At 41.7% G+C, this 105,738-nt stretch overlaps 1 protein-coding gene and 1 long non-coding RNA gene across 2 annotated transcripts; one reads left to right on the top strand and one right to left on the bottom strand.

Annotated features, from left to right (window-relative positions):
* Nucleotides 1–6,505: 6,505 nt before the first annotated feature.
* Nucleotides 6,506–99,851, bottom strand: LOC100539246 (activating molecule in BECN1-regulated autophagy protein 1-like). Its single transcript, XM_019616093.2, has 12 exons — nucleotides 99,826–99,851; nucleotides 99,603–99,689; nucleotides 92,928–93,110; nucleotides 79,984–80,064; nucleotides 79,387–79,487; nucleotides 55,704–55,814; nucleotides 47,898–48,086; nucleotides 47,283–47,437; nucleotides 32,016–32,155; nucleotides 17,536–17,628; nucleotides 15,702–15,895; nucleotides 6,506–8,041 (listed from the first exon to the last, which is right to left on the bottom strand). The coding sequence occupies exons 1-12, from the start codon at nucleotides 99,849–99,851 to the stop codon at nucleotides 7,551–7,553; spliced, it is 1,851 nt and encodes a 616-aa protein (XP_019471638.1). The 3' UTR covers nucleotides 6,506–7,550.
* On the top strand, nucleotides 72,524–79,380 carry LOC109367745. Its single transcript, XR_002115134.2, has 3 exons — nucleotides 72,524–74,317; nucleotides 77,174–77,269; nucleotides 79,263–79,380. It is a non-coding gene; the product is annotated as an uncharacterized LOC109367745 (long non-coding RNA).
* Nucleotides 99,852–105,738: the final 5,887 nt, after the last annotated feature.

Below are 105,738 nucleotides of genomic sequence, written 5' to 3'. Positions count from 1 at the left end.
AGCTGCGAGAAAGTGCCTTCGAGGCCGCGGCCCAAAGCCCTGACCTCGGGCACACCCCACCCTTTCCTCTTCCTTCTTCCCTCCCGAAGAAAATCAACGTCAGGGAAACCGCTGCGCTCCGGGGTGCACCCATTTGGCTGAGTGCTCCCCAGCCGATGGGGCTGCGCTGGCACTGGGCTGCTTGATGGGCTCCAGCTGTCACGGGTAGGCATTCAAGGCCTCTCTCGTCCCGCACAGCTCCCCCAGCACTTCATGGAAACCTCCCCCCAGCACACCCCTGCCCCCAGTAGCCACCGCCGAACCCAGCGCTCCCATCTACACGCTCTAATATTCATCAATATTCATTCAAGTACAGGCTTGGTCTAAAGAAAACGTGCCTGATGATGGGACTATTTACATTGCAAATCACTTCTAATAACCCACCAGTAGTCAGCTTGGTGATAAATGCTAATTCATCTATCAGCCAAAAAAATAAAAAATAAAATAAAAAATAATAAAAAAATAAAAAAACAATTCAGAACCCAAGAGAGGGAACAAGCAAGTGGAGAAGGGGCTAAGCCCTGTGCAGCAGCACTGAAGCATCAGTGTGGGGAGCAGTGCCAGTGCTCCTCCCCCCAGCAGGGACCCGAGGCCCTGAGGGCTCTCCCAAAGAGAGGAGAACTGCTGGGGGTATGACCAGGACCCCAAATCTGGGCAGAACCAAAGGAGGGCAATGACACCTCACCACTCAGCAGCATCTGCCTTCTGTGCTTTCAGAGATCACTGCTGCTATTTTAAGGTTGCACTCAATTTTGTCACATTTGCCATATACGCACGACTTGGAATATTTCAATATAATTGTTGTGTTGCAGTCCCCATTCTTGCAATGCTTATTTGCTTTCTGGGTAATGGAAGGGGTAAAGTGCTTTTGAATCACTTCTTTTATACCCATTATCGAGAGGAAAAAAAAGAAAAAGAAAAAAAAAAAGAAAGAAAAAAGGGAAAAGAATCAAGTTGAAATGCAGGTGTGTGCTGTTCCCAAGCTAAGGAACCGGGTGCTCTGTTGGGCCCTTACCCAGTTACAAGCCATTCCCTTTGCTCAGTGCACTATCTGGTGCTGCTGGGGCACACGGCACTCCAGGCAGCCCAGCACCACCATCATCCCAGGGCAGGATGGGCTGGGGAGGACCCCACATCCCTGCATGCTGCAGGGACCGTGCTGAGGCTTGGGGCACTGCCTGGGGCTCACGGCAGAGCTGGGGGTGAAGGAGGATCAGGGCTGCAGCAGGAGAGAGCTCTGTGCTCCACTGGCCAGGCTAATAACCTTGTATTAAATTATGAGCCTGGGCTTGTGGCTTGTTTGTTTTTATTTTTTTTATAAGCTGTCTGTTTAGATTTATCACCGCAATTCCTGATAGTGCCTTGTCGGGGATCATTACGATAATCGCAGTGCAGTGTCTGCGGGGAAGGGGAGGGGAGCAGGGTGACGGGTAGGAGCTGCCTGCAGCCTTTTGGGGCACAGGATCTGGTGAGGGGGAGGCACAGGGCAGGAGCCCTCATGAGGGGATGTCGGCAGGGTTAGGGCCCATGGAGTTCCACACAGAGGGAGGGGGGAGCCGGCCTCCCACCAGGAGGTCTCCATCATCTTCTTCTCCAACTCCATCTGAATGAAGATATTGCTGGAAGGAAGAGAAGCCCTGAGAGAGGATGCGCAGAGGAACCCAGAGGATGCAGTGCAGTTGGAAATTAGAAGGTTTCTGTTTTGGCATCAATCCTTCACCTCCCCTTAATTCCCAGTAATTACACCATTTATTTAGGTAAGACTCTTGGAGCAGAGTGCAGCAGAAGAGAAAATAGCAGGAGGCTCTCCACCCTGGCATGCCATCCTCCCAGCCTGCTCCCTTACACACTTGGGTGTGCAAACATGCACGTGCAGCCTTTTTCCTCCTCCTCCCCTCAGCAGTTCTTGCTCTGCCCATGCCAGCAGTACTCCGAGACCTTCTTCCTCAGCAGGGAACAGTGTTGTGCCCTCCAGTGAGACTATGGACCCCCAACTCCCAGACCGGGGGAGAAGCAAGCAAGGAAGAGTGAGAGTGGCACCTGGAGGAGCAGCCCAAGTGTCCCATGCTGCAGTGGATGGCTGGGCCGGGTCCAAGCCCCAGCAAGCACCATCTCCAGCTCGTCCTGCTGCCGTCAGTGCATTAACTGCGTAGGAGGCAGCACTCCTAGGAAGAAAAACCCATTCAAGCTGATGAGCATAAGATAAGTAACAGTAAAGAGGGGGTGAGAAAAGAGCAGGAGGAAGGTGCTTGAGAGACTCACCTGGTAAGAGCCTAAACTGTGCTGTTCCCTGGCAGAGAGGAGTTATGGGAAGCAGGGGCATGGACATGCTGCTGCAAACGTGCCACAGCCCTTTCATTTCACTTGGTCACTGGAATCTGGCTGAGGTGTTCCCCGAGCTGGGTTTACAGAGGCAACAAGTAGCTGTGGATAGTGCTCATCCCTGCCACACCGTGCCTGCCACCCCGGCACCGTCTCAGGGCCACGACCTACATTCCATGTCCCCAGCACATGCTGTGCACTTGGCTGCATTGAGCCCACCAAGCACTGTGCAGGGCTAATTTCTGATGGTGCTGTCACGATGCATCACGTCAAATACCTCACAGGAGCATAAGCACATTATGCCGACGCAGCCACCTTTGTCAGCCAGAGCTGAAATCCCAACATGAGAATACCACCTTCTTCAGCACCTCTGCAGCAAATCCATGCCAGGGGCCTCTCAGGGCTCCTCGCAGTCCAGCACTGCCTGAGCCCCCAGCTCGTGTCCCCCTGCAGCCCAAATGCTGCTGCTCTGGAGCTGCACTTAGCGCCTGCAGCAAAGCAGCAGGCCCGGCCTCACTTCCTCCCTAAGTAATTGCTTTAATTAGCGTTGGGCTTGATGTAGGTGATTAGTTCTCAGGAACTTTTGCAGCAGGCAAACAGACCAGCACAACCCCTCATGGCCTTTGCATTTATGTGCCTCAGTGCCAGTCACACTGCCAGCTGCTGGTCCATCTCCATCAGCCCACATGAGCCCTCGCTGAGCCCATCCGGGGCTGAAGTGCTCAGAAATAACGAACTGCCCATTACAACTGCCATACCACATGGTGGCAGTGCCCAATCTGGAGGAGCAGCCAGAGCCCCCAGTGCTCTCGGGATGTCACTGCTTTGTGAATTTGGGAGAAAAGGGAAGGCGAGGGGCTCGGCAAGACGACGGAGCATGGCTGCAACCTTCAAAATGAGTGTTTCTCTGATTTCAGCACCTGAGAAGGCAGCAGGTCCTGGAGCTCTGAAGTCCATCCGTCTCTCCCAGCGGCAGCACCACGCAATCCTGCTGGCCCCATCATCCACAGCTCCCAGTCCAAGGCAGGAGCAGATGAAAGGCTTCTGCTCAGGATGTGGCAGGGAAACAAATCCCTGCACTCTCTGGAGTGTGCCCAGCACACTGTGGCAGCAGGCAGAGGTCTCTGCTCCAGGGGCTGAGAGGAAGGGGTGCCATGACGGAGCTGGGGATGGCTGAGGGCAGCAGCTGTAAGGGAGAGGCCGTCCCCCACTGTGTGCCCAGCCCCGTGCAGGGCTGGCAGCAGTGTCACATTGTGTGCTGCACACCAAGATCCCAATTAGAGGCAGACGCCTCACATACTGAACTCTTTAATTAATTTGCCTTTTCCTGTCAGAGAACGGCTTCTCTGACAGACTGGGAGGGAACAGAGAGGGCTGCTGCTGCTCAGCAAACTGCACTTCTGCCTAGGCCAGAGAACAGCTGGCAGCAGCAGAAACCCACTTGTTTTCGAAAGGAGACCTGCTGGCCTCCATAGGCCTGTGGATGTGAAGAGCCATGATGAGTGTCTGCATGCCTTAACATGTGGGGAAAGGGACACCACCAGCTACTGCCACCAAAGGAGGGAAGGCTCCCTGCAGCCAGGCCGTGCCCATCTCCTCACCAGCTGCTGCGAAGGGCTGCCTGCTAAGCCTGGTGCTGGAGCACTCACGGGTTGCAGCAGGGCCCAAACAGAGAAATGGTGAGAAGGATTCACACAAAAGCCCCCTTCCAGCACAGCAACTCCAACCAGTATTTCTAGGGCCCCAGGCTTCTGGTTCCTTCTCTTTCTTTTCCTTGCTAACCTAAATAACACAGGAACTTCTGCTGTTCCCCTACTCTTCTTGCTCATTAGGGTGTTTAGAGAACACTGGCTCCCACAGAACCTGGCCAACCCATCATTAACCTCCTCTCACACCAAGAACTGGCTCTTATTTCGCCTCCCATTCCCACCTCAGTTTTCATCTCCAGGCGGACTTTACCCCTCACCCTGGAGGTGACTCACTTTCTTTAATAGCCTCTTGTGAGGGACTTCATCAAAACCCTTTTGAAAGCTAAATAAAATTCTCAGCACTGCATTTCTCCTTTCCCCAGGATTTTGTTAGCACATTAAAAGACTCCTGACAAGCTAAGGCTGAGAAAAGCTTTTGGTTTTTAAGATTATTTCCTGCTCCTAAGCAGCAAAGCTCTCATTTTGCCTCCTAAATTGGGCCAGCAAACACGCGTAGCTCCAGCTTGGTTTCCTCAGGCAGCTCGTGTTGAATTTCCACCTCGCTCCTGGCAGGGTGCTTGCCTCCATGCTGTGTTATCACGCTGCAGTGAGTAGATAAGCTGCAGGCTTTTGGGAAGGAGCCTCGAAATCCCACGACCTGTGCCGCACAGTGCTCTGTACCTCAGGCAGCTGGGCAGGCTGCGGGGTAGCCACAGGCCCACGCCAGAGCTCAGATCAGCCCTGTCCTAACCAACCTCCAACTCTTGGGCTAAGGAGTCCAAAGCAAGGGAGAGGAGCTGCACTTGGCACATTCTAGGACTGCACTCCAAAAATAAAATATGCTCTTTACACACGAGGTCCAAGAGCACCTGCTAGTTTTGTGGCCATAGTAAGAAGTCTACAAAGCACATCCAAGGCAGCATCTGAAGAATAAGCCCACTCGCTCCATTCCTGCTTACAGCTTGTACAAGCGCAGAGGCCAGGCCACGGCTGCCACCACACTTTGGCCCAAAGCTAGAGAGTAGGTTAGAAGGAACACCAAAGCTGCCTGCTCTGATCAGGCCCCCAGCCTTACATCATCTGCGGGCTTTCCCCACAAGCCTCAAACAAGCAGCTGCTTTGGTACTTCAGAAGTGTCCCAAGTCGATGCCAAGTGGAGCAGCTGCAGTTTGCTGCAGCTCCCACTGGAGTTCACTGCCGCTCTGCCAGCATCTCAACAGGGACAGGTCCTGATCAAGTGGCAGCCCCCAGCAGAGCAGCTTTGGGTCCTGCACAGAGTGCCCATCCATGGCACCAGGCCTTTGAGAATCTCTTGCTAAAGCAAGACAGCCCAGAAGACCTTTCTCCAACCATGATGGAAATTTTTCCGTAGATAGTTTGGCTCTGATTATGGAAATGGACATCTGTAAATGCTCTGCAACACATCCACTGAGAATGGGCCTGAAGACTCTTCCAGAAACCACGCAAGGAGAGGGAACAGGAGATGCCAGGATGAGCTGAAGCAGAAGCAGTTTTTTCCAGGCTCTGTTTTTGTTTTCAAGCAGAGCAGTAAAGAGCTCTGCCCAGACCTGTGCCGCCTTGTCTGCGTGAGTTCTCAGCTGAGACACAGCTCCTCCAGCTCCCAGGGTCGGCACATCCTCAGGCCACCCTACGCTGAGGCTATAGGGATGCATGAAGCCTTCCTCATCACACAAGGGAATCCCGTTTTTCAGGCTGCTCTCCTGTCAGATCAGGGATGTGGTTGGCTCAGGGCAGGTTTTAGAGTCTCATTAACACTCTACAATGAGGCCTGGCAGCAGCTGATTTGATTTAAGGTTCATTTCCAGGCTGTGATTTAAGAGAAGATTTGCTTAATGTTCTCTAACAGACTCTTCTGACTGGGAGCCTGAGTGCTGCCTAATGACAGCCTTATTTATTGTAACATCTTTGCAGTGCAGAGTCTAGAGGAGCAGAGCAGAAACACAGCAGCTGCTGGCGGGTGCTCGGATGGCAGAGGAAGCATCCCTCTGTGCAGACAGTGGTAACAGATGCTGGGGCGTGCATTCCTTTATCCAGGACAGCCAGACATTGCATCTCTTTTCTGCTTTAAGAGGTCAGCAAGATAGATCTCTCCCTGCTTGCCTAAGATGGACAGTGCTGTTACATACCATTTTGAGCAGGACAGGAGAAATGCTTCCCTTTCTCTCTGCTGCAGTACCTGAATGATAGGAAATGCAGAAGTGCCTGCTCATCCCCAGACTGGTTGAAAGGCAACTTGCAATTGAGATTCTCTATTCCTCCTCTCTGTTGCGTAGTTGAAGGCCTTCAACTCCAACGCTGAGCGGACCATCCTTCTGGGAAGGGAATGACCCTTGTCTAACATTTGTAAGCTACCTCAAGTTTCTGAGCTGGATGTACCTATCTCCCAAAGCCGATCCCACAGACATTCATCACACAAATGAAGACAGTAGGTCAAGCAAGGGTTTGTCATATTTTAATGACGTTGATCTTTGGTGTTTCCCTCGTCAGCATTCACACTCTCCCCGTCCTTCCTCCACAAACCTGCTAGGGATGGAGAGTTACAAACGAAAAGGAAAATCACATTTGAGACTAAAAACAGAATATCAGAGCCTTGATTTCTCCACTAGAAACTACATGTACAAGGTCAAGATTTCACATGCAACACCTTACATCACAGACCCATACCTCACACCCTGGCCTGGAGCTCAAAGAACATTTCCTGCCCCCTGCCAAGGAGGTGCAGCTCAGTCCTGGCACCATGAAACCACTGGGATGGCTCATTCATGTTAATGTTGGCACAGCTTAGAATATTCTTGCGTGAACTGCAACCTGACTGGAGAGCAGTAACTCTTATCCCTCTACTCATCTATATAGCAGCTCTGCTTAGGTTCCTGACAAGTACTAGCCTAATTCTAAGAAGGAAAGATCCCCACTTGTATGCAGTTCCTGAGCCATGCAGGTTTTTGATGAATCTCAGCTCCTCCCAGAAAAGACCACAGCACAGGACCATATCCTGGAAGACTCCTCTGCTCCAGCAACAGCACTGGAGCACCACGCCCAGGTTTGCACAGGAGGGCTGCCAATCTCCAGAAGGATGCTGCAGGCCCATTTCCCTTCACTCTGCTGGTCAGCCCGTATATGCATAAAAGGGCAGGAAAGAGGAAAGGGAAGTAGCATGACAAAGAATGACACTGACCAAACTGTAGGGTTGAGCTCAGCAGATCCCACATGACTTCAAAATCTGCGTGGGGTGCAGCCACTATTGTTTATACTCCTGTCATTATTCAGCAGCGGGAATGTTGGAAGTTAAGATAGTATGCTTTCTTGCCCATGGCTTCCTTGCAGTTCTTATCTGTTACCACTCACCCAGGACATAGAAACCCTCTGAACTACTAACATCCTGTCGGAGCCACATGTCCCTACTCTTCCAGCTTCTGGCCAGCTGTGAGGTATAGGTCTCTGCTGAGCAGTACAAGGGTAGCACCAACACACAACTCATCTCTACCTGTTCCGCGACTCCCCACTGGTGCTGTCATTACTATAGAAGTTGGTACTGTCAGGAAGATGGTTATTATTAGTTAGGTCACTGTATTCGATTGGTCCCTCAGTGTCCATGGAGGATTGGACCTGCTCCGGCAGGTCCAGATCACCAGTGCCTCGTCCTTCACTCCCGCCAGAGGATGTCCGTTGGCTCAGGCCATGCTCTGACAGCTGCATAGACTCTGAAAGGATCCGTCCCTCCAGCTCAGCTGCCAGCTGTTGTGAAGTGGACTGATGTGCTGATGTGCCCTCAGCTCCAGTGGATTCCGCTCCAGTCTGAGAGCTGCGGTGGATCCGGTGACTCACGATGATGTTGTTGCCAAAGCCACCCATGGACGCCATGGTGGTGCTCTGCTCCCGCTGGACCACGGCAGTCATGCCTCCTTCTGCCATCAGCCTTTGTATCCTGCTCAGGGCATCCTCCCCACTGGCCCCATATTCCGGACCTTCACCTGCAAAGAGAGAGCAAAAGCAACTTTGGTGTACCAGGCAGACTAAAACACAAGAAAACGCATGCTCTGGGTTGTTGAATAACAGGGCACATGTGCTGGAACAGAAAACAGGTTTTGCTCCAGAGGAATCCCAATATTTCATTTCTGTAACTTTCATTGAAATGCCAAACAAATGCAGTGTACTCTGTCAAGAAGTCCAGTGCGTAGGTTCCTGCTATCCTCAACAGATGTTTTTCGAGGAACATCTCTTAAGGTCTTTGCCTACTCTCCCTCAGACTCCCCTTCATAATTTGGTTGCACCGAGCTTTGAGGGAACCACTGTCAGATGCCTTGGCTGCTGAAGAAGAAAATCTCTCAGAAAAATAGCTGATGTAGGAGATTAAACCCCAGAGAAGGAACATCCAAGCCCAGTTCTGTTTTTGACCATTCTCCTTTTGCTACAAACCTTAACCAGACTGTCTGGGGAAAACAATCTGTAATCATAAACTGCCAGAATCATTCCACAGTGGGATCCTGACGATTCTTATTAAAGAGATAAATCTCACTCCCAGCTCTACGAAGCTATCACAGTGCTGATTAGAGGAGGAGAAAACCATGAGCTCTCCTGGCACCAAAGAAATCAACACAAATGTCAACAAGGCTAAGATGTAGGCTGAAGTTAAAACATAACAAAAAACAAAATGCCACATTGACTAGGAAGACAAAGCACCTGGGACTGTGGGATAGAGATCGTGTTTCCAGTATGGGAGCTGGGATATTCAGCACACACAACACCATGCTGCTGTAGATGTTATTTTTTGTGGAAAAAACAAGATAGTTAAAGCTGTTAACATTTATGCAGTCAGTCGGTGACAGCTTACTCCCTTTCTTCTCTGTCTCAGTGGTATTTGCATCAAATACCATTGACTTCCTCCACCACAGAGTATACCTAATTTCTTCAAGCAAGTCTGCTGACATACTGCCCTGATGTAGAAACACAGCAGATATTAAGGGCAAGCTTAATTCTCACAAGCAGAATAAGTCCTTTTCTGCTAGGAATGTAGTAAGTCTGCTATATCAACCATGCATACAGCAATTACATAGCTCCTTGATTAGAGCATTAGCGAGACCACGGAGACACCAGTAATCACAAGAGAATTTGGAGCAGATCCCAGAGGATTGTGCAAGAAAACCAATTGCACAGAGCACGGCCAATAACTGCAGCAAAGAAATACTGTCCAGGATGTGGGTGATGCATGAGCTAGGAACCAGACTGACCAGCATAAGCAAGACCGAGAACAGAAGAAGGAAGGATTGGAAGGACTGGAAACTTCAGTGTGAAAAGCATGAATGCCAGGTAACACTGGAACAACAATCTTGAGCAGGAGTAAGTGGAAGGTTTGAGAAACATGGTTTTGAATTCAGTCACTGCTGCTTCCTTCTGGGGACATAGTCATAAGCACTTCATTACCAACCATCTGGTCAGGCCAGACAGGATGCCTGAGAAAGCCAAGATGTGCAACCTGGTTGAGAGGAGTGCCAGCCCACCCTACATACACAAGCCCTGGAACAGCAGGTACTGTGCTCTTGACAGATCGCTTGCTATAAACTGGCCCATGCAGGAGTGCTGGAACTGCAAATCAGCCAGGATCCCCAGCCGATACTCCTTAACATTACAAACACATGCTTCACAAGAGGAGTCTTTGCATGCAGCGCACAACGCAGCATCTCCTGCTATTCCCATCCTCTTAATTACTACATGTTATGGCTGAATTGCCAGTTAAGGCACATGCCTGCTCAGAGAATAGGCTAGGGCTGATGCCATAGCAGGAATCAGAAAGTTAGAAGTCCTCAGGTAACAAGGACTGAGACACAGTCGTGCTGGAAATGTCAGAAAGACAGACTATCAAAGGCCAGAAGTCAGCTTTCCCATTCAAGTGGCCAAGAAGCACCTCTACTCTGGGAGTTAGGGAGTTGTCCTCTCTTCCCACTCTCCTCAGATTTCAATTTCAGCTGACTGGATCAGAGCAAAGCTTCCTGAGCAGTGTGCCTTGTGATGAGCTACAGCACAGATTCACATAACAGCCTATTTCTACTGTCTGGTGACTCCCACACATGTTCTTCACCATGATGCCAAGGAAGGCCAGACTAGCTCTTCATGCAAGTGAAATAAGCTAACTTCCATTTAGTGGACATTCAGGCTACGTATTCAGGCACTTACCCAAAACAACAAATGCCCTAAACCCAAACCTGAGGTCACCAGAAATTCCAGCTTCCTGTAGTGGTCAAGCTCCTCTACTTATCCAACAGCTGAATAAAATCTGGACTGAGAGAAATCCTGTTCTGGTGACACCTTTTTCAGACTCCACAGGTTTTAAGCATAACCGAAGCTCCTGCAGGAGCAGTAAACCACATGACTGCGTATCTTATTCTCCATCCAGAGAATCATTCCAGAGAATTCCTCTTATTTTATGCTCAAAACTACATTCCGATCTCCCAAGTCCTGTGAAATTCTTTACCCTAAGGATAAAGGAAAAAACTCACAGAGTACTGAAGACAAAATCCAGAAGACTGAGCTAACCGGTTCCAAAAACAGACAGTGTGTGGAGTAGGTAGGTGTAAGACTTGGCAATTTGTTTTCTACCTCAGTTGTCCCTGGGTCAGAATCCATCAAAAGACAGGAAGTAATCCCAAAAGGGCCCATCCACTTTTGGATAAAGACACACAGATTCTGTGTCTGACAGTATGGAGAAGCAACACTCTGTTCCCTTTCAGTAATAAGCTATTCCCACAAACCTTTTCTACTCCTAACCAAAGTGACATTTCCAGAGTTCCAAACTCCCATCAATCCTACAAATTACACTGAAAATCACTCTTGAAAGTAATTATCCCAAGGACCACAGGGTTTCTGTCACTCTGGGTGATTGGCTCCAACAGTTAACAAAATAAGGATACTCCCAAGCTAATGCATCTGTCTGCTGACGCCCTCCACCACACTACTCCAGTAGGATGAATTTGTTACAATAGACTACAAAGGCAAAATGCTTGGCAATCTGTCAGTGTAGGTGGACATAAGGAGCATTTCTGCTCTTAAAGGAAGTGGAACCTGACACAAATACAGGGAATACAACTAATTTACTTGTGGACATGGAGAATGCAACAAATCCCACAGAGGCGATCAGGCTTATCTGTTGCCATGCAATACATCAATTTCACTCTTCAATTTTTCCTATTTTCAGCTTTTCTCTTTCTAAACTCAAGCAGCAGCTAGCTATGTCTGCAAATGCCTGCAAACAAAGCTATAAAATTAGCACTAAGTGTTAGTACTGCAGAGATACCTAAGTCTTCAGAGTACACGGAACAAGAACTCTGAGGTGTGAGCTGACCCACTAATTCAGATGCTCAAAGATAAAAATAACAGCATTTTAAAATTAATTCATGTATTGCAGAAGGAGAGGAAAGGGAGGGTCACAGCTCTGCCTAACCAGCTATGAATAATGGCATCCCCCTTAGTGCCAGAAGAAATACTACCAGTAACTCTCCTTTCCAACCTGCTCAGAAGCACGCTCACACTCCCTGTCTGAGGTGGCTAATTCAAACAGAAAAGGCACAGCTGCTTTGACTCATAACCAATTTCTTAACAATAACTTACCTTGGTGATTGGAAGAATGAAACTTATTTTTCTAATTAGAGTTTAAAAATTGCTCTATAATTTAATCCCAAGAGAGTCAGGTACTTGAAGTACTTAGCACTGTAAAGGCTTGCACAGTACCTGAAGACTATTTTTTTCATGGAGCATTTTTCAGAGGGCTTTAAACAGAAAGTGAACTTTGCGGTTCTGTCGGGTACACGACATACACTGTACAGATCTGCAATCCTATAGGACACGTTACATTTTACAGATGGGCAGACAGATGAAAGGTTAAGGGACCTGCCCACATTTCTGCCTGGAGAATGAGAGGCAGATCTGGAAATAGAACCCTGGTGTTCCGGTTCCCACACTGATCACAAAAAGTCACATCACATATGATAACAGCATGGCAGAAAAGTGTTCAGCCAATGCAAAACAGTATGTTTCTTCACAGCACACGTGAGGCTCAGCTGCTATCAGGGTATTCCTGCCCATGCAGTCCCTCAGCACGTGTTCCTAATGTCTCAGATTAAAAGTATTACACTGCATCTAGGCACACTGACTGTGCTCATAATTGCAGCTTAGGCAACCTCGGGATGCTCTGTTTATACCAGAAAAGTTTCATGTGCGTGTGACATCCATTTGCTATCATTTTAAACAGGATGAAGCCCTTAAAGCACCTGCTGCAGCCTCAGACAGAAGCTGGACAGGATGGAACGGTATACTGGCCAGTGAGTTTAACCTATTCAAATACATTTAAAAAACAAAAACCTTGTATTGCATGAAAGAAGTCAACACATTCCTCCTTCAGAGACATGCAAGGTAGCAATCCACTGACAGCAAGCCTTCTGATAGCTGCAATTTTGGCTCATAACTGAAGCCTACTAGTACAGTGAGCATTTAGCTAGCTGAATTTTAAGCCCCAGGGACAAAAGAGATGAAAGGAATTGAGATGACAATTGCCACTCAGGTCTTTCTATTAGTTTCCGGAAATACCACTTTCCTTTTAAAAAAACAACTGGATTAACTTGAAGATGTATCAATATACAATCAAAAGCCAGAGACATCACGGGCACACAACCAGACAATTTTCCTGCAGCACCTCTTCCACAGCTCCAGCTGCTGGCAGCCACCGCTGCTCACTCTCCACACATTCAGCAGCCTAAACAAGTGTCAGCCACAGCTTGACACAATCTGGACTGGGAATTACATTTTCTAAAGGTTAAACAGAGGTCATTAACACTCATAAAGAATTTTGCTGATTTTTGAGTGAAATTTTATTTGCCAGTTGAATACAGAGCCTTTCCTCATTGTGCCCATTTGCAAGGGCAAATGTTTATATCATGCCCCAAAAGACTGTGTTTAATTAAGAATGCCTCCAAGTTACAACTCTATCACAATTTCCAATATGTCTATCAGCTTAAAAGAAAGTAGGAGACAGCCAAAACACTGTTCTAGGCATTTCTCAGTACCTCTCCTAGTTTTTCTCCTAAATGTATCTTATCTTGGTTCATGTGTGGCTGGCGAGCAGAGCTCACAAGGCAGTTATCAACTGCTGAAAAACAAAGCCATACAGACATTAGAGGGATTCACTTCTAATAAAGTCATCACATACTCACTCCTCCAAAGGAGGTAGAAAGATAATCAGAACAGCAAAGTCCCCGCAGAGCTTTGCATGAGAAAAGGAAACTATTTATACCACCACAGAGCTTAATTAGATTTCTGATGCAATTCTGCATACTTTTTTTTTTTTTTTTTTTACACTAAGCACATATCTACAAGAAATGCCCTGATCCAGAATTCCCCACAACAGCCGAGCTCACACGACATAGGACAGAACCTCACTCCTGGGGTAGCTACTTTTCTTTTAAATTTTTGGGGAAACGCTCAGAGTTTTATTTTTTTTCTTTTCTTTTCTTGTGACGAAGTGATAGTTAAAACATTCCTTTACATTACTCAGAATCACATCTGATTTATCCATTTTGCTGTTGATAATACTGCTAAGCCCTTACACAGTGATTTACATCTTCAAAGCCCCGTACAAAACACTAATTAATCTTCGCAGCCCCTCGTGTGCTGAATGGAAAGATTTATTCCCATTGGGTAGACGATTAATATTTTACCCTAGGTTACACACCAAGTTAATGGTAGAACACTTCCCCCTACTTGCCCCCCCCTTCTTTGAATGTCCCTGACATCTAGATCCTGATAACAGGAAACCTTGTTTGCCTTTCAACAGACAAATAGTTATGGTAGATGCATTGGACAAATTTAACCATCAGAAAAGCAGCACAGCACCCAGTCTAACCTGCTTGAATGCACCGGGTGAATATCACAACAGTTTATGATGCTAGAATAACAGACACTAAATGCCACAGCAAGATCAGCGGGGTCCAAGCTGTACATGTATTCTGCAACTTGCAGAAGAACTGATCAACTACATAGCATGAACACCAGAATCATCACCAGTGCAGCTGTCCAGACTGGGAATAATTCCTTTGTTCTAAGAATCTGTACACTAGAAAGGAGAATGGACAGCCCATTTTGCAGGTGAAGCCACTTGTATAAGAGCACAAGGTTTCAGTCAGAAATCACACCAGATGTGGAAACTGTCACTCTTCTTTCAAGCAAGAGACAGACAACAAGAAGTTTCTGCCCTTGGCTCCTTTTCTTCTGAATGCTCCATATTTCATTTCATTACAGAGAAACTCTGCCCACAACACTACTAAGGGACAACTCTTCCCCACCTCACTAACTATCTAGTTACAAGCCATACTCAGATCTGAAAATGGAAAGGTTATAGAGAATGAGGAAGGGAAACCTTTAGATGACTGCAGAACAGCAGCTGTGGGAGGAAATATTTAAGTTCTCTGTTTTAACAGAGCAGAAAGAGGCCCCCACATCTGCAACATCAGCCATCACTGCACTGATGCAAGAATCTCCCAGAGCTGCTGCACACTGTGCCCCGTTCTTCATCTGCATATCGCATTCAGACAAGGAACTGTTCCCATAAGCTCATTTGTCCAGACGTTCTGTGTTCCAGTCAAATTCACATGCCCTCAACTGCATTAAAGTTCTCGAGAAGTTAATCCTAGTTCTGTTGAGATTAGCAGATAGGAAACAACACAGATCAGAATTTGCAATTTGACGTTAAACAGAAGAGTCAATATCAGAGAAACACAAAATCTTATCATGCATGGTGGATGCTGCAGAGTGGGAACTGTGGAAGAGTTGCATACCACAAGGCATATCCCACCATGTCAGAGCACAAAGCGTACAGATATGGATGTTCCACAGCCAAATGGGTTATCGTGAACTTTCAAAATTGCCCCTTTAATTTTCTCTGCCATTCCCATATACACACAGTCCAACGCCAAGCTTTCAGAGTTGGATCCAAGTGCTATGGGTCAGTACATAGACAGGAAGCCTGGACAAAATTACTATGCTTTCAAATTATCAGTGATTTGTTATCATAAAGAAACTGCACATCAGCTGCTCAAAGCTCTTTATATGCTGATAATTTCTCCCACACTGGGAAACATTAAAGATGTTTTCCAGTAGCTGAGCTGGACATTCACTACAGCCTTCATCAATCAGACGAAGCAGAATACTCGTATCTGCCTTTGTGAGAATTAATTTACAGTATTTTATTTTGTATTCCGAGGCTGAGCTTGAGAAGCTTGCATAGGTTTCAGGTGCAGAGGTTGATGGACCAACTGCTAAGGATGAAACTCAGCAGCTTGCAGTCCTACTGAGAGTTACAGTACAGAGTATTTGTGAAGAGTGATGTCAGTACAACTAGCTTTTCTCGAGATCATTGTGTCTTTGTAAAGCTGATTTTGCCCTGTGAAAGCATATGAAAAAGACTTTTCTATTAATATGGGCAGAGACAAACTGCCATGATCATCTTGGCCTGGCTACATGTAAATTAGGCTGGAGAAATCTTTGCTGAAGAGATGCAGAAGTGTAAAAACGCATCACGGGATATAGAATCTATATGGAAACTCCTCACCCATGAGGTAAGTTCTGTCAAACAAATAAGCTCCTCACCTTCCCCAGTCCCTGCAGAGGTGGATTCCTGCTCCTGTACCTCCCTCTCTGTCTGAGTCTCGGCATTCTGCAGCTGAGGCGCCAAGGTCTGGGTACCCTGTGAAGTCACAGAGGTGGGGGGGTTTCGAGGTTGTAGACCTATGGCATTCATCAGGCCCATGTCCCTATCTGTCCTCCACGTGGCTCTGCTGGTTCTGAAATGAGAGAAAAACAAATATGATTGTAAGCATTGGAGGCAATACATCCCAGCAAGACGGAAGCATTCACCTGAGCCTCTTCCTGTCTCCACTCCAACCAGGCAGTGTCCAAACACTGCACAGGCTGGGGCTGGAGTGAATGGTCATCTGCACTTAAAGACAGACACACCTCTCCAACCTCAGCTGGCTGGTCTTTTGAGTTTTAGGCTAAGAGAGTCTTTCAGTCTACTCACCCTTCCACAGAAGCAGTGTGTCTGATAAGCTTAAATATGTATCCCTGAAGTACCACAGCCTGCAGAAATACTTGCTCTCAGGGTCACTGAGTTCAGTTGGCAACACAAATGCAGCACAGGACCATAAACGCACATACCACCTCTCTCTGCAGCAGGACAGTTTCTGCTCCTGAGGGTACAGCCTGTATCCTTTCCCTCATGTGGACCTCCTAGTTTGTCAGCATCACACATGAATGCTCCCTGGCAGGCATTTCTGCTTGTTCCAGTCAGACAAGAGAAATTCTCTGTTCTCCAAAGCAAATAACAGGAACCGCCTCAAGGCTCATTAGCTTCTCAGAGACGAACAGTTGAAGTGTATTCAGCTACAAAAGCTGAATATTGGTAATGCTTGGATGCTCTTTCCAAAACTGACCTCTGGCTGTAAGTGCTGGGAATAGTAAAGAGTTTCTAGGAAAGACTGCCTCATTCACAGTCAACATTCTTTCTTAAGGTTTTGAAACCTGTCTTGCTTTTTTTACCCTCTCTCAGAAGCTTATTCATTCTCAAGCAATATTTCTGCCTCTGATGCTTGAATCCCCTAAAAAGGGAATGAAGCTCCCACCTTTCAGGCTTCCTTAGCCCATCACACAAGACTGATATACACTGTAAAAAAAAAATGTAAGTAGTGACAATATCCACTCATGGCAGACAGAGAATCTATACTGTTTATTGTTCGTCTTCAGTCAGACAAAGGCTGTAGGACAGCACAGACACCAGCTCATAACTTCCTTGGGATCTTGAAGCTCACAGTTCAGAAACAAGACTGCAACACTCTTGACAAGAACAATGAGCTTAAGGAGAAGCGCTTTTCACTGGGGAAAAAGTACGGTACTGCAATATCATCTTTGTGTTTAGGATAACTAAACACACGTGTGCATCACTAGGTAGACTGGATGAAGCAGCCAACAGGGTTCTAAAGGGATTTAGCTTTATTTTTAGAGTTAAATCCTGAGAAACAACTGCCCCATGATTAGAAACCAAAAGGATGAAAATCAATCACAGAGACCACCCAATGGATTTGCACTCAGCTCTACAAACACTACATTGTTCAGTTATCCTCCAAAGGCACCATTAACTTAGCATAGCATCTTTGAGCTTGAAGCTCCACATGTTCCTCCTACAGCCTGCTCAAGGATATTACCAAGGTGATGGATGACACATGTACTTCACTATCTCTGGCAGCACTTTTGGGCGTCTCACTTTCTGGAAGCATCCCAAGTGGCCTAACACAGTAGAACGAAAGGAACAAAAATTGTGTCTTTAATGCTGGTGCAAAGGGAACAAATGGGAAAAAGTGATGCTGTCAGATGTAATGATGACAGTAGAAAGGATCAGCTTGCTCTCACCCATGCCCCGGAGACTTACCCAGGCCTCTCAGTGCTCCTGCTGCTGGAATGCACAGTGAATACATTCTCATTCTGCTGGTCCCAGTGGTATTCAACTCCAGAGTTTAAGGCCCTAGAAACATCGAAGAAAAATTATTAGTATGGCAGGATGCTGTTTCAGCAAGCATACAGTACAACACCACAACATGGAAGATAGTGCTGATTCCTGTCCCACAGAGAATGCAGGTCTAGTTCAGTTCATGTTTTCATTACAGGGGTTCATCATCACTTGCAAATACTGAGTATTGTATTACTCAGATAGCTCTGGAATATCCCACTCATTTCAATTCAATATTAGCACTGAAGCACAGCAATATGAGCAGAGAGATTTTCAGGAAATGAAGACATACAACCATGTATAAAATCAGGTTACTGTACCTCCAAGTGACTAAACAAAGAATTGGAATGGGAAGACCAGCTCTCTTTGTGGTGTCTGCCAGTGTTTCCTGCTCTAGGTAATGCTAAGTAAAACACTGCTCTATATTTGACAATTAGTTTCTTTGTTGGTTCTCATTCTTTCTACCTATAAATAAATCCCTATGCAGCTTTCCCACTGACGGTCACTGCAGAGCAAGAACAGAGTCAGAGGAAATTTTGGTAAGTTTCCACAAAAGTGTTTGTGCTGGATCAACTATATCTGTGCTGGAAAAGTCCAAAACTCAAATTTTACAGTGAATGTTACTAAGTTTAGCAAAACAGCAATGCTCCAACAAAGTTTCACATTGCACTGTCTAAGAAGATAAGTAAATCCAGGACCGATTAATCACCTCACAGGAGCAAGCAAAGTCAACAATGTATTGTTATTCACCACTGCACTGCTGAAGACCCTAAGCTGTTGTAGCCATGATGCTCTAAGTATACCTCCTACAATTTCTGAGGGCCAGCAGCAATTCAACAGAAAGAGGAGAAGAGTGAATTCCAACTTACTCCATACCACACAGAAATAAGAGCCCTTTTAATCATTTAAGAGCATCCACCTATAGAATGGATGCTCTTAAGCATCCATCTTTACATTACAGTATCACCTCAGAGCATTCTCCTACAGGATCAAAGCAGGTGACTATGGGATTTGACCTAGTCAGTCTAGAAGCCCTGCCTACATACAGTGCTAGAGGATGGACAAGACTGTAGTTATTTGAAGCCTGGAATAACAGAAGGGACATTAATATAAGCCTAAGGATCATCTGTCAGACTCTGTAAGCCTACTCCATTCACAGGATCGATGGTGTGGCAAAAAGACCTTGCTCTGGAGAAAAAGTAGAGAAGGAAGTCCTGCAAAGACAGAAGGGAACTGCATCTGAAGAGAGGGACACAGATCATTCCTCAGGTAGTCTGACAGCATTCATCCAGTCTGCAAGAAGGATACAGGACATGTTGTTGGTAACTGAGTATGGCTGAGGCATAAACATAAATAGTGTTTATGCGTATATATGAAAACACACATCCTCTGTAATGAGATGTCTCAGCAGAACTGCGGTAAGAACTGTGGTTCAGAAGAGGGAAGGATGCTGCAGGTCAAATGTGCTGCAATGGCTAAGCTGCACCTACTGGAGGCCTGGGGCATGGCTGCTGGGAGACAGCATCTCAGGTTGGGGCCGAGGGCAAAAGCTGGAGAAAATAAGTCAACAGAACCATGCACAGAGTCTACAGAAGTGATCATTACAGGTTTTTTGCCAAGCTAGCCCTGCACTGTATTATATCCCACGAAAGCAGCTGACATGGAGATGCTGATTTACAAAGACTTCAGAGTTTACTGACAGATAACAACCTATCACTGCACACCTGCCAGTCCCTCTCTGGTTGTTTCATCCTTTGTACATTGAAACCTAACTGTCACACTCTGCTGCCTACAAAGCAATGCACTCCCTGGGTAGGGAGACTTTCTAACTTGGTAGTGAAATTTTCTGAAAAAAATAACCTCCTTAGTATTTGCAGCTGTTATACAATAGAGCCAAACTGACCCATACTCCTCTAACTCTCTCTTCACACTTTCATGCTTTCTGAAGTACAGGCATGGTCGCCCCAGCCACTTACATGACTTGTATCCCTTGCCTACATTGTGTACAAACTACTTGTTTTTGTCAGTTTCCACTTCCAGAAACCAGAAGATTGCAAAATCTTTTCCAGAGCAAACCATGAGCTGGCAATCCTGCATTTCTCTCCTTCCCCCAAACACCCAAGAGCCTGTACTACACAGAAAGCTCAGCACGCATACACATTTGAGTGATTCATCTTAATTCTACGGAAGCATCATGATACCAGCATCATGCTGACACACAATGCAGGAGTAAATGCTCCTGTCCGTTCTCCCAGCCATTCTGCAGAAGCTCACTGCTGTACAGTCAGGATCTCGGATAGGAAATCCCAGTTCAACTCCATGCTGTCAATTCACACCTTTCTCTGGACAGTGAAATCAATAGCCATTCCGCTGAATACATGACTTTGCACACTGCTTTTAAATGCTGCCATTTATCAACTATGTTTCACTGCCAAGAACCTATTAGCTGCTCATTTACTGCCAGAGAACCGAGGACTTTGTTTTCCTTTTGCAGGAGGAAGGCCTGTGGCAGCTGGTGCTTCTACTGCCTTTGCTGACCCTGACATTCAAGCCAAGGTCACAAGATTTGGTCATGATGGGAGTTCAACAGCCTTACCACCACTTCAACCTGGCTCTTTAGTCAGGACTAAGCATGTCTACCAGTAGGGCCAGAAAACTGGCTCAGAACAGACAGTGGGCACTTTTCCTGCAGCAGTAAGCATCCTCACTGCTACCCTTCAGCATTTTTCTTCCACCAGGGCCAACCAAACAATTCACTCTTTCCCAACTCCACCTCTTATAACAGACTTCTGGGGTAAAGCATGATCTTTGTTTCTTTTGCAAGCATGTACACCTCTGTGATGTGGAATTCACAGCTATAAGGCAGGTATCCACCTTACAGCCTTAGAACGATTGTTGGAGGCTATGCAAAGGATTCAGCAAATGCCTGAACCTACTAGAGGGAGTTAGTTGGGCAGTATCATTTATACAAAGATCACCACCTCATGATTAGCAAATATTTCATCACGGAAATGCCACTATTTTATGGATTAAGTGACAGTTTTTTGACCGTGTCTGCATTAGAAAATTGATCAGATATTTGCGCCTTAAACCAACTTAAGCACGTAAGACGTGACAACCACAATTACTTTGGTTTAAAACAGATTTTCAATTAAGCTTACAGATTTGCACTGGTTTAACCACACCTATTTAAAACAGTGCAATCTCCCTTGGCAGAAAAACTAAAGGGTTTTTTAAGCCCTTTGCAAAATATTGCTTGATTTTTGTAAATTAGCAAGCCTTTTGCAGCACGTTTCCCAGGAGATTTGCAAATCAAGGCTTGACTATTCATTTCACAGAAGAGGAGCTTACACTGGAGAAATGAATATTTTTCAGGAAGCATTTAGCGTTCGCTCCATCAAACTCCAGGCATGGAAATGCTGGAAGCCCTTTATATTTTCCAGGGCATAACGTAGAAGCTCTGTGTAGCATGGAGCCTGTTGCCACTTGGATGTGGACGCAGTAAGGAGGACATTCATTGCCGAAGGCTTCCGGGTGAAAAATTGCAATTCTCCACACTGTGTCAGTCATGGACAGTGAAGACCATTTAGTCAAGTTCTTATTTTTTTTCTTTTTATGGCTGTCTCTAAGCCCTCACTGGAAATTTCCATTAGCTTTGTCAGACACAGAGCTGCTCTCTGACAGGCTTTCCCAGCAGAGCAAGCCTCTGTCCAGCTCATGTTATTAACGAGCTTGAAGAAGATGAAGGGCACAGACTTGCATGCTTTGCTGAGAGCTGAATAAGGACTCTGACTGGAGCCTGCTAAGTACCAAGTAGCGACAACTTCAGTAACACAGCCCCTCCTCCTGCACTGGGCTACACAGCTCATGTACAATACCCCGAAGAACCTAGAATCAAACTCTAGGAGTTAATGATGAAAGTATTCTACACATAATGAGAAAGAAAAGATGAAACACTACTTATCGCACTGTTCTAAACAGTATTTGAAGAGTAAACTGATGGAGCAGCGGTCAGCACAGACTGACAGACATTTGGGTAATGGTCCAGCTGGTATATCCAAAATCAGAGGTTGAAGAGAAGGAGGATTAGGACAAAGGTTCTTCAGTTCTACCATAATAAAGCTCAGCACCAAGATGGCAAAACAAAGAAATCATTTGCCAGTAGGTTATGGATGTCCAGAAAGGCAGAAATAATACTTGCTTACTGTTTTTTCACTTGAGTCATCCCCAGTATTGAAGAATGTACCAACAATGGCCAAGTTCATTTCTCTCCTTCAGATCCTGCCACATAGAAAGACTCAACAGTAATAAATTTGTCTGCTACAATTTCTGATTAAGACACTGCTGCCTGGAATCCCTCCCTACATATAAAAGTATCAGTAAAAACCCATTTCTATCATGTAAGCTTCTGGCAAGCCCAGCATGGAACAGACTGCAAAGCACTGCAGCACACAGCCAGGTGAATATCTGATTTTCATGCTGCCAATGCTCATTTCCTCTAAGTTACTCTTTAAAGCTATTTTCTCAAATATACTGCCCATTCAGGATCATTAAGAGCCAGCTTAGTTTACAAAGGATTTTAATTCCCCATGATGCACTTTTCTCCCTTTGCTTAAACTTGTTAACTTTTACTGCATTAAAACCATGTCAAACAAATATAGGGGGAGTCACAGAGAGCAAGGTGATATCATGTCAGGAATAGGAATTCATTGTTCTCACTAAGGAAAGAAGAATCAGTGTATGGTATTCCATGCAATGCAATGCTTGGACAGATTCCAGATGCATCCTTGTCAGCAGCTCATTATCTCTTCCGCCAGTGTGTGCTGATCAGCACAGCAAGCCCCATCCCTGGCTCTCATGATTAGCCAAGCAACGTTACTGTCAGTACAAGGCAAAGTTTGGCACTCTCAGCAGTAGCCTGGGTAGGCAAACAATCATTTCTAACATCCTACTTCATAAATATTTAGCTTTCTGTACAGGCGATGAACCACGTGCAAAAGCAGATTCAAGAGAAAACTGGCTGTAGTGCAAACTGTATGGAATCAGCACAGGGTTCCTGGAGCAGCACTGCTGGGCAGTAGTTCCCTTTGATCAAGGTGGCAGCTTCACTGGCACCTCCTACTTCAGAGCACAGCCTCAGAGCACAGTCCATGTATGATTAGCTAGGGAAGAGCAGGAGACTGAATATAGGAATGTCTAACAAGGTAAGTTCACAGAACACAAGGGCTGCAGTTTAAGAACCATGGGTATTTAAGTAGCATATGAAATTATCCTATTGATCACATCCAGGAGAGCAAAGAAAAGGTCATCTCTTCACTACAGGAAGCAGCAGGTATATTTTGACAGTGTGGATCCCTACAGTCATACGTCCTGCTAGTTTTCCGGAATTCTGCAAGCTTTGCCTACATGAAAAGCAGCAACTACATAAAAACTCATCCTGATACTTAGTAAAATTGCCAAAGGTGCTGCAAAAGCAGGACAGCAAGCAGCTTGGTGCAGCTGGTAGCCACGTGCCTGCTTCAGGGAGATGCCAACTCAACTTAGAATACTACATAAGATGACTGGCCCAGTTTATTCAATTGTGAAACTCTGTCAGCTACGTTAAATACTGGGATTTTCAAGAGGCTCCCTTCAAACTCACACCACTTAAACGAGATCAGCCTTATTAATTTGGAGGCACCAGTGCCTAGTAACACCCTCCTGTCTCCACAGGGTGAATATGCATGAGCTTGTTCTGCCCACCAGGGGGCAAATAAAACTGGATACAATCCAGGCTCCTGGTGTCAGTGGGTAAGATTTACAGAAGGCACATCTCTAACAGTCTTCTCCCCCAGGTAAAACATGACATTTAAGCTCAGAAATTATCCTTCAGTTAGCTGTTAGAGACCTCAAAGAGAATAAAATATTAACAAAGTAGAAAGAGTGCAAACTGAGTGGTTTCTTCTGATCCAGATTATCATGGAAGAAGCATCAACAGAAAGTGCAAGAGGAATTCCTGGGAAGAAGGTCCTAGATTCAGAATTTTTCAACACGAGTGACAAAAGAAAATTAAGCATCAAGACAACAACAGAGTAGAAGGAGAGAGTTTTGTATGAAAGTGTGAATGTTTGATCATTTTGGGACCTAAGAACAATGTCATGGTTAAAGGGACATGAAGCTGCACAGCAAAATCTGTGTTGAAAATAAGGACAAGAAAAGTCTCTTGAAGACTTTCATGGCCATGCTAATTCCTCTATCAAAGTGCCACAATTGCTTTTTAAAACAGCTTGTTGAGAGCTTTTTCATGCCACTCTCAGCAGGAAACAGAAGTTACAACTCATTCCTGAGAGAAAACTGGGAATCCTCTGTATTTTACTCCTGTGCTACCCATGTTGTAATGAGATATCAACTCTTCTGACACCAGGAGAGACATACCCCAATTTGGAGTGGCATACTGGGCAACAATGAAAAATATTTATATTATTACAACTCTGTAAGCAGATGGACAAAACAAAAAGAAAAGAAGACTCCGAGTTAAGATTTTCTCCTGCAAAGCTGGTAAGATCTTTGCATATCATATAGTGCACTATACAGTAGTTTTAACACTATTAACAAAAGGATGTTTATGTCCATAAGAAGATACCCCGCAGGCCAAATAGCCTGCAAGAAACAGGGCAGAAGAATTTCCTGAATGTTTGCTGACTTTCTTCTCATTCAAAAGCATGCCTGTATTCCAGAATATGACTTACGTGGCTTCAACCAAGCGAAACAGCATGTAGAGAACCTCTGAAAGGTTCCTCTGCATTCTGGAATTTGCTAGGTTCCCTAAGTAAGAACTATCCAGCTTAGTATCACCTTAAACCAGGCTCTAAAGATGGATAACTTGCTTAAATTCCGTCAAAACCCAAAGCCTTGTTAATTGCTTTAAGTGATTATAGGCATACTATGCTCTGAATAAGCTTTGAACCCTCAGAGTATCTTAAGCTGTTTATGATCTATGAGCTCTTCCAGTGGCTTAGACAACTTACAATGTTAGGAGACTTCAGGGGAGTACAAATTGCTTAAGCCTTCTATGGCCTTAAACATCTTAAACTGCTGTAAGTCTGACGAGCCAAACTCACACGTCAGTCTTTGAACTTTCACTGGAGTTTTAGCAGAAACTAACAATCACTTTGATTCAAAGACAGCAACTTTGAAGTCACATTGTTTTGTAGATCTTATGCCAACATACTAAACCAGGAAAATGTTTAGAATGTGTTTAGAATGGGAGAAATCAATGTCAAAATAAGTGCTTAAAATCAGCAAGCATAGCAAATTGTTTTTTTCTTTTTTTTTTTCTTCCTTCCTCAAATAGAATATTGCTCTGAGCACATACAAAGCTGAGAAACTCCAGAACCAAGACCCTGGCTTGGTCTAATCTCAATAAGATCCAACAGCAGGCTAACTTTTATGCTTTTATTTTCTGCAGTTTTGAAATCAGACAACTGAAAGTGTTCAGTTCGGCATGCAGGGAACCTGCTCCAAAATCCAAACCTCCACAATTATTACTGCAATTACATTTTTGAAGACACAGAGTTGAAATCATTTAGAGCAGCATGCAGCTTGTGGATTTAAAATAGGGAAAGAAAATGAAGAAAAAGTTGGACTGTTTCACTTGCTAGATCAAATCACTACAACCTTGCTGAAAAATGCATGTGTAAGGGACAACCAGTAACTCCACAAATAAACTGGATCAAAGCCCGGAAGATCAAAGATGATCTTATTGGAAAGCCAAAGGAACAAACAACCAAACAAGAAAGAAAGTCTAATATGGACCTGAAAAGAAAAAAGGTTCTAAGAAAGCAGGATGGACTGGCGCTGCCAAAGAGGGAAAAGGCATTCTAAAAATAAGCTTGAGGAAAATGGTACTTGAATGAAGAAAGGTCTATTTATCCTTATCAGGCTAAGGATAAAATCAATGATGACTGGAAGTGGCTGAGATCCTGAATTTTGTCTCTGAAGTCTCTACTTAAAAAAAATCCAATGGTATTTATGCAATTAGGAGGGAAAAGTCTTTGGTAAAAGATGAAGCTAGGCACAGCAGCTAGTTGTAATCATTAATTTTAAAAGGAAAAAAAAAGGAAAAAAAAGCTAACTTTTTGAGGCAGTCACACCTAATTTTGAAAAAGTTAGAATAAAATGGGAAAGTGACAAAAGGCCAAAAAAGCCAACTTAGCATCATTCTTCAGAAACAAAGTCATATTTAATGTGACAATTGCTCTCTCCTAAATGCAACTTTTATCGTTAAGGAGAGTAATGTAACAGAGAAAAGAGAATAAATCTGAAAACAATGAAAGAATGAGCCACATGCAGTAGGCAGGGGGATTTAGTAAGTAATAATTGACTGCATGAAATTTAATTGCCTTTGTAGATAGAACAGAAAAAAGAAAAGGAAGAGAAGGTGGCAGATGTGATCTGAATAGAATGAAGTAAAGCATTTGGTAACTGTTTTAGAAGTACATGGCTGTGTTCTGCGATAGAAAGATTTTCACTCAGTCTGAGAACTAGTAAGATCCTGCAGAAGCACAGTGGCATTATAAACAAACCAGTAAGCAACAGGTTCAGTTTCTTTACCACTGAGCTCTGAACCAATTTCCCTATCCCGTGGAGGAAAACCAGTGTCACTAACAAGTCAGAGATGCTGCAGCATCTCTTGAACGGGGTGAAGGAAATGAATTTGTTAATAACTGAAGACTTAAAGCAGCTGTCAGATTTTATCTCTAGGATTCATAGACATATTAAATGGAATTGTATGAGGGTATCTTCTACCTAATGCCATCATTCATTCTGGGTATCAAATTCACATACATAAACGCAAACAGAACTGGAATAAAAACAAGATCAGAAAGGAGATGCTGTTTCAAGCCTCCATATTACCACTCTACTTTTCATGCATCTGCAATGTCCGAGACTCTTGGCACTCAGGATACTCAGGCTTTCAACAGTTTGGAAATAATTCAGTTTAGTTTTTATTCAAATGTATGAACAACAAAATCCAAAGGTAGCAACCTTGTCCCTTTTTTTCATTTTTTTATCAATCAAACCACACCTTCTACCTTCACTTAGAAAATACGCTGCATCTTGTGGTTAACAGGCAGCAAAAGTTCAGAATGCGGATTTGCTTAATTGGCCACAACCAGAAGACACTGCCCAGATGCTACCTTTCAAGAAGTCATTTGCAGAGAGGACTCTGACCTAACCAATACCTCCACTAGCTGCTCCAGTTAACAGATAAGGAAATATTCCCTGGCAGGTTTGTGAACATCCCTTGGTTACACATAAAGGAAGACAGCTCCTCCTGACTTACTGTTAATTCCATCCTCCAGAAGTTATTCTCAAAAGGCAAAAAAAAAAATGCAGGGCTTGTGCAGTATCATTGCAGAAGGCTGAAGAGTCTGATGAATGGAATCAACCAGCAGACAGGACATAGCAAGCAGCAGTATTGATTATCATCTTCTTACCAGCACTGATAAGTGCAGACACATTGTCCACATCCCTAGATAAGAGCATATGCAGTACTCAAAGGAAGAAAAGACTGGACTGACATTTGCAGACAACTGCAAGAATCCCTCTCAGCATCGACATTCCTTGTGAAAAGAATTTTCACAGAATTATTTCATGTTAGAGGCAGTGTTCACTTAAAAGAATTAAAATATGCACACTGCATAGCACTGAACTAATTTGAGACTCTCCACACCTACTTTCCAATGAGAGAATTCCATGGGATGTAGTCACTGAATCAGATGCAACTTCAGGAGGCATTTTAATTCCATTATCAGAGGCTCTGTCTGATGAAGAAATGTGCCTCTCTTGCATGCAGATGCCTGCACTACAGAGCCAGCCTTAGGCAAGGTATCTTCAATGCTTAGTTTTTGAAACATCATTCTTATAACACTGGGGATTGTAAGTTAATATTTTCAAAAGCATCTGAGCACTGAGACCTTCTGGAACGCACACTTGGCCACTGGAGGAACTCAAGATGAAATGACAAAGAACTGATTTGTGCACTCTGCTTTTCTCCCTTGATAATCCTTTACAGGAGAAGCCAGCAATGGTCAGACAGCAGCATGCAGTCTGCTCTTCCTCAATTTCAGTCTGATCTGTTCATGTTCTACAAGACATTTGAGAATCCACACTAGGGATGTTTCTGAATGGGAAAGTTCCTGATAGAACGTGAAAGGATAGGAAAGGTTATGAGCACTAAAAATAAAAATTCCTTTTTAATTTAGTAGAGATGTTTCTACTGCATGGGACACCATGGCTTTCATGCCATATTGAAAAATACCAAGGATTCAGGAACAGAACCAAGCCTTGTGCTGCGGAGAGCCAAGAAAGACATACAAGACCCTAGTGAGCATTAGCACAAGCCACAGTTACATTGGAAGTCAGGCAGTACACAGTGCATGAGAAACAGCCTGAAGGAGGCTAAAAGGCACTAGAAGCTACACAGAATAGGCAGTGCACAGTAGAATATGAGGGTGGAAGAAATCCACACGGCTCTGTCGCACCCCTTGTGCTAGATCTCAAGGCCACAATGAGTGGTAAATGCTAACCCACCTCATAGCTGCCATCTTCAAATTTCTGAGCCTTTTGCACCCACTCAAACAACTTACAAGCTATTGCAGGAATCATTTGGTTAGAAGCCTTTCTCTAGTTTGCAGCCATAACCTAGCCATAGTGAATGACTAGTAAAAATTATCTAAGTGTAAATAGTCCTTCTTTCCTGGGCATTTAGGGAAGGCTATATAAGCCCCCCTCCTCAGCCTTCCCTTGTAGGCTGAAGATCCCCAGCTGCAGGTCTTCTTAGATACTCATTCCACTGACATTACTAGCTGCTATTCTCAACTACAATACTAGATGTGAACAGCTGAATTTGAAACTGTTTCTGCTTACGTATCTGCTTTCTTCTACAGCAATACTAACATTCTGCTATCTCTACTGTTAAGTATCTTGTGTTTCACCCTAGAAATAAATTTGTTGCTTTTACAGCCACATGTACTGATGGCTCAATCATCTACAATCAACGAAAACCTCAGGCCTTTTCCCCCCTCTATCATTTTAACTACTGAGCTCAGTGTTATTAGTCACTAAGTGCACTTTGTACTATTAAATTCCATCTCATTTCTATAGCTCCAGTAATTTTCAAGGCAATCCAATTCTTATGTGATACTCTGATCCTTCTCTGCAATGACAAGGCTAATATCACATTCTCTGCAAATTTATTCAGCACACCCTTACAAGGTATTAGTGTAAACAGCAATAACAACCAGCCACAGAACAGGTTATGAAGAAGATCCATCAGTAACTTCCTTTGTGATAGTGTCCAGCTTTCAATCCTGCTGTATTCCTTCTTTCAGCAGACCCTTAGTTGCTCCTTACCAGGTCTTGTTCTAATTCTTAATAATTTAACTAGATTTATTGTAGTCCCAACATGCTAATTGCCTTACTAAAATGTGTTAAGACCTGAAGCAAATCCTTTTATTGTAAATAAAATTCTCAGTGATAGGTATCCACCTGCTGTACCTTACCACAGTCAAGTCATATTGCACTTGAACTTACTCCTCATAGCTCTAATCTCCCCTTCCTTCAAAACATATCCCATAAATCTCTGTACTGAGTTCACATTATGGATTGCCAGCATATCCTGACCTTCCCCATTTCCATCTGGAAGAAAAACTGTCATCAGTGCTATCCTAACCTAGCAATATAGTCCTAAACCTAGCAATATAGTCCTAAACTTCTGATTTTAATTTCAATTTCTTTAGATTTCTGGAAGAACTACTTGCATAACGTCTCATTATCAGCCCATGAAGCTTCAAGTTATGCTTTATTGTTTGTGTTAGTTTGTACTTCTATCCTACTCTTTTTCCCTAAACTCTTCATTTCAAGCCCTGTATATGAGGCACAGCTGCTATTTCAACCTGTTTATGTTATCCCTGTAGTACTTGTTTCTAATGCTTTCATTGTACACGGGAATAAAGACCCAGGGAATTATAACCATCTCAGTTGTTTGCTACTGACCACTGTTTTCTTTGCCAAATTAAAACAGTGGGGATGTTTTCAGCAGTGCAATGTTTTTTGGATCCCTGCTGTTTATTAGACTATCCCCATATCATACTCTGTCAATTGTTTAGTTCCTAATTTAATATTTCTTCCCTTCTGTACTACTGTCTATGGAAACCACACAAATGCTTTTCATCTTTCTCCCTCATTTCTCAAATCAAAGTCATCAGATATTAAGTCTGTTAAGCCAAGAACTACTGAGATGCCACCTACACGGCAGAATTTCTCCTCTTTCTCTGATGACTTTCCAGGTAGACCTGGAACAGACCTGGACATCACAGATACAAACTACTTCTTCTCTGATAGTGACTTATTTGCTTGTCCTGATGTTAGAGCCACCATGCAAACTCTTCAGATCAATGAATATCTAAATCTTTATGCACAGAATTTTAAGTCAATCTGGCTGTTATTGGCCTACAAAATGATGCAATTGAGAACAGAACATGTCAGGAATCCTGCTCCAAAGAAGTCCATGTGAAGTCTGCAGTAATCATGAGAAGCACCAGTTATTCCAACCAACCAGCAGGGAACCTGTTGAAGCATTCTGATCAAACTATTAATAAGTATTCCACCTTTGTATTCACTGTCTCATGTTCATATTCAAAAAGCTCATTTTTGCTGAAATTGTGCATGACTGTTGCTAGGATGGAAATAAGGAGACTGAAATGTGTCCAAAACAACTAGGTGAGCTAAGAAAGCTTTCGCAGAGATGCTACAAAAAGACTAGCAGTGCACCTGTAACACACAAAGGAGTTCCTGTTGTGTCTTTAATTAGGGAGATGCCAATAAGAGACACGGCACTCAGCTTGGGGCAACTGCAAGCACCAGAATGGATATTTAACACAGGATGTGGCAAGCTGAGATAGGCAGGCCAAACTTGACTTTGCAGAGGACATTCAATCAAGACACTTTGATACCCCTTTTCCTTTCCTTTCCCCAGGTTTTTGTCCAAGTTCATCTCATGAGTCATAGTCAATTGACTAGATCTTACCACTTCTCTATACCAAAAGTAACTTACAGTAACTAGTGTTTGAGAAGAAGAAAGCCACTATTCCCAAATTATTCCTCTGCTTAGAAAGTACAGAAACGAGTCTTGAGGAAAGCCATTTTTCCTGGAAGAAAGTAATTACAGCTTATTCCATAATAATATCTTGTAGAAGTTCATGTATAAATAAGGCCTTGATGTAAGATTATATTCAAGAGAACTAGAGAGACATTTGAAGAGCACTGGCATTTTGTGCTATTGAAATCGGTCCAATCTGAATTCTAACTGCAAATTTCACCAGAAGACTGTACTGTATTAGTCACTATTACAATTGTACATATTTATTCTGATTTATGTAGTGGTTCTACACTGATCATATGACTCTTGACAAGCACCACATGCTTGATCTCATGCACAACAGATGGAGTCCACATGCATTTGGTAAAATCTCCAGCAGTGCTGCAAGTTTCTAGTGGCCAGACTCTAAGTTACAAAGTGTTTCAATGTAACTCGAAAGAATACCAAGGTAGCTTAATACCAGGAAATAACTGAAGCAGAGAAATCCCTGAAGTACTCTTGTAGAACACGAGAAGCACTGCTCCAAAAGACGCCCTTGCACAAGATAATGAAGAAAAGGGTCTCAAGGTATTGTACATAAACCACCATGAACACTGAAAGTGATTTATGTTTCACTGTTCACTCTCAGTCATCATCTGTGTGACACAACATCTAAATTAGATTGTGCTTAACTGCAGGTTTACAAAGGCAAAGTTACACCCCTTATGGCACTGTATAAATAAAAAAGAGCTGAAGTCTACACATCACACCATTGGGCTTTCAAGTGAGGATCAAAACAATTCACTGGCTTGCTCATAATCATGACAAAAACCTCTGCAGTTTGTAGAATATCATACTTGAACACTAATAAATGTTTGGTAAGTCTAGGTCAGCAGTTTTCAACCTGTGGCTGGTGGATATCAAATGTATCTCCAACACCTTGTATTTGCTACACTCATTGACAAGTTGTGGAAGTCCTAGATCCAAAGAGACTGAAAGACACTGCACTAGACAAATATAAAGCAAAGGTTCAGAAATCCAAGACAGATATGGGAAATAAGATGAGCTAGTAAGATGCTCCTCATAAGTCAGCAAAACTAACAAAGATAGTATGAGACAGTGTTAACACTGCCGTAGTTCAAAAGGAGTATCATGACTACTTATTTGGGGAAGGCACTTCAAGTACAATGCCCCAAGCAGGGAAAAGACATCTTATTCCCAGTGGCCTAAGAACAGAGTAACGAAAGTAGTTATAATTGCACGTAAAGCAAACACTTACTCTGGTCTGCAAATCACTAGATCCCCTTTGTTGGTGCCATATGCCAATCCTAGGCCTGGTTCAGGTAGCCAGCGAGCAGAGTTTATGCTGACATGTCTTCTCTGGTCAGCAGGCATTGGGTACAGAACGTTGAAAACTCTCTGAAACAAAGACATAAAGTTATGAGACAAGACAAAAGGCAGAACAGCCAAGGAGACTCAAGTAAACAAATGTTCAGTCTCCCTGCAGCAACAAAGCTGGTGAAGGAGACACGTCACTTTACAGGATGTTAAAAGAAAACACTAATCCAGCAGCAAGAGCAAGCATCTGCTAGGGAAACATACACGTGCCCCTAAGTGCTTAACAAACAGATTGGCACAAAGAGCTGCAGAACATAAGAAATCTTGCCACCACAAGATTCTGCATATCATTCAGTGGGCTGCAGAGTTAAAGTGATGGGAACAAATAGCACAGCCATCAGACAACAAGACAACTAGGTCCCTTCTAGCCTTCACTTCTCATCTTAACTCACCAGGGAGGAACAGGAAACTGGCAAGTGCATGGGCTTTCAGCATCAACAGTTCATTTTTTTTCTATTAAACAAAACAAACCTTACATAGAAATAATATACAACCCATATATTTTTAATCATTTAAACACTCTTCTGAAAGTTGCTCAGTTTGACCACCTCCCACAACAACAGGGCACAGATGAGATAAATTAATGTCCAGAGATTATGAATGGCACAAGTCTGCAAGTAACAAATCACTCAGTTCACATCCCCTTGCATCCATTTTACCCACACTAAAATGAGAGCTGAAGAGCTGTTAAGACTGTGGGTAGTTAGCACAGCTGTAAAACTGCTTCCTAAACACTGCAGCAATACAGGAGAATGAAAGTTCCATGCACATGTAGGACAAACATCATGCTCTGCTCTCTGGTCTGCAGTAGTTTGGTATCTGAAGTGTATTCAGCTTGAAAAGTAAAAATAATGAAATGGATCAGATTATATTTGTGCAGATACTTTCCAGCTCTGAAAAGCAAACATCTTTTGTACAGCTTAATGCTTTCCTGCAACCTGCTAGCTTGCAGTTAGTGTTGGTATGCAATTTGGACTTGGAAACTACATTTTCAACGGGCTAATTCCAAGTTGAGACACAAGTTTTCCTTAGATTTTCTGTCCATCCCCAAACCTCTTCCAGATTCCCCAGAAAATAGGAGTGATGCTAGACCAGACAGCATGAAGGACAACTAGGATGCACTGGAACAAGAGGATGAAGGTAGACAGGAATGCAGACCAATCACCACCACACTGCTGAGGTGGCCTGAACTAACAATTCCTTAGCATGGGTCTCATTAGCATTACAAACTGGGTCTAAGGACAACTTATGTACCTGTTCTTCTCTACAACTCTACTCCCCTCTGCACATGTAGCCTGTCTGATAATTTAACTTGATAAATCTGAAGCAGAGACCATTCAAATGTACTCCCTCCAATAACTAACACCTAGAACCTTCATCTGGATAATCATAATGACAAAAAATCAACCCAGAGCAACAAAATTATTTCCCATAATCAGTAACACATGTAACCTGTTCTCTGAGGAGATCACATTAGAGAAGAAAACGTCCTTTAGGATTTCTCTTGTATGACAGAAGCTGGTCATTCTTTGCCCCAGATATCTCTCGGCAGTCAGCAGTATTTTGAGAAGCTCGGCATTCAAAGGAACAGGCCCTTTGGGGTTTATGTAGCTCTTACCCATCCCCATCACATTTGCCCCCATTCTCCCCCTAGCTTTTTGTGTAAAGGGAAGGAGGAAAAAAAATGAGTTATGTTGGAAACACTTGTTACCATGGAGATGATGGTGCACTCTGAGATGGGAAGACTAGATTCTGGGGAGGGGAGGGGAAAGGGAAGGGAAATTGAAGGGATGGGGAAGGGGTGCTCCAGAGCTGCAGCTTTCCATATCAACCAAGAACTGCAAGAGTATTCTATCACATCCCTCTTCAGCTAGTCAGAAGAAGTTTCTTTTCTCCTGAGAACACCTTCACCTTTGTAAGGCATTACAGATGAGAAGCAGCCTGCTAGAGGTAGCTCTCGGTTCTCTCACACTGGCAGGCCAGCTTGCATAGCCACCGTCCCACAGATCAGCAGCCAGTCATGCTGAGGCAGAGACTTGCCAGCTCCTGCTCAACATCCAGGTGTTCACAGTAAATGGCACCCAATGGAAATCCTGACAACCTGCAAACATGTTGGCTGAGGACACTATGCTAAAGGCAAGATGGCTTAAGAATTCTGTATAAGAAGAGATGCTTCATCACTCCACTTCTTTGTACACTTATAAACACACCAAAAAGCTCCCCTCCCCTGCTGCTTCCCACTCCCACACTAATGGGACAACTCCATGCAGCGTTAAGGGTGATGACATCCGTGCGTGTGGTAATTAGTACATAAAAAAACAAGAGCAGCTGTACTGGCATAATCACCACTCGCAGCAGTAAGCAGGACCCAGCTAATCAATCTGATGCAGTCATACAGATCGGCTCTTGCAATTGCATCCATTAGCAAGACCCCCTACTCTATCCACAGAGAAGGGAGGGAAAAAAAAGTTCCTTCAACATCAGCAGGCAGATCCCTCTCTTCAAAGAAGGTTAGAAGCCTCCCAGGAAGCATTATTCTCCATAGATCATCATGGTTTTTTTGTTTTGTTTTGTTTTGTTTTTTGTTTGTTTGTTTGTTTGTTTTTGTTTTGTTTTCCTCTATTGCTAAATTGTATGAAGTTACTGAGATACTTCAGCCTGAAAATACAGTAGGGTGACCACATATCTTTGCCAGCGGGAACGTTACATAACCACAGAATACCCGGAGAAGGGTCCCAAAATGAACTTCAAGTCCATGCTTTTTAGGTCTGAAATTCCAGGAACAACATTCCAAGTTATTACTGGAATCTCAAACTGACACATCTCTAGCTTCTACATCAAGAGACTACTGCCAATCCTCAAACAGTCTTACAGCTAACAATAAAGATGCAAAAAGTTGATAATTCTCCACTTCCCTTTCTTTAGGGCTGGGCCAAGAACTAGTTGTGGGCCACATGTAACAGCTGATGTGCAAGAGTTCAGGAACCACTATTGTAAATATCCTCTGATCTTTAAGGCACCCACCACACCACACCACACCACAGTCTCCAGAGAGGTTATATTTAACAGGTTAGCATTTTAATTTTGAACAAATGGGCTGAATCACACTATCAGCCCATAATCACTGTCAACAGTCACATCAAGCTTCCAGGCAATTCACCATAGCCAATGGCAAACTCTCCCATGGTATTGCTGTACTACTAATCCAATATTACAGAGCCACACCATTAGATGTGGCCACTCAGCATTTTATTAAGTTGGCAGCTGCATTTCATTTGTTTTCAGATGCTGTTCTGAAACAAGATTTTGAATGATATGTTTCTTTAACATAAACACTGTGAAGTCTGAGGACTGGGAGCTTCAGGAGTTGCCCCACCAGGCATTTCAGAACATCCCTATGGAAGCTCGAGCCCAAACAAGCATCATCAGTTTGGCAAGCTGCTCTCTTCTTGGCAGCAGTATAAATATACTGTCATGTCAGCAGGCAAGAAAGCTCCTGCTCCTTTCCTTTAGTACCCACACAACCCAGGCTACATTATACATAACAGCTACTTGACCGATGCCTGTATTTGTAAAAAAACTATGCTGCCAGTGATCTCTATGCACTTCAAGGAGATTCCAAAGGAACCCCATCTTTCCTTTAACTGCAAGGGATGCTGGCAAGGAGAGAAGTCTTCCTCTAGGAATACCATGCTGTCTAGGTAGCTAAGCTTCCACACAGAAGGCAACAGCAATACAAAGGGAAAGGAATACTCACTGAGAAAATGCTACCATTCTACATGCCCGTAATCATGGAAGTGTAAGGAAAGGCTTGCTTGGGTCATTTATGCCTGTGCATTTTCGCTTTCAAAGACTGCTCCAGAAGCGCTACTTACCTCTTTGGTGTGCCTTTTCTACCCTCCCTCAACTTCTATGACTAATCTAGGAGTAACACTGAATTCACATGGGGAGAAAGACGGCTCAAAGAAAGAAGGGCTGTAAGGCAAGAGAAAAAGCAAAAAAAAAGCCCAAACAAATAGCCCCCCCAAAGCATTCAGCAAGACTGCTTCATGCAAAGCACAAAAGCCACCTGAAGTCTACCACTGCTGTTCACCCTCCAGCTTGTCACTGCTGGCACATCAGCACTGTGGCACCTGTTACAATCACTAAGGTATTAAACTAAATATTTACTTATGGCAAAGAGCCAGACAGGCTGCATGACAATCAACAACTTCAAGGAATCCTCCCCAGTGATCTCTCCTTCAGCATCAAGCTGCTGACTCGAGTGGAAAGAAGAGAGCCCTGGGCACAACACATATGCACAGAGCTAGACAGTTAATTTGTACCTGCCCTGGAGGAGCAGGAATGCTGCAAGCTTCTCCTCTTCAAAGCCCTATCGTTAGTTACTGACCTCATGCTTCACTCTTTCCTTCCTGTTCCACCTCCGAGAAGTTGCTGCCATTTAATAACATTCTTCAAAGTCCACCTTCTACTTCTATTTATGGGACTTGCCAACAACAAAAAGCTGGACCAAGATCCTGTCAATCAAAGCAGCAGGCTGCCCCAAGCCCGTGCTGATGTCATTTGGCAGCAATGCTGCAAAACTCACCTGGGATGAGTAGCACCAGGACTGGGCAAGCTGCTGGCACCATGCTGCTTGCACAGCCAGTTCTTCCTCACAGCAAAAGAAAGCAGGGGAGTACTGATGACTACTTCTTCAGCAGAGTGCAACCTATCTTTCCCTTCTTGCTGGCACCCAAGAAGGAAAAAACATGTTTTGAAGCTGGAGGAGAAGAGAAAGTTGGCACAAGTGGGCAGGGAAACTCAGCAGGAACTCTTGCGTTTATCTTTTTAAATTCAATAGAGACATTTCAGCTCTCAACTAGATGCATCTCCTTTCAAGATGCCAATAAATTTCAAGCTATTACCTTTGCTTAGCCCAGACAGTAAACTGGGCTGCTAGATCAGCCTTGATAAAGAGTGAGTGGGGAGGGGGTGCAGCTGTTCACTTGTTTACATGGTGAAATCTTGTCATCCGTGAAGCTCCATCCTGACAGGTAAGAGGAGAGGAAAGGCTGGAGCAGATGAGGTTGGTTTATCAGGCACTAGGCTAAAATTTAATTATTAATTTTCAACTGAGTCGGTGCTGTCACCAGAGGCAAGCTGTGAAAAAACACAAGAAGAGAAACATCTAGTATGCTAATCTAAACAGGGCTGAAGGGTACAAGAAGTATTAAATAGGAATGGATAAATGGGCAGGGAGGCGCAAGTAAGAACAAAATGCTAGGAAATGAGGTACAGAGGGAAATCTGAACACAAAGATGGCGAGTGCATCAAAAGCATCAACCTGAACATCAAGCTGCAAAACAAGCACCATCCTGCATGGAGCTGTCTCTTCCCTGAGAACAATACCGGCCCAAAGCTACTGCACCAAAGGACATAGGCCAGAAAGGCAAGTAGATTTAACATGTAATGCCCAGGGAAGAATGAGAGCTCTCACCACACTTCTAACTTGAGGCTGATGGCAGGCACAGAGATGTGAGATCCTGACCACCCCGTGCTGCTCTGTTCCTTGTTCCTGCATTCTTCCACATCCGTACAGCTGTCATACTCTGCTTCCTGAGCAGCAGCCACTCTTACCAGGGGACTGGCAAAATCCAAAGCCTCACAGACACCCTGACTTGGGTTGCAGGGAAAAGAGGTTCAGAAAAGAGGGTTATGAAGAGAAACATTAGACCTGTGCAGGCATAAGAGACAAGTGTTGACAGTACAACTAAATATCTATGCACATACAGTGCAGATCAACAGAGTACTCTTTGTATGGGTACAGGTTATACCATCACAGTAACCGTGGGGACAGCACAGCTTTTCAGTGTAGCTGCAGCTATGCTAGAGTTTTAGCCTGAACAGATACCTTGTTAGGTAATACACTTTAATAAACTAATCTACATGAGCCATATATTAAGATGCAATCTTAAAAGCAGAATCAATTCACAACATTGCAATTACATTCACTGAAATTACAGCTGAAAACAAAGACTACATACAAAGGGCCTTCAAACAGTAGTAGTAGCAGCTTGTAAAAAAACTGCAAACTGCACTTGCGATTTGCAGAGCAGATGAGGTGCAGTGACGAGATGAAGGCACAAGCAGAGTGCAAACAAAAGCAGTACAACAAAGGCTCCATGCACGTTGCATTTCCCCATCTGCCCTTCATCTTCGGCTCTACAATCCGACCTTGAAGTTTCAGAAGTTTATAATCTCGCCTTTTTTAACTTTAATCACACTACTGAGACTGAACAGTACCTAAATCAATTCAAGACAGCTTTTTGCCTTACTCACCCAGAAGGGCATTGCCACTGAAAGATCTCACCTGGTACATTTTTAAAGTCAACGTATTCACATCTGACATTAGCATATTGGGTTAGAAGCCGCTGTAAAGCATCTATTGCTCCACTAAAAGCACTGTATGTCCTCTGTTTTGCTGCCAGGAAGCCACCTGCATCACTGACTTCTATAATGCTGCCAAATACTTTAAACAGCTCTTTGGTTTTTGTAAGGTCCAGAAATATAATAAGAAACAGACATCCTAACTTGACCTCCTTAATAAATAACACTCTCCCTTTTTTGCTTAGATTATCATTCTTTACTCCACCTTCTATTTATGAATTTCAAGAAAGCTGCTGAAATTGAGGCTTATGCTATGCACTGCCACAAAGCCTACAGACCTCTGCAGCAGAATTGAGCTTGTCTAAAGCAGAGGGCCTTGAAGGCAAAGTAAAACAAATACTCTTTGGAGTAATTGACTGATGGATTGATAGATTAATTCATAAGACAATGTACATCAATCTATGTTTTGTAATGAAACAAATCTCCCTTGTGGAAGGAGTCTCCTTTCTGTACCTACTTGCAGATGTAAATAAAAATGCATGCATTTCCAATGATTGGAGAGGAAAAAAAAATTGCTCTTTTGCTCTAAGTCTCCTCTTATTAAACAGGTTAGTTTGTGCTGCACTCGTCCCCTCCCCCAAAGCTAATTCCTGCCAACAACAGACACGTCCTTCCATTAGATCTTCTCCGTTAAAATGGAAGAAGCAAAAATAATGCACTTATCTTTTTCGACTTGTCAGTCTTATCCTCAAATGGATCTTATCATCTAATGCTCAGTACAAATAAAATTTCTTTCAACTCCATTTATCTACCCCAGATGCAATAAGATCATATATGAAATTCTTCCTCATTCTTTTCTGATACAACAAACCTCTTTCTGCCTTATTCTGCATCTGCTGCCAGTGCTGAAAATCCTTGCCTTGCTTTCTGAGCCATGGTGAATTAACTGAGAGCTAATCCTTTATTTTCAGCAACCATTGAAACCCTAACTGAAGAGACTTGATCTATTTCCTAAAACGAGACAGCATCTGAAGTGTCTGCAGATTAACCAAGAAACTTTGCACAAATATAAAGCATTGTTGGTTCTTCCTGACCATACTTGGTCACATAACTTAGTGCTGATCAGGAGAGATTTAGTTACAGCACTCCTCTCCTCAGGCTTCTCTTTAGCCCTTCCTCTCTTTAGGCAAGCTCTTGGCATTATATCACCTAGTACTTTATCTCACAAGTCTGCAGTCCAACTACTAAGTAGTTTTTAAATAACTAAACATTAACAAGACCTAGGTTACATAAAGAAGCTGATCATTCCAGGTAACAAAGCTCTCACCATGAAGATAACACTCTTGCAGTGAAGCAGCTCATTAATTTGCTACCAGTCTCCCAGAGGCTGCAAAACCAGGATAATACCTGCAAAAAGCCCTTTTGGCGACTGGTTCAAGCCTGGATCCGAAAACTAGGACTGAGTAAGCAAGAAACTGCCAAACAAAACAATTGTGCTTTCAATCAGGCGTGTGTGTGGCTGGAACAGATGAAAGGACAAAAAATGAATGCCAAAGGGGGTGTTAGCAAGACAGAAGATAGATACGTATATATTCAGTGCAGACACAAAAGTGAAGTGAACTGTGCAAGAGGACTGTGCCCCCAGCTATTGCTGTCTGCTGCAAAAATCACTGATAGCTGTCAGTGCTAGAACAATCTAATAAAAATATGGTCACTTCTATGGCAAAAGGAATGACAAGCCTCTTTATTTTTGCCTTTAACTCATACTGCAGTCCAAAAGCACTGCCTTTGAATTCCCCATTAAATGTCACACTGAGACTGTAACAGTAAAATCCACAATATGTTAAAGATCTAATAACAAGAGCAAAGGATGTGCGCACAGCTGCCATTCCACCCTACTCTTTGTCTGCTGAGCCTCAACAGAGCGGCATACAAGATCAAGTGTCAACAGTATGTTGATGACAGAGATATGTGCACCCTCATCTGGGTGATAAGAGGCTGTCATCCAGCTGCCTACACGTCTGGAAGGAATAACTACTGGAGAAAAGAGCTAGCTTAAATTTAATTCAAAAAAAAAAAGGTATGAAGAGGTACTGACAAATCTTCATGAAATTACACAGGTCTTCCCATACTGTGGTGACTTGAGCACAAACCTGGTATTTACCAAAGCTCCTTTTCCTCAGGGTGACTTTGGTAAGATGACTGAATCTAAATCATCTCGGAAATGGAACCATCTTTGCCGTAATTATTCCTACCTAGTCCTACCTATGTCCCCAACTGCACTGAAGCAAACAGTAGCTACTGCAGGGCAAACGGGCTCAAGATTTTACCCAAACTGCTGGAGCTCAACTTTCCTAATTCTGGCCTCCACATTAAACAAAAAGTCTTGGCTCTTACTATTGTATCCCACGAAGTAAGCCCATACAGAACTGATGCTGTTTCCCTTCACACAAATTTGTTAGAACCAACACTACTCACATGTTTACCCATTGCATGAGATATTAACACAGTATTTTCTGAAGGTAACCCACTGAGTTAAGTTTCTACAGTGTCTCAGCAGCCTTTGTGCAGACATGGCTGAAACCAGTCAAGATAACAATTTCACTACCCCTTTCCAACATGCTATTTATCCATTTATACTCAAACATGCAAATCAATGAAGTTTTTCACGCCATCTGCAACACCAATGTAGCATAATATTTTCTGATAGTGAATCCAGTTCTTATCTGCAGCACCCTACATAAACAGTGCTTTCCAACATGAGTTCTGGATGCCCTGTTTTACAAAATTAACTAGAATCTACTGGTTGACACAGCATAACCAACTATTTGGCTATAACAAGTCTATTATACGCTCCTCTCTGTATCAAAAGGAGAGATAAGAACATGGTTCTGCCCCCACGTCCTCTTCCTAGTACCAAGAAAGACATTCAGTCAGTGAGTTGGCTTGGACTTTTGACTGCGAAAGAAGCATCCACCTGGTTCAGTTTCTGCCAGCAGCAGAAAATTTCTTAGGGTGGGAATTGGATATACTACACTCTCTCTATTCAGAATAGTCAAGAGCTCCCTCTGTCCACCTGTAGATGTCAAAATCTCTCTCAAATGAAGACACGAGAGACCATACCAACGAGCATGTTCATTCAGCACAATAGCATGAAGTTGGTACTCTATTTTTTTTTTTTTCCAAATTGTTCTTGTTTTCAGACATATGTCAGTTTACCTGAATTCTTCTGACTTATTATCGTAAGCCATCTCCACACATTCCCATCAGTTTTCTTTTTACATTATAGTTTTGTCAGAACTCTCAATAACTCGTTTCTCAGTGAAGCAGATGTGCACAGCCATTTGCTATCGGCCTTAAAGAGCCTTCATTTACAGCTGCAGGAGCACTCACAATGCATCCAAGTAAGTCAATGAAGTGTGGCAATGCCATCCCCTTTGCTGCCCATACTGAATACATTCTGTTGACACTTGCACAAGGCTCAGAGTATTCGATACAATTTGACATCTTCTCACATGTTCTGTGCATTCTCCTAGTTAAGATTTAATACTCTGAAAGAAAGCTTGTCTCTGTGCTAAAACTTGGTGTGCCTTTCTGCTTCAGGCTTTTCTTCCTGCAGCATTTGGAATACTCTAGTTTACAACAAAGTGCACACATAGCCCCTTCTGTCCAAACCACCACAGACCAACCAACCACTTCAACAGGATCTTTGCCACTGCCAGTCACCTTGTCAGGAGTTAATTTTGGGTCTTTTAATTTTCCAAGAGCTAAGTCTGGGTTTTCCTTTTACATTCAAATCACAATGCAGTACGTGAGACAGGAACTGGTTATGTCATCTCACTCCCCACAAATTACACGGTTAGTTTTTTAGCTTTATGTCAATCAAGTTTTCAATCATCTTCAAGAATCGTTTCCTCAGTTTAAAAATTCCTTCCTGAGTTTTATTTTAACTTGAATTATAATAATTGCATTCTTGTGATTTCAGTTAGTTAGGGTAAGATAAAAACAAAACATTAAGTAAAGTGAGGACATCAGAATTTGTGAAGAAATTCAGAATCAGAATTTGCCAGAAAAAAACATACCTTCTGGCCTTCTTCTCACTAATATCCATTGGTAACAGACCCAGAGCATTATGATCCTCACTATTCTAAGTTTCCAACTTTCTAAGTTCACATTATTCTATATTCTTTAGCTTCCATGTCTGGAAGTCACAAATCAGAAGATTTCTGGAGTCACAGAGAACACACAAATCATCCCAGGTCCAAGCAGCTTGAAAGCAGATACTTCTTATTCGGATCACCTCCACCTACAATTTCAAAATAGGCTGCAAAATCCTGTGTTCTTTCTCCAAACCTCCCATCTCTGAAACTCATCTGTAGCAGGACAATTCCCAGCATCATTGCTTCCGCACTACCCCAATCTAGAGATCTGCTAAAAGCAGCTACAGGCAGATTTCAGATGTTTGTTAGTTGGAAGAAAAAAAAAAAAAAAAGAGAGAGAGAGAGAGAGAGAGAAAAGAAACAAAAACAAAACAAGTTTTACACATAATACTCTTGTTAGAAGTCAGTACTACTAGCAAGCTTTTTAAATTTCAATATGAAAAAGAAACTTGCTCTTAAGGAAAGGCAGGTTTCTATCTGAAATGCTAAGCAGATTAAATCTTAAAGGAGTGAGCAGAAAGAGTATGGATCTCTAGCTCATGATGCTATCACAGCAGATGAGAATTTACCACTTTTACTCCCTTTCTAAGCACAATTCATAAGTAAAATCACGATTCTGACCTATTTAGCTCTACCCAATCTCTCTTGAATAGAAGAAGCAAGATACATACAGATTCTCAAGATGCTCCATGATACTATCCAGGACATTTCCCTTCAGCTCTGCAAATTACACCACTAGCCAGGATATTTCTAGGTGCTATTACACATACCAGAGCTAATTAACTGCATCTTCAAAACTTCTATTGCAACAGGAAGACAAAGAAAACTATCTGAGGAATGGAAACTTGCATTACCCTTACTACTTAGGCATGCGGAGAAAGGAAAGTAATCACTGTATGTCACTTCTCAGCAGGTTCCCAAACAACTTAGGAGCCACACTGCCAAGCCTTGCTCTCCCAGTGCATTGACAGGTAGTCAAATGGTGTCAGGAAGGAAGGAATAATCCTGAGACACCTTTTAAGAATTTGCATACTATCTGATACAGCATTTCTCTTGAATTTCTCTCTGGGGATTTCTGCAAGGAATGCACAATTAAAACATCCACAAAGAACTGCTACAGAACATGGATATGACTTCTTTTTAATTAAGAAGTTGAATAGTAATTGCTTTGTATTACAAACTGTTGGCATAGAAGCAGAGAGGATGCTTTCCGATTCTCTCTAATGTGCACACTAGAGATAGAAGAATACAGATCCACCAGTGCCTTTTTTCCTATACCTCTTTCTACTGCATGCTGGCCAAGCTGCAAACAGGTTTTTACTCAACTGAATATGAATGCAGCAGTCACTGTAAAGATGGTGAGCTATGAATAAAGTTTCCTACTTAAACTTCTATTTTTATTTTGCATGTCCTAAAAAGCATTACAAACTTATGGAGCTATTGCAAAACTCAAGACAGAAGAAGCGACAGTTCTTCTGGCGCCAGTAGTTGATTTACTAATCTCTACAACTAGATGAAGGAATAACATTTACAAGATTAACAGTCTTATGTTTTTCAAGCTTGGTCCTGCAGACTGCACAAAGACAACCAACGACACACCAGAATGCTGAAACTATACCCAACGTCATCCGACAGGAAGGCTCTTTAACCAAATTAATTTAAATTGGTCTAGTTGTGACCCTGTCACATAGGCAGAAAGCTGAAAGACCAAAGCAGTCAGAAATGAGACATTTTAAATGTCTTTAATCATGGTGCAGGAAAGGGGAAAAGCAGCAAATTAGTTAACAAACCCTGCTAGACTGGATAGATTTGAGAATGTGGGGGAAAAGCTTTTGGAAGCTAAAAATATATGTGCAAGAAAGATGAAAAAAGCAACCTTTAGAATGCATGCACACCATCTGGAGAAAAATAATCCAGAATTACAGCAGATGAAAAAGACAGGGGTGCAGTGATGCAAAGCAAGAGTGAGAAAAATTGTACAAAATTTTCAAGGTACTGTAACAAAAAACGTAAGTAAATTAATGCGTAAGTAAAGCTCCATACTCCAAAGGGGAAAAAAAAAAAAACTGAAAAAACATCCTCTATGGAGTTCTGGCATACATTACATACATTCATCACATTACATATGTAGGAAAGAGAAGAATCTTTTGAGGTTCAACAAGGGCGAGTGTATAGTCCTACACCTGTGGAGAAATAATCATATCCACCAGAACAGGTATGGGGATGACTTGCTGGAAAGGAGCTCTACAGAGAAGGCCCATGGCATTTGGAGTGCATAAAAAAGGTCGTGACCAGCAGATGAAGAGTTCTCCCCATCTACTCTGTCTTGTGAAGCCACATCTATGTCCAGTTCTGAGAGGAGAAGATTGATGTTTACAAATATCTACTAGGCAGGAATGGATGGGGCCAGGCCCTTTTCAATGGTGCCCAGTGACAGAACAAGGGGCAATTGGCACAAACTGGAACACAGGAAGTTCCATCTGAAAATGATGAAAAACTTTACTTTGAGGTTGACAGAGCACTGGAACAAGCTGCCCAGAGAGTCTTCTTTTCTGGAGATGTTCAAAACCAGACTGGATGCTGTCCTATGTAACCTATTCTAGGAAACCTTATTTAGCAGGCAGTTGGACTGGATGATCTCCAGAGGTCCATTACAATTCTGTGATTCAAATATATACCAGAACGAGGGGAAAAAATGGCTATTCTGAAGAGAATTTAGGATTTAAAAACCTGAAGCTGTGAGACTGAAATACAAGAAAAGATAAGGGAATACAAAGCATTACTTCGCTAAATGATGACTAAGAGCAAGGATACAAGCAGTTAAAGAATATTATAGACTCTGGGGAAAGAAAGTATGTGCAAAATGGAAATGAAAAAAATAAATGGAAGATACTGGAATGGAAGATTCAGACCAACCTTACTGATTTTGTTAGTTACACAACGTGTGTCCAAAAAGAATGGCTACAAGCTGCAGCAACTGGAGCTTAGAGAAAACGTAAAGAATGGATGAGAGGAATTAATCTTACCATAGCTTTTCATGCAAAGAGACATGATTTTAGCTAATAGGACTTCCTTATCTTAACTTACTATGATACAGTACAAAGACTATGGGAAGTGACACTCCCTTATTTGGCACTGAAAACTTAGGATCTGAAAAAGACTAAATGAAAATGAATGAATCAGTACTAGGGCAAACTAGAAGAATCTAGCAGAATACTGAATCCACGTAATTAGTAATCCTGTCATATCCACACAGCTTTCACCAACCATACCCACTAGCCAAATTGGGCTGTTTTCACAAATGATCTTTAATCTGCCTCTTACCTTAAGTGGCCTTTACCAGAATGGTAGCTCAGAATCAGGGCTAAAAACATGCTGACTTGGTTCACTAAAGAATATCTTCATTATCAATCTTACTTTGCCTCATGATGTGGAACAGGTGATGAAGATAAACATGAATTTTAACACTGGCTGATAAGTTAGCTCATGTAACAACGTAGCTGATGTGACCCTCCCTGAATAATGAGCAGCCCAGACAGTAACTACAGAGCATGAAGTTGAATCTAGCAATCTGGGCCATAGGTAAATTCTCTCCTCAGTGCCAGGCCACTAGTCAAATGGTCCAGTCTAATTCCTGTACATTATGAAGGCTCTGCCAAAAGAAAAATAATCAGAAGGATCTTTAAAAAGATAGAGATATAGACAGAGAGGGAAAAGCTGTTCATGGAAGCAATTCCACTATAATCATGTTACTTCCCAAAAATGAAAAGGCTTGAATGGTTGTTCTTTATCTCCTGCAAGATGCCTGAATACATGGCAAAAAAAATACCACCGAATCCAAATTTCAGCTTCAGAAACTACCTAGTTCTGTTTCTTCAACTGCACATGGCTTTTACCATCCTAAACTATTTCTGAGCAGCTGTCTTTCTCTGCTGATGAATGAGGCAAGCTGTATACGTTCTCTTAATTTTGTGTGTGTTTGAAAAAAGACAGTTTTATGCACATTCTGAATACTCAGGGTGGTTCACAGCTCAGCAACAAAGCAGAAGTATAGAAAAGAAATTCCATTTCCAAGCTGGCCTACGTATACATAGAAAGCTCATTAATAATTAACCATGAACACCCTATTTGGCAAAAACAAGGTCAGCCTCATGGTAAGCAAATCTAATATGAAACCACTGGTGGTCACTCCTAGAAGTTAAGTCCCTTTTAAGAATGTCAGGAAATAATCTTGAAACCTCAGCCAAAAAACTTCCTCACAGTAAAGCCAATTGCAGTGCCACAAGATAGATCAAGATAGATGCATAGTAACCCCCCAAAATAGAAAACACCTACTAAGTACTCTGAGTGATATCTAGACTTACAAATATATGACACTGAATATTTGCTTGTCATCATATTTGAAACCACAGAAAGGTTTAAAAATTCTGTTAAATTTATATTCTTCTGTCATGTTTGCATACCTCTGTGATAAATCCCTACATATGTTTATTATTCAGTGAGCCTGGAGCATGTTACCTTTTTGCTGTCATAAGCCAACAACTAACTAGTAGGCTAGAGCCAAAGCAGCATGATATCACTGACAAAAATTCACAGAAACAGAATACACACATACTCACCCTCATAGAGGTCTCTCCACCATGGGGCTGTTGCAACCTGAAGACTTGAGCAACCATGTGTTCTGTGGAAGGGTGCAATAGGATACGTCGGGAAGCCAGTCCCACCATTACATATCTGCCCATTGGAGACAGGCTCACAGAAATGGCATTAGGGCCTATAAAACAGAACAGTAGTTACTTCACTCAAAGGTTAACATCCCTCCTGACATATCTTTCCCACAGTTTCTTCTTCTAGTATTCTAGCATTCCAATAACATAAAGCATACAAAGCTCATTCTGGTAAGAGGCAGAAAAGAACAAGGAGACCTGCATGAGCATAAATTTTGTGAAGACACTTTACTGCTGCAAGTATCCTCCCTCTAAAACAATGAAGTTCTTCAAATAAAAAATTGTCTTGCAGCAACTACCCACTACCAGCACCTTAACTACCCAGACAGTATCACAAACTCCCCCCAGCAATGCTATGTTTGTGGCTAGTGGGGCAGCCAATGTTGTATTTCCTGTTACTACAGTAGACAGGCATTGACATTCAGACTATTGTGTTTCTCAATGAATGCTGAGTTCCAAGGTAACTTCTCACATCCCCACCCACCCTGACTTCTTGCTGCATCTTACCAAATCGTTTTGTGTAAAGCATCTCGCCCAAGTTATGGGGTGCCAGAGAATACACAGCCAATATTCCTTCGTCGGGGAAGCCTCGCTGGCTGCTGGGAATGAAGGCTGCCAGTAGCTGCCCATCTGCAGATATATCACAGCTAGCATCATTGTAAATCTTGCAGTTTTGAACAAGCACGTTCACAGATGCTGAAGAAAGAAAGGAACAATGATTAAAACATTCAGGCTCAGCAGAATAAAGTAAGATTCAAACCTAACGTAGAACACTAAATGTATGAGGCATTCAAGACATATAGCTTTCTCCAAAAGTTTATGAAATATTGCTACTCTGATTAATGTAACATTTGCTCCAAAACACAGATAAGGCACTACAACGAGCCCAGAGAATGAAATCTACTCACCTGGAGCCTTCGGCCAAGAAACAGCAATGATTGCATTTTATCAAATCGCTCCTTTCTTGAGTACAACACTACCCTTTGCAAAGGACAGCACAGTTTAAACAAGTCCCAAATTGTGACTCTTTGACATACTCCAGCAGTGGTAACATTAGAAACAGTACACCTTGATTAATTTCCCATTTTCATACGGAAACCCTAAGTTTCACCTTTCCTTATTGCCAATAAACAGAAGGTAAATGAAAAATTCCTCCCCATAGATACAGACATTCCTTTCTGACGGCTGTTTTTACACCAATCTTGGCTAAAGGAAACAAGATAGGAAAGCGACTCTTCTAGCCAGTCCACCATTTAACTGCTCCAGTATGAGACACTTGTGCAATCAGTGAAGCAGCTGTTAAACAGACAAGGTAGCGAACAGCACCTCAGAAAACTGAAGTTTTACTTTAATCTCTGCCAGTGAGCTGCTGAGTGACCTCATACAGACCTTTCCCCTCCGTGCCTTGCATTCGCAGCCCATATGATCTTTGGGCAACTCAATCTTACCACACAACTGTACCATTCCTAGTGTAACAAAGTTCCATGGCTTTTGGCATCATCTCTTCACCAACAGATTACGATATTCACCCCCTCAGCTTAACCAAAAAGCACTTCATTTTTTTGACTGGAGCTGATATAATTATTCCAGGAGATAAGGAGCTGAAACTAACACTTGCAGCAGCAGGAAACGAAGTCATGATGGGGAGTGAGCCAGGACTGATCCCTCTTCCCAGGACTGCTGATTAAAACTGTTTGCTCAACTTAATCTTTATTTTTTTGTGGTCTTGAAGACATTCCTTTCTGGAACTACTTACCTGCATAGTTGAGTATCATATTCTACTGCTCCACTTAAGAAATTTCAATGAAAAAACATACGAGGATAAGAAACAGGCTATTTAATTACATTCTGTACTAAGCCACCTACACCTGTACTCTAAATTTACTCAGCCTTTTTTTTTTTTCTTCCAGTTTCAAAGCTGCTAAAAACAGTAATTTTCAGCCTAACATAAACAGAAAGGTGCTGAACAGAAAAGGTAAATAACGTAGTCACTGCCAGTGCTGAAATAACCAAAAATACACATGGCCCTTCAAAAAAGACAGTCCAAAACATGACAAAATTCCTGAGCGATCAGTCTAAAGCTAGCTGAAGAGAAAGAGCACAGGATAAAGAGCTACACTACCTCATTTCAAAAATGCAGAATTAGAATGTGCCTTCCAATTCTCCCCCTTCAGTCTTTACTGAAATACTCTGTTATCACAAGAGAAGATGGGTATCAACACAAGAACTACAGCATACATGCAATGAACTAGCTACAGGATACATGACAGTTCACTGCACTCTTGTACTTTTCATCAAATTGGAAGGATTCCTGCAGAGTTCTTCAGCAACTCATTTCAAAACCTATCCTATTTATTATCTTTTTCAATCAGCTAGACACAGAGTGCAGCTGGTTGACGAAATCTTTGACAAAGTTGCTTAATTCATTAACAGAGCATGATTGGTTCACAAATGGAAAACTGAACTATACAGAAGCATAAAAGAAGTGAAATGCAAAAATTCTGGAGCGCGATAATGTTTTTTAAATTCTGCTTTACCTAGCAGCTCATCAGTTGGAAACAGGATCAACTCTGGTGATCATAGCAATGACTAGCAGCCACTTAGCATGACAGTGAAAGAGGTGGCAGTGCTGAGCTGCACTGGGGAGCACGCTTACCATGGAAATGTCAGTGCTGCCCTAGTCAGTTTCTGCTGAGAGCACGTGCAGAACACTGAGCACAGTTTTAGTCAGTCATGCTCAAGAAAAATTAAGCCCTAAATGGTACCAAATCCAGCAAATAGTTAAAAGATAACTGGGGAAAATGTGGCATTTATTTTATGGCTTAAAAAAAAAAAGGTGGAGAGGAAATAGGATTGTATTTACAAAAAAGTTCCAAAAACATAAGTGCCAGAGAACATTAGTTATAATTCTCTTCAAAATTGACAGGTGAGAGTAAGTGGGTAAAAGCAACCATTAAGTTTAAAAATTAGATTTATATCTTTTAAAATCTGAATTGCAAGATTCTATAATAGTTTTTCAACAAAAGTAAAAGGGGTAAAGAATTTAACTAATTTTAAGATAGAATAAGAGGAAATATAGGATGAGCTTGTAGGGATCTAGACAGTGGTTAAGAGGGTCTTTTCTCACTTATCTCTTTGGAGTTCTATTCTAATCTGCTGCAACCTAAAAATATTAATTCACCAATGGTCTATTCATCATACAGCATAGGTTCACTTATATTCTACCTTTTTTTGTTTTTGTTTTGCTTTGTTTTCTTCTTTTCTTCCTTTACTGCTTCAGCACAGCACACTGAACAGTCTTTTGGTGAGCTCTTCACAACAATGTCCGACATGACTGTGTGTCTTGTTCTTTTAAGGTTTAATGCATATGCTGAAGGGCTCTTAGAAAACAGATTGTGAGCTCCTCTGCCAGAAGTGAACTATCTTTCCCCCTCGAAGTTTGCCTGGAACATAAAATATCACAGATGCAAGTCACACGGAAGAAGAAGATGCCCTTTATTTCAGTCTTGCAAGATCTCATTCATGCTGGCATCACAGTTCTTTGCTCTTCCGTAACTTGCAAAGGATGAAGGACTCAGGCAGCACAGACCAGGACCAAAGGTACCTACTGTGTCAGCAGAAAAACCTCAAGGAACAGCATCTAAGAGATTCCTAAGTCAGGGAGATGACTCAGGATGCATTTGACTATTTGATTTTTTTGAGCTGAGGTTCCATCTGTTAAAATGAAGTCAAAATAGAAGACTTCAGGGGAAAAAAATGCTATTTTTGGAAAATCATTTGCAACAAGGCTGCCCTTTCATCTCTTGTTTTCTTTTGTTGTTAATGCAGCCACAGAGCTGATAGAATAGATCAAAAGAAACATCAGAGAACAAATTAATCAAGCTCTTGTGCTAACATGGTGCTCACACCTACAGCATAATCCCACTTGAAGCTAGAGAAGGCCTGGAAATGCCAGCTGGACAGCACTATTTGCCAAAGATAACCCAGGATACAGTGTTGGGAACAGGCTTCCATCCTCTCCTTATCACCCTGAGGATGATACTTTCTTCACAGCTTTTTTCCTTCTTTCAAGTTGTTCTACATCAAACCATAAATCAATAAGTAGTGACCAAATCACCTTCCCAAGTTCCATCAGTGTTACAACTGAAGACAAACTCCTGACTTGTGACTAATTATGGAAGAACTAGATCAGTTCAGACACAGTGGTTAGAATATCAGGTTGGATACTGGAAAAAATTTAGTCTCAGAAAGACTAGTGAGGTATTGGAACAGTTGCCCAGGCAGATGCTGGAGTCACTGTCCCTGGAGGTGTTCAAGAAACGTGTGGATGCAGCACTGCAGAACATGGCTTAGTGTGCATGGCAGGGATATGCTGATGGTTGGACTTGATCTTCACCTTAATGATTCTATGACTCTATGATATGGAAATAACAAGTAAAAAGTAGCATAAGGGAAACTATATTCAAAAAACAAAAACAACAGACAAAACCTTCAGATATTTCACCCATGGAAAGGTAATGGTCACCAATTCAATACTGACTTACTAGCTGTGAGCAATTTTAAGGATCTACGGTAGTGACAGCAGCAGCACCTAGCAGAAGAATATTAACTAAGTGGCCAGAGATAGCTTTGCCTCTGCTACCAAATTCCCCAGCCCAATGCTGATATGATCAACAGTTATAGCAGAAGGCTGGATTGTGTTCATGTTGGCATTATTAAAAAAAGAACTGGTGAAAGGAGAGAAGGGATCTTCTTGTTTTGTAACTGACAGAGAATGATAGGCTGGAGGCTGAAATCCCCCAGGTCCCTCCAGAGTCATTTCCCCAGGCCATAGGTGTCGCCACAGAATCACAGAATTGTAGGGGCTGGAAAGGGCCTCCAGAGAACATCGAGCCCAACCCCCCCTTCCAAAGCAGGCTCCCTAGATCAGGTTGCACAGGTCAGCATCCAAGCAGGTCTTGAATTTCTCCAGAGAAGGAGACTCCACAACCTCTCTGGGCAGCCTGTTTCAGTGCTCTGTCACCCTTATTGCGTGCTGAAGAGTGTGGCCTCGACCCTTTGCCTCCTGCACCTTAGATATTTACAGCCATTGATCAGATTCCTTCTCTGTCATCTTTTCTCAAGGGTGAACAGACCCACGTTGCTCAGCCTTTCAAGGCCTGTGTGCACTTGCTGGGTTTGCCATCAGTGTGGTCACTGCCCCAGAGCTGAGGCTTGTGCATGGCCAAAGGTCAGGCCAGGCCTCTGAGGGTGCTGAGATCGCAGGGCTGCACTAAACACACTGCTGTTACTTCACATTTCAGTGAAAAACATCCTATTTCCAAACTACCTTCTCTTTGTTTAGTTATAACAGGAAGAAGAGCTTCTCTGAGATGGAGGTCGGCCACGGAGCCATTTCTCTGATGGGAAGTGGAGTTGGCAGGCAATCTCAAATTTCAGCTGCATCATTTCATCTGCCTTAAGTTCCAAACCACTTGTGGCTCAAGTCTGTCCCAGGAAGTGCAACAGCACCCTCTCTGTAAGCAGACTCTCACATATGATCATCTCTGATTTACAGAAAATGATGGAAAAAAGGAGCTATTGAAGTCAAGTGCTTTACTTGGAAAATTGTTTGTACCCAAGGCCACAGACAGTCTGAAAATATCTCCAGTATACCACTGCATTGTTATACACTTAGCTTTGCAGTATCACGATTAACTTGTGCACCTGTACCAACATTTTACTAAGTGGCACAAGCAGACCATTGAGATAAAGCTTCCTTGAAGAAATATGCTTGCTATATAAAATGGCCTGGCATTTAAAAACATAGATCATCAGCAGCACTACCATCAGGTTATGAAGGGAAGTATTAGTAGCCCTAGGCTACGTTAACATCTGTCTGGTTTGGCAAATTTGCAGCTTCTGTTTTTCTGTGCCTCTGGAAGCATGGTAAATGTCTGTGTTAGGATTAATCCAGCTGTTCCACGTTCATACATCTCTACTTGACTGTGGCAAAGGGAGATGCAACTAATAAATCTAGAAAAGCCAGACTTAGGCTGATCATGTAAGAACAAAGAAGCAGAGTAAAACCAAGCATTTCCAAATGGTAATAAGTCAAGAAAGACAGTGAAGTACATCCTAGAGAAGAGAAAGCTCCGGAGAGACCTGATAGCAGCCTTTCAGTATATAAAGGGGGGCTGTAAGAATGAAGGGGACAGATATTTCAGCAGAGTCTGCTGTGATAGGACAGGGGGAAATGGTTTAAAACTGTAAGAGATTTAGATCGGATATAAGGAATAAGATTTTTTTACAGCAAGGGTGGTGAGACACTGGAACAGGTAGCCTTAAGAGGGGGTGGATGTCTCATCCCTGGTGACATTCAAAGTCAGGCTGGACGGATCTCTGAGCACCCTGATCTTGCTGTAGCTGTCCCTGTTCACTCCAGGAGAGTTGGACCAGATGGCCTTCAAAGGTCCCTTCCAACTCAAATAATTCTACAATTTTAAGTACTACAAAGCACAAAGTGCGGATTCAGAAAGGCTGGGGATGGCCTGCAAGAAAGGCACGATGATAGAAGAAGCCTTAGCCCAATATCCAGCTAATTGGAAGTGAATTCAAAATGGGAGCATTTTGGTAGAGGAGAGGGAGAAGATAAATACTGATGCCTTAAACAGCAGTTGGTCTTTATTTTCTACAGAATTCTGTAAATTACAAACATCTTGTGATTTTTTTTCCCCTTCAGAAAAACAGCAGCCTGCTCCTGAACAGTTAGATGAGGCCAGAAAAGCTACTAGCAGCTGCAGCACTCTTCAAATACTTCATAAGATTGCAGAGAAGTCTCCAAGAATCTGAGTCAGTAGCAAGATGCTTCTTTATCTTCTCTTCCTCTTCATTTCAGGATGGATCATGGAAAGTGTTGTACCTTCACCTTGTACACTGATCCTTGGCCTAAAACCTTACACTACTACTACAAAGTTTGAAACTTAACAGGACATGTCATAGCACTGGCACATTTGAGTTCATTGAAATATTCTACTTTCAAGATGACACTGCCTCCTCCTTCCCATGACAGAATGCTTCTCAGACAAAATACTAAGCACCTTTCTCCTTTACAGCATCAAGCATCACTGTCTAAAAGCAGGGCTTTAATTTCTCACCAGACTATAAATGCCACACCACAACATTCCATAAAAACACGTAGAAAGATTATAAGACAGGCACCAGGTATCTTGTCTGCAGGAATGACACAATAAGAAATAGCTTCTTTAACAGGATGGGTTACTGCTGGCCTTTTCCTAGCTACTTTCTGCAAACAGAGTCCCTGTTCCCTCTGAAAAGAAGTCAAGTGGTTAAATTTAAAATATGCACAGAGATGGTCCAAGTTAAAAATCACTGCACAAACATTCCTTTCTACTATCTTCGTATCAGGCTGCCACAAACATTCCAGCAGCTGTGCAGCAACCTATATCAGGATTCCATTGCAGACTAAAAATAGCCTTCTAGCCAAGTTAGCTCTAATACACCAAAAAGTCATTCCTTGATCAGCTGATCACAAGCATCAATATCCTTTCATCTGTGTAACAAAGTCTCTTCCAATGCAAGAGCTAGCTTATGCCAGCTCAGAATGCATGTAAAACTAGGGTCTAATTCAATAAATGGAATAAGAAGGAAAAACAAAAACAAAAAAACAAACAAACCAAACCCTACAACAAAACAATAAATCAAAAGCCAAAAACCGGTAGTACTGCTCATTCTTGACCCAGAAGTGGCTTCCACCTGAAATATGGGACAAATCACTGCTTTGGCAAACGGCTAGAAGCTACACCTACTTCCCTCATCTTGCAACACTGTGGTAGGCAACAGACCAGGATTCTGATTACCAAAACACACTGCAGCTCTTTAACCCACAGTAATGTCAATAACATGCAACATCCAGTTCCAGTTTATTAGTAGCTTCTAATGCAAAAGTATAAAGCTGGTACGCCTGTCATTCCTCTATAAACTTGCTGGTAAAAGAATGAAGGGATTGGATACAGATTTTCTTTTTTCTTTTTTTAACAAGGATTATATATTCTCATGAGATTACTTACATACAGCCCCAGTTACACAAGGATTTGCTGACAGCAAGAATACACAAGCTAGACAGAGCAGCAACAGCTCTGAATGCATTTTGTCATTGTCAACTTTCCCAAAAGGCTAAGCATTTTACTGTTCCCACTGCAACAAGGCAATCAAGTAAATCCCTACAGTATATAGCTGCCTTCCAAAGATCATAGTGCTTATGGTTGTTCCATCTGGACTTAAAAGACAGCACTGGTGTCCTTTCTAGCTTACCATTGCTGATTTCTGGCAGGTCAAACTTTGTGAAGTCCCACCACTGGAGCCGGTAGGTTGTGTTAGCAATGTTGCTGGCCACAGCTGACTGTCCATCTCCAATCACAGCACCTACATGAAAGAGAGGAAAATAATTATCAATTTAATCTCCAAAAGATCATCCAGAAAAAAAGTGGGAGTGACAAAACAAAGAGCTTTCTAAAATCAAACACGAAGTTCAAGATTCTTAAATAAGCATTAGTTACACAAATGACAACGTCACCTAAACTTAGCCACAGAAAACAAGAAAATAATAAGAAAGAACCTCCCTGGAACATATTTCTGAAAGAAAAAAAGGTTGATAAACAAGCACAGGCTCACAAAGTAGAAATCTTAATCAGATTCATTTGGTCCAAGTACAATTCAATGTTAGTGAAGACGTATTTTCGTAGACAGCAAATTTTCTAGTACAGCTATGAAGGAAACAATGTTGCCCTGTGAAATCACACACATTTACAGACATATTCCTCGCTATCACTAAACTCCACATAGAAGGATTCAGGCTGCCTACAATATATGTCACACAGTAAGGATTATAACAAAAATATTAGCAACTCTATCTGAAATGACAATGAAATTAGAGCCCACTACAGAACCCAATCCTACGCCCCTGAAGCAGGTACTCCTTTTTGGAGTCTCTGAGACAGAAGAATGCCACAAATGCATGCTGTGGGCTTTGCTAATACATATATACAGAGAAAACACAGAAACTCTGTATATTACTTGTACTTGCATAGGCGGAAGATGAGTTAGTTCTGCCTGGTAAGGAAGATCTCAGAGCTGGCCTCAGGGTTTTCCTCCCTTTACTGCTCTGTCAACCTACTCCAGGCAGGGGCTGCACTGGATCCAGCCTCTTGCTAGCCACCTTAGGATTTGGGCAACAGCTTAAAGCACACAGCTAAGTGTAATATTTCAGTAACTAGCACAAAGAACATAATTAGCCCGGCAGAAAGGAACTGCTGCTGGCAACTTAAGTAGGCATACATGTAAAAGAAGCTCAGAGGCATTAAACGCAATCCTTATGGCAACAAGTAGAAAAAGGAAACAGTTCTCCCATTATAGTAGTACAGTCAAAAATCTTTTGCTATTTCTACTCTCTAAGACCTTCAATTGCATGTAGCCACCGTACTACAAACACATCCTAGAACTCAGAGGTGCTCAAGCTATGAGAACTGGATAAAAGGGAACAAAACAAGATCACCCTCATGTACACATGAGGAAAAGCACAGCCTCCAGGGGCTCATCAGACTAGATTGAGGCACCTTCACCGTCTGATGGGAAGCATACAGTGGCTTCACTCTCCCACAGAGAGACTAGCTCAGGACTGTCGCCACAGCAGCACTGGTGGAAGAACAACACCTGGCCAGCTCAGCCTCTGTTTCTGCCCATCAGATGCTCACATATTGCTGGGAGAGAAGAAGCAAGGATTTTTGCTCTCACATGTGCCCAAACCCTTGTTCTCCATATCCCCCAAAACAAAGGGCTCCTCTAAACAAAAGATAGGTGCTGGGAAAAGCAGACAATGCATTAATGAAATTACATTTTGCAACCAGAAGTGGAAGAAGGACAATTAGATTTTGTGTTCCTTTGTCTTCAAAAGTCTCCTTGTTACAAGCTTGTGGCTGGTACACAAGGGCACCTCTTGCCGCGTTGCTTCCAACCACCAGAGGGAGAACAAAAAAACTAGTTCTATGCAAATTCTAAGCAGTAGCACCTGCTGCACTAAAACTGTACCTAGCATCACCAACTGGTAACTACTGCCTCAACAGGCTGGGTCAGGCCAGGAAACGCTCAGTGAAGACAAGCCACAACAGCACTATTCAGGGTGCCTAATTCCACAATACTTATCTTCTTGTTACAGAACAGCATCGCAAGGTCATCGCCTGTTTTGCGATGACAACAAACTCTGTTGGCATAGCCAACAGCATATAAGATGGAGAATAACATATGCTAGCAGAGCAATCTCACACTCCCTCTGCATCACAGAAGCCTAGCAACATCACACACTGCTCCACAAACAGCAAATTCATCTGGCTCATACTACTGTTGCATCTACAGCTACACACACCATCAAAAGAGCTGTTGGCAAGTATTTTTGTTTTTTTTTTTTTCCTGTAGATATTCTGGTCCTGTTTTCCTTCTCCCTGGAACCTTCAGGTGAGTTATGGTGTTCAGTTCAACCTCTCATCTCCTTGCTTTGCCTAAGGTATTTATGTTCTACACAACTACTAGAGGAAAGCAGCAGCTCCTCTCTGTCTACACGACAGCCCTGCACAAATTTCAGTCAGCAAAAGCCACCAAGTGATGCTAGTGCTGCAGGTAACAAATGTCTTTAGCAAAAAGAGGATCTTGAGGGAACAAGGTCCACAGAGTAAACAGTGTATGTTCAGAAAGATTTGATCAATTTCTCAAAGAATTCAAACAAGAGGGCCTTACACTAATGGCAGTTCCATGATCTACCTGTTTTTATTAAGTGATTACTTCCACTTACACTAATCGTGTATTTGAAAACCATAATTATCAAGTTATATCTAGTTACATACAACAACAGGGAATAAATTTCTATGGTTTCACAAACCCTGCCAGAAGCCTCCCACATGCACGCATGCACTATCCTACGGTAGAGACAATTAAAGACATTAAAACATTTGAGACATTTAATTTAGGAAAGAAAATAATCCTCAGTACACAACTACACTGTCCTAACCTTTTTTGTTTGATTTCTCTGTTGGTTGGTAGGACAGACTTGAGAACACGGGAAAAAAAATTGATGTTAAATCATCAGTGTTATAGAGCTTGTGTTTACTGTGCAGCTCAAGGACTCTTCTCAGCTGCTTCACCTCAACTGGGTTGGTTTCAGCCTGAGTAAGAGCATAAGAAAGCGCCGATGCTTCTTACATCCTAGTGTAACTTGAGGCAAAACCCACAGTTCAGCTACTTAAATCTGGGTGGCGGCAGATCAGCTCACACAGGCAACAGTTCTCACCAAGCACTTGACAGTCTGTCCTGATCCCTGGATCTTGTATTGTTTGATGGAATCACAAGTGACTGCAATGGGTACCCGAGGGTCTCGGGCTTGTCATTGCCATGAACAGAACGACCTTTTTCTGCAGAGGAGATGTAGATTTCAAAATGCTGAAATCCAAAGTGAAGGCCAATTGAAATGCAGTGAATGTAGGTTTGATTGGCAGCTTTCCTGCGTATGTCTATCACGGCATAATAAACACTGGATGATAGCAGAAATGAAGATAAATGCTTTCAGCAGCCCCCCTTCTCCCCCCACCGCCCTGATCTCCACCCACCCCCACTCAGCACATGACAGGAGAGTTTAAAGAGTGGGGGAAAAAAGTCTTAACAAAGGCTTAACAAAAAGAAAAAACACCACCTTTTCTTATAGGCCACCTACACGTACCAGCTATTTATCCATCAGTCTCAGTCCTCTCAGAGGGTCCAACTCATCTTGCCATGTGGAGAAACGAACCTTTGTCAGTCAGCTATTGCTCATTTATGAATCAAGCCATACCAGCTCATGTCAGAGTTTAGACTGAAAGGGAAAAAAGGGCTGCAAAGGTATTCTGAAGTGGTGAAGAGCAGGATACTTTGAGACTATTGCTGTATCAGACCTTCAGTGGATGAGCTAATATTCAAGCTACACAGCCTTTGGTTTCAAGAATGCGACCATCTACAGGTGATGAAAATTTCTCTGCCATAAACTTAACAGAAAGTGGAGTTTAACCTCTTTTTTTATTTTCTTCCCCCCTCCCCTCCTTCCCCCCGATTAGATCATTTCCTCAAGTTTTTATTGTCTGGCAGATTTCTTCACAGTCGAGCAAAATTTATTAAGATGCTTAAAGATAAGGCACATGCCTTTGAGGAAGTTGGAAAAGTCCCTGAGCTAATTTGTGACTCAATTTGAGAAAGTGATTAGACCCTGGTATAAAATTCCCCCTAGATCAGTACTTGTATCTTTAAGCATGAGTACCTTTGAAAAGTAATTACCTCTTTATGTGCCCATTTGTAACTGTAGCTAATGATACTGAGATTATTCAAGGCTTGCAGAAGGGATCTATCACAGATGGTGAGTTTTATTTACGCAAATCCTAGGTTTACTACTACCCAGTCTCCAATAAGCCCAAAACACAGGACCAGTCTATTTGATAAACCAAGAACAAAGCTCTTTGCTGCAAGAATACATCAGATTCTCTCAACCAATCTGGAAACCATTTGAAGCCAGATGAAACGTTACCACTGATCAACACGTCCTAGTCAATTAGTTGGGGCTCTAACAGCTTCTTGCACATCTCCAACCCTGAAGTATTCCACAGGGCAGCCTGGCTTTGGGAACAATAAAAACATGCAATCCTGAAAATGTTTTTGACAAACTTGTATTCCAGACTACCACAAAGACACTACCTTCAAAGTGGCAGAGCTAACTATCTTTAACTGGGCTAACACTGTAGAAACAGTATGCATAGCAACTGGTATTTTCAAGGATTCATTTTGGGAGGTAGCCATTTGAAGAGACCATCTTTTCCAATCTCCCAGCGTGTTTTAAATAGCAAGTAGGCAAAATTATATGAATGGATGCACAAGAACATTGCTAAGTGTAGTTCAATGATGTGAACTGAGAAAGCCCCAGAGAGGTCTGTGCTCTCTGAAAGCTGAACCCTTCAAAAGGCTATTGTTTTTCCCTTACCCCAGATGTACAAAATAAGAAGAAATGCAATTCCCCATTCATGTTCATTTCTATTGCAAAATGTCCTCTTAACAGGGGCAACACTTAGCATGCCCAGTTCCACAGCCTTATCAGAGATAGGAATTTAAGCAGGCTGTAGGTAGCAAAGATGAATACCCTAATACGAGCTCAAACAAGTGCCCAAGGGCTTCATTCACATCGTGAATAATGCAAACATGACACGCAAAAGGGAATATTCCTGCTACAAGATTCAGACCTCAAAAATAAATGAGTTTATTTGCAAGAATACAAACAATAAATGAACAAATGTCCTGCCCAAAGCCTCCACATCCCCAGTACACTCCTGATTGCTCCTCAACATCTTGATATTAGAGACATTCCTCTGTCTGATATGTAACAACTGAAACAGAAATGCATAAGAGAAGCATCTGCCTTCAATGGTAGGGTCTAGCTGTCCCTCAGGGAAACTAGAAGAGGTGAAGGTCCTTTTCAGACACATTTTCTTCTTCTCTGAATTGTTTGCACTCACCACAACGAAAGTCTGGATTTAGAAAATAGTGTGCAAAAAAATTGTTTTATCTGTGAAGTTCATAATCTCTTGCCATCAAGAAAAAACTAGATAATGAGGAATACCATCTGAACTGTGGGCATATCAGAGTGTAGAACTCAAGCCTCACCTCAGTGATGAGTGGAAAGCAAGATGATTGCTCAATAGCTGCTGAGAAGGAGAAGGGATGAATGACACAGTGAGTCTGACTTCGGCAACTGAACTGAAAGTAATAGTTGCACCTTGCTAATGATATGTAATTATTTGGCTTGTGTAGATTCACTGCTGTAGAGAATACTAATTTGCACAGTTTAAAAATTTGTTCTTACAGGGTAGTTAGTATAACTCATCTAATGTTGCTTGCAAGTCTTAGTGTTGCTTATATTCACAGAACTCAAATGAAGCTTCTAAGTGCAATTTTTTCCTTCTAAGAAAACTTAGAAAACAAAGACTGAATGGGCTCAGGTGTTTGTCCTTCTTGTTTGTCATTTCTGAACCTTTTAGCCACAGAGAAGAATTTCTATGGAAAAGTTCCACTCCGTGAGTTACTTTACACTATCTAGTAGCACACATGAAAATGCATTTTAAACAGCAAAACCCCTTTGCTTACTGAGTACCATGTGACATCTGGAATTCTGCTTCTGCATACCATTTCTACAGAGATGGAGGTGCCCCATGAAGCACACGGGTGGAAATAAATGTTACAAGGCTAGAGAGTCAAGTGAAATCTTCCTGCAAATAGAGATCATTAGAAGAGCTTGACCGGAAAAGTTTATAGAAACAAAAACTAACATCTGTTACTGTTTGACAGACAGTGGTCACAAGTTGCTTAAGAAGTGGGTGGGCAAGCAAGCTTTCCTTTCAGTTCATTTGGATCCCTTGCTGGGAATAGAAGTCAAGGTGTGAGTCTCCCAGTCAGCAAGCTGCCAGAGCCATTAAAAAAAGCATCTGCAGATATTGTTGCTTGTTTTGAGACCATTTCTTTATTTCCATGTGACAGCAGCATGTGTCAAAAGCGTGCCTCATATTACCATATGATTCAAGCAGTAAAACATGTTTCCTACAGCACAGGCTTTTAGGGAAAATATTCAAGCACTAAAAATACATTCCAATCTGCACTTCATTTCATCTAATGTTTTGTTTCAAGCATGTCTTCATATTTCAGCCATTTAGATGATTTTGTCTGTAGCAGAAAGAAGTCCTAACAAAAAGCACTGAGTAAAGGTTTGGAGGAAGGAGTTTACACTTCCAAGAAGCATGTATTTTCTTCCTTCACCTTTGTCTGTACCTACATATGAGGGTATGTTCACAGCTCTCCTCCCTTTCCAGCTTCCCAGAACAGTAGGTGACTCTGGAAGTCAAAATGCCACATCTCTCCTGCCAGAGTTTAAATTTCATGCAATCCCTCTGAAGGTGAACTGGCAAGGACTCGGCAGCTAATCTGTGCTGAGTGTCACTAGGGCTCCTCCCTCTGCCAGTCCCATCCCTTGCAATGCCTCCACTCTCCTCTGTCACTAAGTCCCTTGCACCATTTCCAAGCCCTTCATTAAAGGCTGTTGGAAGTCTGCTTTTTAACCTTCACATCTGTGTTTATTCTCTGCACAAAAACAGAGTGGAATCTGTGCCTGGCAGGCAATTCCTTTTGTAAAACTCCTTTTTCTTTCCCTTTCTGACTTTTCAGAGCATGAAATGTGCCTGCTAATCCTAATTGCCTCAGATGGAGAGGCTGAACAAAGGGGCAGCCTTCCACCAAAAGCACAGCTCTGTGCAGGTTATGCAGAGCGGCCGCCAGGCTCTAAGCTCAAGTCTCCAGAGCTCCCATCTCATTTTGTTGCATTTCTAAAACACACAAGGACAAAATTCCCCACACAGATATGCTGGGAAGAAGGACTTGCTTTCCCCTCCCCTACTGAGAAGGTTCTTCCAGCACCAGAGCTCACTGTGCTGCGTGACATGGGCATTGGTCGGGTAGTCCTCAAATACAGTTGCTATGCGTCAAAGCAGAGCAGCTCAACACACCCGGCTTTTAAGGGTCATTTGTGTGTCTGCATCCCAGCATCAATTCTCTTATCCAAGCAAAAAGTTTGCAAGGTCCCACCAGCATGTTTGTAGCCAGCCTATCCATGAGTTGTGCCCTGACCAGTGGCACAGGAAATGGAATTGGCAGGGATTCATACACTTTTCTTTGTAGTGACAACAAAGAAGTTAACTTTCTGGTCTAGCAGAGATGTCTGGATTCAGAGGAATATTTCTACTGCAGAAAAAAAAAAAAAAGAAAAAAATACTCATTTACAAGTTTGCTGTCATTGCTTAGCGAGGATGTCCTTAGGATGTCCTTAGCACCCAAGGCTGATGCTTGTGAACTTGAGTTGTCACACCACTCACACTGTCCGCTAGGTCTACTGCAGTTCACTTGTCTAACAGAGGCTAATGCAGTATCACACTAATCCAGCCTTGCCAGAACTGCTCTATACGATTTTAGCTAATTCAGAGCTCCTAAATTTTTGAGATTTTCTTGTAGAGACTGTCACACTTGCCAGCTTTATCCCATATTCCACAAAAGTTATACGTTATCACCAGCTCCATACCTGGCAGATTAGCACAGCCACGCTTTCAGTTCACACTGAATAATTTCTCTCCTGAGCAGAGGCTCAAATAGGACTCCCAACTAAACACACAGTGGTGCAGATAGATGTAGTACAGATGCAAAAATAGAGTAAAACTGCTTTTATGGAGAATAGCCTCTTCCTCCATGAGTGAAATCTCTGAAATCCTATTAATGCAAACAAATCAGCAGCCAAATGCCTGCTACTGCCTCTGCAGCTCTTACTGCAAGGATGTGTGCTTAGCACAACTTGAAATGCATGTGTCTTCTGCCAAAATACTCATCTTCAGTGGAAAAAAAGTCAGCTGTATCCTCATAGAGCACATAAATGTCTTATCAGCTACCACACTGCAATAACATACATTTTCACTGATCCAAAAAGCAGTATGCTCCCTAGAAGGATCCAAATTCCCAAGACTTAACTGTATATCAATACAATGCAAAGCTTCTAAACCAGAGGCACTTTTCCTTCTAGAAAAAGCAGCACGCAGTATTAATAAAAGCTCCAAGCACAGAAACACATCCAAATCTCTGTACTCATCAGTGAATGGAAGACTTGAAAAAATTCTTACTGTCTTTATACACATTTCAGAACTAGTTTTATTACAGCATAAACCTTGAGCATCCTACAATGGAAACGCTGTGTCAGCCCAGCAACACAAACAGAGCTACCATCACAACACGGAGAAGTAAGCTAAACACACTCAATGGATGATTACATTACACAGTTATAATATCCTGTGACCAGAGTAGGTCTGCTGAGGAAACACTTGCCTATTCTGAATGAGTACACATACAGGGAGGTTAAGATGAAATCACATCTCCTTGGAGAAAAATGCAACTCCATTAATAAGAATGCAGGTCCTGACAACTTAAATAAACTCCATATAATAAACTAACAAAGTGTCTTAGGGGAAATGGAGAGCTGACAGGTGGTATTCATGAAATATATTTTAACTGTGTGCTGCTCTCACTAAAGGCTACTATTCAGACCAGTGGGTCCCATATAGTTGCTAAATCTGCAAGCAGAATGGGCAATAATCTTGCTCTTAGAAGACAGAACAGAAGAGACATCACTAATGGAGCAATTTATGAGTTATCCCCAATCTGATGAGAAGCGAAGGAAGAACAGGAACTGGGGAAGCAAGCAGCCAGGCTAGCTGTTTCCTGGGTAAAGTAGTGAATAGGGAGACAACCAAGAAAAGCAGAAAATGCGCAAACTGGGATAAACAAAGCCTAACAGCAAACAAACTAATGGGAAGGTAGTTTAAAATTAAGCAGAGTAAAATAGAGGAAGCCTAACCTGGAAGAATGCAATGAGAAGACCACATTATTTCAGCTGAGAAATAATAAGGTGAAAGTAACCTACATTAAGAAAAGTGTTTGGCTCTTGCAATGTTTTGAATACTTTCTGATGAAGGAAGTTTTGAGGGTAGTTTGAGATGACCTCGATGACAGCAATGGAAATTAGACTCTTTTCTTATCACCATTAGATTCAATGCACTGAGCAAGTTCCATAACCTCAGTGAATACAGAGATTCAGGCTCAAGGAGTGATTGGAATCCTAGAGCAGACAAGCAGGACTGACAGTGGCCCACATGCGGCTGGTGGATAATCTGAAAGTAATAGTACAACATTTAGAGCACAGTGATTCAGCAGCAGAGCTCCCAGAAAGCAGCAGGACTTCCCCATGGAGTTCAGCATAGTTCATAACCTTGCGGCAACTTCTGTAAATCAGCGCCACAGCTGAATTCATGCCAGACAGGTCCAATTCACTGCAATTACAAAAGCAAATTCAAGATGAAAAGAGTCTGACACTTTATCCCATTATTCTACGGAGTGTTAGAAGTCAAATTCAAAGCTACATAGGGATAAACTAAGACCTAAGCTCAAAGCAGCAGAAGTACATCCCAGATACTCCACATGTAGCTCCTGGGCTGCATAACAGATAAGTATTCCAGATAGGTTTTATTTCTTTCTAGGGCAGACTTGACCTTAATCCAACTCAAATTAGTTCATAATACTACCAGAGGATACAAGCAGACGTGTCCAAGAAACTGCTATCCAATATAACCAACACTTCTACTAACAAGAGCAGAAGGAAATTCAGACAATGAAAATGGGGCAATTGCAGTTTACTGGCTTGATATAAAATTTTAAATAGTTTGGAGCAAGCCATGCTTTACTGGAGGTAGGGGTCATAAACTAAAAGGAAACTGCAGTGAGGCTCCAAGATCTCAACTTCACGGCAGGAGAGCCAGAGAGCCACATCGGCACAGGTACAGTCCAAGTAGATAAGCACTCCAGCTCAGGCTCTCAAGTCCTAGAATTCAGTGTAATGGTACAGTGCCACAGGACAATCTTATTGGGCCTCACAGGTGAGAGGGACAGCAGAACGTAGGCAGTAGTTAGCTAAAATCAGAGATGTAATGATACTGACATCAAGCTCGTCACAGCTCTGCACAGTCAGCCAACTGGAAAGGGCAGTGTCACCAGGTGCCCTGCACTTAATGCAGGGCCCTGAAGCAAAGGCATTAGAGTGCCTGCACACACTCAAAGGCAAGAACCTTGAAACAGAAGAAACTGATGGCGGAAGAAAGGTCATCAGCTAACTATCAAGAGTGATTTTTCTTACCAGTGAGAACCAGAATATCAATACAGTGTACTTCACAGGCAATGCTGCTGCATTTTCTATGGCTAGGGCCACAAGGGCTTGCACCCTGCTCCAGAGAGCTTCCTGCTTGGGAAGGCTGGGCCAGCAGCAGCTGCTAGCTGCCAGACAATTAAAAAAAAGCCATTTGAACTCTGACCTTCCCCATGCAGCAATACACTGACATTTCCAGTCAGAGCTGGCCTCTTTGCAAGCAGAGAAGCAAAGACAGGGCTTTGCCTTCAGCTTTCATTCCTTCCTGAATCAAGACAAAATACATATCTAGTGAACAAGGGGTCTTCTGTGGAACTCCAGCAGCCAAGCTGGAAATGCACTCCTCACACCACTCACATCACTTCCATGCCTTCCACAATGGGCTCAAACTCTTAGCTACACTCTCACTCATCATTCAGTAGCTTTGCCTAACTGTTCATTCCAAGGCCTACAAGATATTTCTCTCAGAGTAGAGTTACTGAATCCCTCCCCACCATAACTGTCTTCTAGTTTCTGTTAACCCTTCTGTCTTGCTATAATTTCAAGTCTATAAGCACTATCAATAACTCTTCTACTGTCAGCCCTCTTCTTCTATCCCTTAAGTCTGTCAAAATATTCCCTTCATGCTTTTCAGTGTTCTCACAAGGTGTATTTCTTTTGCTTCCTTCCTTCCAGTCATGCTCCTTACCAGATTTTGAGCCAGTTCCCATTTCACTGTAAGATATCTCTAATGAAAACTGTCAGTACTACACACATTTACCTTCTAGTATGGCACCTCAGGGAAGATGTGGCCGGCCTCCTTCATGAACCAAAAGACAGATCCTCGAACAAGATGGATGCAGCACACAAGCGACATATCACATGGATGGGTGTATGCATGCCCACACCATGAATGCTAATACGAACAATTGTTTGAAAGAAGGAAAAGTACTTCTCCCATTTAACTAAAACCCACGCCTGCAATCCCAGCTGCCTTGTCACCACCTTTGACTCATTCCTCAATCCTTCCCCTCCTCCAGCCTCCATTTTTCTATGCGCAGAATCCCAACTGCTTATGAGAAAATTAGAGAATGACATTACTTCTTCCATCTTCCTAACCTCCCCTACACCTCCTGCAACTCCTCCATCACATTCAGAAGAATCTTGCCAACCTTCTAAGCTTTCCACTTGCCCTGATGATTTTATCCTATTTCTTTTGTGCTGATTTCCACTCCTCATCACTTGTCAGTACACATTTGTACGCTCTTCTTTTCTCTCACAATACAAATATGCATTAAGTTTTTGTGTCTCTAAGTTCCTCAGGCACTGGACCACAGATTGAATGTGTCGGGTGAAAAGGGGAAATGTATTCATTGTGACCTTTGTTTTCTGCTCAGTCTTCTTTTCAGCTCTCAAATGCACCACGTGAACAGGCAGTCATTTCTCTTTTCCTGACAAACATAGTACTCATTTGGCAAAACCATCTTTCATGTCTCCAGCCCCCTTCCATCTCTCAAATACTATTAGAGCTGCTTTGCTTTCAGTGACCACTTCCTGGTCAAAGTTCAGAACTAGTTTTCTAAACGTCATCGCTCCTGACTCAGCAAAGGTCATAACATTTTTGATTCTTGAATTGCTCCTAAGTAGGCTTTCTGTGTATGACTTCCACCACTACCACACTCACCTCCCCAAAACATGAAGGACATAAATGAGTGATTATGAACATCACCACAGCTACTTCCACACCAATCTCTGCGCATACTGCCAGCTCTGACATTATCTAACTGGTCATATGCCACATCTACACTGCTACAAAACCAGGCGGGTTGAAGCAGCTTGGTACAGCTGAAATTGCATACAGTTACAGGTAGTGCTTGACGCAAGGGAAAGAGATGCAGATCAGGTTCCCCACTCAACAAGGCCTGTACTCAAAAGTCAGGCTACCAGGACACTCAGCATGTTTCAAGAGCCCACAGCACTTGTCTTCAAAGATGAATTCCTGGCTCACAGCTCTTGCTAATTTTGAATTCCTAGAAACACAGAGACTGCTGGATTTCAACTCACACAGAGCTCAGCAGGTGAGTGTCAATCTAATGCTCAAGTAAGCAAAATACAGCTTCCTGTAGCAGTGCAGACACGCACCTCTTTCTTAGTTCAAAACCAACTCTCTGTGCTCCTGTAAATAACGGAGACCATTCTCTCCTTTGTACCACCTCTGAACTAGAGGTGTACGCATTCAGAAAGGAAGGCACTGGAGGAAAGAGTATATGTGGAATACACTTCCACACTTGATTCCTGTTTGTATCTTCTTGTCTAAAATAAGTGCACAAAGTCTCCTCCGGCTTACTTCTGATCGAGTTATGAGGCAATTAAAAACTTGATCCAAGATTATATAATGCTCTCATCTTGACTAGGGCCTTTGTTTGCTGTTATGGAAATACTGCTCAGATCCTCTGCCTCATTTTCTTTAAGAATGTCTGTTTTATGCAGGACATTTACTACCTCCTGATATCACTCCCATTGTTTAACACCAACAACAAATGTAGCTTTTATGCTCTGGGAAAAGTCCTATTTCCCTAAGCTCTGCCCATTCCAAGGCCAGAACTCCTCCAGTTTCCACACAGATAGAGTGATTTCTCAGCATAGCTCACAGTAAGATAAATAACACAGGTAGAGTAAACCCACCCAGGAGGAACAAATGTGCTGCTCAAAAGCAACTCCAGAAGAGTACATACATTATCTTCCATAATTGAGGAAAATCATCAGGCCAGAAGCAGAAAACCAACTGAGTATGCTGAGGTAACAACACTATGTTTGCAGGAAAACTATCACAGCAGAATCCAATAGCAAGCAACAATCTTCAATCTATATCCTAAATGGTAAAATTTGATAACTGAGCAGTGCATCAAACAACTCCAGGATAGCAAGCAGAAGGATCCAACGACACAATCTAATCCACCTGGGAAAGGGAGCTAGAGATCAATATGCAGCATCCTTACCAACCCCTTATAAAACATACAGGTGTCTGTGAGGGTAGTTTATAATGAAGGGTAATTAATTTGGTTCAAGGTTTGCTCTCCCCATCATGCACAAAATGTGTAACCAAAATGAGAATTATTGTCTGCAAAGACAACAACAGTCTAATGTGGAGGGTCACTGAGAAAACCCACAGCTCCACAACTCTGCACACAGATCTCAACAGGTTCCCTGCTTTCCCTCCTTCATGAGTGGGGGTGATCTTTTTATTAAAAAGAAAGAAAGAAAGAAAGAAAGAAGCAGTGAGCTATGGGAAAATAATTTAAGGATAAGTGAGCTTTACCACCCACAAAGAGACATGTCCCCAAGGGGCCTTCACCGCCCACAAGATGATGAGCGCTTCTGCAAAATCTTACCCCTTCTGATATAATGGTATCTAGAAATTCATCACTTTAACAATGCATACAAAAGGAATCAGCTAGCACCCTTCATTTTTAAGAGCATCATCATTTCTTCCCAAGCTACGTTTCTTGCCTTTCTAAATCTCAAAGCCAGCTTTAGCTTTCCAGTCACCAAAACAATAAAAGAAGGGCCGGCCTGTATCAGCAAATATTATGTACAAGCTCTCTCACATTCAGTACTCACTTCTGTCACAAGGCACTTGAGCAGACTACAGCATGTGAAATGAGGCTACTGGGGCCTCCTGCCTTGGAGTCATAGGAGACATCTAGTTGAGGCTATCACATAGACCAGAAACTGTGGGAAGAGTTCCTACTCTCAAACTCCTCCCTGAGTTCAGGGAACAACTCTGCTAGTTAAACACTTCATCTACTGAAAAAAAACCGAACCGTTTCAACAATTAACTGCCAAAAGGTAGGTGGTGAATTTTATTGAGAAATAAACAGAAAACCCAACTCTACCAATACCCAATGTCTGCTGTTTGTTTCCACTCTAAATTAGTCTGCATTTTTTTTATTCCTTTTGTCTCTAAACTGTGCTCTATCAGAAACCTTTCCCCCACTTTGGTATATCTAGACCAATCAAACAGCTATTACCCACTACTTCTTTGTTCAGCTAAGTTCATTATGGTTACGTCACTCTGCACCTGAAGTTTTCCTCAGCAGATTCTTTCTTCAGCTACTTTGAGTCCTTCTAAAGCGCAGAGAAAAGTTAAGTAGATTTGCACACACCTAGAATAGTGGTACTAAGACCACATAAAAAGACAACAATTTCATATTGTCTGTTTTATTGCAAGGTTTTAGAGCTACATAATCATTACAGGAATTCGTGCTCCCCTCGATCATCACAGGGAATAAAGCAAATGCGGGAAAGATCTATTCACCAAATCAACAGAGATTACCACAAGTCCAATTTTACTGCTTGCAATCAGATGCAGACTGATTCTTTGAACAACCAACAGCAACAGACCAGTAACAATGAACCACACTCAACAGCTGGCTCGTTTGAAGTACATCTTGCCTCCGGCCCAGGGTCATAGCACAAAAGCTGCTTCCTTTAACTGCCCGAAATCTTCCCCATTGTTTCAGTCTAATTCGGGGATTTGAGTACCATACTGTTCCTGTTTGAAACGCACTTCCAAAAACGCATATGGAGGCCTGTGTACCAGGGCTGGTAACAATAACAGTACAATTGCATCCCTCATCTCTTCTGGGAAATGTAATCATCGTAATCATCCCTCTAACAGAATGGCAAAAGTGTAATTAGCACTTTAGGGCTCTGTATTTGGGACCTCATAACCCTTTAGCAGAATCTTCTCCTATGAAGGATTGGGAAGGACAAAGCCATAAGCATTTCTGAAGCAAAAACTCCTCTCCTGGGGCAGCATAACCAAGGACAACACATCAAAAACATCTCCACAACTCCTGAAATGCAGCCAGTCACAGACAACATCTGGCACACTTGAGTAAATGCAGATCATCTCAACTACTGCTAATCTCAGTGCAGGCACATTTCCAGATCCTAGCCAAAAATCCCCTGACACCTAACTCTTCATTAAGCATATCCTGTAAGACAAAGGGGTCTGCACTCACTCTGACTGGAAAAGTTGTTCTTGTTTTAATTTGCATTTGCAAATAAAATTGTAAGTTATGCTTATAACATATAGCAGCTAATCCACACCACCTTTTCCTATAGACACATGCTGTGTAAGTGGGGGATTGAACGGTTTTAGGCTTTTTGGTTCAGCTTACCAAAAGGAAAATGAGACTCTTGGCACTAAATAAGTATCCCCACAGAAGGCCAGTAACACAGCTTTCTCCAGTAAGGCTCGCACCTTCAGACAATCCTTGAAAGAGTCAGAAGTCCTCTGGAGTCATCAATGTCTTACAACAGGATATCCCAGTACATACAACTAGAAGCAGCTGTACCTACTCCTTCAAATAGAACTCCATTCCCACATACAGTGAGCCCAAACATCATTTCACTGCTCTTGTGTACTCCACGATTCAGAGAATCTCTGAAGGTCAATGACGGAAAGGATCTCTGGAGATTCTCTTGCTCATTGTAGGCTGAATTTCCTGGCACTGCCACTCTGCCAAGTAGTATTTACCCTCTGGAAGCAAGGCAATTCCCAAAGGAGCATGCTCCATACAAACCAAACAGCTGCTGCTTTTCCTCCTCTCGTGGTTCCTTCTTTCTTAGTTTGTTATACCACCTCTAATGCTTTCACCTTGTCCCTTCCACTTCTCTTAAAGATATTTTTTTCTGCACCCAGCTGTCAGGGCAGGATGCAACCAGCCTAATTTCAGGCATCTAAAGGTACCCACAATAGAAGGGTACTCTTCCCAAGTTCCTTATTTAATCAGTGATAAATACACTGGCAACTCCACATAGGATTTAAAGCACCTAAGTTCAGCTCCCTCCAGATGATGAATCAGAGCAAAATCTTCTCTAACTGTATAGGAAGCTTAGTTTCCCAAGTCAGATGACCAAAGAATTACAGTGTAAGTACTCCCTACAGTGCAAGCTGTGGATTCTCATTTCCAACTGACTCATATTCCCTATCAATTAACACATTCCCACTTAGCAGATTGAGATGAACTGCAGGTTAAGGTGCAAAAAACAGAAAGGGAAGACAAGAACAAAAAGGACTAAGCAAAAGCAAGCTTTAAAATGATAATAGCACTATTTTGACTCTTCGGTTGCACCTTTATTCTGCAGTATTTAAAAGCCATTTTTAACATGTCCTGTGCTTGGGCATGAAGAGGCAGCTCTTACTGTATAAAAACAATGACATACATATATTTTATTACAAGTTTATTTTAGAAATTAAACTGGTTTTAGAGACTGCGTATGAGCCTCAAGACTACTCTGGTCTCTGCAATCAAGCAAAGGTTTCTCCTAAAATGATTATTCATTTTATTCTGATGCGAGTTCGTTCCTTCTGCCCTTCAGTCTCAAAAGCTTTGTATTCTTAATACCCCAACCAAAACACCTCATTGTAAATGTTCACAGCTGGCAACGCAGAAGTTTCTGTGCCCACAGAGTACCTCTGCCTCTAAATGGAAGAAGCAAGTGAACAGAGGCATTGAACAAGCAGGGTGTTACGAGCAGACAGTCAGATTAACATTCTTCCATTCCAGCACACAACACACCCTGACACTTTCTTGCTGCCTATACTTTCTGTATGTGACATCGTACGGTAGAGGCTGATACCAAAACATGAATGAGTAACCACATGGATCTTCATCATGAAATCTGACAATTTGGATGGGAGGAAAAGGCTAAGTAGGAACAACATACACAACCTTTTCTTTTATATAAATGTATGATAAGACTACAGCATGAGAAAGGAGCTGCTGGACTGCCAATTAAGGCACAAGAGTTGGGAAGAACAAGTTCACTGGTGTCTTGCAAAACAGTAAGAAACGACTGATGTACAATAAAGATAAACCTGTAAGGTCTAAATATAGCATCTATATATATATAGATATCAATATAGCTAAATGTCCCCTGTGTAGCCACAAAAAGTTACATAATACCAGCTGGTTTCTAAGTTTGTTTTTCTTTAGCGATTACATTCTGGGAGAGGGATTTCATTTGAAGAATATTTACCAGAAAGTTTGTTTTCTGACCACAGTCCTGAAGTGGTAAGGCATTGCAGCCAGTGCTGCAGAATCTATAAAGGAGAAGTCAATGCTGGATCTAATACTAAGATACAGTTCACTCACAGACATTCATCACTGGCTTTTTATGTTAGCTTGCTCCTGCCTTTTCATCTAAGACAACTCCATGAATTTGGCTGAGCATCCTGATCTTCTACTCCTTTTCACAATAGACAGATCTGTAGAACAACACAGTCAACGAACATAGATAACATTCTGCTTCTGTTACAAGTCTGTTGGGTACTGCTTAACACGAAAAGATGTGAGCCTTTTGAGTCACCTCATTCTCTGTGGTCTCTCTACAGGCTTGTCACTGGCCAATAAACGTAAGAAGCTTAAAGCATACCTCAGTGTTTTTTTTTTTAATTGGAGACCTGTAGATATCTATCACCTTCATGACAGATTAGAGAACTGTTTACATTTTTTTGTGGAAATACAGCCTCTCACCCAGAAATATAAAGAAGAGAGGCTGTAGCATTGAACTGTAGACGTATAAAGTAGCTAGAGCAGGGAGTGAAAAGCGTGCTTTTGAGGAATTGAGCAACATTCTTCTCAGAGAAAGTGGAGTACACACCCGCTAACAGTGAGAAAAACAGGGGTACAGGAACAAGAAGGAAGTATTTTCCAATCAACTCTTGATGACCTTTTAGAGTTTGGTCATCTATTTCTGTTCTACCTTGTACAGTTCTGGATTACTGCAAGTACATTTAAAAGGTGAGGGCACCTCAGAATAGAATTCACAGTTCATTATGACACTTGGAAGCAACAGAACACAGGTCAAGAAAACTTAGCTATGGGAGGCATTCACACCTGTGATGCCAGAGGAACTGGAGAATCTAACTGCAGTACTGTTTCCAAGGCAACCAAAGCAGCCTCTTATCACGATCACTTTTACCATTAGAGCATAAACGAAAGGTTACTGGGTAAATTCTAGTAGCAGCAGCAACAAATACTCTTTCTAATAGTCTGTGTCAGAGGCTCATCAACATCCATTTTAACTCATGGTGAGTTAGAGTCATTCACTTGTATTTGAACAAGTGAGCTCTTAACACAGCTATAGTGCTAACAGATTGGGAACACATAGTAGGAGACATCATTGGGTCATTGTCTTAATTCTTATTAGGAAAACTATCACGACCTCATACAAATCTTCCTGTCACAGAGAAAAGACAATATTTACACACCATCTTAGCCAATTTTTATCTAAGCAAAACTTCAAATGCTCTAGCTATTGTGCCTCAATAGTTTCTGGCAGAAGTACAGAAACCAGGAGCTGAGCTTCTGCATCGCTCAAAGACATACAACCTGGAATTCTCCCAGGGATACTAACTTTGAACAATGGGACAGTTTATGTGATTTTGCGAAAATATCATCTGGGTACTATATGTGAAGTACAACAACCCAAATCAAAGGCAGCTGTCAACATTACAATACTACTAAGTTTAAGACGACCAATTTCACCTACAGCTTCAGTCCTATTCCACTGCAAGAGATTTGCTTTGTTGGCACCTAAATAGAGAGATCCAAAACTGCACCATTAGCACTCTTGTAGTAAGTTATGTACTGAACAGGGATAAGTTATGGAAAAATATGTAATACCAAGATTATTTTTTGCAAACGTGTGTTTAGTCTCTGGTCTGAATCTATTACCCTAAAATAGCAAGGAAAACACTCAAAACCTGTAAATGTAGATTGTCATTCAGGGCCATTCAGCCCTTAAGTTATTCTGAGTGTGGATTTCCCCATGAGATGGAGAACTTTGAGCAACTGTGCTGAATTGCGTTTCAGTAGATAAAGTCTGGTGGCAAAGTCAGAACACACAAACACAGTCTGTATCCACACATTGAAAAATCTTTTATTTGTTGAGATGCGCATAACTGAAAGTTGTCTATTAAACCAAGGCAAGGTGAGAAAGAAGCATTTCTAGTAAAATTTCATATGAAGATCTCCTGCTGATTAACAGGAACATCAACAAACCGGCATCTGTGTCCATTTTTAGGGTTCCCTGCAAAGTTCCTTGGCAAAAACTGATTTTCTTCCTCTGAGTTTGCACTAAACTGAAACCAGTGCCGCCTTTATTTCACTGTAATACCTGCATGTCTTTGTCCATCCTGAAATAGTCAAATAATTACTATAAAGCCTAAAGGAAAAACTCACACAGGCAAAAGAGGCTAGAAGCACTTCAGTAGGAATGAAGGGGACTTGTATTTAAATATAAAGAATATAAATATTTACTCATTTTTAATAACATATTAGGACCTACATTTGACTACAATTAGATGCCAAAAAACCATCCATGACTTGGTTTTCAACCTACTTACTGTCCTGCTCACAGTATGACTAAGGATGAAGAAATCTGCAAACAAAATACTAGACAGAAGTCCTCAGCCTCAAGGAAAAACATAAAAAAAAACAACAAAAAAAAAAGCAGTAGGAGGTGGTAAACAACACTGAGCTGTGTCTTCCTTGATCCGAAGCCAGGCATGTTATGTTGCTGAACTCTGCCACAGCACTAACTCCCATTAAGAAACGTGTAACCTCATCCTGCAGAATGGCTCTTTGGTCTCTCATGGGAGGCACAAGTGCCTATCAGAACAAAAAGAAAAAACACACTCTGCTGGTTAGACTAGAAGACAAACAGTCCCAAGACAGTGTAGTCCATCACATGAAATAGGTCAGTCCTATTGAATACAAAGCCAAAATGTATTTATCGCTTTCACTGACTCTTTAAAAAAAATTCCAACTAGTTTTCACTGTATGGTCTCCAAGGAGACATCCATAACTCCATCATCTATGTCAGTTCAATAAAGAGAGAAGAGTCCAAAGGGCAGCTTACAGCTCACACTACCAAGAGTATCAGAAGAGCTACCAAATGAACTCCCAGATTTTTGATAAGTCTTGAAATAAAATGAGAATGTGGAAGACTGAAAATTTGTGTTATATCAGTATTTAAAAAGGCTGAAATAGGATGAGACATGTCAGTCTTGTCAGCCTGACATCGATTCCAGACAAAATAATGAAAAAGCTGATATAAGACTCAGTTAATAAAGGATTAAAGGAGGACAGTGTAATTACTGCCAATCAACATAGACTTTACAGGAAAATATAACTTGTCAAACTACCAACACTTTTTGGTGTGATTACAAGTTTGAATGCTACAGGTAACAATGTTGATGTAATAGATTTCCATACAGTGTTTTACTTGGTGCCACAAAACACAGTGATGTAGTGTATCGTATCTGCTAACGTAAGGATCTATGTTGCACCAGTAGATGACTGGGGAAGGATGGTGCTATAGGGAATTGTTTTTGTTCCAATGCTATATGCAAATTAGGTTGCTGGCATGAATATCTGTCATGTTGACTAGTACCCTTTAATTCCCCCCACCTTGAGCCCCCATCTGCTTTACCCATCTGTTGTCCTTTGCTACCTTCACCTGGAAATGTTTTTGGAGCGGGGACGGCTGCATGTCCCTTACTAGTACAAGAGTATCTAACCCTGACCTAAGCCTTGCCTGACATCTATAAGACCTCCCATGCCAACAATGCCATGCTGTCAAATCCACAGTGTGGTTGTTGAGCTAGCCCATCTGCTTAGATAACTCATTATTTCGGGCAGTTCGTTAAAGACTGCATTTATTCACAAGACACTCTCTCCTAGCATGGAACTACTGTCTTTAAGAGTTGCAGAAGAACAGCATTTAAGAAGAGAAAGTTGCTCATATAAAGCAGAAATCTGAAAGTAAATGTGGACAGAACTTGACAGTAAGAAATTTGACACTAAGAAATTTAGTCAGTACAATACAAAAAACACAAACCCTTATGATCTGTCTGCTTCTTTTATTTCCTCTCCTCATACAGCAATAAATGGGACAGGGGACTGGAGAAGAGTAATCAAGAGCTCCCATGAACACATGGCCACAGAAGTCTATGCCAGCTTTTTATGCAAGCTGTCAGGTTAGATATTTGTTTTCTGGCATCTTTTTCAAATCCTGTAGTGGCTGCATAAGAAATACATTTGGCATTTATGGATTTAAAAAAAAAAATAAATCAGAAGTAATAGTCTGGATGCACCATAGCATAAACAGTTTAAGGCACTGAAGTTTTGATTAGCCTGATTTAAGTGGAAGATGATTGATTTTTCCTCAGCCAAGCCTGGCAACCTCACCTGTGATTGCCAGGCCAGGGTTAAAGTATTCATAAGTTTTTTCACTATGGTAGTGAAGAAAGAACTACCGCTTTGGCAAGGGGTAACTAGAAAAGAAGGCACACTGTCTGCAATGCAACTTTCAACAGCCCCAAAATAAAGTACAAAAAATGCCAATGCTGCTGACTGACCTAATGACCACAAGAAATTCTCAATTCCACAACTGCCACCTCGTTTTCTAGTTCTCATCCTTCACACCTCCACCTAATATTTACATCTTCAACTTTCCTGGCTTCTGTAACACATTCACATGGTTTTGAACGCAAGTGTAAAAGATTTTGAAAGCTGAAAGTGTAGGTACAGACCAAAATAAACAGAATGCTGAAAATAAAGTATGACAAGGAATTGCTGCATTAGGAGAATTACTTTTATATTTAAGTCAGTGAAAGTCTTCATTTGGAATCCCAGCTATTTCCAGTGTGAAGTACCAGAACACTGCAGCAGCCAATAAACATTTCCTAAGTATATTCTGCACAGTACTATACAGAAAAGATTGGTCTTGTAATCACGGAGCTTCCAGCAGACAACTTCCATCTCCTTTTGTTAATCTTGGCATGCATGCTGCAAACAGCAAATGCGCATTTTCAAGCTCAAATTCCCTAAAACGTGCAAGGAGAAGAAGCCAGGCTGCTTCCCAGTCACTAAGGAATAGGCAGACTATGAGGAGGGCTGGAAGAGGGTTGAAGGCAGCTGTCCCCTGCAAAGCTGGGCTACAGAAAAGCTCTGCAGTGTTGCCTGGCAGCAAGTAATTATCTGCCAGTGTGCTGTTTCCATGTGCCAACAACCGAAGCCCACACAGGCAGCCGGCATAGGAAAGTACATGCGTCAGCTAAAGCTTCAGGCTAATTCCACTGTTTCCTAATAAAAAATAGCGGAGGTGCTTTGAAGCCTAATCTATTGCAACAAGGTCTATGAACCATACATTAACTCAGACAAAAAACAACCACAGACAAAAATCCAGGAGATGTTTCTTGCGCTTAAGAGCCAGAAATCAAAGACAAGACCCTTGTCTTACAAAATGAGCCATGCAAAAACCACAGCTCCACACGTGAACAATTGGGAAATTTCCAGTGTAGACACAACACGGGTTAGGCATAGCTGATCATAGCTTAGGATAAGCTAAAGGTCTCTCAAGAGTCTGTGCGACCCTTACAGCACTACTTTCAGTGATGAAATTGCCTTCAAACAGGAAAAATGCACATCCTGGCCTATCTGTCCATACTTTGTCTGTCGCCCTCCCTCAAGCTCCAAGATGCCTTCCCTGCACTTGGGTTAATTACAGAGCAACTCAGAATCAGCAAAAAGAGCACCCTCAAGAGTTATGTCATCCAGAACCACTTCATTCATGAGCTACAAGAGTGTGTCAACTCTTGTTCCCTTCCACACCCCTCCCGCCTCTGCATGCCCTTCAAGGCTCCCAAATGCCTGTGCACCATATGTGGTGGCAGCCTAGCTTTTTAATGCACACTTATTAAGATCCTAATTGAATCCTGCATTGTCTTGTGTGCATCTTGCCAGCCAGAACATGAGCAAGGCACCCTATAATTCAATTAGAAGGACCTGCAGCAAACTGATCATTAGTCTGTCAGGTTGTTAAGTAAAAGACATCTAGAAATAGGGAAGGAAGCTAAACAAAGACAATTATTAACAGCACCCCTCCCCAAATCACGCTGACAATCCCAAACACATCTAAGAGGAATGGAAGCTGCCATCAGGCCCTAACAGTCCTCTCTCTTGTTTCAGGGGACTTTAAACATCAACAGTTGGAATCAGCCTTTTCCCGATGGGTCTTCTTCTGCACAGATTCATGAGAAAAAATAACAATAACATAAACAACAACTTCAAACCAAAGAAATCTCTTTGTTACCTGCCAAAACCCTGTTGACAGAAGAATGAGTGGCCAAACCAGGCTGTCCCCTCTCATGGAAAATTCCAGCATAAGGCAAATACTCTGGCAGCAAGAAGCGTCTGAAACACAGAGACTGTAAATGTACCTGAAGACACATCTCAGTATGTTACAGCAATTGCTTTGAGGAAACATGACAAAATCTCAGCACATTATAGCAGAAGGAAGACTTGGACTCCTCCGCTTATCAGGCCACTTCACTGCTTGAAATGAATGGCAAGTTACAGATTAGATCTTCCTCTGATCAATGTGGCTTTGAAGTCACCATCAAGCAAATCCCTTACCTCCCACAATAGCTTCCTAATCTTAAACCAGCAAGTCTCACTAGGAATTTCCCATCAGATTCTTTTTATCCTCCTATTATGTCCAAACATGCAGGTAAGAAACGCTAAGATCAGTGATGATGCTAATATGCCATCTCAGGAGTTCCACAAATTCCCAGCCAAGAAAACAGCAGCCTGGCAGAAGAAAATCAATCTGAAAGTACCATAGAGTTGTACTGCAACTAGCTCCTCTAGGATTTTCACATCCTTCTATTCTTACAAGTAGAACCCTTACCTTGGGACAAAGCGCCCCAGCGATGGTGCGGACATACGGGCATTACGGGGAGCTCGGTGCCTGGATCGATCTCCGTTGTCCCTTCAGCAAAAGAAAAACAAAAAAATTGCACATTGAAAATACAATGTAATAAAGTATTCTCCATGAACGGGGAGGGAAAAAAAAAAAAAGCAATGTCAACTAGTCATCTTGAGGACACTACTGAGCTTTAATGGTTCTCTTGCATAAGTCGTATGCTTCTTATGTTCCAAATTCATACAGTTCATTATACCAGAAATGTCTGATAGCTTTGCATATAATTGCCTAATACACAGTTTCCTCATTGTTTGTCAGTGTCTCAAAAGCATCAACAAAATCACAGTCAATTAATTAAAGTCAGTGTCCAAATAAATGAATCTGAAACCTTGTGATTTGGACCATGAGAACAAAAGCAAGCACACCACAATCGTGAAGAAAATGTTCTTCTAGCCAAGGACATCTGTAACATTTCACCTGTTCATTTCCAGAAGTTCTAGCTAAGGAACATCATCTGCAGACTCCTTCTGAGCTCTCTCCCTTCAAAGTCCAGCTTAAGTGCCATCACAACTTAAAATAAATCTCACTTTTCACAAGCTTTTCCTTTGAAGTCAGAAATGTTAAGTGGTATCAGAAAAACCATACCTCTTCAAAAACCTCTCATTCTGTTTCACAGCAAGTGACTATGCCTCAAAGAATGAGGTGAAAGGGCTTAGAAACTTTTGTCCTACAGTAGGTACAGGAAAGCCTTCTTCCCCATAACAGTACAAGACAAAAAAGGCTCCCAGAGCTGCTGTGTGGAATTGCCATCCTTGGAAGTCCCAAGCCAGAGCTAGACAAAGTCATGACTGATTTTGATAAAAGCAACCCCACATCAAGCAGGAGCCAAGACTGAAGGACCTCCAGCAAGCAAAATTCCTGACGCTGCATTCATAGATGTCAGAGTGCCTGACAAAACGACACTCCATCACTGAGCTGAGTTCTGAAACAGATCTTCACAATGCTTTACGCTTTCAGTTCAGAAATTTACTCTCTGCATGACTTTGCACAAGCAGTATGTTCTCCTTGGATTCCAGACCCCCATCTGTCTGCAGTTCTAACTGCCCTCCTCCCAAGCAGCTGTGGGGAGAATATTACTTACAAACCCCTAGAATCACTAAAAAACTAAATACTCCTTATGTAACACACTAGCAATGCATTCCTAACCCTCTCCAGCAAGTTGTGCATGTGGTTGGGATTGTTTTCTTCTTTTTTTATTTTGCTTTTTTAAAGTCAGTGAGCAAGAAATGTGGGCTGAGAAGAAAGTCCATTGCATGGCTGTTTCCCACACACTTGAGGAACCAAGAACACAAGAGCAGAGGTTGTTCTGCAAAGTTCATTAGCATTTCACGTTATTTCACCAAAATAAAATCTAAATCAAAGCTCAAAGCATCAATTTCTCCTCCTGCTGCAGAAGCAGCATTTGCTGTTCACAGCCAAAGCCACACCTCTCCCTGAGGTTTCTGTGAAACCAGCAGGGGTTCCTGAAATCAGCAAAATAAAAGATGCTGCTGATCTTTTATCAGAAGCCTCCACTCTATTAGGAAGCAGATCAATAACAGAAGAAATATTGAGAAGTCTGAGTGCTGACATTCCAACTTTTCCTGCTAAAGAGAAAAGGCAAAAGGAGACAGCAAGCATCCTGCTCCAGATCCTGCCACACAGTAAGAGCTGGTGAAAGTCAGACAAGAAATAGAGATTTTCTTTTCTTTTCTTTTTTTTCTAAAGAGGTCACGTAGTAGTTTTTGAAACTATGCTGATATGCAGCCCTGGGAGAACAAAAGCCAAATGGTTTTCAGGATCCGTACTTGTTTTGGATATCTACTGGAATCACAAGATGCTCTTGTAACAGATAAATAAATGCAAGAGGAACAACAGGATTACAGCTGTATAACTACCCAGATAATCTCTGCAACAGGCTCTTCAAAAGGAATGAGGAACTAGCTCTTGCAAGCAAATTTAAAAAGGTGAAGGTGCAAAGTTTCCCACAGAAGAAAGCAAGAGTACTTAAGCAACTAACTCTGGTGTTTTAAAATGGGACTAACCAAAGTTCCATAGAAACAAATTAGGACACATGCTGTCTGATGAAATGGAGTGGAAGATGGGAGAACTCAAATGGGAGAAATCCTTTACTGTCTCTGTTTACGTAAGCCCCTCAATACAAGAAGTCAGAAAGGTTAAAAAAAGGCTATATTTTCTTCAGTTTTCATCACAACAGACAGCCTCTAGAGATTCAGAATAAAGCAATATACTTTTAAGACTCCTTTAAAAATTAAAATAAATAAATAAAATTTAACCCCCCACCATTTTAACTACCACTACCCTGTAACTTATGCAACAGGATTCAGAATAAGAGACTATCCTGTGAGAATGCTAAAATTTCCAAGTACCAGAATGGAAGCATAAGATACACTCACTTAGCTGTTTGTGTGAAAAGGGAATATTACCAAACATCACTCTGAATCACTAATTTACAGAGTCATTTATATCTAAACTCCTATACTCAACGTCATGTAAGAGTTTTTGAGCATCTACTGCTGTAAAGCTAGAACAGCTGATATTACTCTGGTGCCAGCTGAAGATTATTTCTGCACCTTCTAAAAAGGAAAATAAAAAGCTCTACCGATCAGTAAAGATGGGTGGCACTTTGTGTTATTTCTGTACTACACACTGCCTGCTGACAGAGGGAGGAGAGCAGATGTTAGATTGACTGCAGTGCCAGCGTGAAGCGCTTCTGCAAGAAACTAAAAGCTTCCTACAAAGTTCTCTAAAGTAGGAGTAAAAACCACATGTTCCACTTCCTACCTAATGTCAACTACCTATAGACTCATTCAGCTGATTATTTGCAGTGGATAGTTTAATTAACATAACCTGAAAAGATAAATCCCTCAGTATATTTGTACTCATAAGCTTCCTCTGAAAAACGACCCAACAGCTTCCTTGCAAAAATAAATGAAACCAATTTGTCACGGCAAGTGCTGTAACAGGGTTGTAAAGTCTCTTGGAATATCCTCTGCTCTCAGTGCACCAGCAAAAGCAAATGGCACAGGGAAACTTCTGAAGAAGAAATAAAACCAGACTAGTTTGTCTGAGGAGGAAAACTGCGAACACCAAGAAATAGTCAACAAACTTAAAGGGCCTGGCCCAGAATTCAGGTTACAGATAACTTGCTTAGATCCCAGCATGGAATAATTGAGAACAGCAACATGATGAGTAAGAGTTGGTAGGAGAAAAACAGCATTAACACAGCAAGGAGCAGAAAGAAAAAGGAACGTTCCTATACATTCAAGAAGGCTTGTAAAGCTTATGGAACAGAAGAAGGATGAAAGTTTATATAAACTGGATTTCTTCTTGATACTTTCCTTGCTGGTTGACTGAAGTACATAGAATGGAGTGGAAATGATGGCTGTGAAAACAGATATATAGGTGCTAAACTATGCATTCTAGAGCTTGGAGAATAAAGGCTTTCTTTCTCATGTAATAACTCTGCTACTGCATTAATAACAATGTATACAGAAGTCAAGATCATCAGAAAAAGGAAAAAAAAAAAGGTTTTGCTTTTCAATCTTGGCAATGGTAATCTTTAATATTTAGAAACTGTTGTATTAGGAAGTGAAATTAAACACACAGCATGGAATTCTAATGCAATCTGCCGTCCCTTTGTAGTCAACATTAAAACTCCCACTGCCTACATTGCCAACAGAATTAGGTCAACAAGGACCATTTTAAAAAGCCATTTAATTATCAGAGCCAGTACCAGTAAAGTCACACAAGCATGAAAGAATCAAATTATGCCAAACCAAGCCAATTGTTCCATATTTTTGGCATTTTACACTGCTTCATCTGATCAAATTTAAAATGCTAAATCAATTTCTATTACAGAGGTTTCTGCACTTCATTCTGATGCTATATAACTGGTAAAATGGCATCTACAAATATCTTGAAGCGTTGGCACTGGATTCAGTTACACCATTAATATAACACAAAGAAAAGCTTTGTCAGAACTTCAAACGAGGCCTAGCAGTTGTCTAAGACTGCAGCAGGTTACTTCAGAGGAATCAGCAGAGTAGCATAAAGACCATATTCAGAGCTCAGAAGAGGTTACCAAAAAGTACTGTTTGGCTTTGGAGGCTGGCCAAAACTCACCCAGGTCCTTTAGAGAGAGCACACTTACAATGTCAATAAAATGGCCATGAAGAAGAAACAGAACCCATATAGTTCACAGGATTCTTTGAGGATTTGGATGGAAACAGATGACTTATACTGTGAAGGACATACTCACAAGAGCTGCATAGGACAACATGATAAAGCACATTATGTTTCATCAAAGGTACAAAGAAAAAAGAGCGGGGGGCACATTTTGTTTGCTAGTGGTTCTAAGAACATGTCAACCACTTCCTAGCACCATTACTGATGAGTAAGAGATATGCAGCATTGCAAGCTGACAGTAAATTAACTACTGGTTTTTACAACTGAGAAGATCAAGACATCAGAAAATGTTAGAACTTCAGCTTTTTTCTGCCTGATCTTGCAAGATCCTGAGCATCTCCTGCAAACTGAGAAAACTAGAAGCATTTCTAGGAAATAAGCTCTCAAAATTGAGAGGTAAGCACAACATAAACAAAACCTTGACGATCTCAATATTTCAGTAAGATACACATATCTTAGAAGATGAAAGTCACAATGCAAGTTGCTGTAACTCTGCAGAAAGACATGGTAGCTGGAATAACATGTTCTGGATCAATGAGGTTGGCTGGTCTCTTAAAAGCTTACAGTTTCCACCCTACAGATGCTATTTTACTCATAATTCTTAAGTCTTGAGAAATGGGTAAACTCAACCCAGAAAAAGAAGGCCATCCTACTTATGACTGAGGACCACAGCATCTTACCTAAAAACAGGAACACGTTTAACAGAAAAGATTCAAGACAATATCTGAGTAGAGATTTCCGGCATATGTAGGTACAAATAGGTAAGTATGACACACTGGGTATATTAAAAAAGGTAACAAATATCAACATTCACAGACTTTAAAAGGATGAAAACTTTGATTTAAATGAATGTACAATCTCAAAGATTAAAAGCATAATCTTTTCTACCTGATTTTGTAAGGTATGACCATTACCAAGTACTTAGAACAAAAGAAGTACTTAGAACAAGAACCAAGAAAAATTAAGCAAAAAGAGGCATACACCACCCTATAAGCTTTTCCTGGCACTAAGTGTATTTGGACCATGGAACAGATTCTCAAATGTAACATCAGAAGTCCAACAAAATTGAAGAATAAAAACATGAAAGAACAGCACTGCTGCCCATCTAGAGAGGTAAGGAATAGAAGAGATTATTTACATAGCTACTTAATGAGGTAATCGATGAAGAAGTTAGGTAAGTCACTCAAGACATAGTGCCTTTCCATTTTCTTATGTTCTTCTGAAGGCTTAAATATCAGTCAAAACAAGCAGTTTTTTCAAGAAAAGTTTTCTCTGGTGTTCACATCTACTTATCAACTAAAACTTAGTAACAGCAATGGTATCGTAGATTGCTGTGTTACTAATGGCTCTCCTGTCTAGAGGGAAACAAAACCTCCAGCCTTGATTACCTTTTAAAGGTCCATTCTGAGGGAAATGTATTTACAAGATTAAAAATGGCACTTCAGAGGATGAAGTGTTTCAGATAAGCATCACATAAGAGAGGATTTGTCACTCGGTCAAGAGAAATAGCAGCACTTTCCTGTTGAACACTGAGGATTAATTGCTTCAGAGAAACACTAATTTCAAATCACAACAAAGCCCTCTTATCCAGGAGCAGAGCAGGTTTCCAGTTGACTCTATTCTAATCACCTCACTATGTGGTGGAACTTTCAAACAGATAACACCTTATCCTAAAAGGTGTCATACTCCATAGCTACATTGAATCCTTAGAAAATAGAGGCTGGACAGAGGTAGAGAATCCCTACACCACAGCCTAGAACTGACACTGGAGTACTGAGGAAACAACTGTATTCAATGTTTTATTAAAAAGAAAAAAAGATCACCTAACATTACAATTGCCTTTCTTTGGAGACCCTTTAACTGGGCATTTTCAAGCACTTGAACATGAATATGGGTAGTGAAAGCACACTACAGCTAAATCTAATCACTTCACAACTGCTGCTCATTCAATATTTTGTACAGCAAACACATAACAGCTGCCCCATTGGACTTCAGTACTGGAATTAAGTGTCAAAAGCAAGCACTAGCTTTTTTTTTTTTTTAGTAGAATACATTGACTATTACTATGCTACTCTTCCAAGAGAAATAGAAATGAAAACATAATCGCACAACACAACTGTCAGTTCTACGGGTTTGCAGAAAGCTAACCACAGCCTGCTCTGTATATCAGCAACAAAAATGCTTCCTTAATCACTCAACACCAGACATCATTTACCAGGTGACCTTGTCTGAATTAAGAGTTTCAGAGACAGAAAGCAAATGCAAAAAGAAAACAATGAATGTAACTTCTAAATAGCTTAAGTTGCAGAAAAACTCAGAAGGGTGAAGGATCCAGTCTTGACGTGAAGACTGTTTCAAGAAGCCCAGGCAACACAAAGTGTGGAAAATGATGAGAGGTTTTCTGGCAACTGACACCATCCAAGAAGCACTTGTTCCTTTACCATCATTACGAAGACATTTGCCTTGCTGGAATCTGAATCTGACTTACTGGTTAAACAGCATTATGCTGGAGAGGTTAGCAATATCCTGCAGTGCTCCTGCAAGGAAATAGTCATCGCCTGTCACTGCATCCAAGCAGTATTATTAGACATTAAGACCAAGATAAGGAGAATATAAAAGACTGTCACAAAAGATAAAGATAAAAAGAATAGGGAAAATGAAGCTGCAGGCTATTACGAACAGATCACAAGCCAAACTAAGACTCTCACTAATCCTTGAAAAGTGAAGTTCAAAGAGTAGGTTCAGTATCATTCCCATTCATCCAGGACTTGTTAGCATTCTTAGCCTGCAACTGTGTTTAAGATGATGAATATAATTAACATAAATTGCTGTGTATCTAAAAGCAACATCCTAGTGCTAACTGTGACAGAAACCTACACCAGAGCAAAGAACAACAAATGTGACCATCAAGTTCCAATCGGTTGGCACCAAAAACATAGATAAATGGGCTGTGGGAAGAAAACAACAACAAAGGCAGCTACATGCAACAAACAGTAATCCTGTTTTTTATATTTATCTCTGGACTCAAGTAACAAAATGCTAACAAGAGTAGTACTTGTGTACTCATGTAGGCGCTCATGTAGGACAGACAGATGACAAACTTTCCATCTAAGACTTCCAGAAAGAAATTGCTGTTCTTTCTGCAGCTTTCTGGTGAACCAAAGATTCTAAAACTCTTTTCACCAACATTTAAGCAACAACAAGTGCGTATGTATTTTCCACCTCCTATCTAGTGTTTTGTTAACCTCAAATGTAAACATCAGAATAGCATCAGTAAGAAAGAAACAGAAGTATAATCACTGCTACAAACCTTGCAGTTTAGCTATGCTACTTTTCTATCACCACACCAAAACGCTATCATTGTTAAGTCATCTCTCTCACTCACCTTCACTATACTGTATCAGAACTGAACATTTGGCATCCCATCCACCTGGAGGTGAGGTCAGCTAAGCTACAATCATCTTACGAAGTAGCCTTCTTCCTCACCTCTGGGATTCCCTACTCTTTTCTCAACAGAATTGCTCTTAAATACTGTCCTGAACTGCTGATCAAAAAGGTCCAAACTTATCTCGAATCTCACAAAAACTTCAGCCCTTCTAAACTCCCTGTTCTCCTGACAAGAAAACTCCAGTCCTACTTTTCAGAGTTTCTTCTGCAGAAGTTGAAGGAATTCAGATTCAGATTTAATTCCTGTCACAGGAATTAAAAAAAACACTCTGAAATAAAGTAATGCACAGCAGACAGGGAAAACAGCGGGTACGTTGTGAACTGATTGTATTTCTACAGATTAGTGCTTTTATAGTTCTGCATTTCCAGAAACAATATGTAATCAGATTGAGAAGGCAAAAACTGGATTTTAAAACAAGTAAGGAATTCCTTCACAAGTATAAGGAAAAAAATATTTCAGTAAATGGTAATCTCAAACCCTTCTCCTCTCGTTCACTTTAACCATCCAAACATTTCTTTCCATTTGGGCATTAAGGAAACTACACGCTAATTTTTCATTGTGATATGCAACTCCTTTTCCACACTCAATTTCCACCGTTCCCCTTGACAAGCAACTGAGAGAAGAGTCAAAAGCCTGAGCTATCCAAGTGACACTAAGTGATCACATTGCCATGGCCACTGTGCATCCCTTCAGGCTTTTCTCAGGTAATATTAATTCAGAACACAACTGCTTCCAAGCAGTTCTTAATATTTTCAGATACTAAGACACATCAAGCTTTCTAGAAAATATAAGAAAAAATATTTTAAATTAAGAGATTCTGAAGGAAGAGTGATTGCCTGGATATCTTGCAGAAGTGTCTAATTAGCCATGAATTTTCCTACTTAATACATAAAAGTTAAACTAAAATGCCAGCTCCAAGCAGAACTCTGGCTATGACAAAAAACTGACAAAACACCAAACTAAATATTTCACCTACAGAAGAGGGAAAAAAACCTACCATATCACTCTCTAAAATAAAATCATATTAAGGAAAGTACAAGCGAGACATACTGACCCAATGAAGAGGCAATCAGCAGGCAGATTTCAATCATAAACTTTAAGACAAGAGACTACTGGACGAACTTGGATTTGCCAATTCTAGTTGTGACAGCATCAATAACGAAACTGAGAGTGGCAGAAAACAGACATGGTGGACTCTTACACCCTTACGAAGGGGCCTCCTCCAGATGCCCATCTGAGAAGTCTAGGTCCAGAAACACCTTAAATGAAAGGATCTAAAGTTGACAAAAAAAGCTAAATGATTTTACCCAGAATCTTGTAAGATTTCCACAGGTGATCCATCACTTCCGCTAAGCAAAAGACTGCTTCCACAAAAACACAGTGCCCATTATGGTCTAGTAGAACAGTGCCTATGGTGCTCATATTCTCTGCCTGGGTGCTCTGAAATGTCTCAAAAGAAATAAAAAAAGATGAAGCATTAAAACAAGTTCTCTAGGTCTGGGAGGTGAAACCCTTCTTGTACAGAGACAACACAGGAAAGACCTTCCTATTCTGTGAAAGTGGTACAACTGAATGCCCAACGCACACCCTTTTGAGAAGAATGAAAAAGGAAAAAAGAAGAAAAAGCTGCAGATGTTAAAGAAGTGTTATCTCCAAGATCCTTCATAACTACATTCTACCAGGCAACCTACCCTCAAAAGCAGGGATCAGCCACAGCCACACTTTAGCCCCAGCTTGAAAGCCTTCACGGAACTGAAGGATTTTTGAGCTTTCAGACAAGGAGGTACACTGTACTATATATCTGTTTTTCAGTCTGGCAGATAAAAGAATCTGTATTCTTTTCCATATTTGCAGTAGAAAAAAGAGTCACACGAATGGGAAAAATAAACCTGCAGAAACAGCTTCACATAATGATTAGGATGACTGATTTTGCATTACACAGAAAAAATTAATATGCGATATCCACGGAGTCCTTAGAAGCACTGCCTCCCATATTTAACCCCATATTTTACCCCACAGTAAGAGACACTGGAAGAGATCCAGTCAAACTTACTGAAGAAGTGAAAATACAGTTTAGCTCCATAAATCTAAACTTACTACATGTTCCAAAACAGAAGGCACTCAAAAAGACCTTGAGATTAGCAAGTTCAACATCTACGACTTGTCTACAAAGAATCTATTTCCACCAGTTAGAATGAAATGATGTCATTCACCACTCAGAGACTTACACCAGAATACAATAAACATTTTCATTTTAGCTTAGAATTCATAGAATGCTACCCTAAAAACCCACTCATATCAATTTATCTGTTAATAACCTAATATTACAGTCTGTATATACATTACAGTCTGTATAAAATACTTTCTTGTAGACATGACTAAGTTTACAGTTGTCAGTTGTATTTAATAAGCAGTGAGATGACAGCAGTGACAGGCTAAACACAGGCAGTGCATGCAGAGAGATAACATCTTATTAGATCAAATAATACAGGTATAGCTTGGGTGTCCCTCCTCCCTCTGCCCATAGCCGCTGGTATAATGAAAGGATATTACTAATACCTATGAAAAAAACCGCTCTATTTCACATACTTAGACCAACTCTACAGCTATCACTACCACAAAAATATATATATATATATATATTTATGAATTAATTCAAAAGAGATTCTGGGGAAACTGTAGGCATTCTGAAGAAAATGAAATCAAGATACTGATGTGCAGGGCAAGAAGATTTAGCTTAAATTTATGGGCCACATGCACACAAACAGCACAGAGGCCAAGGTTCCTGTGTTCTGTACACTAGCCCATCAGGTAAGCAAAGCTGAAAAGATGTAATAGTGAATCCTAGAGGAGGAGACTCCTCAGAAGCCCAAAGAAGATGAAGGCCAAAGATGACCTGGTAGGCACTCTGCACATATAGATCCTTGCCCACAGCTTTACATACAGTAAAACCAACAGGTGTTTAATGCTACTTCCACTTTTAACTTACCTGGACATCAAGAGTCAAGAAGAGAGACTGCATTAATTAAAACCAACTGCATTAATCAGTTTAGAAAGATAAAGCATTGAGGGAAATTGCTATGGCTTTTACATTGAGAGTAGTTGATCGGATACCAATGCAGCATGAGCTGCATCCAGAGATACAAAGAAACAATTCTCTGTAATACATCAGATGAGAAGCAGAGAAATCAGAGCACCTGGATTAGGTTAAGAAAGAAACATATGACTCTGCTCAGGCAACAAAGTAAAAAGCAGGGATACAGGAGTCAAAAGACGAAGAAAGAATTCTGTGCTAAACATTTCATTGTGTAGTCTCAGCAGAAATCAAATGAGTAAGGAGACAAGTTTCAGCTCAAAGGACCCTGCACAGCAGCTCCCTCTAATCAGCCATGAGAAATAATGAAGCAGAGAAGGAAAAAGACAATGTCTTGAATGCACAGACAAGAATTCAGTATGAAACATTCAACCAACAAATTCAGCCACTATACAGTAAGGAATGAGCACTTCTCCTTGCTCAGTATGAAATGAAAGACAAGCAATGAGCTTGGTTCACTGAAGTGTTCTCTGACTGGGTGCTTTCAACACATGAATATTATCTGCAGGGGAACACACTTCTCTGCGGGTATTTGCTTGACTCTGTGAATGGGGATTCTACTAGCTTTTCTTTTCCCTGCAGAACAAATTGCCTCCGATGAAGGGAATGGAGCAAAAGAAATAAAGGTCTGCGCTTGTGAAGTGCCCGCCTTACAAAATTGGCTCAGCAGCCAGCACATTTCTTCTTTTCCAGGCCAGGGTATTGCTTGAAAAAGCCTACTAGTCAGTGACTCTTCTGCATTACCTTGCCCCCCTTCATTTTCATCTTATACAAAGCCACAGGGACAGGGGAGATACTCATTCACCCTATACTTCTGAATAATTGCTGGAGCATGAAACAACAGCTCCACAAAATAACACCCAGGAAAGAAAAAAACAAACACAACTATTCTATCACCACTTGAAAGGGATTAATGTCTTGCTTTTCTGGAAACAGTCTTACCAGCATTCTTCATAAAGGACTTCACGCTGACACAAAGGGCATGAAGCTTTAGCATCATGCCATCTCAAACACGTGCAACTGCAGCAAGCAAACAAGAAAATTCTGACAGTAACGAAGTTGACAGCATCCTCTGCTGGTAGGAAACAACACAAAAGCCCAGACATACGAGGGGCTCAAAGCTCCCCTCAAAGAATCGCATGTCCCTACCACACTGTCTGTATGGACTACTTTTATAACCGTGTTCACAATAATCCTGTGTCTTAAGCATAATATACACAAAAGAGGAGAAAAAAAAAATTAGTGAAATACTTAAAATACCAAAGGAAAAGTCTCCTATTTAAAGGGAATAACTGAAGACAGATGAGAAAACAGTCATTCTCTTTTCTTCTAAAATTCATTTTCAATTAAATGCCTGAGCTTTTGGTTTCCATGCCATCCTAAACAGCCTATTACTCTATTCCCATCTAATTAGAAAGGATTTGCTACAAATTTGTTCTCTGGGATCACTTTGGGTATCACTAAAAGTCCAAAAGCAGATGTTGGAGAGCAGACTTAAAAGTCTGTCAGGAAAACTGTTCAGGAAGAAATACAGTGGCTTATAGAAGTACAGTTCTAAGGTTAGGACGCAGGGCCATTCCTCATTTTGACATGAGAAGCCATTTGCTCTCCTTACAGGAAATTAAGCCTTAACACAGATTCACAAGCAAAAAGTCTTCCAAAAATGCAATCCCAGAAACTTCAAGTAACCTGACAAAGTTTTATAGATTCAACAAGTAAAAGTAACGGAACATGCTGGCTGTCTCCAATAGCCTCAGACTACAGAACTAACTTCTGCAAAGCCTCCTAGTTGTTCTTAGTTGTCTCAATATTTGAAAGCTCTGATATATTTTTGGCTCCTTATCCATTTCACAACAAAACAAAATTCTCCTTTCCTTTGTTCAACCAGTCCTTTAAATCTGGTTGAGATAGAATCACGTGCCAAGTTTGCCTGAAGCCTCTTTCATTTTTTGTAACAGAAATGACAAGATCAATTTGTAGCAATTCGTTTTCACTGAAGGACTGAACGAATGATCTAAACTTATCCCGCTCTGACAGGAGGCCTGAGATGTCTTTGCTTGGTAAGCAGCGGGAGGCCACAAAGTGGTCCTTTGCTGACAACATACTAGCAAAAGGGCAAGACAGCATATGCACACTTACTCAAAATCTTCAAATTCCAGGTCATTTCCCTCTACAGATGGGCTTGGGTTCTCTGAAGTGGAAGAAGAGGAGGAGGAAGAGCGGAGACGGTTCTGTTGGTATCGCATGGATCGCTGCCGAATACTGTCCCTCCGAGAAAGATACTGAATCATCCTCTGAGCATAATATGCAGCAGGAGATAACCTGAGCAAGAAAGAGAGATACATACAGACATTTATTACAGAAGTATAGAATGACCTTGCCCTTCCTTGGGAGCTCCAAGTTCCAGGACGGTAGCAGCACATCACAAAACAGGTTGGTTTTATTTTATCCACGGGTAAGACAGTGTAAGTAAAGAAAGTGAGTAAAACTAGTTTTCCCTTCATACATTTCACACCTACATGATTCTCCTGTTGTGCAAATATAAGCACTATAGAATATCTCTAAACAAAAACTTCAACCACAGCACAGAAATTCTTTTCTTAGAAGCCTTCGGAATCCATTCTTTCATTACCAGATCACGCAACTAATCCCAGAAACCATCGCTGGTAAGGAGCAAGACCACTCCCAGTCTGAATGCACAATGCTAGCAATGCCAGACAGCACTAGTGTTCAAACAGTGAATCAAGGTGGTGCTGTCTTGAAGGTACTTCATAGGAATAGCACAAAACATCAAGTGTGGAAAAAAGTTAAGCTGTTTTCAATACTTTGTAACCCAAATGGTAAGGATTTCATATAATGACAGCTTCATCAGACCCCCTGAATTCTGAGAGTAGCACCCTGATTGAAACTCTGCACCCCATCTTCCTCTGTAATCAACTCTTAATCTATTCACAAGTATAATTTGGCCTTTGTTTGCATCAGCTGTCATGTACTAGTATTACCCAGTTCCTTAGTGCTAAATGGGTAAAAATACACTGTTTTCTCACCCTACGTACATCCACAATTTCTAGTGCACACTTTCTGTGGCACAGTTACTCAGTATTAAAGCCTAGAGACTTGAAGAATCGTGGTCTTCACCTTTGAGTTAGGCTTGAACAAAGATTCAGGGAAAGGGACAAACAAACAAACAAAAAAACCCCTCAAAAACTGAAGACATTAATATGCCTAATTCCTTTAACTTCTAGCTCTTCCATTCCACGCATGTTTGATTTCCATTTTTTTCATCAATGCAAGTTACCAGACTATATTTTCATGACCCTGGTACGTGCTGATCTCCTTTTCTGTAAAGGCATCACAGACAAAAGTCCAATAATAGAGTTTACAGCCATACTTTTGTCTATGGATAAAAGTCTGAGCAGCTTTTAACAAAGAAAAAATAAACAAAAACTTAAGTAAACAGCAAATTCCAGAGAGTAACATAGAGATGAAAATACACTTTCTTGCAACCACATAAGAGATGGATTTTCTGCTTTCCGTGAATGCTATCCATCTTCAGAACAGAGCTGCAATGTTAAGTCTTTTCAGAATAGAACTCTTAAGGTCATATTCACTCTCATTTTGACCACCACTACAAAGGTTGACCGAGTTATACTACAACAAGTAACAAAATGTAACTCCACAATCATCCTTCGATAACATGGTTGTTATATGGCTTAGACTTTCTTCCCTGCCCGCTCATCCCAATCCAAAGCAAGCTGTGCTGGTTCTATGGTGAAGTACTACAAGTAAGATGAATGAATACATTTATATCCACCATAATGAGCAGCAAACAATCAGACCAGGTCCGACAAAGTGCTCAGCTACTATCCCTAACGTCACGTTTCACTGAAAATCTGTATTTAATAGCATTTTGAGAGATTGCTCCTGAAAGCAGCATGAAAAAAAAGTACTAATTCTCCAAGAGACTGATTGTTATTAATGTTGTTCTGGCTGCAGACAACGATCAAGGACAATTAATCTCCCATTTCTCCATACATTCAGGGCATATAAGCAAAAAAGAAGGTAATGAGAAATACGTGGAGAGTAAGAGATGCCTCTTCCTCATTGTAAACTCCCCATACACTACCAGGCTGCTATTTCTTCAGCATTGTTAATCTGCAGGCAGACTAGAGGTTATGGGGTCTGCTAAGGTTCTCAACAGCCAGCAAAAGTGGTAAGGAGGACCCATAAACATGCACTTTATTTTGGATGTTTCCTTTGTCATTTACACACTGATAGATGAGTTAAAGCTGTTCATGCTTTCATAATGTAAAAGACTTGACTGTACAAAGCATTTCTCTTTACTCTCTCCTAACTCCCCTGAAGACTTACCAGGCCAAGTATTTAAAAAAAAAAAAAGCAAGGCCTTACAGAAACGCACATATAAACAAAAAGCTGTTCTCTTCTTCGGCCTTTTGCATAATCCAACGTCTCTGCATATGCCAAGAAAATAAGTCTACAGCACAATATGTGCATATAGACAAAAAAAGGAACACAGGCACAAGGTAATACAAGATCAGTGGTCTCAAGAATCCAGAAGCATAATCATTTAAACCTTTTTCTTTGTTAATTGCACACATAGGGAGATTTTTACAGAAAGATGCAAATAATGAATTTTGCAGACATTTGGTATTCTCAAGCCACACAGCACATCACAAGAGAAACACAATGATTCTTGTTTGAAGAACATGAAAGAATAAGCAATAAAGACCGGCAATAATGGATAACTAGCAGCCAGATTCAGCTTCCTGACATCATGTGGCATGCAGAATGGATAGATGATGAAGAGGACTTCCAAAGGTAGGACAAGAAGCATAAGTCCAATACACAGAAAGAAAGGTGATAACATACAACAGTATAGGGGAGAAGCATATTCACGGCAGTGGGCTAGGGAATTAATCTTTGCAGATGAGTGCACACATAACAAAAGAAATCATATTTGTCAGGCTGTATCTGTCTCTGGAATATGGTCACGACACAAATCAGAACTGAGAACCAGCATAAGGGATTTAGCTGTCCTGGAGGGAGCAGAATGCTGCAAAGCAGCATAAGAAATACTGTTTAACACTGAAAATACCTCTTAAGTTCGTTCAGCTACTGAATACAATTGTAAATCAGTCTCTGACTGCAGTTCATCTACCAGCTGCACAAGCAGAGTTTATCCAGTAATTCTTAACCCAAGTTTGCATCCCCAGGACAGTCAGCTGTATCTGACAGCACAACAGGACCTGAATTAACCTAGTCTTTTAGGCGACTGGACCCTGGGTACTGAAGCAGATGCTTTGGAGTAGGAGAGCTGATGCTGCCACAAGTAACAGACACAGAACAAGGCACTGAGTAGGAGAATTGCTGCTGTGCAAAAACCAGAACCAAACAGCTTCTGTCTCATCCAGCAGCTACATCATTGAGAGATGGGGTTTTCTCTGGGTACCTGGTGCTGCTGGTTGGCCAGTAAGAAGCAATGTGAGGATCTGAAAGAAGTGTTTTACTACCATTAAGTTCAAATATCTTACACGAAATGGCATTATGAGCATTAAAGAAACAGCTACTGCATTGCACAATGTCATCAGCTACAGTCAGATACCTGAAAAACCTGGACATGTTTACAGAGAACATGAAAATATTTTAAACAAAGAATGTTTCTCTTCACCTTTTCCTATTGTAGTGGCTTCAGAGGAAGGAAAAATAAAAAACACAAGAACTTCAGCTGAAGGATGACTACACACAGCTGCCCAGAATGACTACAGCAAGAATCAGCATACCATGCATGCTAGGGCACTAGGCTGTTCTGTAGATCTCCAAGCTCCCTAATGTCTCAGAAGGAAAGACACCACTCATCAACTCTGACCGATCTGATGATCAGGATGTTCACATTACTATAACTTACCCATGAATGTTTCTCAACCAGAAGACTTTTTAAAGTGGTTGCCTGACTGGTGACATTGATTTCCATGGTGATTACTACAGAAGCATAGCCACCACCAATGAATGCTTGAGCTGAAGGCAGCACTGGCAATGGACACCAACTTTCAGTTGCTTCCATTCCACTTCATCCTTCAACTCAGAGACAACATTCAGGCTTGACAAACTGCCAACCTAAGCATTTCTTTTCCAGCAACTGTTTCAGAAGCTTAGATTTTTCTAGAGATGCACTTACCAACCAGTCCTGTGTTCCTTTGTATATGTAGTCTGGAAGTATCTTTTGGAATATCTTTAAAGAAAGTACTACTAAGAGGTGCTCTTTTGGTGCCAGCTCTGTTTGATTCCTAAGCAGCTTGTCTCCTAAGCTTAATAAATCTGATCTATGAAGAACAACCTAAGAGTCAAAATAACCTTAGAGATGTTCAGCAAAGCCACTGACGAAGTCTACTGTAGTCTACACCTGAATACTCATTCTAAGCCTGAGGTAATTTACAAAACATTCTCCCTGCCTCACTCTTGACCTAGGCTGTTCAAATGCAGTGCTATTACAGAAAGGAGATACTGAAACACATAAATACAATTGAAAATAAATTCGAGTAAGGATGAAATAAAAAAAATCCATTGGAAATAACTAGGTCTTAAGGAGTATAGATCAAGATTTCTGTCTTTGTTTCACTTTCTCCAGTTTTTTTGTTGTTGTTGCTCTGTTTTGTTTGTTTGTTTTTTTAAGAACATCTGAAAGATCTAGCTTTCCTGTTACAAACTTAAGATGCTTACAGAAAACTCAAACACAGTAGCATTCCATTTATTCACCTCTCTCCAATTCTAACAAGGTCAAGTGACAATTAAATGATTCTACTAGCCTAGCACACCAGCAAGATTTATTAAGGAAAATAACTCATCTCACTCTACTCAAAATTTCCAGCTCACACTGATTAACATTATGTACCTCATTCTCTGAAAAAAGATAAAGTGGCACTGAGTGGAACAAATTAAACCTCTTAGAGGTTTCAACACTGGACCGTTCTGGATCCTTATAAACTCACACTACTATACCTTCTGTAGGATTAAAAAAAAAGGCTGAACTTTCACAAGAAGAATGCTGTATCAGTTCAAAAATAGCTTCAAGTATAAAAATACTTCTGGCAATGCTCTTTCTAATGCTCAGACATGTCTCACACAGTCATCCCTTTTCATACACTTTACTGAGCTTCATCATGGGAGACATCTGACACAGGAGGAAAAAATAAATAAAATCAGTAATCTAAGCAGGCACTCCTGCTTTTTTTCCTATTTAAACTACAAATCCTGAGAGCAAGAAGGATTTTTTTACAGTATCTGCTCAAGAAATCCACTAAAAATCAAGCAATCAAGAAAATGCTGTATTATGCATTCCAGAAAATAAGGACTGGTGTATTTCCAGACATTTAACAGCACTTCTCCACAAACTGACCTAAATGTAGTAGTATTCTTTTACTAATATTTATAAAATACCATTTTCACCTCTCCAGGTGAATCAACCCTCTACATACCATTTAATCAATATTCATCCAGAAAGCTTTTACATTTATCAGCTTTGCTCTGATACTCAGTTGCCAAGACCTTGACACATTTTCCAATGACCTCACATATAGGCAGCACACTCTACATTACACCTCACTCACAGACAGTTTTACATCACCTCTACGAAGATGGTTCAGAGGCTTAGAGCAAATTTCTTCACAATAGGTGGAAAAAGGCCTAATAGAATACTTCCCCTCTATAAAGATTTACTTATACAGAGTCAGCAAAGAGTTACCTACTAGCATAATTACATCGTGTGGCTAGTTTGCAACATCACTTCTTATTTCAAAATCCATACTTGAAGTGTTGTCTGAATAAAAACATTGTCAACGTAGAAAAGAACAAAATGAAACTACTCCAGCAACTTAGATATTTAATTTTGATACTCTGCTATACCCATACTATTCTCTTTTACGATAAATCCTAGTTACCTTCAATTCAAGCAATTGCACTGGAGGTTCCTTAGGAGGCTATATGATTAAAATTCACTCAATTTTCCTCATTCATAGCTTTGCTAAACCCATCTAATGAAAGCTCATTTTGTCATAAGTTAGTTTTTGAAAGCTTCCATAGCTGCTTGCTGTTAACAATTCTATCATCTCTTCTGACAGTCTGTGGGTCACAACATCCCATCTGTTGCTTTCTTAATACACGAAGTGGCAACTGCAAAGATCACTTGTTCCCATTTTTGATAACTCTACCATGTTTGCTTTTTCTAGTCTTCTACAACACTCCCACCTCTTCTGGAGATTAAGCAGCACTACAGGTGTTTCCATGTCTAATGTCAATGATTCATGACTCTTCAGATATAATTGTCAATAATTTGTTCTCAGTTAAGTATATTTAACGTTCTGGTTATGCTCTCCCATACAGATATACTTGCAGAGACATTTCATTCTTCCAAGCACACTGCCTGCTCTCAGCTGTCTTTACTGCAGTCTCCCTTGCTCCCAAACAGACAATTTCTTTTTTTCTTCTTTTTTCTTGAGAAGATATTTCTGATGCATTTATAACATCTCATTTACTGTTGCACCTGTTTGCCACCTAGTGTTCTCCATCTCAAATGATTTCAGGAATCTTTATGTGCTTACCTCAACAGCAATTTCCTTCTCATTTCCTCATTCACCTCAAGGCCTAATGACTTTTTCACATTCAGTTTGAGCTCTGTCTCTATAGCAAGTCAGTAGGGAGGAGATGGGACTTATACTAGGATCACTCCCAAACAATTCAGGGATATTTGTATTTTTGTCCATGGAACTAAAATGCCTTCAAATTGCGTTTAGCTCTTACCTGGCTGGATCTGGATAGATTGGATGTTCCCGGGACCCTGCTCCATCATAGCGAGATAACGAAATGAGGGAAGACTCCAGCAACCTCCTAAAAATAAAATTTAAAAAAAAAAATAAAAAAAAATTGAAGTCCTCCTATGAAGTCTCTCCTGCTTATGTCCTACTTTCTAAGCCTCTTAGAACTACTTCCACCATTGGTGCAGAGAATTCTGCAACACACTAACCATGACTGATGACGTGTTTTTGCCATATAGCTATACAAATAGTAACATCTTCACCATACAAAAGAAAGAATACCTCAAATGAGAAGAGTCATCCCAAATCAACTACCAAATTTCAAGAGAAGGATACAGATGTTATTTCTGGTTTGGAGACAAGCTATCCCAATTTGCCAGATCCACAAAACTGGCTAACGAGCATAGGACACAGTTCGCAACAGAGACTAAGGGCACTGTTGGCAAATATTCACAATAAGATATTCAGTCTTAGACTCAGGGCTCAGGAGGAGGTTTTTGGACATAAAAGCGTTCATTTCCCCTGTATCTTAATCAGTCACTGGGAGAGATACCAAATATTCACTCAAGAAGTAAATGTATGCAAATGCAGCCAGACAGCTTGAATATGTGAGAAGGAAGTCTGAGTCACGAAGGCAGCAGAATCAAAGTATATAACAGGAACATGTCCTCCACCACAGCTTCTACCTGCACCTCTATGAAGCTTCTTGCCACAAAGTGGAGGATGACATTGTTTCAAGGCTGATTCAGTCGAGCCTGCTGCAGCCATTACATTAACACTTACAAGAGAGATGATTTTGAGCGGGTGTGGAGAGTGGAAAAATCAGCTACTAGAGTTTATAAGGTGTCTGAGTTTCCTTTCAAGTCTTTTTGCCTTGGAGCTCCTGCTAAATTCTGTTTTCCAGTCATTGTAAATCAAACGAAAATTGTTATGGTTTGAAAGTCAAAGAGATCCGACACCACATCTGTTCTACTCACCCCCCACACACTTGGAGAGAAAGGTCTGAATCTATCAGTCTTAGCCTCACATTCCTCCTCTGCAGCTAGAATTTGCAATGCAGGACATCAAACGTCAACACAGGAAGCAAGATGGTGGACCAGATCCACATCCAACTTCCCACTTGTGGACAGCAAGTCAGAATATCACAGAAATACTGAGAGCATAAGCCTACCCAGAATTTCTCAGGTAAGCACAGCAGGAATGCAAATGACACACGTTTTTCCCAGTAGCAGACTTACCCCTCCTCCCATCAGAATCACAAGACAGATCTCGATTGCCTTCCAGGAATTAAATAAATGAATAAAACTTTAGTTTTAAATTTTAAATCTAGAACACACAGAGAAGCACAAGATTGCTCCAGTTACTTGGCATGCCCTGGCTCCAGAGACTCAGTGCTTGCTGCAAAGCACTGGGACTTCACAGGAGGTAAAGAATCCTGTTCACTCTGGCACAAAGCTATCTGGACATTATCTGTCTTATTCAAGAATAGTTATTCAATCTCTTATTGAAATGAATGAATTGCCCAGGTCACTGAATCTAAAGCTCTCACCTTCAACACTGCTAGATATTGCAAATCCCATGGCTCCCCAGAAAGTTACAATACTTTAATCCTGGCTCACCAAAATCTCTCTCCTGCTCCAACTACAGAAGTCCATACATGCAAAAGCAGCAGCCAATCCAGAATTAATGGTACAACAGTTTTACACAGCAGACCTACAGCCACTACAACCCATCAAGAATAAACAGCTTTTATTACTTCTGAAAGGCAGAGATGGATGACTGGATGATTTGTCATGAACAGAACTGATACCTGCAGTTGTTTTGTTTTAGTGTGTTTGGTTTTTTTTTTTGTCTGTTTCATGGGCTGCTTGCACACACACAGCTCTCCAAACTCAGCAGCCTGCAAGCATCCTAGTGACCAGCTCCATCTAATCTCTGCACAAGCACTGCTCTCCAAAACCCAGAGTAGTTTGTTCTAAATCTGCATAAATAGCTTAATGTTCTACAAATGATGCTTCAACCAAAACAGCAAAACCAGGAACATTTCCTTCTTCCACGTGCCAGGTCCAAATATGCAGCAAGACAGTGTCCCACAGCCCACATCCAGCCCATGCAGCATCACACACCCCACAGCCCAGCATCTGGTGTGCAAGGGGAGGCTTAGAGCACTCTCTTTTAGAAGGAGGTACAGGAGCCATGCTTTGCCCTGCAGTGACAGCAGTCCCATGCATGCCAACTGTGGAGCTTTGAAGAGGAGGCAGCAGCAAGGCACACAGTACCTTGGAATAATCATGCCAAGAGGCACTCTGCTTCAAAACAGAGTTTAGACCCTATCTGATTCTTGAAATAAAATATGAAGAGCCTTACTTTGCAAGGTAATCATCACCTCCAATGAAAACTATTAAGTGTTACTTCAAGTAAAACACAAACCAGCGATTGACTGAGCCACAGACTGATACCCAACACCCAATTATCCAGGTAAACAGACTACCTATAGGCTTCACAGCCATGTGATTTTACCTCATCAGCTTGCAACATGAAGCAACAGGAGCTGCCGAGGGATGACAGATACGCTTCATTAAGTGCCATCCATAAGACGCACTCTGAGACTGTGCAGAGTTGAACAGTCTCAGTTAACACAGTCCTTCAAGAGTCTTCCAAGTCTGCCAGCACCAAAGACACCTTCTGCACTACATCATAGCAAGGTACACAAGCCACTTAGTAGGGCTACACTGAAACCAAATGGGTGAAGATAATTCTGCTAAGAAACTGCTAAAGGTTGTGGATAATTAATTATCCTACAATTGTGCCCTCTCAAATTAGTAAGAGCAACAAACAGGTAGAAATCAATATATGGTAGGAAAAAAAGCAAAACAAAAAAGGCAAAGTACAATCTCCTGAAATCCAGATGGATCTCTGCACTTAATGCTCCCAAGAATAACAAACTCTGTACTAAAACCTGAGTACTGAACACACATAACATCTATTACTTAACTAACTCATTCTAGACTAAGCTCTTGAGGTTCAAGTTACAGATTTGAATGCATCTGCTACTGACAAACAGGTCCAATAATAGATACACTGCTACAATCATCAATAACATGTCTAATTTGATACAGATACTGTAACCTACTGTCCCCAAGGAAGGAGCAGATGAATGTTTTTAAACTAATTCATGTTGCATTCTATAGTAGTCTTAGATGCTGCATTTGCAGTTTTTGCCATCCTAAGTCCCAAAAGGGGCACAGAGTGCATGATTTAAGTAAGCCCAGGGTCTAACATAGCCCAATAGCCTACCAAAGTATACATTACTCAGGTTAGTAGCAGTTTTATTAAGGAGGGTAAAGACAATGCACAGACAAATAGCAGCAGATACAAGACAGCGCTAGCCACTAAATGTCTGTTTCCAGCAGAGAAGCATGCAAAGAGAGAACAAAAATACACATCTCTTGCACCTTCTTTGGAAACATTTCAGTAGATCTTGCCTGACACTCAGATCCTTCCTGGAGCTTACAGAATCCTCTTCCTCTCCTCTTGCTGCACCCACCCTCCCCAAGCTCCCAATTTTTGCTACCCAGATATATAACAGGTTAACACCAGGCTTTGTACAAGCAACTGCTCCACTATCTCTGTCTAGACAATATGAAATTGTCACAAATGACATCTAAAGTACAATTAGCAGAAAAACTGCAATTTCCACTCTCCTCCCCCGCTCACCAGGAAAAATCACACATTATCATCCTCCAGGTTGTCAGTCACTGCCACGATGATGAGAATTAACTCTGCTCACCCTGGGAGATGCTTCTGGCCCAGCTTGCTAAATTCGGAGGAGGGGGATTGCAGTTCTTTGTCATTTTTGTTGTTGTTTTTAAAACTACTACAAGAAGATATAAACTGTCTTTTCATCAGCACTGGTGTCTCACCAAACGTCTCTTCCATTAGACATCAGAACTATAAGATTGCCACTCTATATGCACTCCATTCACTCGTGGCTGCAAACAGCAGTAATCATTACTGTAGGGGAAAGGGAAGTGAAGGCCGAGTTACCGAATGCCTTCAACTAAGAGCATGAGGGATAACACAGATGTGCTGAATGCTATAAATGAAAAAGGAAAATTTCTCAGGATTGAAGCAGCTGAATGCCAGAAGATGCAGCACGAGGGGGAAAAATGTTAGGATGCAATCTCCTTCAAGCACATCAACTACCAGACTGCGCCATACTCCCTGGGGGCGAGGATCACCACCAAAGCCTCTTGGGACAAAATGATTCATCTAGGCAGGCTTTGAGAAGATACTTAAATGCAGCAATTTAACTTCTCAGCGACAGATTCTAGCAATATGCAGTTCCCTATACCAAATCTTGGATTTGCTGTCATAGCACGCTCATTACTGAGCGGTGCTTCTATCCACAGAGGGAAGGGCTCTCCTCTCTGTCCAAAAGGAAGCCACTCACACAGCACTGAGGCTTAGTTTCCTTAAAACCAAAACATTGTTCATCAGCTTCATCCTCCTAAGCTGCAGTATCTTAGTTTTGGCTGGGATGGAATTGTTTTCTTCAGAGTCCAGTATGATTCTATGTTTCTGTTTCTAGGAGAAAAACAATGCTGATAACACACTGATGTTGGTAGTCGCTGCTAAGCAGCGTTGTACAGAACCAAGGCCACTCTCAGCTAAGGGCACAGGGAATTGGGAGGGAACAGAATTAGGACAGCTGACTTAAACCAGTCAAAGGGATTTTCCATACCATATGACATCATGCAGGAGTTTTGAAGGGCGTGGGAGCTCATCTTATGCTCTTCCACTGCTCGGAGACTAGCTGGGCATTGGTCAGGGACTGGTGAGCAATGGCTTGTGCGTCATTTAAAGAAGAACAACCAGAAGAAACCAGTACAAAAAAGCACGTTAAGGGCAGCACACACTCCTACCCTTCACACAGCCCCAGCCTTCAACTTTGAAGTGGGCCTAAAGACAGCATTTCTTAATTACCTCTTGAAGGAGTACACTTACAATTCTAGCAACTTCTGTGAACTTCCTCCTCTGGCTCTACATCTCCCCGGTTTTACATTCCCAGCCACTCACTGGGAGGTGCTGTTACAGCACTACACCCACACCCCCTTCTCAGCTCTCTGACTTACAGCTAGCAGCCAGCTCTCTCAAGCAACTGTCCGTATGGATGTGTTCCTAATGATCGTAAAAAACAACAACAGTTAAAAACAAGAGGAGGATAACAAAGGAATATAATGATCAACAGAAAACAAGAAAGCTGAAGCACAAAGACAGATGAACGGTCTCCATCTCTCCAACAGTAATGCCACCCACTCTCAAATCCTAGGCTCATTTATTAGCTGCTAACAAGTCCAATTAATTCTTGGAGATCGCTTATAGTCTCAGTAGAGGATTAGAAGCGGGGCTATGATGAACAAAAACCTAATCCAAACCAATCCAATGGTTTCATTTCTTTTCCCCTTTCCCTTTTCTCTGAAGAACAGGGTCAAATTATTTCACCATAGAACTCTATATTGTCTTGCCTAATTTCAAAAAAACAAATATCACATATGCAGAAACCATTAGACATTTTTTAATCTTTGTAGAACAGCAAAACATTATTGCTATCATCAGTTTTATATTCAAGCTTAAAATAAAAAAGCAATCAGTATGCAGTCTTAAAGATTGCCTGAAAAGATGATTTCTAAAATTAAGCCCCTTACAGAATCTACTCCGATACCTCTAAGCTCATATTTCTAAACTTGTTTCAGCTTTTGCATGACTATGGTTAGTCACAGCAAGCTTGGCATCAAGACTGAATTAAGACAGATCACAAGCAGATAACTAGAAGTGAAGAAATGGTCAAACAAGAATATGCTTTTCTTATGACAGCTGTAAGCTCCTGCAAGATATGACACTCAGATAAACCTGAGAGATATCCTTCAGTCAGTACTGATGAAAATCTAAATACTCACCTAGTCTCACAGCTGTGAGTTAGCTCCTCCAACCCCTTGTTTGTATCTATGTTGTGCAACTCCTCTCCCCAGTAAAGAGCAAGAGCTTGTGGCTGCCTTCCTTATGGTTATCTAAGCACCACTAGGCACTCTTTCACTCATACGGGGTTTAGGTTTTTTTTT

Source organism: Meleagris gallopavo, chromosome 5 (assembly GCF_000146605.3).
Source record: "Meleagris gallopavo isolate NT-WF06-2002-E0010 breed Aviagen turkey brand Nicholas breeding stock chromosome 5, Turkey_5.1, whole genome shotgun sequence".
Lineage (NCBI taxonomy): Eukaryota > Metazoa > Chordata > Aves > Galliformes > Phasianidae > Meleagris > Meleagris gallopavo.
Note: the sequence above shows the minus strand (reverse complement) of the source record. Positions and strands in the feature narration are given on the sequence as shown.

What these genes read in the sequence shown, in the direction of transcription:
- LOC100539246 (XM_019616093.2), bottom strand. Translation starts at nt 99,851, where the DNA reads ATGGCAAAAACACGTCATCAGTCATG. An exon ending in TGTCAACAGGGTTTTGGCAG is followed by an intron (nt 55,815 to 79,386) that starts GTAACAAAGAGA and finishes TCTTTCATGTAG; the next exon opens with GTGCTGTGATTGGAGATGGA. An exon ending in CTCTGCAGGGACTGGGGAAG is followed by an intron (nt 8,042 to 15,701) that starts GTGAGGAGCTTA and finishes CTCTCTTTGCAG; the next exon opens with GTGAAGGTCCGGAATATGGG.